At 42.8% G+C, this 138319-nt stretch overlaps 7 protein-coding genes and 1 long non-coding RNA gene across 11 annotated transcripts in view; 2 read left to right on the forward strand and 6 right to left on the reverse strand.

The window, feature by feature from the left end:
- Positions 1-706: 706 nt before the first annotated feature.
- On the reverse strand, positions 707-3479 carry LOC130473947 (uncharacterized). Its single transcript, XR_008933179.1, has 4 exons — positions 3364-3479; positions 1954-2022; positions 913-993; positions 707-826 (listed from the first exon to the last, which is right to left on the reverse strand). It is a non-coding gene; the product is annotated as an uncharacterized LOC130473947 (long non-coding RNA).
- Positions 3480-3491: 12 nt separating this feature from the next.
- On the reverse strand, positions 3492-9529 carry LOC130473265 (uncharacterized). The gene is made up of 7 exons (XM_056844788.1): positions 9524-9529; positions 8798-8895; positions 8493-8705; positions 6479-6653; positions 4744-4926; positions 3561-3618; positions 3492-3499 (listed from the first exon to the last, which is right to left on the reverse strand). The coding sequence occupies exons 1-7, from the start codon at positions 9527-9529 to the stop codon at positions 3492-3494; spliced, it is 741 nt and encodes a 246-aa protein (XP_056700766.1).
- Positions 9530-12625: 3096 nt separating this feature from the next.
- Positions 12626-17931, reverse strand: LOC130473266 (uncharacterized). Its single transcript, XM_056844789.1, has 7 exons — positions 17871-17931; positions 16567-16721; positions 15410-15502; positions 14322-14529; positions 14139-14245; positions 13391-13522; positions 12626-12631 (listed from the first exon to the last, which is right to left on the reverse strand). The coding sequence occupies exons 1-7, from the start codon at positions 17929-17931 to the stop codon at positions 12626-12628; spliced, it is 762 nt and encodes a 253-aa protein (XP_056700767.1).
- Positions 17932-22200: 4269 nt separating this feature from the next.
- On the reverse strand, positions 22201-34375 carry CCDC17 (coiled-coil domain containing 17). Its single transcript, XM_056845546.1, has 15 exons — positions 34190-34375; positions 32362-32511; positions 31138-31200; positions 30362-30491; positions 29646-29805; positions 28833-28955; positions 28298-28431; positions 27805-27939; positions 26483-26712; positions 26103-26188; positions 25628-25843; positions 24270-24492; positions 23844-23954; positions 23356-23361; positions 22201-22362 (listed from the first exon to the last, which is right to left on the reverse strand). The coding sequence occupies exons 1-15, from the start codon at positions 34373-34375 to the stop codon at positions 22201-22203; spliced, it is 2115 nt and encodes a 704-aa protein (XP_056701524.1).
- A 9225-nt stretch (positions 34376-43600) lies between these two features.
- KIF2C (kinesin family member 2C) lies at positions 43601-71032 on the forward strand. Its single transcript, XM_056867638.1, has 20 exons — positions 43601-43695; positions 46173-46277; positions 48651-48699; positions 52930-53052; positions 53678-53800; positions 54358-54458; positions 55546-55641; positions 57303-57357; positions 57757-57919; positions 60255-60345; positions 61266-61329; positions 61571-61662; positions 63752-63894; positions 64819-65023; positions 66655-66765; positions 67407-67474; positions 69489-69594; positions 69682-69792; positions 70048-70171; positions 70854-71032. Exons 1-20 carry the CDS (start codon positions 43645-43647, stop codon positions 70931-70933), a joined length of 2061 nt encoding a protein of 686 aa, XP_056723616.1. The 5' UTR covers positions 43601-43644; the 3' UTR covers positions 70934-71032.
- A 2073-nt stretch (positions 71033-73105) lies between these two features.
- ARMH1 (armadillo like helical domain containing 1) lies at positions 73106-84801 on the reverse strand. Its single transcript, XM_056844791.1, has 11 exons — positions 84583-84801; positions 84100-84168; positions 83160-83326; positions 82009-82205; positions 79695-79779; positions 78708-78830; positions 77984-78056; positions 76965-77094; positions 76278-76355; positions 73840-74040; positions 73106-73186 (listed from the first exon to the last, which is right to left on the reverse strand). The coding sequence occupies exons 1-11, from the start codon at positions 84786-84788 to the stop codon at positions 73106-73108; spliced, it is 1410 nt and encodes a 469-aa protein (XP_056700769.1). The 5' UTR covers positions 84789-84801.
- A 12670-nt stretch (positions 84802-97471) lies between these two features.
- TMEM53 (transmembrane protein 53) lies at positions 97472-102845 on the forward strand. The gene is made up of 3 exons (XM_056844792.1): positions 97472-97502; positions 98359-98471; positions 102178-102845. The coding sequence occupies exons 1-3, from the start codon at positions 97472-97474 to the stop codon at positions 102835-102837; spliced, it is 804 nt and encodes a 267-aa protein (XP_056700770.1). The 3' UTR covers positions 102838-102845.
- A 30940-nt stretch (positions 102846-133785) lies between these two features.
- The window catches only part of RNF220 (ring finger protein 220), a 337388-nt gene continuing 332854 nt past the window's right edge, over positions 133786-138319 (reverse strand). For all 4 annotated transcript variants that reach the window (XM_056845154.1, XM_056845153.1, XM_056845155.1 and 1 more), the window contains one exon: positions 133786-133927. In XM_056845154.1, coding sequence (XP_056701132.1) covers positions 133856-133927 — 72 coding nt within the window. In that variant the 3' untranslated portion in view covers positions 133786-133855. The remainder of the gene's footprint in view (positions 133928-138319) is intronic.

Raw genomic sequence — 138319 nt, forward strand, 5'->3', positions numbered from 1 at the left:
TTCAAAACATGCATTTGTCATGCAAAATAGAGGAGCTGTTATTACTAAAACTAAAAATTTCGCTTTTATAAAAGACAAGTGGGGAACATGGGAGACTGTTGGGGGATTCCATCCTCACTTTGCCCTCCCACGGCCTCCTTGCCTGCCTGCCTACAGAGAGGCAGTGAGCAGTAGTTCCCAATCCTCTTCTGCCTGCATGGCTGCTGCCTGGGTTGGGGGTGGGGTGGCTCCTGCTCCTCAGTGCACCTGCAGACTACGCAGTGATTGTTTGACTTGCTCTCCCTCTCCCCACTCAGGTTTTACTTTCTTCTGTTTTGAGGGAATTTAACCCTTCATTTTTTAAAGTTTTCGTTTCCCCCCGGCAAACCTAGGGGCTCCCCAAGTTAGTAGAAAAGCTGCTTTTTCTCTACATGATCCTGATCTGTGAATTAAAGCATCCACAGCTGGGACCATGTTGAAAACTAGATACACGTGAGTACCTGGCTGCCTTCAGGCTTTTCCCACCAATGAGATACCCACAAGATTCGTCCTCTCTACCACTCTGCTTTCCCACCTGCCCATCTCCTTTCCAATTCCTCTCCATGTGGGGAGGGGAAGTGGCAGTTCCTGTTCTTCTCCCACCCACCTTTAGTGCCTTTGCACTGTCTGGCTGTGAGCAGTACACAAAATTGCTCCATTCTGCGATCAGTAATATTCCATAAGACTACAAAATCTCTTCTACCTGTTGTAATCTCTCTTGTGGTATTAATTCGGCAATTTTAGCTCCGGAGGGTTCTTTATAGTACAGATCCAGAGCATTCTTGGGCATGTAGGATTGATCAATGTCCTGAGACAAGGAATCAAGATAGTTCCATTAAGAGCATGAGAGGAATAAAATACACCCATTCATTAACCTCATTTTACTATGCTTACCTGCATTGTATATCTGAATTCTTCATCCCACCGTCCATCAGCTATATGAACAAGTACAGACGCACCTTGCACCAATTTGATCTGCAGGAGAACTTAAAATTACCTATTTTCTGTATTAAGTGCATTCCTTCTTAAAGAGCATTATTGCAGTATTGGCATTAGACTAGAGGAGATGGTAGAACCCAATATGTTTGGGAGTGGAGGCTGCCTAAAAAGGACTAGAGAATGTCCCAGGACCCTGATGCCTTCTGCTCCCACCTGGGGATGAATGTTTTCCTATGAGGGATTAGGTGAGGCAGGAGGAAATACCCCAGTGGTGACAGAGCAGAAGAAAGACTTCATTTTCATAGCTGAATTTGTTTTTACCAATGCATGGAAGTGAATTTGGGAGGCTATGTAACCACAGAATTCTAAGTACTGTATAGGCATAAAAGTGTAACCCTACATGTTGGCGCAATGTATGAAAAATACTAATTGGGGATGTTCTGTGCAGGAATTAAAGTATAGCTTATTGAATGATTCGGATACAAACAAGTGAGACAAAAAGTATCAGTGGTGCAATATTTGAAGGCAGAAATCCTCCCATAAGGAACTATGAGAAATAGCACAAGGGAGTGGAGGCTTAATAAGATTAGTGTTTGAATGGTGGGGGGACAGTTGCAGAAAACAACAGAAGAGGCAACCATCAGTCTGGTTTGAGTAGATATTCAAGTCAGACTCGTATTTCCAATCCCAGGTTTGTCTAGGCTAGCATAACTGGCAGCAAGCTCAAGTCTCTCTTGGTCCTGTCACCTAAAAGCACGTGTTCTGGAGTTCATTTGCTCTGCTTTGTCTCAGTAGCATTTTGGATAGATGAGGCTTGGAAGGAAAATGCAAATCTGTGTCTTGTGCACTCAAGATTCCTTTAATATCCAGTGCAAAGAAGGCTTGCAAGGAAGTGTGCTCTTTCAAGGGTACAACCTTCTTATTTGTGTAGACTCAAAGGTCTTTTTGTCTTGAATTCTTTATAAAGCTGAACTCCATACATGTTTAGCCACTTACCATGTCCTTATGGAGCAAGCTCTTCATAATGCTGCTACATTTCCCTTGGGATAAGGAATGCAGGATGACCTGTTCAGAGAATAATAATTAAACTCTAAAGAACTCTACCCTTCTTCCAGCTGACTGTGGCATATGATGCTTTTAGATTATTTCACCAAAAACAGAGGACTGAGCCTTTATGTGGTACATTTGGAGCAAACATGTTGTAAGACATAGAACTAGAAAAACTCATGCTCCCTAAGCCTAAAATTTGTGGATTGTTAACATATGGTCAGTATATACTAGGGAGTCTAACTGGTAGCCCTAGAACTAAAAGTTAGCAATTGAGGTACACATTCTCAGTTGCTAACCCAGAGGTGAAAGGTAAGAGTCATGGTTGAGCAAAGTGTGGTTATTTTCTATGTTCTATGAAACTTATACGCAAGGAATGAAATGGTAAAGGTGAATGAAACTACATTGGGACAATTGATATGAAGGGGTTTGACTGCTGGAAATGAATGGATGCTGTGGGGCATGAAGGTCACATTTGGAATTCCTCTTAATACTTGAGCATGATGAATACCGCTTTCACAGCTCAAAACAGCTTCTATACAATGATCAGAAATGTGCGTTTTGTTTTAAGCTAAGAAGTAAGTTATGGTATTTCCAAAGTCACCTTAAGATGCAGGTATTCAGGTAGTGTAAGGAAACACTATGCAAGAAAAGTAATGTGTTTGTGATAATCTGTATGCTAAATATTTTAAATTGTAAAATGAGGTCTATGACTTATACTATGGCTGTGAAGATGTCTATGAACACCTTAGCTCATAGGTCTTTTACTTTGTTGAGCCTGTAGAAACATATGGGGTTTCAAAGGAGAACTACCACAAAATAGCTGCTACAAGAGTGGGGCTGATAAGAGAATGCTGAGTGGTTGTATGAAATACTGGAGGTTCCTATTCAAATAGCCTCCTATGACAAAGCTGCTTGCTTCTAAACAGGTGCTTCTTTCAGATGTACAGGCAATGCCTCCTGTATCCTTCAGAAGCATCTCTTGCACTTTGTCGGTAGAGAAAAGCTAGGGTCAGCTTTTTACTTTGGGGAAGAGATGCTTTTTAGTTGCATTTTCCCAAGAAAAAGTATAGGCCTGCTCCCCTGCACAGCCACAGGGAGAGCTTTCCAAGCTGAGATATGAGCCTGCCTATGGCCGCCAAGGGTGCACAACTGATGCATGTATGAGGGATGAGCTGGGCACTGTGCTAGTTAGTCGAGCTTTGGGTAGATCTTTTTTTTCTGTTCAAGACCCTTCAGATTTTATCCCCAAGACACAAGGGTCAAGAGAACGTCAGTAGATGCTGTGGCACCATGCTGGGGACTGGTGAATTAGCTAAAGCCTAATAGATCAGAAATATAATTAGGTTTTCCTTATACCTGGCTGGGAGCCCCCAGGTATAGAGGCAGTTGATAAACACCGGTGTTGCAGTAATCTCCAGAGAACACCTGCAGTGCAGTCCATGCCTCACTTCTCAGAGTATAATGTAACTGTTCCCTCTTCAGCATCACTCTTCTATCAGTGTTTCGGATATCTTCCTTTTGACCCAAAGCATCTCGGTCTGAGTTAACCTTGCTCTCAAACAGATGGATAATCACCGTTGCATATTCATGGTAAGCCCTGTGCGGGCAGGACTGAAAAGCAGAAGTTGCAGGTTTTAAAAGGGAAGGTTGGTCTGGTTGTTGTATAGGCACAGGGGTCTGGAAACAGCCACCAGTGGCTACTGTAGTTATTTCTAGTAACTGGCATGAAAAATCTGGAATACTCTGCAGGAATAATGGACTATGCAGTTAACCCATTCTGCCGCAGCTCTTTGGCAAAAGGAGCTTACGGCTAGCAGGAAGATCCTCTTCTGCAGGCAGGAAGATCCTTCCAACACAGGAGAAACCCTGCAAGCAGCAGAACAAAGTAACTGAATATAGCCCACTAGGTCCTTAAAAGTTCTTAGTGCATAAAGAGGAAGACATCTTGTGCCAGAACACAGTACTGGCGTCAGTGGTGAGAAGGAAGGGTTTTGTGCCTGTAATGGGGGCCAGCCCCCAGGGGGGCGGGGGAGAGAGAAGGACGTCATATGCTGAAATGTCAACGTGAAAAAATCCTTTTAGGGTTTCAAAGGCAAAGATACCACATCTGAGAACAGATTCAGTAGGTGACAGAAAACCATCAGCCTAATTCCAGAAATAGGAGCCCCGTGGCGCAGAGTGGTAAGCTGCAGTACTGCAGTCCAAAGCTTTACTCATGACCTGAGTTCGATCCTGATGGAAGTCGGTTTCAGGTCGCAGGCTCAAGGTTGACTCAGCCTTCCATCCTTCCGAGGTTGGTGAAGACCCAGCTTGCTGTTTGTAAGGGAAGATGACTGGGGAAGGCACTGGCAAACCACCCAGTAAGCAGTCTGCCTAGAAAATGTTGGGATGTGACATCATCCCATGGGTCAAGAATGACCCAGTGCTTGCACAGGGACCTTTACCTTTAATTCCAGAAATACCAGATCACTATAGTGAACCTTTTTACTATGTTTAGCTTTCCTGAGCCTTCCCCCCACACCTCAACAAATGCAAGGTATTGCTCTTCCGGCCCCAGAGACCCAGGCCAATGGATATTGCAGGGTATTTATATGTATGCTATATCAACCAGTTTAGAAATATGGATGAGTTCACCTCTAAACCTCTCAGCAGTTGCCTTTCAGTAAGAGGTGCTCAGTACATCTATCAGTAAGGCCTCTTCTTAGCCAACTATAAAGCTCCCACAGAATGGAATACCTTGAAGCCATCAAGCCACGAGGGCCATTGCTGGAAACTGTTGATGTCAAGTGCCTTGACAAAAATGGGGTAATCGTACTTCATCCACTGGCTCCCATAATAAAAAGCTGCAGGTGGGTTGAAGCAGAAGTGGGCCATTGTCAAGCCAACCCAAGGCAAGTTCATGGCTCTGTCCAGGGCAAACTAGAACAAGACAGAAATTACAACAGAGGCTTCTTTAGCCAGCAGATATTGTGGTAAGCCTGTTCCTTGACTATACTGTATTAGATTGCAGGCTGGGGTGGGGTCATGGCATGTGCCAACAGCAAAACAAAAGGTGCAGAGAAAACTGGCTTGTAAGGCAAAACATAACCTCCTTCCTGACATACAAGTTGTCTATGTGCAGGGAAAAAATTTATATGGAGGTGCATTTGATGAAGGGGCTTCATTCTGTAATCGGCACTGGGCCAGCTGAAGAAAACAGTTTATCTCGTTTGCTGTTTGTAAGAACTAGCTCCTTCTAAAGCCCTATGTTATTGATAGTGCCAGTCTGGTAGCATTCGAAAGGCCAAAATCATGTGGGTAAAACCATTTCAAATGTTGCTAGTGTAGCTCTTGCTCTGGACCAACAGTCCATGGTGACTTGTACAAGCATCCTCAGACTGTTTTGTAAATAATCCTTTGCTCAGCACCATGGATCTTTTATACTGCTAACCTTTTCTGCACATGGGATATCAGCTCTGTTAGGGGTATGTAACTGGTAGCCTCCAATAAGTTGTTAGTGGTGTGCTGATTGCCAGCCTACAGATTATAATGTTCTGTGGGACAAGTGATGGCTAGTGACAATGGAACTTGCCAACTTTTCAGCTGGCCTTTGTGGCTATTCCTTTAAAAGCAGCTCCAGATGCAGCAATGAGCAGCCAGTGTTTCTCTTCATGCTGTTACAAGCCTCACCTGGTAAAAGGACAGCTACAGCAAACACCAGCTTGAAAAGTGCAGACAGGCTAGCATTAACTGGGGGACTAACTTGCAACATAAGAGAACATACTTAGAAACATAAGCCATATATTAGAATTAACCAAAATAAAATACAACAGTGTGCTAGCTTTCAAGTTTTCCAGATCTCTTCCCAAGGGGGCGTTTTTTGAAGGGGGAAGGGAGGTGTCTCGGGCTCTGCTCTAAACATCTTGTCTTGTAAGCATCCTGTGTAAAAGGCTAACAGGTATGAAGATTTAAAATGCTGGTGGTTTCTTGTGACCCCTTTGAAAACAAATGTTTCTCTAGCACCAAACATATAACAGTCTTAAGAATGTTCACTCAGCAGAAAGTCCTATCGAGTTCAAGGGGACTGACTCTCTTTTAAATGTCTTTAAGATTGCGGCTGTACAGAACAACCCTAGGCAGAGTGACTCCCTTGTAAATTCACTGAAATAAATTAACTCAGAATGTCATAATTACTTAGGATTGCACAGGTAGTGTTTTACTCCATAATGTGCAATACTAGCTACTGGACAGGGCACTGAACACACGAAGCTGCCTTATACTGAATCAGACCCTGGGTCCATCAAAGTCAGTATTGTCCACTCAGACCGGCAGCAGCTCTCCAGGGTCTCAGGCAGGGATCTTTCACATCACCTACCTGCTTGGGCCCTTTAACTGGAGATGCTGGGGATTGAACCAGGGACCTTCTGCATGCCAAGCAAATGCTCTACCACTGAGCCACAGCCCCTCCCCTATGAGCGTGACTGCTATTCACCTTGACACCATAGGCTGGGATGTATCTGGAGACATAGGTGAGGTTGAAAGTCTGGGAGATGTTGCCAGGTAGCCGGGTGAGTTTCTGGTGGATCCAGTTGGAGATCTCGTTATCTGTGCTTAGGCTGTTATTTCCAGCAAACTGGTGAACAATTTCCCGAACAGAGACAACAGACCTATAAAGAAGTTAAAGCTGAGTTGTCAACATGGCATAGACTTGCGAAACCTGCTGTAGCAAATACCTTGTTCATTGCTCTAATTCTAGATTTTTTTTTCAACCAACGTGCAGTCGTGTGAAAGGAAGCTTGTCACATTTTTATTCCTATCCATCTGATCAGAATGCAAATTGAGATTCAATTAATCTTTTGTAAATTTCCTCCTGTCCTCTGATTAAAAATCCTTCTGGCCGACGGATTAATGTGCTTGATAATCCTATTATGCCTCTTTTAATGGGCACGGAATGAGCTAATTGGAGCCTTACAATTCAGATTTTCTCACTGGATCACTCCCACATGTTGAAACACTTATTCCGTGTCCACTTCCCTTGTTCGTCAAGGGTATGTGTATCATCAACCTACTCTGTGTTGATTTTTTCTGACAACGTAAAGGCTTTTGGAAAAAAAGGACTGGTAGCCCCCTGCCATAATAGCTAAGCTTTATACCCTTCTACATAACTATCTAAATTATATTCGAGCCTAATTTAAGTGCTTCACTAGAAATATTTCCCTTGCATTTTCTGATGCCTCATTTTAATGTTTCCCTTGAATAAAATGTCTTATTTTGTCTGGATGTATTGAAGTTTTGTCAGGGGTCATTTTGACTATTTTGCCTACAATCCCTGTATAGGGCTATATTGTTTATTTATGTGTTGATTTATTTTTCATATTTATAGCCTGCCCTCTTTCCCAGTCAGACCACGACCGGGCTCAGGGTGGGTAACAACCTTTAAAAATCACATAAAACCATAATTGTAACAGCTATGAAACCAGATTTCTCAATCTAAGTGAGTATTCTACCTCTAAAATAGTAGAGATGGCAGTGCCAGGAAAGGTGCTATCTTAAGAGAAATAACGCTTTTAAACACTACGTAACTTTCCCAATACTTGCTTGTTTGTTTCAAAATATAACTAGTGGTGGTCCTCAACAGAGATCGGGGTCATAGAATGGAGGAACACTGATGAGATTATACCTAGAGCATTTAGACTGCTTAGAAGCTGGAATTGCCTGGGGCCATTTAGGGGTTGAAAGAGTCGGCTGCTTGGCAAGGGGTTGGTGACATCCATTCAGATACCCGAGTAGGAGGGATGGTTCTGTTATTATTTACTGTTTATAAGTAGGCTAGTGTTTCTACAATGTATTGTACATGTGTACAATACATTTTTAAATATAACAAAATAAAAGACAAATTACAAGTATCAGCAACACAGCAGCAAGAAATAAGCATTTAAAGGCTTTGTAAACCAATAACCAACTGCAGTGATCCCTAGGACCCTTTAAAGAGGAGGCCTAGAGGGCCTCTTTAGGAAGGCTGGCCCACAGTAACTCTGCCCTGGGCAAGAGAAGACTTGTGATACGATCCTAAACAGAGTTACAGCTTCTAAATCAGCTGCAGTCATCTGGCTCCAAAGGGTACAACTCTGTTTAGATTTGCACTGCTCAACTAAAATGAAGGTTGACATTACAAGCACAGCCTCCCACACCAGCTGATCTTAAAGTAGTGCAAAGGTCATGGGGATTATATCCAGGTCACGAGAAGCTGAAAAGCAAGCTTTTTCACAGTCAGTCAGTGATCCAGATGATGATGTTAGCACAAGTCCCCCATCCATTTCTGTGAGGATTCTCCCGGGGCATGCACTTTGTATTGTCAAAAGGAAAACTAACAACGAATCTCCTTATGTGAATCAACACACATATGTCAGCGAAAAGGGGGTATTGGTTATTATATCTATAGCCAGGGTTTCAACTGTCCACTTTCATTACCCCTGTAACACTGGTCCAGCCCAAACTCAGATTACCTGTTTGCCATGGCCTCATAGAAGCAACTTTCTCCTGCAGAGGGTTTGGCTGAATCTGAATAATAGACTCCATCAGAGTAATCAGGCTGGGCCTGGAAGAGACCCAGCTTGGCCCAGTTGGTCTGGGGGACCGCGGTCCTTTTCAAGGTTTGACGGCTGGAATTCACAGGAGCCTTGAGAAGCCTCACCAGCAGGGTTGCACAGGGCACATACCTACAGGGAAGGCGGGAGAACAAATATTACAACCAAACTGAACACTAAGGTGGGGTGGGAGTCAGAAAGGGAATAAGTAGGGGAGGACCTACCGTCCTGATGCAGCCAGAGAACTGACAGAGAAGGGCTGATCTGGAAGAGGGCTGTTGTGAAAAATGCGGAGCTGGTGAGCACCATCGTTGAGAGAGACCTGATACGGAGAGTAATCAAGATTCAGTGAGACCTTCTCCCCCTTCGGCTTGTGTCAGCTATGCTCTGGGAATGGCTGAGAAATAGGACTTCTGGTGTGTCTTTTAGGAAAATGCCTTTTGCCCATTTTAAAGTACTATCTGCCTTGAGCTGCAGAGAGATACTAAAATTGTCTGGTGGGACTTCAGGATACTGAGAGTACTAGTTATGTTGGAGACTTCTTGCAGCTACAATGGACTTTCATGCCTCTTGCTGCCATAGCAACAAGCTCTCCTGTGAGATTCAGTGGCAGTGTGCAATACCACATCTATAGTATTTTGTTCTATAAGGGAATGAGGGTTCTTTCAAAAGCAAAACTGCTAATGACTAACCAGATGCTTTTGAGTCTTATAGCAGGGATAGATGTTTCTTTCATATAATTTTGTCAGAGCCTCTAAGGGTTGCAAATCTAGTCTGACACCATATCCAGAATTTAGGCTAACAATTTTAGATAGGTAGCTGAGTTAGTCTGTAGGCAGCAAAATTAAACAGGAGCCCAGTGACATATTAGAGGCTGTGTTTGTCTCTAAAGCGCCACTGGGCTCCAGAATTTGGGCTAGTTGCCCTGAGCTCCACTGCAGTTAACTCACCTGCATCTTCCCGGCCCCGGGCTTGGGGGCTGTGTGTGTGCCAGATTCCACAAAAACACTGAGAGCTGCCCAGCCAATCAAGATGAGATTGGAGTTTAAACTACTAATAGAATAAAGCTGTAAGATATAAAAAGAGATGAATTCCAGTTTTTGTGGTACCAATTGTTTATAGTTCCATTTTGTATTAAAAGGGGGGGTCAGGAAGAAGCTGCAGGATGCTCTCATCACCACAGTGTCCTCCATTTCAGCAACAAAGAGGTCCTCAACTTCATAACTACCCATACTCTCCAGCAGGAAGCGCTACCATTCCTTGGCACCATGTTTTCCCTAGCTGCCACTCTGAGACTAGGGTTGCCAGGTCCCTCTTCACCACCGGTGGGAGATTTTGGGGGTGGAGCTTGAGGAGGGTGGGGTTTGAGGAGGGGAGGGACTTCAATGCCATAGAGTCCAATTGCCAAAGCAGCCATTTTTCTCCAGGGGAAATTATCTCTATCGGCTGGAGATCAGTTGTAATAGCAGGAGATCTCCAGCTAGTACTTGGCAACCCTATCTGAGACCCAGGTGTAGCACAAACCTTCAATAGGAGAGTTGCACAAGGGGGTATAAATGGCTCTCGGATTTCGACAGAGTAGTTGTAAAATGGATCGAAAATGCTGCTGTTCAAGTCAACCCCAGTGGATATGTCTGGCCCAATTCTGAAAAGGCAATGAAAGAGCCATCTGTTAGCAAGGTAGTAGTTGGATTTCCAGCATGACCTATAAGGCCCCTTCTAATAATATGGGTTGTGTCCAGACTAATTTGGCAATTTTCACTGATTCCCCCTTTCTACTCCAGGCCCCCCTCGTGGCAGGGTCCCCTCTCCTCTGAGAGCAAAATTTCATGGCGATCAGAGGTCTGCAGTGGGGGGGGGGGGAGGCAGGAAAGTTCTATTCTGCCACTAGAAAATTTAGTCTGAATTCTAAGATTCTATGTTTCTAAGAGGAAGAGGCATAAAACTTCAGCGTGAAGTTTCCCTTGAGAGGATGACCAAGCTACTCTGCTGTTGCAAGCATGCTCGGATTAAGTAAAACCCTTTGCAGGATCCAGGGCAAAGCCACAGAGACATCAAAACTGGTGCCAATAAATGAATGACCATTACCAGATATTCCATACAGAGCCAGTTCACATTTTCACATTTTTCAAATCATGCAAGCCTTTACCCACTGAAATATATGAATAGTCCTGTGTGAATCAGACTAAAGCAGATGTCATGAGTTTGTACCAGTATTCCCATAGTGAAAGGTACGACTTTTTATGGAGTTCTATGTGTGTTGTAAATAATTAAAAATTGTTCATGATATCTATAACCCTCCTTTCTTTTTCAACAGGAAAATTCATGGTGGCTAACAAAATTAGTATAAAATAGAACTGGGTCAAAGCAGGCAGGCAGTCTTTCTGGGGGGAAAGGCTTTATGCACCGAAAGCAGCTTAAATGTTCATCACGTTTGGTCAAGGGAGGGGCATTCTTGATGTGCAAGCAAATAAAAAGATTGTGTGTATTACATAAATCTATCCCTTTGCAGACAAACACACACATCCTCTAATACTTCTGAGGAAATTGGTTTTATATGCAGCTTGATGAGTCTCTTCATGTTTTTGAACTATAAGAAGGAAGCCCTGCAACTTTGTGTGGGATTCAGGTTGTCAAATCAGGTGTCACGGAGTTCCCCACTTGTCTGCCATTCTCCTCCCTCTTCCGCCTTGTTTTTATATTGTACTTTCAGGTGTTCAAAATATTTCACATCCAATGGGTTGTATCCTACCACTCTGCTCTGCTACGTATGGAACCCTTGTCCAGAGCATATAACCTTTCTCTAGAGCACTGGTTCCCAACCAGGGGTCCGTGGACCCCCATGGGTCCGCGAGAACTAAATTAAGGTCCACGAAACAAAGTTATAAACCCATAATACATTAATATTTTCAATTAAAAGTTCTCTATTATAAAAATATATATTCTAATTTTATTCTAAGTTTAATGTTTAACTAACAGTTATGATTAAAGTTTATTTTCAAATTCTCGGAATTTTTATTTTGAACCTTGGGGTCCCTGCACCGAACAAAAAAGTCCTAGTGGTCCCTGGTCAAAAAAAGTTTGGGAACCATGGCTCTAGAGGAAGAGCCCCTTCCACTGGAGGAAGACAACAAACTTAGCTGAGCAGAGTGATAGGATACAAGAGACAACCCATTAACTTAAGGGTACAGAAGAATAGATAAGGTGGTAACAGCCATTTCAGACTGTAGATAAGGGATCACACAATGGAATGCTTCTGTCAATTTAAAAAGCACCCTGCTTTTATTTAAGAACACGGGAGAGCAGTTATAAAGTAGAGCCATTCTAAATTACCATGCTCCCTCATAGGCTAATTTTATACTTTGGACATATTTGTTTCATAGAGAAACATTCTATCATGCAATTTATCTCTATCTGCTATTTGTGTGAACTATATGCCTATTCTGGCATTACCTTTCTAGTGTTGCAATCTTTGCAGCATAGCTTCTTCCTGCACTGCTTGGATATGATCAGAAAACTCAAGATCGTGTGAGAGAAGTCATGGCTCCTTCCTGTGCCAACATCACTTTCCCCTGACATCAAGGAAATACTGTGCGGATTCAAGGCTTCTGTCATTAACTGAATGTCACAGGAGGGAGCCATGCTGGAACAACACCCTTGTCATGTAGGTCACATCAGAGCAGGTTCTAAGCCAGACCAGCACAAGCAACAGCAGGAAGTGCAAGGGGAGCCTGGCATTGTAGGGAAAAGCAAAGAACCATTCTCCCTTACTGGCTGAAAGTACTGGTGAAGATACGGCCGGCAAGCCTGGTAATAGTGACATCATCTGGCAGGAAGCGGGCACCATCGATATACAGGTCAAAGCCATCTCCGTCACAAAAGGGCTCCAAAGGAGGGGTCTCCCTGACACAATGAATAAAAGCTGCCTGCAAATATATGTCCCAATCCATAAAACATTGTGGCAGACAATATGCATGTTGGCCCTGTGGAGCAAATGGGAGGGCTACCAAGGTTAGGGACTCATTTCTTTTAGTACACTGAGCCTCCTTAACTCAAGGCTTAAATTAAAATATGCAACATGTAGTATTTATACAGGGCTTTTCCTAAACCAATGTCCCCAAACTACATGTTTTTTTCAGCAGACACATATTCCCAAACCCTAATCTGCAGACAGTGTGGAGTGGGTACATCCAATGGAGAATCACCCAATGGGAGAGAGGAATGGAAAAGACCCCCGGGGAGGGGCTGTTTCTGACAGAAATGAAAAGGTACTACATTTTTCCAGTCTTTTTCCAACCTGAAAAACACACTTTGGGAGATCAAATTACAGGTCCCCATTGTTTAGGTTACCCAGTGAATGCCTCTGCATTTCTATCTAGTACATTTTAATAATTCCTCCAAGGAACTCAGGGCAGCATATATTGTTTTCCTTTCCTCATTTTATCATTGGCACAATATTTTGAGAATGAAAAAGAGTGGCTGGCCCAACATCACCCACTGAGATTAATGACAGGGTGAGGATTTGAACTTGAAGCTCCCAAGTTCTCATGCTCCTAATTGCTAGCCCTGGAAGTAACAGTTTGGCAACTTCACTATTTGTTGAAAGCCTGGCTGGGCAACAGAATGTGTGCTGGCTAACAACTGACACTCCAAGCTGAGAAGAGACATCCTCCCCCCTCCCCAAAAAAAGGTGCCTGGGTACCAATTAAGAAAGGGTTCCGCTCCTGTCTTTTCCACCTGTCTCTTTCAGGGCAGGTCTGTCCCAGCCTTTTCCAGGCCCTGTCAGTACTCCAAAATGTTCCTTGTCCAACACTCACACTGGGCCAGGTCCTTGCAGGGTCAAGTATGGCTGGTGACTCTGGTGGGAAAGGTAGGTCTGGTTTCTGATTGTTAAAGATGTGTAGCCTCACAGTGGCATCACCATACATCTTGAAGGCTTGTTGCTTTTCCTGTGCAGTCTAAGGGATGCATCATCCAGGTGTCAACAAGGATAGAAATGAAAAGAAGCTTGTTAAGTCACAGGGATCGACGCAGTAGAACAGACGCTTGATAGATACAATCCTACTAAAACTGCAAAGCGGTATGAAATATTGCTGCATAAAGATGACTGGATTTTAGAAGTCTTGAATGAAGTAGTTCAGTGAGGAGCATTGTATTAACAGGAACAGCAGGATTAAGAAGAAGAGTTGTTTTTATATGCTGACTTTCTCTACCACTCAAACTGGCTTACAATCACCTTCCCCTCCCCACAACAGACACCCTGTGAGGAAGGTGGGGCTGAGAGAGTGTGACTAGCCCAAGGTCATCCAGCTGGCTTTGTGTGGAGTGGGGAAACAAATCCAGTACACCATATTAGCCTCCGCCGGTCATGGGGAGGAGTGGGTACTCAAACCCAGTTCTCCAGATCAGAGTCCACCACTCCAAACCACCGCTCTTAACCACTACACCATGCTGGCTCCATAGGTTTTCAATGATCTCTTTTGAGTGTTTTACTACTGCATTTTGCTCCTTGGTGTATTCTATATAACTACCAAGCCTTGGGGTGCTGCACAGGAATGGACTTACCATAGCTGAGAAGGTTGTTACAGGAGGCACAGGGCCATGGTACAGAGTCAGCGTGTGGGTCCCTGTGTTCCAAGTGAACACTTCAGGCTCCCCTTTCTTCATTGCACCTGCAAGGACAGAATGAAGAGAGACCTTTTTGCTGCAGAAGGACTAGCTCTTGATTAAACAGAGCCAGAAGCTTACCTGCAAGCATCACTTTAGAGGATTCAGATGACTTGGCCAGCTGGAGCACAGCCCAGGCAGCCAGCAGCTCCTCACTCTGTAGTGCTGGCTGATGCTGAGGCTTGACTCCTACATCCCAGGGGGTGAGTGCTGTTCTGCCACTGGGCCAGTGATAAAAGCGAGCAATAAGGATCATGTCTTCCTGCAGCACAACATCCTTGAAGGTCACCTGAAGGAGACAGAGGAAAAGCCATCTCAAGAGACATATGTAGGGTAGTAGTATGCATGCTGCTATAGTATCTGCCACCATTTCATTCGTTCTCCATGTTTTTTGGCTTCACAGGATGCATGGAAAATGTACTATCCATACATAAGCCAATAATGGATTCTACTGCAGAAAGCAAGGAATTGTGTGTGCAGGAGGAAATATGCTTCTGCATATCAAGAGACCTTGCACATGCAGATGTGGTTTGACTAGCAATTAAGTGTTGTTAAATCTAATACAAACATCTAGGTGCACCTATGCGACAGCCTCCCACAGTCCTTTGTGCTTCTGAAAATGGAACTGACCAAATGCCGTATCGCCCGTAAGAGCACGTTTGGATTGTGCCCTCCTCATCCAGCCCAATTAGTTAAGCAACAACACTGTCGTATTGCATTTTAATCCTCAACAATCTTATTAAAATTAGAAATAATAACTATCCTTCATAGGCTTACCATGAGTCAGAAGCGACTTGATTGCACTTAACACACACAGAGAAGACCATTTGGTAAACTTCACATCTCTCACCGAGTTGAGAAATGTGAGTCTTATTTAGGGTTGCCAGGTCTCCTCTGGCTGGGGATGGGGAAGTAGTGTTGCCAGACCCAGGTTGGCAAACTCCTGGAGATTTGGGGATGGAACATGGGAAGCACAAGGACCTCAGTAGGGTACAATACAATAGAGTCCATGCTCCAAACCATCCATTTTCTCCAGGGGAACTGATCTCTGTAGTCTGGAGAGGAGCCAAAATTCCAGAGGATCCCCAGGTCCCACCTGGAGGCTGGCATCCCTAGTCTAGTTCCCCCATCTTAAAAGTTACCACCCTATCCACTGTACCACTCCATACCTCCTGTTCTCCAAACAGAAAGTAGCCATGTTTGATGTTGGATCTGACAGGATCAGTGCAGTAGTTCAGTCCTGAATCCTTGGTACCAATCACCTGGATGGAAGTTAAAAAAAAACAACCAGAAATGTGGCTAATGGGCTAAGTAGATGCATCCCACTAAATGCATTCCTCGTGCCTGTGAGGAATGGTAGGATGGTTCCACTAACTCTCCCTCCTCATATTACACTATCATCCATACAATGAAGGTTACAGACTTGCTCAAAGAAAAAGCAAGTCTAATGAGTGGCTTGGAGAAACAGCTGGGATGTTGCAGTCTACCTTGTATAGTTTCAGTTCTGAATATTCGGATATCCTGGATTTTGGGTTGCCAACTCTGGCCTGGGAAATTCCTAGCAATTTGGGGGTGGAGCTTGGGAAGGGTCCTCAGCAGCAATGCGATTTAAATAGATTCTACCCTCTGAAGCTGCCATTTCCTCCAGGGGAACTGATTTATGTAGTCTGGAGATCAATTGAAATTCTGGGAGAACTTGGTCCCACCTGGAGGTTGGCAACTCTACCTGACTTAATCCATACACAGCTTTCGGTTAGGAGACTAAACTATGGAAGAGACATGCAAAGTCTTGCTACACTGGTGTGGCAGTCTAAAATTGCCCTCAGATCCTTTCTAGCTGATCAGTTTCTGTAGTTTGAAGCCTGGGTTTTAGCTGTGCTAGCAATCCGATCTTAGCTTTTTCCACTGTTCACAGGCTTACCTAACCAGGGGAGGGGACTATGTTCATGAAACCAGGATATCCGAGATCCATAGCATACACTAGGATTGTGTGTGTGTAAAGGGCTGTCAAGTAGAGGATTATAACAGCTCTAATATTCTCCAGGCCACTCCTACACTTGCTCACTCCTCAGAAAAGTCTGCAACAAACATCCACAAATATCTCCTTATAAATAAGTTCCTCAAGTGGTTTCAGCCAAATTAGAAATAAACCCGCTCCCCAGTAATCTTCAAATAAAAAATTAACCTTGTCCCACACCTTGCAATATGTTATGCCTTCTTTCTAGCTTATGAATGCACAGCTGATAAGGAAGTCAGCCAGCTGCCTTCCTTAACAAGGGGCTGTGGGCTATCTGATTTAGTAGCTAATTAATGCTTTGGTTCATACCTGTCCGGTTTTCTGGTAATAGCCTGTCAGCCGGATAGCCCCATCTCCCAGGGGGGCACCTTTAACTCTGTCAAGAATAAACCCCAACAGACTTTCTTCTTTCTGCTTCCTGGAGTTCCCCTGCTGTGGTTGTTGTCTCTGGAGTGCTGTTTCACCTGCCCTGAAATAATTAGGTTCCTCTTAACTAATGTTCCTTTTCCACACATGCTACTCTTGCTCAGGGAGCCAGTGACCATTTCCTACCTTCTGTCCAGGAGCAGTGCTGAATTAAGGAAAAGAGGCCAGACTATCCATGTTTGGTATAGGCAGGGCTTTCCCTCTCCCCAAACACCAAAACTTGGTGTCATCTAATTAAACTGGTGGACAACAGATTCAGGATAGTCAATAAAAGTACTGCTTCATACAACACATAATTAATTTACAAAATTAACCCCTACAAAATGTGATAATGGCCACCAGCTTAGATTACTTTAAATGAGAACTGGACAAGTTGACGGAAGATAGGTCTATCAACCATTTAGCCATGAGAGCTAACCTCAATGTCCCTTGCACCCCCCAAAAAAACTAGCTGCCGTAGGAGTAACCGTAGGCCATTTATTTATTTGAATGTTTATAGCCCACTTTTCCTCATGGTTCAAGGCGGCTTGCAATAATAGTTAAAACATTTTCAGTTAAAACCAAAAAAGAGCAAACCCCAAATCTCTCCCCCTTCCCCACCTTAAAAGATGCCTGCCATTCAAAGTCCCTCAAAAGCCCAGGCAACAAGCAGGTGTTGCAGCGCCTCCTGAAGATCTCCAAGAAGATCTCTTATCACCTCTTCAGGGAGCCTATTCAACTGAGCCAGAGCCATAATGGAAAAGGCTCAGGCTCTGGTCAATGCCAGGCAGGCGACCATAAGTGGCTGCCAACAGTTGGTTGCCTACCCTGCTTATGAGCTTCCTATAACTTTCTGATTGTCCACTACAGGGAACATACTCCAATGGATACTGGACTTCATGGGCCTTTGCTCAACTCCATTTCTTACCACCACCATTTCTACTTCTGTATCAGCATGCCTTCTTCAAAGGCATTCCTTCCTTCAAATGGTCTGTGTCCACCTTGTTCAGGTCACAGTGAAATGGACCCTTCTCTGGGCAGCAAATTACATTTTTCAGTAACATCATCAACAGTTTCTGTTATGTCTTAGGTGCAAACTTCCATTGTCATCTCAAGACTATTGCAACTGTAGTGCTTTGAGAGAGAAAATATCTTCCCATACACATTCAGAAGCAAATTTAAACTCAAACTATTATCAGTTTTTTTACCTGGAAAGACATGGGAGAAGCCTGTGACCTCTGTCTTGGGTGCTTCCAGTGACACAGCCATGTAGGTACCATACAGAGGGATGGGAAGAATGAAGAAAAGAGGGGCAGCAGGTCCATGCATGAAAGCAGACTGCAGCACACAGGCCAGAAGGGAATAGCTGGGAAAAGCCTGATACACTTAAGAACTAGATGTCAGGATGATGAATAAAACTGATTGTATAGGTGTCTAAGGGAAAGTATAATATGATAAAAGGGAAAGGACATGGGAACAAAAATATTCCTGCTAGGACTCAATTCTATGCATTAGGAGGTGTTTTTACCTAGGATTTGCTGAATCATCTATGTATTACATTAGTATACTGCTTGACAACTGTACAACATGCAAAGCTAAAACAGGATCTTTCTAGACAGGGAGCCAGCCCCCACAAACTGGACAAGTGGTTTGGGGGTGACTAAAATACATGACAGGAAACTGCATTGAGTCAGTCTAGATTAAAGGCTAAATTCAGCAACTGAACAAATTAAAGAAAAATGTCACCATAACAATGAGAAAAGAATGAATCAAGAAACCCAATAAAAGTAAGGTTGCAACACTTAACAGTACAATCCTAAGCAAAGTTACACCCTTGTAAGCCCAATAACTTCAACGGATTTAGAAGGTCTAACTCTGTTTAGGATTGCATTGTTGGCCAGTTCATTTATTATAATATTTTTATTGAGTAAAAAGGTGCCACTAATTAATTGGTCAGCAAATGTAAAAAAAAAAATTGTTTACATCTTGCAAAAACTGGATAGCAGATATAATTTTAGAAGAAACATTTATTTATTTATTTATGCAATTTCTAGCCCTTCCTCCTCAGCCAAGGCCGAGAAACATAATTTAAAATCATACATCAACAGCATTTAAACAATAACATTTATCAATAAGCCCTGTACTTAAAACATTAAAATCCCAATTAAAATCCCAAGATGGCGGGCAAACTTCAATCGTGTTGATCAAGACAAACCGGCAGGCTACCCCTTCAGATTGATAAAGCATATAACATAAGAGGGGGGGGGTAACATAACTACATTCTAACGTAAGAACACAGTAAGAGCCCTGCTAGATCAGAGCAGTGGTCCATCTAGTCCAGAATCCCATTTCACACAACAGCCAACTGGTTGCACCGGAGTACCAACAAACAAAGCACAGAGGCCAAGGCCTTCCCTGACGATGCCTTCTAGCATTGGATTTCAAAGGTTTCCTTCACTCACCATGAACAGTAGCCATTGACAGACCTCTCCTTCATAAAGCTGCCTAACCCCCTTTTAAAGCTATATAAAAAAAATTGATATTTTCCCTTCTGTCATTCATGGTGTCTTTTCTGAGAGGATACCTGTAGCTATGATATCTGTAGAAATTAAAAACAGTGTGCTTTTTCTTCAGAACTCTTTATTCACATGTAAGTTTAATCAAACACAATTCATATGATTGACTAAAATTTAATTAGATGACAGCCCTAATAAAAAGATATGCATCAGCTGCACCACAAAAGAGGTACTGTGGACACAGGGCTCCGAATACATATGGCTACTCATGAAGAAGCACCAGAACTGAGGCAAGAAGGAGGCAGCTTGTGGGATACTTCTTCTTGTACAATCCACACCTAAGAATCACTCTCCTCTCCCCTTTGCTATAGGTCAGGATGAGCTGCGAGATGAGCCTCGGGCCATGAATACAGAGGTAGTTTCATAAGAATAGCACCTAAAATTACTAGGTGCTTTAGAAAAGATTCAGAACAATACAGAGCCTGTAGTGGGAGAGGTTCCAGTTGGCTGACCAGTGAGGCCTGAGTAGGGTTGGCAGGCCCCTCTTTGCCATCGGCGGGAGGTTTTGGGGCGGAGCCTAAGGAGGGCGGGGTTTGGGGAGGGGAGGGACTTCAATGCCATAGAGTCCAATGGCCAAAGCAGTCATTTTCTCCAGGTGAACTGATCTCTATTGGCTGGAGATCAGTTGTAATAGCAGGAGATATCCAGCTAGTACCTGGAGGTTGGCAACCCTAGGCCTGAGCAATAGCACTACAGAAATGTGATTCCCATGAGGCAGCAGAGAAATCAGACTGAAGAATAGGAGAAGCAGATTTGTTAGGCTTAGTTTCCCCCCACTTCCCTCCTCTTTCACTTGCGACATTCTCACTTTCATCACAGCAGGCTCAATTTAATTTCCCATTCCCTAGTGTAGACTTTGATCTCTTGCTGGCTTCTCCAAATTCCTAAGGCAACCAAAGGATTCTGGATGGCAGTTTCCTCAGATGACTTACTGCCAATGGGAAGACAACACTTATACAAAGAATAAAGGGGGAAAGTTGGTCAGGTAAAGTAATGCATATGTGCAGAGGGCTTAAAAAAAAAAGGAAAAGCAGAACAGGAATTGAGCACAAAGGCGTTAATGCCTAGGCCAAACTGAATAGAAGCCAAGTGTTCTGTCCAGAACATTTCCAGGCTGCATGAGGAAACCCCCCTCCACCCCCACATAGAGATGGTAAATGTCTGTGTAGCTACTGCATGCATCTGAAAACAGCAGCATACACAGATTCAGAAACCTAAGTATCACCTGGGGACTATGGCAATAAGAAAACAACAATGACATAGAATAGCCACAGTGAAACCTATGAGTCTAAACAATTAAGCCAGACAACCTAGGCTCCCTTTAACAATACCTCTACCCTTTGTAATACCATGGAAGGTATAGTTGTGAACAGAGCAAAACCTCAAATGTATAGGAATTAACAAGGAGTAACAGAATCAAAGGTACATAAAGCATAAACATGTGTGGGAAGATAAATGTTGTCTGGCTGGACTATCTTAAAGTCACATCTAGACCACAATCTGTCATCTGTCAAAGAAAGAGATCCTCTTGAGGGGTTTGGAGCTCCCCTTTTGCACAATAGCCCAGTTCACATATAGCCCAGTGATTGCACATTCACCTTGCATTTACATGCATACACCTGCTTGTAAGACCAAGCCAACACATGTTCACTTTACAAATAAAACCAGGGACCAATATCCAGGTAAATGTGGGGCTTAAATCACATGTTCACCTGTACAGCTTCTAAGGATTGGAAAACTTTAAAATGCAAACTAAGCCAATGGAACTAACTAGACTTAGTTCCTTGCAAGCTAAACCACTTAATATACTAAAGTTATGGCTACTTATAAGATTAAACAAATCTTTTTTTCAAAGGAATGAATTGACCCTAAAGATAAGGCAAGGGTCAATATTTTGACAAAAGGCAATTGAGAAGTACCTTAAGCAAATAGACCAAAGGACATTTGGGTAATTACTTGGAAATATATACTTCTTTAGGAACAATGCAATAGATACTGATTCTAGCAATGGGCCTTAAAGGAAGCAGTTTAGATTTTAATATTCCAAACATTGATTAAAAAAGACTTTTTCATCACATCATTTCCAGGCCATAGGTAGGCCATGAGATGGAATTAAGCATTCTCTACTAGTCTCTTGCCACAAAAACCCCAAAAAGGGGTCGCCATAAGTCGGCTGCGACTTGACGGCACTTTACACACACACACACACACTGTTTATTCTCCTCACTGTAGTAATTAGAAAAGGGCAAGAGTCCAGTAGCACCTTAAAGACTAACGAAAATATTTTCTGGTAGGGTATGAGCTTTCGTAAGCCACAGCTCACTTCTTCAGATGTAGTAATTAGAGAAAGCTATTTCTGAATATGGGGGGCTAACTAACAGCTGTTATTATACCTGTGTACCAGTTATAGCTAACAGCTACAGCTAAAACACCCTGAACATGTCTAATTAATAATGAGGGTGAACAGGAACAATATGTTTTACGGTAGATACTGACAAAAGATAAAAAAATAAAAAAAAAGATTTCGCTATCAGTTTCAGGCCAGAGCTAAACTGGAACTTCAAGAGAAGTTGTCCATAGTGGCATCAACATTATGCTTTAGGTTGTGTGGACTGTTGCAAACTGAGGCCTCCGTGGTCCCTGCTTTACTGTGTAGCAGATTAATCTAGAAACAACTCTGGGTGTGTGCTGTTTGTGAGGATCACATGTGATGTATGAGCACATCTAAACTCACTAACAGCAAAGCCTGTGTTTTGCAGATGCACTCTGATACAATCTTTGGATCATGCATAGTGAACAATACAGAGAAATCTTGCCGGATTACAGATGCACAATAACTTTAACACAAAATGGATATATGCACATACAAAGCACACACAGGTTTTTTTTTAATATGATGATTTGTTTGCATAATAAGAAAAGCTTAGTCTGCAGAGAGAATGGGGGCTGTCTTCCTCCTTTCTCACCTTTGCTTAGTTTTGTATCGGAAAGGTTGCTCCTGAGCGGGAGGGGGGTCAACAAAGCCAGTGTAAGGGGGGACAGAAAAAGACAGGCTGGCGGGGGCAGGGTGGAAAGTGCGTGGGGCTGAAGGGAAGCCTGGAGGATGGGTTGTGCCAGTGGTTACCTGTATAGGAGAGAAGAAAGCACAACTGGATTATACAGGCAAGACGAAGATATTGACGTTCAACCTTACAAAGGAAGAGGAGATTCCGATTTGTAAAACAACTGGATGTCAAATATCTAAAGACCCGATAAAATATCTTGGAATAAACATATCATCCCAAAATAAGATATTCTTCAAAACAAATTATGAGAGAGTCTGGGGACAAATAGAAAAAGATTTAAACAGATGGTCCAAGATGAATATTTCCTGGCTAGGAAGTGTTGCAGAAAACGGGGGTTCGGGGGAAGAAACCCAGAGATCGTTATCAAGAAAAACAGTTTTATTCCAGCTGGTCACCCAGTAGCTCTAACAAGCAAAAATAACTGGGCCCCGATTATACTGGGGCGAGAACTTTTATTCCATTTCCATGCTCTGATAGGACGTGTCAACATTCCACGCCTATCTGGTTGTTTTACATAGTCTGGAGCCTAAGAGCTTCAGCGGTTCCATCCAGTTATGTTATCGTTCACTCTGACTTCTCCATGACATTTACCCTACTAACTTAGCACACACACACAGAGTTATCCTGCCCAGCAACAAGCTATTCCCTTGCTGTCTTAATACATTTCAATACATTTACAGAAAGGAAAAGAGGTTATCACAAATTATTAAATCAGAATACTTAAGTGGATCCTCCACATTCAGAGGAAGTCTATCTTGCTGTCTCAGAAAAATATCTACAGTCAAGATGAATGTACTTCCAAGACTCAACTTTTTATTCCAATTTCTACCAATAAGTCTAACAGACAAAATAACAGAAGGCTGGCAAAGACAGTTAAACCATTTTGTTTGGAACGTGAAAAAAACAAAGTATTGCAAGATGACAAGAAATGAGGTGGATTAGCATTACCAAATCTTAAATTGTACTACCGGGCGGCCTGTCTAACATGGTTGTTTGATCCAGTCCGTAATCCATGTTAGCCTGAAGCCTGACAGAAAATCTTCAAAGAGCACCTGCATCTGAGAAACAACCACCTGCTCAAGCACCTTCCCCAAAGTGGCATATAAAGAAATAAATGCAAATACAGCCAGGCTAAGGCAGCATCATATACTTGGTGACATTCCACCTGATTCAGCATCTCAGACACATTTAAGATGCAGACGGCTAGGACTGACTTCCTTCCCTCTAAGGCTGACAAAAGCTTCATTCAGAGATGGCTGGAATCTCCCAAAGAACTAGCTCTACTTTATATTTGTCACCCAAGTTGCAACCAGTTGTAAATGCAAGTGTAGCTATTGAAATATTCCTTTGTACAAAGCATATGGAGGTATGGGTTGATAATATGACGAACAGGGCTACTTTTAAAATGCGTCTTGTACTTACTGACAAGGCTCAGAGCTGTTCCACAAGGAGAGGCCACCCATTCTAGCCTCATTCAGGGATAAATGAGGAAAATACTGGAAGAGGGAACAAATGGTATCTGCTGTGGAATCCTACTTACTGTGGGAGGGTATTTGTATAGAGGGGCATTGCCAGGATGGATCTCAGCCAATGACTGCATGTCAGCATCTCTCGCATTAACCAGTCGCAAGTAAAGCTCTGCCTTGCCAGCCTGCAAGAGAAAACAATGCCTGGTTAGAATAAAAGCAGAAGGAAACTAACCCAAGGAGAGCTGAGTCTTGGTTTGGTTTACAGGTTCTGAGAATCAGTCATCCACCCGGGAATATCTGTGGTAAGGTAATGAGGCTGGGGAGGGGAGGTCTCACACATAGAGGCACAGGTGGAAAGAGAGGGGAGAAAGTCACAACTAGAGGGAAAATTAATGGTTCACCACAAACTTTCTGAGCATACCATGAATAACTGTGTGGGTAAAGAGCTTGCTCTGGTTTTCAGGGAGCCTGTTCCAGTTCTTGTTAATGGTTCTCACCTGTGGCACACCGTTCAACTGTTCTGCAGTTAGGCTTGGCTTCACAGGAAGCACTCGGATGGGAACCTTCCAGTGGCCACTCAACACTTGATGCAGGTGGTCAAAGAGGTGGATTTTGGCCCAGCCCCTGGAGGCCAAATGCTGGATCTCCTGCCCATAAGCATCAAAGCCTCCAGACGCTTGAAGTTCAGTTACAAGGGCAATGGAAGTTGAAGGGAGGACTCTGAAAAAGTAGTTAAAACAAAGGTAATCCACACCAACAAGGGTACTTTTTTCTGCAAATCCTGATCTAGGGTCCATATTTTTTACATTGGTGCTGGAGTACAGACTTCGCCCCTCCCAGCAACCTACATTTAGTCTAAACAAGAAGAGCCATGATCCAAAAGCTACAAAATGAGGTGAAATGGGGTGAAACTGATTTTGTGTGTGTGTTAAGTGCCGTCAAGTCGCTTCCGACTCATGGCGACCCTATGAATGAAAGTCCTCCAAAATGTCCTATCTTTGAAACTGATTTTAGAGGCACACTAATCCCCAGAGTATGTAGACCAATATTTTCAAATGGTTTCCGTGGACTTACTTCCCCCCCCAACATTAAAATGCTGAGGTATGCTGAAACACCCATGGTAAATGAGATGCACAAAACAGATAGCTGGGAACTCGGCAGGAATTTTGAGCAACTGCAGCAGTAGAACCTTCCTGTTCAACCAGTCGGCCTTGCCTGACAGTTGCCAACACCTTAAAAAAGTAGCCAATACGGCTTTCCTACTGTTGATTGCTGAATAGAAGGGACCCCTCTACGACCTGTCATTATTTATTTCTCTAAAATATTTATGCCGTATCTCTCCACAGAAATACTTGTGAGGTTGCTTACAACAATAGATATTCTTTAAACAGTAAAACAACAAGGTTAAAAACAGCAGGAAAATGCAATTAACAAGCGTCATCCTGAACAGAGTTGCACCCTTCTAAGCTCATTGATTTCCATGGCCTTAGAAGGGTGTAACTCAGTTTATGATTTCACTGAAACCATTTAAACCAGCATCAGATAAAAATGAGACTTGCCTATTAGAACAATAATGGGATAAAAGGAGGAATAATAATAGAAAGGGGGAGGTGAATCTGAAAGCCCTGGGAGAATAAAATCATATTCACCTGGCACCTAAAAGTGTATAAATTCAGTCCCAGCAGAGCTTCTGCAGGGAGGGAGTTTTATTTACTGTGGGTGTTATTTATAGCAGAAAAATTAAACATACATTTAATAAATAAAACACACACATAAAATCTGCCAACAGGGAACGGCTACCCAAATAATGGCCTGTTGGAGAACAGATTTCATGGGAACAGCTGTTGAAACTTACCTTGGGACTGGTTGCCTGGCTGCTAAGATGGCACAGCTCCCTCTCTGTCCACCCATCACATGCTCTACGGACTGCCCCATATCAGACAAGACAACAGGCAGCGGGGTGGACTTGCCCAACTCTTGCCCATTACGGTACAGGCCAGAAACCAGGCCAACCTGGTAGAATGTGGAATCCAGACCCAAAAGGAAGTCATAGAATACCACAAAACCAGACCTGCAGAAAGGAAAGAATCCGTCACACTTAACAGCTGGTATGGCTACTTCCTCAGAGATGGCAGAAATCTAGAAGTCTCAACTCCAGATCAATCATCACGTGGTTAATTGGAACGTTAATAGGACAGAAAATGCTGAATATATTCCACAAGGTGACTATCCAAACACTTTTCTATGCAAGACTGAGTTCCAACCTTCTCAGGAAGGAGTGTAATTCCATCTCTTAAGCTAAGATAGTATGAGTAAAAGGACTGACGTACGCTGGATCATACGGAGCTGGTCCCAGGGCATCAGTGGGATTCAGGAAGTACTGGCTCATAACTGTCGCTGATGATCCCACAGGTTTCTGTAGTATGCAGAAATTTGATGGAGAGTTTTAAAGACACTAAACATTATACAAGGCAAATACCAGCACTAGTCCCAAAAGGAATTATGATGTTTGCTCTCTCAAGGAAACTATTAATCCCTTACCAATAAGGGGTATAAACATCTCAATAATTAAAATAAGTATGAGGGACCCACACTTGGAACACCGTTCCAAAAGAGAATAATTGTAGTAGATGGATCCTATTTCATCTACATAAACAGATCTTCAAAAGCAATCTCCCCTGAATCTTCCCTAGAGAAAAAAAGTACTCACTTTGTTGCCAATTGGGTATGTGGGCTCAGGAAGCCCTGGAAAACGCTGAGCAAGGGGAAGTGGCAAGGGGGGAGCTAGAGGAGGGGGGAGGAGTGGTGGGGACCCTCTCTTGGGCCACTGTGGCATCATCCTCTCAGTGTCGTATCTCAGCTTGCCTATCTCAGCATGCATCTGAGCCATTTCTGCCATATGAACTTGCTGAACCTCAGCCATCTCCTTGTCCAAACATCCTGGTGAAAAGGGAGATGGGGAAGAGTACTGAGCAGAGGGGAACCCATTTGCAGAACACCATAGCCCACTAGCACACAAGGCTGTAGGTAAAAGAGAGATTTCTGGAGAAGACAATATTGGTAAAAGGTTATTTAATGTTATGAGGTGGAGCAACAGCTAGAAATTAATTCCATTATTGTTCTGGCATTTTACTGGAGCTGGACTGGTATGTCCTACTGTTTCTGCTTAATTTCCAGAAGGCCACAGTGATTACAATGGCATCCATGAGAAGTCTACAGAACTTAAATATCAAGCCACAGAAGTTAAATACCAAGACTCCTTGGAAACATGGCCCCCTTCAAGCATTCCAGGGACATGTTTTGCCATTAGCAGCCCTCCAGAGGAAGTGATCTTGGCAAGTATGTGGTGGGCATCACAAGGAATTAGCACCTTTTGGGACACCCTAGTAGTATAGGAGGGCAGGGAGCTGTTCCTGTTGGCAGCAGAGGATAGGACTCGCAATAATGGGTTTAAATTGCAGGCGGAAAGGTACTGCCTGGATATTAGGAAAAAAGTATTTTACAGTGAGAGTTGTTCGACAGTGGAATCAGCTAGCTAGGGAGGTAGTGAGCTCCCCCTCACTGGCAGTCTTTAAGCAGAGGCTGCACAAGCACTTGTCAGGGATGCTCTAGGCTGATCCTGCATTGAGCAGGGAGTTGGACTAGATGGCCTGTATGGCCCCTCCCAACTCTATGATCTACGATTCTATAGTGACCTTTTATAAGCTGAATGGAATCATATAGCAGAACACCCAGACTATCTTGCAACACATCCTTTCTATTTTTCAGCAGACTGTAATGAAAACAGAATTTGTATACAGCAAAATGAGCTGGAGTAAATGCATACATCGGTAAATAATTATGGTGTGTCTTGTCCCATAGCTTGGCCCAAAACAAAGTTCCCCACATTAAAATGTATGTCAATCTGCCAAAGTCCTAATTGATATGGGCTAGAATAAGAATAACCCACCACTCCAACATTCTCATGGATTATTATTACAGATCTCAGATTTCCCTGGCATCATCTGTGACAATATAGACTGGGGACCCTACCATCTTCCATTCTCCTTCTGTCCCTTAGGATCTTCAGCTTGAATATTTCATCTTCCAACTGCTGATTCTCCAGCTCAACAGCCAGAAGTTCAGCATCCAAACCCCGTGGGTAGGTGTTTGGTCTACTTTCATGTTCTGCAATGGCAGGAAGGAAAGCCAAATATCAACAAAGATGGCTTGAGGAAGTGAAAGAGGAGGGAAGAATTTGCTAAGGTTTCTGGGTTAACATAACAAACACATAGTCATGGGGTATCTTAAAGGCTAACAAAAGTATGGCAGCTTGAGTTTTCATAGGAAAAACCATCCTTCGTTCCATGGTTTCCCTTAGGTTCACAGTAGTTGGACTGGGCCTTGGCATAGTTTGGGAACACTAAGCCCAACTGAGTTTAAGGAAGATGTGCAAATGCTAGACTTAAGGGATGAAGAGACAGTCCTGCTCTCCTAGTCTGTGCCACAAAAAACCAAGTTTGAGGTTACAGGAAACAGAACTCACTCTTCTTTCTGCCTTTGTGCTCAGGCTTTGCTCCAGCTTTCTCCAGTGCTATGGCCTCCACCTGCAGCTCATACATCTGGTTGAGGATGTTGTGATCATTGTTTCCACTCTGCACATAAGCCAGATACAGAGCCCTGCAGGGAACACACAAAGTCATTATCAAGTGCCTCACTGCATCCCTACATTATTTATTCCTCACAGGGGATTATATGCCTGGATTTGCAGCACGACAGAAATTCAACTGGGGCATCTTTTTATGGCATGGAGATGAAAGAATGGAGAAAGTTGCATTTTTTTTCAACTTTTGCTTTTCATATGACTGTTAAAGGCTCAACGGTAGGGGGAGGAGGAAGATGGCAACTCTACTGATTGTATCCACTCAGGCTTTTCCCTCTCTCATCCAGTGAAAAGTGCCACCAGACAACCCACTCAGAGTTGTAAATTGTACGAGTTTCCTCAAATGTCAATATTCATATTAATTCTCTCTGTTGACAGAAAGCATTGCTCTGTTAATCTTCCCACTGTCTCTGCTCACTGTATCTCTGAAGAGAGAGGTCCAACGGCTGCAGGGAATGGCAAAAGTCTGAGGGAGACTTTCTTTCCCATTTTGTCTGCAGCACTGCTTGTCTTTATATTGGTGGGGGGTCCTGGTTTGCCTCTAAAAAGAAGAAGAAAAGAGTTGGTTTTTATATGCCGACTTTCTCTACCACCTAAGGGAGACTCAAAAAGAAATGAAACAGGAAGGGTAAGGAGATGTGTAAAGGCTTCCTTTTTTCCCATTCAGTTATGCTGCTTGCTTCCCCACCCCACCCACTCTAAAAATTATGGATAATAGGATGGATCTTAATATGGTCCTGGACCTCTGCCGACCTCCATATAATAACTTGGTTCCCATATCAGGATCATTAGGACAGGGAGTGATCTTCTCAGCCCTGTGATCCCCAATGTGGCACCCATGGGTGCCATGGCGCCTGCCAATGTGTATCCAGGTACCTGATTCTTTCTCCCCCAAACTGTGCCTTCCCTAAAGCAAAGGGCCAGTTCTGGCTTTCTTCCACCTCACTGGAACAGGGGATACTTCAGAGCACCCCTGGAAGCTTCACCTTTGGATCTGCAGGGAGCACAAATTACCCCATCACAGAAGAATGCTTGGCTTAGAAACTGCCCCCCCCCCAGTATTCTGTGATCACTTCATCCATACCAGACATTTTGTGGTGGCACTCAGGACCCTCTCTCAAAGTGCCCAAAATGCCTTCAGATCCAACAAGCTTGGGGATCCCTGTTCTAGCCCCTTGACACACACACACCCTGCATCTGCTGTGAGTAGGTGTCTCCCTTGGAGGCTTACTTGCTCTCTGTTGCTGCCTGCAAAAGTCCAACCTGTTCCCGCAAGGCATCCAAAGCAAGCAGGTTCTTCCCCTCCTGGTTTTTCAGCTCCATCAGCAGCTGCTCAATGTGAGATGTAACTGAATTCCCTAACTTCATCTCTGACAAGCGCTCACGGATCTCTGGACAAATGAAAAATTGGCTGCAGAATCATGGATCATCTGAGTTACATCTACTGATACTCTCTGAGTCCTGTCCCTGTTCAGAATGCAATCTGTCACAGCCCTGATCCACCTGACTGAGGACCTCCATATCTGTGCTGGGTTAATATGTTCTCTCTGGTCTACTTCTTAAAAACTGATGAGGTGGCAAATGACTGTCTCTGCTGTATTGCTCAGATTACAGGGGGAGGCTCACATGGTGCAACTGTTCCCCACAAAAAAGCACGGGAGGGGCTGTGGGTCAATGGTAGAGCATCAGCTTTGCATGCAGAAGGTCCCAGGTTCAACCCCCGGCATCTCCAGTTAAAGGGACTAGGCAAGTAGGTGATGTGAAACACCTCTGCCTGGGACCCTGGAGAGCCGCTGCCGATCTGAGTAGGCAATACTGACTTTGATGGAGCAAGGGTCCATCGAAGGCAACTTCATGTGTTCATGTGACACTCCTCTAAACTGCCCTAAGAGCAAGAGGCATCCACAGGACTCTGATAATCTAGTATGTGCTCTAATTTTCTCCTACCATCCCTCTGCTGTTCCAGATACTGGTTCCTGGCCTGGATATCAGCCAACTGATGTTCATGTGCTTCTGCCATTTGCTGCTGGCGCTGCCAGAATTCTTGCTGATGGAGCATTTGGTGTCTGTTCTCATCCTAGGAGACAAGGAAAAAATGAACTTTAGCACGACAATCAGCAATCCTTCAGAGCTAAATGATCCTTAATGATAGTGGCTTGGAACCCACAGAGGACCTAAAGTGGCTTTTTACATTGTTCCTCCCTCTTCCAGTTAATAACCACTTTGTGAGGGTAGGTTAGGCTGAGAGATTGTGAGAAACCCAAAGTCACCTGGCAGGCTTCCAGGGTTGAGTGAGGGATTTGAACCAGGTCATCCCAGCCCCAGTCCTACACTCTAACCACTGTGCCACACCAACACTCCACTAATCCACTTCTGTAGACAGAATGGATTTACATCCTCAGAGTGTGACTTTTTTACACTCTCATCTGTTGCATCTGCCAATGCCCCCTGAAATGCCCAAGAATAGAAGGGAGTGGAACATGGTCAAAGCAGGTGGTAATGAAATGGACAGAGAAGCTGAGAATAGAAATGAGGACTTTTAAGAATGGAAGCTGAATGTCAACTAGAAGGTTATAATAATCAATACAGCAAACAATAAATCCATATTTTGCCTGGTATTTCAAGGTCAAAGCCCTTCTCTAGTATTACAGATGTTTTAATTGTTTTGAAACTCCTGCAAGATTTCCCCCCTTCTTTTAAAATCCTCAGACACTCTGCTTCACCTCTGCCTGGGAAGTCTTGAATGTAGGGAGTGTATCCTCCAGGGACATCCTCAGTTTGTGGAACTGTGAAAGGGAAATAGAATTCCTTTAGTAGCACACTCCACCTCTAAGCACTGGTTAAGTTTACCAACATTTTCCTGCCAATAGTCCTGTGCCTTTAACAGCTGTGTGACAATCGAAATTCAGAAATAACATCTTTTCCAACACTGTATCGCTACATCTAAAAACGTTTTGCCTATTCAGAGTTACTCGTAAGCCCATTGGCCTCAGCAGACTTAGACAGGTGTAACTCTTCTTGAGATTGCACTGCAATTTTGTAAGTCTTCTGACAGCATGAGTAGCATGAGATTGCAGGACACTGCCTCTTACACATCCCACATTTTTAATGTTTTCCCAGAGGTGATGAGCTGCAGTCTCAATGTATTTTAGAGACACCTTGAATAATTTTCCAGACTGGTCCACATCAAAGATATCGACTTGTAATGGCCTGGCTGCATCACTGTCAGGACAAAATGGTCAGGTGAATAACCTCAATATGATACTTTATTTACACCATGTAACTGGAGATGGTTAGCTTACTGTCTTTAATTGTCTAGCAATATCTCTGCTTGAATCACAGTCATAGAGCGCTCGGTACGGTTCAGCCTGAAAATTCATTACTCTTGGCATAGAAGGAAAAGAGACTTACACCAGCTGATTTTAGCGAGACTTAACTGCTAACGTTTTGGATTGGGATGTTAGAGTTTAAAAAAAATGCTTGGAGGGATGCACCAAATGGGAAGCTGGGCCTGGAACACTTAGGTGACAATTTCATTTCATCAGCTCCATTTTTCATTTGTGGTGACGCAGGATTTGGGAGACCCAGGTTTGAATTCCCACTCTGTCAAGAAAGCTTGTGTGATTTTGGGCTAGTCACACGCTCTCAGCCTAACGTACCTCACAAAGTTGTTGTGAGGATAAAATGGAGGAGAGGAGAATAATGTCCCAATTGGATCCCAATTGGGAAGGAAGGCATGGCATAAATGAAGTAAAGTAATAAAAATATATGAAAAAGCCCAGGTCACAATTTAGTCTAGATGGGTAACAAGTATGGTATAGGTTTATAGGATAAGAGTCAGCGTCATCTTTTGGAGACAAAAGGATAATTTATTTAAAAAGTCGGGGACTCCCACTGCAAAAACAATGATGCTCTCATATACACACATCCATTTTTTTCAGTAGTACCTCTTCGGTCAATTTCTTCAACGCCTGACTGTCAGAAGCATTTCCTACACTGTCAAAACTTCTGAGGTGGTGTGTTTGTTGCTCATGTGCTCCATTTTCCCAGTTCCTTAAGTGGTGCATCTTGGCTTTTGGCTCTTGTAGCTGATGATTCTGTTCCACAGAAACAACAAGCAGGATAGAATGTATATCAGTGCAGGAGGGATGAATGACAGGCAAATATATTGTGACTGAGAAATGAATTCATGGAAACTAGAATGTTAAAATGATGGCCTTTAGGGGAGCAGCTGTGGAAAATACTGCTACAAGTGTGGGATCTGCAAGGACATATGGGGGTGGGGGGTGGAATCTCATTTCTCCTCCCACATTTCTTCTTTCCCTTCCCTGAAAGCTCCCATAGCCTGTGTCCCTTTCCTGCTTCATTTTCTTCTTCCCACCTTCCAGCCACGTACTATTATCTGGGAAACTATGTATGGGGCTGGCTGCCAGGCCAGGCCCAGTTGTGCAGTGGTGAACCTGCAAGGACTTTTGTGGGGCTGCATCTCACTTTCCCCTGTATCCCACCCCACACACTATTTCCTTTTTTCCTTCCCCTAGTATCACTCATATCCTCACCATTCCCTGCTTCCTTTCTCCTTCTCACCCACCAACCAGACGTTTTCTTTCTTAAAGCTATGGGGGCTGCTTCTATTATTTTGGGGGTGTTATTTTTTTAGATTTCAGATTTTTTCTGGTTGGGGCTTTTCTCAGGTTTGTTGAAAGATCTTTCTTGTCTGTTCATGGCTCCAGTCTCTTGATATCCACAGATTTTGCCATGCTGTGAATTAGATACATTGACACTACCTTTTAGCCCTAAAGGGGAAAGGTAAGGTATTGTGAAGAAGCTAGCCTCCTCTCACAGGCAGCAATTTTAACTGATACTTACATCAAGAAGAAAAGATTGAGACCTTCCTGATTTAGTCCATCCTTCAAAGATGCTTTTAATTACATTATTCTGGAACGGTTACTCAACTGCTGTCCAACATCCACACATCCTTTCCTCAAGGAAGCGTTTATCTTGTACAGAAACTACACTTTCTCAGAATTCAAACTGAAATAGTTTGTCACACGTATACAGATATACATGCATGGCCATCCACGTACATGCACAACATTCTCCTCATGCTCCAGTTGCAATAGGAGTGATATGTGGAATGCAGTTGAGCAAATGCCACTGACCATGCTCAAGACATCAGTGGCTGTGAATGACACAATTCAAGCAAACACTCTTTAGAATGACACTATTTTTAACCTCTAAATTATTTCATCCCTGTTTTCAGATGCTAGCAGACACCCCTCAGGCCATACACTCTGCTTGTATAATTCACAAAAGCTGGTGGAGATGAGTGAAAAACCTACTTGCTGCTTACTGTGTGTGCCATCAAGTCGCAGCTGACGTCTGGTGACCCCAGCAAGGGGCTTTCAAGGTATGTGAAAAGCAGAGGTGGGTTGCCATTGCCTTCCTCTGCAGAGTTTTCCTTGGCGGTCTTCCTTCTAACTACTGACCTTGCTTAGCTTCCGAGATCTGACAAGACTGGGCTATACCATGCCGCCTCCCCTCCCCTACAGCTTATAACATTTGACTACCTCCTTCTGTGGTATGTACATGTCCATAAAGGCATAAAAAGACCGGTATTTTTTTAAAGCAGCTGGTATAGGACCTATTAATAGGTCATTGAAACAGATGGACATAACTCTACCCTTCCAATTTTCAACCCCCAAAATGTAAAGAAGTTGAAAGTGTAGGCAATATATACTTCTCAGCCAGGCCGAGACCAACAAAATATTCTACCGTGCTTTCTGGTGTCTCCATTTGCTTTTGCTCTTTCACTCGTCTCAGTGCTTGTCTCTTCTGGTCTCTGGCATTGTCTGCAGTTTCTCCTCCGATACAGAATTTTTCCATGTGCTTCTGTAGCAGCTGCCTAGAACGGAACCTCATCTCACAGCTAGGGCAGTGGAAAGCCACCCGATCTGTCATCTTGAGAAGTATTTGATGTTCTAGGAAAGGCACCGATTATCTGAAGTGTGTTAGCCACTTGATCTTCGCTGGCCTAACACAGAGATACAGTTATAGCTATAGGATTTGTGAAGAGACTTGACACTGCACATACAGATATTTCCTTCACACACCTTCCCAACACTGTACCTCAGAAAGGCCCTGATGTCTCCTTAAAATTGTTTGGTTATAAACTTCTATCCCTTTATATATGCCATGCTAACTTCCAACGGCATATAGACCACTTATGAGTGGCCTGAGAATTAGACAGACATCACTACACCTGTTCCCTAGTGGTGGCCAGTGGATTTTGGTGATGGTGAGGTGGAAAAAGGAGCCATTAACTACCAATGCCCCCTATCATAAAGGCTAACAGAACACATTGCCTGGTACAGGCTTTCCCCAGTAAAAAACAACAACAGTGTCTTACCTTCACTGTTAGGAATGTGAATCACAAAACCAAGTGCTTGCTTAAAAACAGCTTCTACCAATCTCTATATACTATGTTAATTAAAGTAAGGTAAACAGCCAATGTCTAGTGAGTCGACGTAATTGAAACATCCCTAACCAGAAGTTATAATTGAGGTTGCAATCCTTTGTTTGAGTGTGAAGACTGTCCTGCGCATTAGGGCAGTTTCACCTGGTATGTATTTTGGGCTCAATAAACAACTGCTTTGAACTATCAACCTCCCACTGTGTTATATTGATTCGAAATTAATATTATAACACAGGCATTTCACTGGCTGGAGGTTTTTGGGGCAGAGCCTGAGGAGGGCGAGATTTGGGCAGGGGAGGGACTTCAATGCCATAAAGTCCAATTGCCAAAGTGGCCATTTTCTCCAGGTGAACTGATCTCTATCGGCTGGAGATCAGTTGTAATAGCAGGCGATCTCCAGCTACTACCTGGAGGTTGGCAACCCTACACTTGCAAGAGGTAAACAAATCAAGTATCTTTGTTTTCTACTGGTTAGTTCGTAAAAAGAGCAGTACCCATGTTAAAACCTGCCTGAAAGAACCATTCTCTGGTAGATTTTGTAGCTTGGCTAGCATAGTGTTTTGATGAAGGAACGAAAGGTAATGGGACCTTATCTTCTTGATTACTATGTTACCTGTTCCAGAGCTGAACCCTGCTACTGAAAATGGATACTCAGAGCCCTGGAACCTTATTTCAAAATAAAGCCCTGTCTTTCTTACAAATTTCTGCTGATGGCTACCAAAATTCTCCAGGAATGTTCAGATATCACACAAGAGACTTGCCATATGTAGCAGAGGCAGGGGGAAGGGTCCTCAAGTATAAATTAGAGAAACACTGGTTTTAGAGTTCCATTCTCTAGGCCAAGTCACATGAAAGAGGGTACAAAAGGAGGAATGCTCTATTAACATTTGTGTTAAGTGGAAAATAAATATTTCCAAGATGACTTCTGGGTTTAGAAGTGCTACATGAAAGACAGATGGGGGTGCATAAGGGCATTCATAAGAATTGTACTTATAAGGGGCGGGGGGGAGGGAAGACAGGAGGAAATGCATCCCTATACCTCGGGTGGGGGGGGACCCAAACTGAATGCAATTCAAGGACTAACCTGTTCTGAAGCAGAGTGTTTTTTGCTGCCTGCCCCAGAAGGGCTTGAAAGGGCATTTGGAGTTTCCAGTTGCTATGCTGGTAACTGGGGGGTGGTGCCAGTCTGCCAAAATAATAGCACAAAGAAGCCCAGCATGGCTAGGATTATCTCCATGGATATGGCTACTGTTTATGTTGGCACTCACTTGGGTTGGCATAAATAATACCTAGGTACCAGTATGGACGGAGCTTGTTGACATTTTGGCTGTTATCAGAGGGAGGGGTGACCTGTGTGCATACACATATCCACTCTATTCCTTTGTGGTATCTGTGAAGGGCCAACACAATTCTGTCTGCTGTGACTGCAATATAAAGGCAGCTGGGTCCCTCATCCTAGGTCTGTGATACAGAGTGCGCTCCCTGGGCTCAAAAGCTGGTGTCTAGATGCCTTCTGAAAAAGGGCATCTCTGCTAGGGCAGAGAAATCACCTTCTACTGATGTAACCCCTGACTAGGTGGACAAGTGAAAAATGTATAGAACACCAGTGGAGAAGAATAAAATGACCCCCCAAAAATGCAACATGTTGCATGAACCAAAGTTTTAAGAGCTATTTTTTCAAAAACTTCCAGCGCATTGAGAATCTGAGATGAAGGTCCCGTGTGTACCTGGACAGTAGCATTCCCAACTCCTGGTTGGGAAATACCTGGAGATTTTGGGGGTGGAGCCTAGCGAGGGTGGGGTTTGGGGAAGGGAAGGACTTCAGTACAGTATAATGCCATAGAGCGCAGTCTCCAAAGTAGCCCCTTTGTCCCAGAGGCATTGATGTCTGTTGTCTTGATATGAGTTGTAAGTCCAAGAGCTCTCTATATCCTGGCAGCCCTGGAGAAGGTGCCTGAAGCAGCTTTGTTCCACACACTAGCAGGGAGGAACATTTAGGAGGAAGATCTGCTCTTTTCTTTAAAACAAAATCCCAAGGTACAAGGACAACAAAAGGGTCTCATCAGGACAGGGTAAAAGCCGGAACAGCCTGGAATGGGCATTAAACAAATAATAGCACTGCAAAAAACAGTGACGGATGTTGACAGTGGAGTTTTCAGCTATGGGCACCACAATGTTGCATGATGGACATTTGTGAGTTCAGACACTTCAGTGATGTTACAGAACACTACAGTGATGCAGCAGGTCACGAGCCTGAGGACGCATTTCTGGGAGTAAGCCCCACTGAATAAAATGGGACTTCTGAGTAGATCTGCTTAGCATTTCTCCCAGACATGTCCGCACACGTTATTTGGCCCTTTCTTGGTGCTGTTGGGAAGTGTTTTTTCCCTGCTTCCCCCCTGCATTATGGTGCATTTGTGCACCTTCTGGAGGTTTCCCTGCTTGTCTCTAATTTTTCCCAACCATGCTTTGCTGCAAATTTGTGGGAAAGATCTTAGCAAATCCTGGATGGCTGTAAACTGAGTAGGAAAGTTTAGATTTTGCCAGTCCAGGACACACAACAGCCATCTTACCTTCTTCTGTTCCTGGCAGTAGTAGTTCCCTCCCTCTGGCATCACAAATCTTTTTATCAGCAAATGAACATCATTATATCATTCTTATGTTATAACAATGTATCTTGCAGGTTCTCTGAATTTCCAGCTTTCATTTTTAACAAGTCTCTAGCCCTTTTCATTGGAGAGATATAAGGGGAAAACATATTTGCAATAAAGGTAGCTAGACACTTATTTTAAAAAAAGAAAGCTGGGAATTTGGAGAACCAGAGATATACACTGTTATGTTATAATGATGTATTCAACTGATTTTTTAAAATGAAAGATACATGTCCAGGGGGTACTTTGGCCCAGAAAGGGTTAATAAATGCACACTATTTCTTCGTTCAGGTTTCCAAATATTGTTCTGGAGTGCTTTTAACACATCCCACAAGTTTTTGTGGTCCTGTTATTTGTTTAATGTCCTTTCCGGGCTGTTCCGTGGTGTTCCGGAGGCATTTTGTCTTGGAAAGGGTTAATAAATGCACTCTCTTCCTGCATTTTGATTTCTAAAATATTGTTCTGTAGTGTCTTTAAGGCACACTACTGTTTTTTGTGGTACTATTATTTGTTTAATGCCTGTTCTGGGCAGTTCTGTAGTGTTCTGGAGGCATTTTGGCCTGGAAAGGAGTAACAAATACGCACTCTTTCTGTGTTTTGATTTCTAAAATATTGTTCTAGAGTGTCTTTAAGGCACACTACTGGGTTTTTTTTTAATTTTTTTGGTACTATTATTTGTTTAGTGCCCATTCCGGGCTGTTCCAGGCCATTGTGGCTTTTACCCTGCTCCTCCATCATCTTTTCTTTCTTCCGCTTCTTTGTTTGAATGCACAGGATAAATAGGGCACAGGATAAATAGATCAGATAAAGAAATGATCCTAAACAGAGTTATACCCTTTCCAGTCCTTTGAAATCAATGGGATTAGAAGGGCATAACTCCGTTTAGGATTGTGGTATATGGTCAGTTTCACCCCAGCTAAACAGCTAGCCCGTTGTAAATGTTGTATTTGTGTTGGTAACATCATGACAACACCAACCACTTTACAATATGAGCAAGGAAAGAAAGCGTCTTGCCCTCTGGATCTTCACGTGGAGGTATCGTTCACACTCTTCCAGTCCATTGGCGGAGCACGAGGCTGAAGCTGATTCCCATGCCATCGTTTGTGTCACTTTTTGAGCAAGTAAAAGTATTCTCAAAGTGAAACGCCTACTGAAATGAGATGGAATGGAAATACAAGCTGCAAAAATTCAGAAAAGCGCCTTTAGAGAGCGCATGCTTTGCTTGCTCACTGTGCGGTAGCTCATCCGTCCCAGCTGCTAAGAGCAGGGCTTGTATGGGAAGACTTGGTGAGTTAATTTGCATTTCACGTGGTTCAACCATGATGCATTGCAACAATAAATTATTTCGAGGTACTTTCTGTGTTTCTTCCTCTACAGTAAAGTAGTTACATGGGCAAAAATGCTGAAACGTGTCGTACACTATAGAAAATGCAGAGTTGCAGTAGTGGCTCTTGACAGTCACTATGACTGGACGAGCAGATATTCCTGTTCTGGCAGCCCCGGCGCGATTCTTTTTCTTTCTCTTCTTCTCCATTTGCATAATTTATTTATTTACTTCATTTATGTAATTTTTTGAGGCCCTACTACGGTAGGGCTATCTTTCCACTGTAAAAGAGTATATTAATTTTTCTCCCTTTTTTTAGCGTTCAATTTATTCTTGTTTCTAAGCTTTTGCTATTTTCATTTCTGTTGGAGTCTTATAACTGTTTTTTTGCTTTTCAAAGACAAATTCTTGCAATAATGTTTCCATTACATTACCCCCTTATTAACTATCTTTTCTCTCCTATTTTAACAAGCTGCAGTTAATCAGTTATGAAATATCTAGTGTTTTTATACCTTTCCCTCCCTGACACAACATCTTTCAGAACTAATTTTAAGGAGATATACCCAGTTTATTCAGTTTTGGCCCTAGGTAACGCCAACATACATACTGTGTTATACCAAACAGCTTGTGGGAAGCAGAAATTTTGTTAGAATGCAGACACAGTGCTGGGTACTGCAGTACTGCATTTTTCTATTAACTGTAAGACTGTTAAAGCAGTGGCACTCACTCCAGGGATCACAGAGGCCCATTTTTGCAATTCCTATCAACCAAAACAGCCACAAACCTATAGTATGTGCCGTTCATCATTCCAAACACACACAAACAAAAATAGGGAACAATTATTATTTTTTGCCATCAAGTCACAGCTGACCCCTGGTGGGCTTTTTAAGGCAAGATACAACCCTGGTATTTCTGGGTAGTTTCCCATCCAAACACCGACCAAGGTGAACCTTGCTTAGTTTCTAAGATGTAACAAGATCAGACTAACCTGGGCTATAATTCAGCCTTTTTAATTACCAGAGTACCTCTAAGCAGGTACTTTGAACAGGGCTGTCCTTCCTCATTCCTGTTGAACCTTAGCCAGCCCTTCTCTATCTGGACTAAGGTAAGGGCTTCTGTCAGTCACAATGCAAAACAGTGCGCAGGCTTTTGAGTTCTCCAGAACTCTATTAGGTTGGATGTTCTACAGGAGGGTGGTTAGAACCTCGCTACATTTTCTACTTGCAAGAAGCATTGTTTCCTGCAGTAGCATTCAGTAGTGGTATGTCCCATTCCACCACCTCATTCAGATGTATATGTTGACCTAGTCTCGTGCACAGCTTTGACATAGCCAGGTTGTGATCCGTTTTAAAACTAAAAATTTAATTTTGGGCCCATAGTAGTGATTTAATTATCCTCAGAGTTGGCTTTTCAGCCTTGCTGTGAATCATTTTGCCCAAACTGAAGCATGAAGTTCCCAAAATATTCTTTAAAGCAAGCATGTTTCAGGCAAAAATGATAACTTCTACTTCTAAATCTGCCAAGTATAAAAGGTGATGTCCTGTTGCCAAAAAGCTCCCCTGCTACTACCTGTTCCATAAGAGATACCCCATAGATGCAGTCTGCAGTGACTAAGGATGTTTAAAGCCTTTAGCAAGGTATCCATACTGATCCACTGTGATCACTCGTGATTTCCAGACCTAGACCCATCTTTAACCCCAGTTTTGCAAAAGTAGGCCCACTTTCAATTTATTTGCCCTCCATAGTATTTTTAAAATCTTTATATAATCTCTTCCTCCATCTTCCTGCTTTCTTGGAATTCTCTGTTTTAATCCTCTAGCCATGCACAACTCATCTAATGATTTTTACATCATTGCTGCAGTCCAATATTTAAATGACTTCATCTACCCATACTTATGTTTCATGTAGAGCCAGTTTCGTCATTTTTATTTCCACCCTGCCCCTTAATAGGGTTGCCAACCTCCAGGTGGTGGCTGGAGATCTCCCGCTATTACAACTGATCTCCAGGGAGCAGAGATCAGTTCCCCTGGAGAAAATGGCCGCTTTGGCATTGAAGTCCCTCCCCTCTCCAAACCCCGCCCTCCTCATGCTCCGCCCCAAAATCTCCAGGTATTTCCCAACCTGGAGCTGGCAACCCTACCCCTTAATGATTCCAAATACTGTTTTCAACTCAAACTGCAGGGTATGGGTGAAATTACACAGGAGATTTTAAGGTGCTATCTGACTCCCAAGGAATTTTGCTACAACTAACACTGCTTCCCCAGGGTATGGATATGTTTCTCACGAAAAAGATTCTAATCTGGATTGCTAAAACTGCAGTTACAACTATATGGGGGGAAAAACCCTAGCTGCATCATTGCTCAATACACGGTGGGCAATATCTTCTGATTCATACACTCTCACAGTTCCACGTAGTCGGTGCTCGTTTTGTTCTGAAAGGGTGTGTGTGTGTTGGCGAGGGTGTAATTCTGTGTCTATAGGAAACTTTGCTTCTCGAAAATTGTATAACACATAATAGGTTTAAATTTGGGATGTCAAATGGCGACCTTCCTTGGAAAACTCCCGTCTAATCTACTTAAACGATCACTGAAAAACCGACAACTCGTGCAAGACCATGGCTTTATAGGGGCCGATATCTCCCAAATAGGCTCTGCACCAAAAACATTTGCCCTGAACTTCTTGAATTGCGCGGCATTTTGGGAGATGTAGTTCTCTGGCAAACAAGGGTAGAATGGGACGTGTGCCGCGTGGCATGCTGGTAGCTGTAGTTCTGCGGATGTAAGTAAGCGGACAGGCGTAGTTTCCCGGCAGGCTTTGCGGGGCGCCCCATTCAAAACGGCGGCGGTTGGTTAAAGGCTTCACTTCGCTGCCGGTTTCTTGTGCGGGAGGTGGTGCTTGTTTGCCGGGCCTGAGCGTCGCCCTTTCCCAGTATTATGGACCCGAGTTTTTATAGCTCCCTTCAGCCAGGGGTTTCGATTAATATTCAGCGTAGCAATGGTAAGCGAGGGCTCGGGAACGGTTATAATCTGTCCGGACTGGCTTATTCTTGTCCTACCTCTTCAAGGGCCTGGCGGAACTAATGCGCATGCGCCGTGGCCATCATTCTGTCCCCTCGCTTGCGCGCCGCAGAGCACGCCAGCCCTAACGCTTGGAAACGAAGGAACCCTGAATAAGCGCTGGCTGTCTTCGTTCCCTTGTTTCCTTCGGGTGCTTGAGTTTTGCTGGAGGAAGATGCCCAGGTGTCAAGACCATGGCATAATGGAAGGGAACGTGACTTGCGTGCAAATTGTCCTCGCTTCATGGCACCCCAGTTACGTAGCAGACGCTGGCAAACTCTGCTGGAGCCACTGCTAAGCAACTCCTAGCCAAAGTAGACAATATCGATAGTGTGACTTGGTGGAAAAGAGTGGTCCATGTGCTTGGGCTCTAGTGTTCTTGCTAAGAACTGCATCTTGAACGACTGTTCTTAAGTGTTGTTTTCCCTTCTTGTATGACTGTAAGGCACTGCATTATACTGTGGGAGACGCTTGGTCCACGTAGCCCACTGCTGAGTGCTCGGACGGGAAGTAACAGCATGTGGTGTACTGCCAAGCTGTGGCCTTATGTAGTCCATCTTGATTGTGCTTTTCAGGAGCAATCAGACTGAACACTGCAGGATGAAAAACCTTTTTTGACTTGGTATATATCAGGTTTTGAAAGGGAGGAAAAAAACCTGTGCTTGTGTGGAAAGCTTTTTTCTTAGTGAATTAGCTTTTCATTGTGATGTTTACACAGGGAATTTTTTTAAAAAGTAATTCTTCCCACTCCCCCAATTCTGCAGTAGTACAGTCCACGCTAGCCTCTCATTCCTCTGCCCCTGTAGACCAGGTCACTTTATGTGGGATGTTTTTGGTGTTTTGCCAATAAAAAGAAGGTTCTGTTCAACATCCTAAGCATAGTGCTTAAAAACTGCATTTAAAAGCCTCTTTCTGCTTCCAGCTGGTTGCAAGCTGCTAAATATTTCTGTGAAATTAAAAATTGCAATTTAAAAACATGTTAACAGTTGTGACAGCTATAGTACACCATTTTGCAGAAAGACTGTTTAGGTTTGGGTTTTTTTAATGTTTCACTTTATAGTGATTTAGAAGTGATGGTGTTTTTGCTGTATTGGAAGCAATAAAGCTTAGAAGGACTTTTTTACAGGCAAAACTTTTTATAGTGAATTTGAGGCTGGAATACAGCAGTCATTTTCCTTTGGGCAGCAGAATTCTCAGTTGGAACTAAGTAAGGTGCAACCAATGCCAGTTTTCTGGATTGGAAGCTCTTATTATCACACACAGAGCTTTCCTTCTATGTCAAGCCTCCTTAAGTGTAACTAGGCACATTGACTGGTAGAACATGTTTTTGGTGTAGGTGCCAACTTGTGGGACCAGTGGAATAATCCTATAGCATCCTAATGAAATGTCATAGTGACATAGAATGTGATGAGGGTGGATGGTGGGCAGGAAAACTGCAAGAAGTTATGCTCCCTGCTAATATGAATCAAATGAGGGGATGTGACTATCCACCCTGCTTGAAGTACTTATGTGTACAATGAGGGTACTTCAACGTTGGGGAGGAGGCAGAGAGAAGCTTGGATGCCTGTAGCAAAACTTTAATCTCATCCTGCAAATGTTTTAGATTAGTTAGTCATTGATTTATTGGAATTGGAGCTTTTCTGAAATGTTCTAATTAAATGCAATTTTCTTTTTAATCAGGTGCCATCCACAGTGCCATTATCAAGCTTGTAAGTCTGGAAAAAATGTCTGTGTGTGTTGAATGGACAGAAACTGACAGTATCAAAGGGAAAGAGGTGAGAATTAAAAGCTCAGATCTATCTAACCTGGTGGTGTTTACAAGCATCCTTGCAATCAGAAGGCACCACATGGCCTGGGCTCACTGGAAACTGATTAGTGGTCCCCTAGTGGATCAGACTACCTTTTGCCCATCTTGGTGAAAGATGTATAATGGGCAAGGGCTCTAAAAGCATTGGGGTTCTTTGGTATAGAAAGCTGGGTAGCGTAGCTGCAAAATGAGTACAGAATTGTGAAGCGGGTCGTGCTGTTCAGATGACAGGCTCTTATAATGTATCACTTACTGAGAAGTGAAGGTATCTTATTCAGCCAGTCATTGATTAAGCAGGACTCAACAACTTTACTTACTTTTAAAAAGCAAGTCTTTTTATTGAAATACTTCTAGTAAAATATGTATAAATGCAGATTATCAAGTCTATAAAAACTTATAAAAATGTATGTATTTACAATGTATGCAGTAAAAGCAAGCAAGTCTTACATACTATTCAGTTTCAAAATCCAACTTATAAAATATAACAGTCAAATTATTCTGATTCAGTTCAAAGTATCTAATTCACAAAGTCTAGAGTAAAGTATTTAAACCATACATACCATTCAGCCTTTTCTGAGAGCCTTTTGGGAGGTTCTAAATCTCTGGGCTAACTGTAGCTGTATTTATACTGTTTCTAGACTCATTATGAGTGAAGAGAAATCTTTTATCCGCACTTTCTTATCCATCAAGAGGGATACCTTTTATTCCCTCTGTCAGATATGATGATCAGTGCAATAATGTTTTAGTTACAGCTGCTCAGCTCACCACAACCATATATGGGCTTCCTTTCCTTTCAGTCTATTTTGCTTCAAGTATAAACACTCATTTCTGAGTTTCATGATCACTTTATATACATAATTTTTATACCATCCTCTTCGTTAAGACAATACGCATTAAATGAGACTAATTAGAAATCTGTAGCACAATGTTTAACTATATAACTCATAAAACACAATTATTGTTTACATTTGTCACTTTATGACCATCTGTTAGTAACACAGAGCCTTGAGCAGATTACAGAAGGCAATAAAGCATATTACTTGATAGGACTGCAGGAACCTTTAATGCCTTTAAGTTACAAAAAGCACAGTTTAAGCTATTAATGCACTCTTAGTACATTAAGATATCTTGAGACCTTGAGAAGGGCAAAAGTGTTCTGCTTGTGAGATTCTGACATCTGGCAGCTGAGTCAGAAAGGGTGATTTTAGTTACATCTGACTGATAGATGGAAGGTGCTCTGCTCTTCCCCCTTCAAGGACAAGATCAGAGTGACATAGTTAGTTAGCTCTTGAAAGAGCTGACCTTGAGAGAATTCTGTCAGCCTGTTTGCATTACACAGGCTTTTCATTATACAAACCTCTGCAGTGGCTCAGTTTGCATGATGTGTACTAGCTCTATATGGAATTAATTCTGCACATGTTCACAGAATACCATAATTATGTCAGAGACCGTGACAATTGTTTGTTACAATTTCACATGGCACAGCATACATGATAGAAGCAGAATCTATTGTTTAAAAATAAGAGGTATTTGTCTGGGTCCAAAGGTGGTGCTCTTTCAGTGTAACAGCACTTATGCTAATAGAATGGCAGAAGGAATTGAGGCCATATTTACCCCTGCTCCCTTCCCACTACAGGCTCCCATACATTCCTTTGGGGTTCACTTATCTTCCCTGAGTGCAGCAATAGGGGCTAGGCAGGAAAACCCCATTTTATAAACCTCAATCCACTTGAGGTACTTTGGATCCAGCCCAATATATTTTGCATATGGTAGATATCTGTAGTGTGAGGTGACCAGTTAATCTAGAGGCTGAGGTATGTATTTGGGTAAACCTTCTGCCTGCTCTGAAGGTGCCTTTGCAGCTCAAGAAAATGCCTGTTGGAATATTGCAGCACTAGCAATAGGATTATGATGTCACCCTAAGGTCAAGCAAGTGGACTAAAGAGACATCACTTACTCACTGTCTCTGCACAAAACTAAGAGGGAGAAATCAACTGTAAAGGCTGATCAGATGTTGTATTCTTTCCTTTTTGGAATATTTTTCTCTTTAAATTCATTCCAGTAAGTAGTAACTGCTTGGGGATCTCCTACAGTACAAATCAGAGAATGACTTGGATGTACTAAGATTAGCTGCTAGAGATGAACAGTGCCATCCTAAGCGGAGTTACACCCTTCTAAGCAATTGACCTCAGTAGACTTAGAAAGGTGCAACTCTGCTTAGGATGGCACTGTAAGTCACTTATGGCAAATCAGCTTTGCTTGTGAAGGATGACCATGGTACTGTGTTGGCTGGATTTGGTAGCCACCCTTAAATATCAGTATTGTTCATACTCACCTTTCAAACATGTCAAAGAAACTATTGGCTTGGATGGATTGATCATATCTATTTGAGGCTGATGCTTAAGTATGCGTAAGGCATTCCATTCTGTTTTTTGTCCTTTGAAGATTGACCTTGATGATGTGATAGCAATAAATCCAGAGCTGTTTACCTCTACAACAATTACTGATGTGAACAACAGCCTTCCTGTACGAGATAATGTAACTGCACAGGTATGTAACTCTGTTATTCCTCTGATTTCTTGCTGAGGCAGCAAAAATCCCTAACCAATGGGATTTTAAAGAAGTCTTCACATTTAATGTTTGATTTTAATAACTTCAAGCACATGTAGCTGTTTCATTATTGCCTTACTATAAAGCTCAGAGCTTTTAAGCATCTTGGAGTTAATATATGGTTTAACTTGTCACAAACATTTTAAAAAATCTACTTAGATAAATCTTTAAAAATATTCAGTATGAAATATACAGAGTCTAGTAATTAAAGCACCATGAGAGAGAAAACCCATCAACTACATATGCAAAGTGGCTTAAAAAACAAAACCATTATCTACTCGATAGGACTGATTGTCTGTACTTATGTTTTCTCCTGAGGATAACTTCTGTTCCAATTTTAAAAAAAGATACTATTTTTAAAGTCGTTGCTGCTTCTCTACCTGCCTGTGACTTAGCGCTATCAGTTAGTTCTCACATAATTGTGGTGGTTCATACATATTTTTTGGCCCAGACATCAGTTGATGGCAACATATGGCATTAGTTTTTAGCAGCAGCAGCTACTGTGGCAGCCAACATATTTCCTACCTCCTTTTTTCTTTTACACACTTTCCTCTGATCATTTGCTCCCTTCACTTGTAAAATAATTTCTTGAATTATTTTCAAGGCTTCCCATTGAAAGCATTTTTTCTTTCCTCTACAAAATGTGCAAAAACCCTACATCATTCATGTAGCAACATCTGTCTCTGTGGTATTACTAGTGTATAATAGTATTGGAATACAATTTTGTGTTTTTGCCACATTTGAGGGGTTTTTGGGACCATCTTACATCTAGCTTTGCATAATAGCTGTTACTGTAATTTCCCTTAGATCTTTCCCCCATTGCTTCTCGTATTGGCTTTTGCATAGTAGCAAATTCATTTCATTATAAAGTTTTGCCAGGAGCCTTCACAAATTGCTAACGCTAGCAAAATGTTTAAGACGTCAAATTATGTCTTGATCTACAAATGCTTAGACCACATAGGTGGTTGATCTACACTTTGGTTTCAATTTCATGGTGTCAAAAATCTTTTACCTGTATCCATATCACTGTACCTACCTTGCTCTCTTGCAATTGCTAAAGTCACTGGCTTGTCTACTTACTGTGAAGTCATTTCTGGTATGTAACTAATAGTACAGGAGACCAAGATGATGCCAGATCACTTTTAAGTTTGTCAGGTACTTAATTGCTTGTGTGGAATTATTTGTATTTGTCAAACATAACCCATCTTCTTAAAGGTATGGAGAATTCATATTGTTCAGTGGCTCAACTTGTATTAACCTTATTAAAGTGCTACCATTAAATGATTCAAGACTGCTTGTAATAATAGTTTGACACCTACAGTGCAATCCTGTACAGAGTTACTCCATTCTGTGCTCACTGATCTCACTGAATTTAAACTAGGGTAACTCTGCACAGGATTGTACTCCTTGGAAGCTCATCCTCACATTTCTTTTCTGTTAAAATACTCATTTTTATTTTTGTAACTTTAAATGTATCAGTTTCCAGGAGAATGAACTGTGTTAAGCTTTTTCTGTCATATTTTTGACACTTTGCTAAAAAATATATATACACTCATTGGCAAAATGTTTGTTGTAACCAGTACAACTGTACCCATCCATAAGACTCCTCATGCATCTTTTGTCTCATTTTGTCATTATCTAAGGATGAGAAACATCTGGTTAATTTTATCCCAAAGTATTTTATATTCTTCTATTTAGGTTTGCACATTAGTCCTATTTTTCTGTAAATTAATACAAAATGGCTTCAGATTAATTTGATTAACATTGCATTCCAAGTATTAGTACTTCCAGTAATCTTTTCCAAATAAGCTATGTGCATGATTGTTCTCTACTACTTCAGTGCTGTTTTGTTTCCTTCCAACTTACTGTAAGACCCCTCTATACACATTAAATACCAATGGTGAGAGAGGACACTTCCCTTACCGTATGGTATTGAAAACTGTTTGCTGTTCTTGCTGTGGGTCAATCCAGTTGACGCAGCTGGCCCCAAACTGAATCCTTTAACAGTGTAATCCTGTGCCTAGTCTCTCTGTATAATTACTCAGCACAAAATTCAGCCAGTGTACTAATATAAATGTGCAGAGTCTTCTGATATGTACTTAATACAGATATGGGTTGATATAATAGCACAAAAGAAGTATTCTTGAACCTTTGCTTTTGTCCACGTTGTAGAAATGGTCTTATTCTGATATCCTCTGATGGGGCAAATGGCTCCTTAAATACCTTATGAACTCTGAGATACCTATCTGGACAAAATGTGATCTGTATTGTTGCTAATGTTCACCTAATTGGACCACTTCTTTTATACCTCAGAAACAAAATCGCAGGACAACGCTCTCAAAAATTCCTGCTCCAAGAGAAGGTAAAAACTTTTTTAATTGCTTCTGTGACTGTATAGTGGACTCCTCCATCTGATTTTGAGGATGTGGTTTCAAAGTTTAGTGGGTAATTAGGATCATTAGGCATAGGAATTCTAATAAACATGTGTTCACTGGTTCTCCAGTACATATCTACTCTCATTTTCTTATTTCCAGACATTCCAGTTTGTCATTTCCATTTATAACTTAGGCCAGGGATCCCCAGCCTTTTTCAGCCAGTGGGCACTTTGAAATTTTGACATAATTTAGTGGGTGCAACCACAAAATGGCTGCTTCAGCTTACCTTCAGTAACACAGTGAAGATCCTTGTGCTGTGCAGACAACTGCTGCACAGCCAATCAGAACTCTTGCTAGGCAAAAGCCCCACCTAACCTTCCTGCTTTCTGTAAACACTTAATGGGCTCCAGGAAAAGCGACAGCAGGTACCATGTTGGGGATTCTTGGCTTAGGCAGTATAGGTCTATTATATCCCCTGCTTGGGCCTCTTTTCCTACAGCAGCGAGATCTTGGAGCTAGGTATATCTGTGGCAACAGGAATGCCATGGCACTATCTTATGAACTTTAAGAGTGTAGGTATAAATGCATTAAATAAATGGTGTATGTATAATTCTGCTATACCAGTCCATTGATACATTGGGCACAAAGAGTAATAAAGTGTCCAGGAGTTTGTTTGAATTCATCTATGAACATCCATGAAAGCCAGAACTCTTAAAATAAAAGCTCCAAAGGCTCTGTATCACAACAGTTTTTCTGGATATGTGCTTTTGTTAATTTCTTGGTATAGGTAAATTCACAAGCCCCCCTCCCACCCATTCATGCTCTGTAAATAACAATTGTAATTAAGTATAAAATGGCAATGTTTCTTCCTACCTGCCTGAAATTTGGCAGGGAGGATCTCTCAGAGAAAGCGTCAGATCTTTGAGAATTTTGTACCAGTTGAATGGAGTTGGGTGAAAGGGAGTTTTTCCCCAGTGGAAATAAGCAAGTATCAGTCATCAATATATCTAATTCTCACCGTGGCCAAATCTGTGGATACTTAAATCTAGAGATTGGAGCCATGAACAGACAAGGCAGATCTTTCAACAAACTGGGAAAATATCCCAGGTTTGCAGAAAAATATGAAATCTTTAAAAAAAAAAAAATGAAATCTTTAAAGGGGTGGTTTGGGATGGCTCACATCTATCACAGTAACAATAATAAACATTCTATTTCAAATAACATAATAACATCACATCCTGTTAAAACTATAACAAGTCTAAAAATTTATCAGTTTCACAATCCACAGGTGCCGTTCAGGAGTAGAGATATCTATCTAGTTAGGTAAGGTGGGTAAAGTAGTCCAGATTGGAACAAAATAAGCAGATGGTGTATGTGAATTCAGGGAGGCCAGTTATGGAACTGTTGCTGCCCTTAACCGTAGGCCTGGTGGGACATCTCCGTCTTATGGGCCCTGCGGAATTGTGCTAAATCCCACAGGGCCCGGGTCTCGTTCGACAGAGCGTTCCACCAGGCCAGAACCAGAGTCAAGGACAGCTGGATACTTTTTGGGCTGGGGACCACCAAGTTGTTGCTAGATGAGCATAAAGCACTCTGAGGGGTACATCTGGAGAGGCGGTCCTAAAGGTATGATGGTCCTAGACCATTTAGGGCTTTAAAGGTTAATACCAGGGTTTCCGCCCTGGCCAGGGGACGGAGACAGCTGTGGCCGTCCTCACAGATGATCTCCACCAAAAGCTGGATTGAGGCAGGGGAGGGCTGCTGGTACTGTTAGATCTATCAGCCTTTGACATGGTCGATCATGATCTTTTAGACCACCGCCTTGCCAACACTGGGATCCATGGTGTAGCCCTTCAATGGCTGCACTCCTTTCTCCAGGGTCAGGGACAGAGAGTGGTGCTTGGGGAGGAGGTATCGCAGCGACACCCTATGGTGTGTGGGGTGCCGCAGGGTGCGATCCTCTCCCCCATGTTGTTTAACATCTATATGTGCCCTCTTGCCCAGCTAGGCAGGTGTTTCAGGTTGGGCTGTCATCAGTATGCTGATGACACCCAGATTTACCTGGTTGATGGATGGCTATCTGGACTCCACCCTGGACACATTGGCCAGGTGTTTGGATGCTGTAACTGGATTTTTGAGGAAAAGCCAGTTGAAACTGAATCCATTGACGACAGAGGTCCTTTGGCTCGGTTGGGGCGGCTGTGGGGTGGGGTGCCAGCTCCTGGCTCTTGCTGACGTCCTATTAACATCTACATCTGTCAAGAGTCTGGGTGTGATCCTGGATTCCTCCTGAACAATAGACTCTCATTGGTTCTTGTAGGTTATCTGGGCTGTGTGACCGTGGTCTTGGTATTTTCTTTCCTGACATTTCGCCAGCAGCTGTGGCAGGCATCTTCAGAGGAGTAACACTGAAGGACAGTGTCTCTCAGTGTCAAGTGTGTAGGAAGAGTAATATATAGTCAGAAAGGGGTTGGGTTTTAGCTGAATCATTGTCCTGCAAAAAGTATCAAAGGTAATGTGCTAATCATTGTCCTGTAAGTATCAAGATAATATGCTAATGAGGGTGTGGTATGTTAATATGGAACCATTGTATCCTGAAGTGATCTGTTAATGTGTGAAATCCAAAGTTAATCCGCAAGGCTATTGTGGACTGTAGTCTTTGTTAGTCTGGAGGTTTTCAGGACAGGAAGCCAAGCCTTATTCAGGTCACAGCCTTGATCAAGGGAGCCTTTTTCCATCTCCACCGGGCCAGGCAGCTGGTCCCTTACCTCTCCCGCCCTGACCTAGCCACAGTGATCCATGCAACGGTCACCTTTAGGCTGGATTACTGTAACTCACTCTATGTAGGGCTGCACTTGAGACTGATCCAGAAACTCCAGCTGGTGCAAAATGCCACGGCGAGGCTCCTCACAGTGTCTTCACTGCGAGAGCATAAAACACCAGTGCTGAAACAGCTGCACTGGCTCCAGCTGGAGTATCGGATCAGGTTAAGGGTGTCGATTTTGACCTTGAAAGCCTTACACGGTCTGGGACCGTCGTACCCATGGGACTGCCTCTCCTGGTATGCCCCCCATAATGCTTTAAGCTCTACAAATAATAATCTACTGGTGGTCCCCTGCCCAAGGAGTGTGTGGCTATCCTCAACAAGAGCCAGGGCTTTCTCGGCCCTGGCCCCAGCCTGGTAGAATAGTCTCCTTAGTGACATCAGGGCCCTGCTGGACCTTAATGAGTTCCTCAGGGGCTGTAAAACAGAACTATTCCACCAGGCCTATAACTGAGGGCAGACACAAGTTTTACATAATTGCTGGCCTCCCCATCCTCCTCCCACTTCCTGATTTGTGGGGGTCACACTGCCCAACCGGGTCTAGAGTGGCTACTTTCTCCCTATAATGAGAATGCCATCTTGTTATTTTATTTCTGTCTAATATTTGTGTTAGGATATTGTGGTTTTAGCCAATGTTTTTATGGTTTTAAATGTTATCTGCTCTGAGCCTGGCTGGGAATGAGGGCGGACTATAAATGTAAATAATAATAGCTTGACCTGGTGTTCAGTCTGGAGCCAGTGCAGCTGATGGAGCACCGGTTGGATATGTGCTCTCCATGGGGTCCCTGTAAAGACCCTAGCCGCTGCAGTCTGGACCAATTGAAGTTTCCAGAACAGCCTTAAGGGAAGCCTTGCATAGCTCTGGCATATTTAAAACAATGTGATGGATAAGCTGGAGAACTGGGCCAAGTTTTGTATAATTGCAGACAAGTCTAGTTTTAGAAAAGCTTAGTATTAGAAAAACTTAATATTTCATTCTTAACAACAGGTAACTAAATATGCTCAACCTCCAAAGCCTATATGTTGCATTCTTAGCTATTTCTCTGGCATTTGGTAGGGCTAGTTCAGATTTCTTGTGGACTTAAATTATGAAATTGTGAGGCTTGTTTTATGATCCTGTATTCTGATATGGATTCATACTCTTAGATTAGATTTTGCCACATTAATCTTTCAGTGTGTCTTTTACTCCAATTGCTTGCTGAAACGGGTTTTAGTCCTGACCTGGTTGGCCGCTGTGTGAACAGACTGCTGGACTTGATGGGCCTTGGTCTGATCCAGCAGGGCTTTTCTTTTGTTCTTATGCTTTAATACACTAAAAATAGTACACATGTCTTTAAGTAAACTTTGTTGCATGCTAAGTGCCTATGGGCATTTTCCTGCCTTGGTTCCTTAGCGTTGCGACTCCAGCCTTGTAAGATGTCTGTCATAGCAGAATCGCAGAACAGCCCTTTAGAAAATGAAATGGAGGTGGAGTCCTCTGCTTCTGTAGCAACACGAAGCCGTTCCACTCTTCCTGGTGAGTTGTTTGTTAAAGCATAATTGTGAACCTGTATTGCCTAAGTGATCATGGAGGCAGGAGTTTGCATTCATCAGAGCATTAAAGCATCTTGCATGTTTTCATTTTTGAAAGGCAGATCCTTAAACACTCTGGAAATTACTGATGTTTCTGTATCAACTAATCTGAACTCTAAAATGTAGTTCCCAGCAACCCAATTCTGTGCTGCTACTACTTGCAGTGGGATATCTTGAGTGCTGGTGCAGTAGAAATAATAACTGCAGAGCAGAGGGTTACTCCCTAGTACCCTAATTGCTATTGCTCAGTTGTTGCTGTCACAGGATCGGGCTGCTGAAGTAATACTGCTTACCTAGGTGTATTACTTGGCTAATAACTTTTCTACAGGAATGGCTGTGGACTAAGCACTCATTCTACCTAATTCAACTGACTTAACTGCTGTCACATTTCTGGTGTGAACTTTCTTTTAAAAACAAACCATTTACCTGCTTTTTCTAGGTAAATCCAATAGTAAAAGGTCCTTCATGGGCTGATGTTAGTCTTTTCTGATTTAAGCACTTCAGACCATCTTTCAGTTTCTTCTATTGCCCGGGTACTGCTTTTAACCACTGTGTTCCTGTTCCAACAGTTGTGCGATCTCGTACTACTAGAGCCAGTTATTCTACTGATAAATGTAATGTCCACCCAAATGGTAATGAAATCTTAGAAGAACCTCCACAGTCTCTCAGAATAGTTTCTTCTGCAAGTCAAGGTAGAAGGCTGGTTGCCAGCTTTATTTTATGGTTTTTCAATCCAGCTACAAATTCCTGTTTCTGTAACAGTTATAGACTCTCTCCTTATTGTGTTACATACGCTGTGTTAACCTGTAAAAACAGTTAATCAAAAGATTCAGTCATGGATTTGCAATGTGGAATTCTGCCAGCTTGGAAAATCTGTTCAGTTTCACAGAGCTTCCTGCAACAGTCATCTTCATATTGATGAATATAATGAAAGGTGTGGATTAAAGCATAAGTTGAGTTGGGCTGAGCACCACAACTAGGCTTGAGTAATAAGGTCAGAATTAAGAGTGTATGTAGAGAGTGCTTTTGCTCATTGCCAAATAGCTACTTTTTGCACACTTACTGGTTGTGCTTGTCTTCCAGCTTGGAATATGTGACTTTATATAGTTTGAACCTGAATCAATGTTCTCTTAGAATTATCTGAATGGTCAGACTAACTTCCCTGGTAGGCTTGTGGGTAGAAGAGCTTCCCGTATATGTAGCCTGTGGCGTTTCTGTTATAGTAATAGCGCACTCTTGCTTCCTCTAGCCCGGAGGAAATCTAACATTGTGAAAGAGATGGAAAAAATGAAAAGCAAGCGGGAAGAAAAAAGAGCACAGTATTCTGAGATGAGAAACAAACGAGCACAGGTAATGTATTGATTAAGGAAGCCTTGTTTAGTGAAAACCTTCTGCGTGATGTTCTGTGCAGTCCCCAAATGCCATAAGGCTCTCAGGTGGTATGCAAATTGTGTGTATTCCTGTTTTCTGTGTAATTTGAATAAAATAAGCTACATACAAAAGATTGATCCCAACCTTCTGTAAAAGCAGCAAATTCACAGAAGTAATTTTAATTTTTCTATTGCACACTCCAAAGCTACTGCTGAAGGTTGGGGGGCCCTCCTAAAAATGTGGCAGGGGGCACAGCAAGAAGAACTGGCCAATTTTCACCCTCCCTGGTGCGCTCCTGCATTCGTTTTTGCTGTATGAATGGAATGTGCCCCCACTCATGCAAGTGTGTGAATGAAATTTCAACGGATTTTCCAATCTTAGTGTGTCTGCCCCAATTGCTTTTTGTGGGGCACTGGAGGCTGCTGGGGCAAGGGGAATGTGATAAAATTTGCTTGTGTAAACTCATTTCTCTTGCAGAAATTGGATCCAATGCACTATGTGCTAATAGTCTTTACCTTCTTGGGATGAAGTTGAAAAAGCCAACTAAGTTAGAAGCATTGAAGATAAAATAATTTTAAATTTGAGATCTGTGCTCTTCCGTACTTATGAAAGCCCCTTTTGTAGACCCAGACTATAGTCAGCTGTCTGAGTAGTTCCTAATCATCCTAATTAACATAATCAAGAAGATGGGACTTTTACCTGATACATCTTTATAAAGCTGAAGACTACAACCAGGACAGCATACTGGAGAGGCACTAGCTGGAGCATGCCTGCTTTCCCCCCAGTCTATATACAACTTTATTTATTCTAGCCTTATGGAGCATTGTCACGTCACAGAAGTTGAAGTGCTAGAAATACATGAATTTGGTGTTGATGTCATAGCTTTAATAACAGTGGAATAAATACATAGGGGAAATTCTGTGTTTCTCCCTTTTGCCCTAAATGACCCTTGCCACCTGTACTTCATTTGCTCATTAACGGTGCTGCATGCTGTAAAGTGAAAAAGCTGCCATCAATTATTCTTGCAGTACCAGGAATGTAAGCTAATTACTATCTTGCTTTATAGGAATTTGACAGTAGCTGTCCAAACTGGGAATTTGCAAAGATGGTCAAGGAATATAGAGGCACGATTGACTGCCGGCCAATATCAATGAATGATCCCGTAAGTAATTCTGGATCTCTTAAGTAATCCTTGGAACTAACTACGTATATGCTGTAGTATTTCAAATGCCTTCACATAGATGCAGTTTTTAGAGGCTTTTCCAGCTATGTTTTGAGAGAGAACAAGCAGAAATTTCTGTCAGTATTGGGAACTAGGTAAATTGCAAGGGAGGAAAATTAACACCAGAACTCTATATGTGCTATTTTGTTTAAGTCAATTCAAAATTTACTGCGCATCCCAAAGGAACAAGGGCAAAGATTACACACAAAAGACATTTGGAAAAATGTTGTATTGAAAATATTAATGTAGATTCACAATATTGTTATTTAAATTAGTGATGTTAACTGTCTCATAAGTGATCATTTTGAAGGAATGATATTATTGCTGGTTAGCAATTAACATTTCATAAATCATATCTGAAAGTGCACCCTGATGCTACCTACTTTCTTTATTCAGTTACTATATATCAGTATTAAATTGTTGAACTTGCATATGCAGGATTATTCTATAGTGTCCATGATTTCTCAGATTACAATACCTGACAAATTCAGCCCTTGGTTGCATGTGACAGACTTTTTTTTTTGCTGTCAAGTTGCAGCTGATTTATGGCAACCCCATAGGGTTTTCAAGGCAAGAGACATTCAGAGGTGGTCTGCCATTGCCTGCCTCTGCTCAGCAGCCCTGGTATTCCCATCCAGGACTGGCCGTGCTTAGTTTCTGAGATCTGATGAGATTGGGCTTTCCTGGCCTATCCAGGTCAGAGCATGTGACAGCTAGTGCCATTATAATTGTAGGGCTTCCCTCTGCTCCTGCAGCATCCTCCAGTGTTGTCTCCATGAAAGGAAAGGAGCCTCATTGTGGGATGAAAAAAATGAGGGCAGGATTTAGTCACTCAGGAGTCTCCCTGCTGTCCTCCCCCAGGCTGACACCTCTTAGCCTGCCTCCTTCTCAGAAGCTCTGGCTCTGGAGCTGCACAGGCCCAGAGGCCCCCCCCCAACTTCCTTGTGGGAAAGAGCTTTCCTGCAGGGCATTTTCTGAGAGGGGAAGTCCTTCCCCCCCCCCTCCTAGGGGCTTTTCTGTTCCTCTTCCCCAATGATAAGGCGCCACTGGCCTCATCAGAAACAGCCCTGCCACCTTTGCTGCTCATTGCTAGCTGGGGCAGCAGCAACTGTGTGGACTAGGTTTAGGGTCAACCCTGCCCAACATCCCCATGCTCACCCCTGGGGGCCCAAAACCCCCATGCATTGCTCTGGCTCCCCTGCTCCCACAGTATTCTCTGGGGCTAGCGCTTCTGGGCCTCTAACTTAGGGTGGACTCCAACCAACCAGTGGGCACATGGAGTGTTTTGGCCATTCTGGGGTAAGTATGGGGATGTTGGGGCACATTCTGGACAATAATATAATCGGAAAGGTGTGATCTTAAGGCATAGTTTAACCCTTCGTAGCTGCCAGCATCATTATGTTCAAGAATTGTCACATTTTGGGGTCTTGCACAGTTCTTTACCAGCTCTCCTTTCTGCTCTGTTGCGCTGTGATAATCAATACTGTTACACCTTCGTGCTTTTTGCTAAAGAAAACCCTTAAACATATGCACTAGGCTGTGGGTTGTGGATCCTTGAGCTTCTGGTCTTACTGTATCTATTTATGTATTTGTTTTGAAAGATTGAAGAACATAGAATTTGTGTCTGTGTGAGGAAGCGACCCTTAAATAAACAAGGTAAGATGATGGACTAGGTTACTCCAATGCTGTTCCTCACATTTGGAATCTCTAAATCCTGTAACAGAAATGATGGCAGATTTTGGAAGTTTGTCAGCTTGTTAATATAAATCTACAGAATGCTAAGTGTCAAGTAGGCTACTATTCAAACCTAGTAGATCGCTGTAGCCAGGCCTGGGGCTCTAATTGTCAGTTTCCTCCCACTTGGAGTCTTTTCTCCAGAGCCTGTCACACCATTCACTACTACAGTGATTTTTAAAAATAAATTGTCTGCCAAGTTGCCCAGGTTTTGCAGCCATAATTTTACTTCTGTTCTTGGGTGGCCACTATGGTTTGAAGTTTGCAGAATTCACAGGACCTGACCTCATTGTGCCAACTACTTTGTTTCCTCATAAACAGAACTTGGAAAGAAGGAATGTGATATAATCACTGTTGCCAACAGGAACACCATCCTGGTGCATGAACCAAAAGTGAAAGTGGATCTGACAAAATACCTTGAAAACCAGGCTTTTCGATTTGACTTCTCATTTGATGAAACGGCTTCGAATGAAATGGTTTATCGGTAAATCAACCAAAGACTTTATGTTCTGTATGCTTACTTGCTGCTTCTGTCTTTCAATAATTAACATTCAGCTGCCTTTTTTTTAAAGGAAGGTTGGGACTTGTATAGTATTTGTAGGAACAAGTGGGAAATGTGGGGACAAACTGGGAGCTAAACTTCCCAGTGAGGCGGTGAGGAAACTTTTCCATGACAACTGTGGTACTGTTAACAGAAACGTGCTGCAAGCTTCCTTCCTAGCCTGTTGCAGATAGCTGCAGTCCATCTGGAAGAGTCTGCCACTACTTTGATCACATTATATAATTTTTTTAGGGCATGCTAAACCTCTCTTGAGGCTTTATTGTGTTTCTGTGTTAGAAGCAGATACCTTTTTTATTTCAGGGTTTAGGTCTATTTATCTAATTCTGATCAGTGGCCCCAGATTACAGATTACAGATCAAAACCATCTAATCATGATTTCTACAAATCTGAGAGAATCCCCAGGTTTGCAGAAAAACTGAAAAAGCAAGGAAAATTTAAACACAAAATGAACTTAGTTGCCATTGAAAATTTCCTAGCCAGGAGGCTGCAGTGGGATAGGGTGGGGGGCAGGGGACTGTGCTGGCAGGAGAGATTTGGGGAGATGGTGAGGAACGCAGAGTACGAGGGAGGGGTGAGGTAGAAAAAGGCTTACCACATCACTATTTTTCTGTCTTGCTTCCATGTTCCTGACCATTGTGTCCCTTCTCCAGGAGCATAATATGTGGAGATCCCTCTGTCACTGGAGCTCCAATCATGAGGGCTTAAAAGTTTTTCTTTATGTAGAAAGATAGCTTTTCAGCACCTATTGATGTGCAGTGTTCAATTTTTAATGCATTTGTGATTATACAAATGTTAGACTCCTGATATTTACATTGCCCTAGTCCATTTGTAATGGTTTTTGATTTTTTAAAATAACATTAATTTATTACAACTGGTAATATGCTCAAAATCTTACAGCAAAGGCTGTTACCATATGGAACGAGAAATGCCTGATGTTCAAGCTGGTTTCAAAAAAGGAAGAGGCACTAGAGATCATATTGCAAATATACGCTGGCTACTGGAGCGTACGAGAGAATTTCAGAAGAAAACCAGCTTGTGTTTCATAGATTACAGCAAAGCTTTTGACTGTGTGGATCATGAAAAGCTATGGCTGGTTTTAAAGGAAATGGGTGTGCCACTACATCTGATCGTTTTGATGCGCAACCTGTACTCTGGACAAGAGGCCACAGTTAGAACAGAATATGGAGAAACGGAATGGTTTCCAATTGGCAAAGGTGTCAGACAAGGATGCATTTTATCTCCCTATCTCTTCAATCTATATGCAGAACATATAATTAGGAAAGCTGGATTAGATTTAGATAAAGGTGGAGTGAAAATTGGAGGGAGGAACATTAATAATTTGAGATATGCTGATGACACTACATTATTGGCAGAAAATAGTGAAGATTTGAAACAACTACTGCTGAAAGTTAAAAGAGAAAGTGCCAAAGCAGGACTACAGCCGAACATCAAGAAAACAAAAGTAATGACTACAGGAGAATTACACAACTTTAAGGTTGACAATGAGGAAATTGAAATTGTTCAAGACTTTCTATTCCTTAGCTCCACCATCAACCAAAAGGGAGACTGCAGCCAAAAAATTAGAAGGAGATTGAGACTGGGAAGGGCAGCCATGAAGGAGCTAGAAAAGATTTTGAAGTGTAAGGATGTGACTCTGGCCACCAAGACTAGATTAATTCATGCAATCATATTCCCTATTACTATGTATGGGTGTGAAAGCTGGACAGTGAAGAAAGCTGATAGGAAGAAAATAGATTCCTTTGAAATGTGGTGTTGGAGAGTGTTACGGATTCCGTGGACTGCCAAAAAAACAAATCAGTGGGTTATAGATCAAATCAGGCTTGAACTGATCCTAGAAGCTAAAATGACTAAACTGAGGCTATCGTATTTTGGTCACGTCATGAGACGACAAGAGTCGCTGGAAAAGACCGTCATGATAGGAAAAGTTGAGGGCAGCAGGAAAAGAGGAAGACCCAACAAGAGATGGATTGACTCAATAAAGGAAGCCACAGCCTTCAGTTTGCAAGATCTAAGCAAGGCTGTCAAAGATAGGACATTTTGGAGGACTTTCATTCATAGGGTCGCCATGAGTCGGAAGCGACTTGACGGCACTTAACACACACATTACAACTGGGCTTTTTTTTACTGACTACTTCTTACAGAGTTGCTGTGTGGGAACTAGATTTCATAAATGCACTTGTACTGTGGTGCAAAATAGATGCTAATCCATTAAGCTGTATTAATTATGCTTGCCCAGGTTTACTGCTAGGCCACTTGTGCAGACCATCTTTGAGGGAGGAAAAGCGACATGTTTTGCGTATGGTCAGACTGGTAGTGGGAAAACGCATGTGAGTATCTTGTTCCCAGATTCTGGTTTTCCTAAGCTATGTAATTGGTTGATTCAATCAGGGCGTAAAATGTTCCTGCACGCTTGTCTGAAGATTTTTTGTTTTTTTAAGATGCAGATAATTTTCATTCAATAGAGTAATTAAAAACACCAGCACTTATTTGCGTAAAACGGGATTATCCCAGTCAGTTGCTCACATCTACTGCACTAGAAGGAGCTGGGGAAAGCATATGATAGACATGGTGAAGAATAGTTGATTTTTATATGCGGACTTTCTCTACCACTTAAGGAAGAATCAAACTGGCTTACAATCACCTTCTCCCTCCCCCTCCCCACAGCAGACACCCTGTGAAAGACTCTGAGAGAGCTCTAAGAGAGCCATGACTAATGCCCAAGGTCACCCAGCTGGCTTCATGTGTAGGAGTGGAGACAAATCCAGTTCACCAGATTAGTGTCTGCCGCTCATGTGGAGGAGTGGGGAATCAAGCCCGGTTCCCCAGATCAGCCTTCACCATTCCAAATCACCCCTCTTAACCACTACACCATGCTGGCTTTCTCAGGAAGAATGACTTCCTGAGACTTTCCTAACTTTCTACCATCCCTACCAGTTGGTAGTGCTGTATTAATCATTGTTTTGGAATGGGTTTTGGAATATTAAACTTTTGAGCCATTCCTGAGATTTGCAAAGTGACATACTGTACCACCCAGTTTATGTGCGTATTCATAGTCTGTATAATTATGATTTTTTAAATTGATGGTTATGGGCTATGATGGTTATGGGCTATCATTTTATCTTTCATTAACAGAATACTATTGCTAAAAAATACCTTGCTTATTTGCAGAACTGATCAATCAGAGTAAAGATAATGAAATTCCATTGCAGTTACTAAGGCTGTTTTCTAATACATGTTCTCTTTTCAGACTATGGGAGGAAACTTCTCTGGGAAAATGCAGAATGCTTCCAAAGGAATATATGCTTTTGCATGTAAGTATTGTCTTCATCAGAACCTTATTAATAATGGGAAAGACTAGAATATGCATATGTCTAGGTCAGGCCTGAATATCTTCCTAGTTAACCTGTCTGCTATAGTAGTATTGTTTTAATTGCTAGCATCTATAGCAAATACTTCAAGTAGGTGACTTGAAGAAGTACATCACAAGCTGTAGAAGCAATATGTTCAAAACAACTGTTCAAAAACTTCTGTGTTCTAACTTTCTCCTACTAGCACAGGATGTTTTCCTCCTTCAGAACCAGCCACGGTACAAGGCTCAAGGCTTTGAAGTCTATGTAACATTCTTTGAAATATATAATGGAAAGGTGAGATCGACCTCCTTCAGCACTTTTCATGTTTTGGAGTCTTTGTGAACTATATGTTGGTAGTAAAGAATGGTAAAGTTCGGTCTAGCATTTTTGTGTGTGTTAATCTAAGGGGGTTGCCGCACTTGTATTGCCAGCGATGTATTAAGAGTTTGAAAACGTTATAAAAAATACTGTTCGCACTTTGTTTGGCCCCTTTAGCTGTGAAGACGTCTTCCAACCATTTGTAAGCCGTGGTATCCAAAAACCCTTTTAAAGCCATGTTTTTTTATAACATCGCTGGGAATACAAAGTGCGGTAACCCCCTAAGTTGGTAGTGGCTGTCAGTGTCGCTTTTTAGCTGTATATGCTGCTTTGGATCCTGGTCTGTTCGCAGTGGAACTTGTGCCACAATTTTCATAGGATAACATTACGTAAGTGCAGGAGGCCTTTGAAACACTTGAATAACCAAGTGCTGTCTTTATCAATACTGTGGTGCACTTGGCATTGGGTACCTGAGCAAATAAGGCTTCTTACATTGGGGAGAATGGGGTGCTATGAAATGAATCGTTTTGTTACGTATCTGTTGAACCTCGTCAAAGTCTTACACTTAAGACACACAGTTAATTCCCCTATATAATAGGGGTCTGTAACCTTTTTGAGACTACTGGGATCTTTGGAATTGTGACACAGGGCAGTGGGCACAATCACAAATTGGCTGCCACAGGAGCCAGTCACAAAACAGCTGTAGCAGAAGGTGGAGCCAGTCCCAAAATATCAGAGAGCAAAGTTATATATAACTTGGGAAGCCCATTCCTGGGGGGTGGGGGGGGGCTAGAAACGTGGCAGCTGGGAGCAGCGCAGCCACGCCTCCTCACAGGCTTCCTGGCCTCAGAATAAAAATAAAAATGGGAAAAAAATAAAAAACCTGTTCAACTCCTCCATGGGGTTACACGGGACTGTGCCAGGAAAATAGCTGGTGGAGCAACCCAGCAGTGTGAAGGGGCTTTCCCGGGGTGAAAGGGGTTTGGAAGCTGACTAATAGCTCCACCCCTGGAAATGCCCTGGGAACGCCCCCCCCCCCCACATGCCAGTGCAGGCTTTCCCTTCTGGGATTTTGCTGCTGGCATGGTAGTGAAGGAGGCCCGCACAGCTCCATTGCTCTCCAGTGTCTGTGCCACTTTGTACCATGATAAAGTGGCACAGACGCTGGTGTGGGGTCATGCTGCCTGCTGAGGCACTTCGCCAACCCCCCCTTTCAGGATTGCACAGTAATAGTACCTCTTCAGTATTTCGGGGGAAGCTCTGTTTAATGGGATGCCTTTTAATCTGCACTGCCAATCATATGCCCTGATGGACAAATGTCCCACATAGCCCCACCCACTTTTAAGAAGTACTTGGTGGGCACCATGTTGGGGACCCGTGCCCTGTTATCATCTTAAAGAATATGCAAGCCCTTTACAGGGAAGTATAAGATATTTTTCTCCCCCCTCCCCATTTGTTACCTTTTGTCTTCACTGATGTTTTACTGTTCAGCCCAGTCTCCGTTTATTAAGCTGTCCATGGGAAACATTGTCCCCTGGAACTGTTATGGGATGCTTGCAGTAAGCTAGGCACTATTCTAGTTTTGTGGCCCTGAATCCCTCCTTCTGAACAGTATTTACCTCTTAATTGTTGGCCAAACTAAAGCAAATCTGCCATGTTTTTGGAAGCTCAGGTTGAAGGATCCCAGCTGAGTTCAATAGCTTGAGGGGCTGTCCTAACTTCTTTGATGAGAACATTGCTTGTAAATGTGATATGGATAATGTTGTCTATATTGACCAAGAAAAGGACAGGGAAGGTATGCCCTCCCCAACAGTAGGTCACATGTAAACCTTGATGTGGATAAGCAAAAGAGCTTTTACACAAGCCATACATTATTTTCTTTATGACATAACACTGAGGCAACATTCTGGCCTATAATGTACTAACTGGCAGGCTTCTACGTTAATGCCTTCAGGAGGTTAGCAATCAGCACAACCAAAAACAGCTTGTTAAATGTTGTTGATAAATATATAGTTCTAGAACCAGCTTTTTAACGATTGCATGTCCTCTCTCTTTTCAAATTCAGTTGTTTGACCTTCTAAACAAAAAAGCAAAGCTGCGCGTGTTGGAGGATGGCAAGCAACAGGTCCAGGTGGTTGGACTGCAAGAAATACAAGTGAGCTGTGCTGAAGATGTAATTCGGATGATTGAGATGGGCAGTGCCTGCAGGTTGGTTGGTCTCCCTGCTGTGGCTTACGCTTGTAAATTATCACAAAGAATATATTGTGGGGGGCCCAGGAGATAGTGTCAAAATACCAAATTAGGGAACCTGAACAGATGCATACCTGACCTGCAATCTTAATGGAAGATCAATTCATGCCCCATGTAGAAGCACACATTCTCTTTTTGAAAAAAAGATCTAAAATTGCGGGCAACAGTTAATTTAATATATCCAATTGTGAAATTTTGCCCCTCCTGTCCATGGAATAGTGAAATCCTTGCACTGGGGCCACCAGGCACAAAGATGAGAAGGTTCTGCCTGTTTTCATTTTGGGTAAAGTATGAGAATAAGCACATATGTTTTGGGTATGAATCTGGATTAAACAGGCTTAACTGGTGATGCCTAGCATACTTTTCTGTCAGATGTATTGAACTAAGCAGATATGTGTATACTTGTTGTATGCAGGATGTATGTACACATTCTGTCTGAGAAAAAATATAAAAATTGTGGGAAGCCATTTATATATCCAGTTGTGAAATCCTGCCCCTTCCCCACATGAACAGAGAAATCCATGCCATTTGTTTCAGGATTTCTTTGTAAGACCCTATAAGATGTCTGACGCTACAAAGCAGTGATTGGGGAAAGGGGGAGTCTGAGTTCATATGGGGGGGAGTGCAGCAGCACAAACTGAGATGCAGGGTATTCATCCACATGAACATAGCAGATATTGCAGGGAGAGTATTGTATTTTGAACTGCTAATTTCCACAGAAAAACCCAGGAGTGGAAGCACCAATTGGAATATAAATGGAATGAGGTACTTGCCACGCAATCTGTTTTGGTATTTTCTGGGACAAAGACTAAGCAAAATAGCTGGTGTAGTCATACTGTAATATTTACAGTGCAGCAAACTCTTCTGTTATTTCTGTTGTAGGACATCTGGACATACATTTGCAAATTCCAGTTCCTCGCGCTCCCATGCTTGCTTTCAAATTATTCTGCGCAGAAAAGGAAAACTGTATGGCAAGTTCTCCTTGGTGGACTTAGCTGGAAATGAGAGGGGTGCAGATACATCCAGCGCTGATCGTCAAACACGGCTTGAAGCAGCAGAAATAAATAAGAGCCTGCTGGCACTGAAGGTACGGAGCAGGGCATAACTAGCGAGGTTACCTTGACAAGGAGAACCTCTAGATCTGGCGATAGCAGTCAAACCTATTCTTCTGCTTGCCACTCCAACCCTGTGTTGCTGCCTCCTTAGCTCAGTAAACTTAGACAAAACCATTCCAAGGCATTTAGGGCTGCATATGTAGCAGTTCATGTAAATAGTATAGGGTCATTTGTAGGACTTCACATGGCACACTTGTTAAAATGCTTGGCTATCCCTGAAATGACTGGCACAAATCCAGGAAGAGGATTTGAATAGTCTGTGATCCTGTTGGATTGAATGGTTCTGAAGTTTTCCTTTTGTTTGTAGTTTTCTAGTCTACACTGTTATGGTGTAGCGTGCTTGCTTTCAAGAACCCTATCCCAGTCTTATAGACGGACTAGATCTCTGAAAAGGAGAGTGGTTGATTACCAGTGAGGAAAATAACAGGAACCAACAGCTTCATGTTGAAGAGGAACACATATTGGCTATGAATAAAAAGACTTGCATTCAAGTTATACGTAATAATAAAGCTGGCCAGAGCATTTGTAGAGTATCCACTGAAGAACAAGATGACTGATGTCTGCCAGAGATTATCTGTGGCTGGAAGTTGGCAACATATAGCTTGGAAAGCTACATCAAAATTTTGTCTAGAGGGCTGTAGCTGACTTGCATGTATGTCTGTCAAATTGGCAGAGACAAATGCCAAATGATGCTGCATCTGGTAGAAACCATTGCCTGTCACAATATGCCCTGTAGTTGCCACTATATCACATAACCCTCAGTCTACCTATTAAAACTTGTTGACTTATTGCACATTTCTTTGAAGGTGAAGGATGTGAGTTATATTTTTATATGGACAGAAGTTCTAAGCAGAGAAAATGAGTATGACCATCTTTTATTTGTCAAATATGCATCAGACATTTTTGAAATAGCTCTTTAACAACGAACATCCTTAAAGCTTGGATGGGCCAAGGATTTGCCAGTTGTCATCTGGATGTTAGCACCCCTGTTTAGAGAATTAAACTGAAGTTGACTCTCAATTCTTGGAACTCATTCTGATTCTTGAAAAGTTACTGAGGCTTGATCGTGAAAAATGTGAATAAACTGGAATTTGCAATAAACGTTCAGTTGACATAACCAGCCAGATTTAGAAAAATTCTATTGTTATGTCTGGGCTAATATTAGTGAGTTGTTTAATAGTAGTGTCACTTTATGCATGCCTCTCGAATTTTGCTTTGTAAAGCAGATTTAAAATTCTAGCCTTACTTAACTCAATAGTATTACTACTTGGGCTGTTTTGTGTACCACCCATGAGAGAATATAAAACAAATGTATTGCCTGTGTAACTTTTGTGGTTAATCTTGTAGGCTTTTTATTAGCCTTCTAAAGGAAAACAATGATGAACAAAAACTCACTGGTCTGTCTTGTGAGAAGTGGAAGGTTCCTCGGGCAGGAGATTAACTTGCATGTATGCAATATCTTCAGTGCAGCAGTATGTTCTAAGTGCTTAACTCAGCTTAAATAGAAGCCAGTCCCATTTCTTTTGAGTGTGCTTCTAGATGTCTATAACCATACCCTTACCTATCTGAAGATGTGTGTTTCTCTCTCTCTCTCTCTCTTAAGGAATGTATCCGTGCTCTAGGACAGAATAAACCACATACACCTTTTCGAGAGAGCAAACTCACTCAAGTGCTGAGGGACTCTTTCATTGGATCAAATTCCAGGACTTGTATGGTAACGCCAACTGTTTAATTTACTATCTTCATTGCAATATGAATCTGAGTTATCACATTGTTCCTTTTCCAGAAAAAATATGATTTCCAGCAAATCTGGATCTAGATTCTTAGTTTTTGCCAGTTGCAAGCTGCTGGTTTAAAGTCTGTTGTTGCACAAAACTAGTATGTGTCTAAATCTAGAGCAAAATTCCAGGAAGCAGATGAGTATATGAAACTGCCATACCAACTGAGGCTTTTGTTCCCCCTAGCTGAATTTCACTATTTTGGCAGCATATTTCCCAACACCTATTACCCAAAATCATAGTTTTAAACTGGAGATGCCAGAACTGAACTTGGATCCTTCAACATATTTGTACTGTTGAACCACAGCCCATGTTGTGCTTGCACTCCTTGGAGCACTTGATAATTTTAAACTGAACTTGAGGATGCTTGGTTGGAAAAGTCTATGAACTCAATTGCAACCTAAAAGTACATGTTATAAAAGTAGAGAACACTTCCGTATTAGAGAACAGATGAAGTATGGCTGATGGCACTGCAGGAATATATTCTCATTCCTCGGAAAAACAGATGGAAATTACTGCAGTAGTATAGAGTTTGATGGTATGAGTACAGATATTCTAAAAATCTTATTGCTTTCAGATTGCCATGATCTCTCCAGGCATGAATTCTTCTGAATATACCTTAAATACATTACGATATGCTGATAGGTAAGTGATGTCTTGATTTGTAAATTTAATCTGTAATATTGGGATAAATGGGAAACTTGGTCATGACATATGCTGAGAAAAATAAGTTGAAAGAGCCATTCTGGTGACTATAGGCTTCCATTTCTTTATCTAATGCAAAAAGACACTATTTGAGTCTTCCTTCTTTTTCTTGAAGACTGTCTTTAGACAGAGATCGTGTCCCTGTTCCCCAACTAAAATGGGTGAGCAGTTACAGGTTGAAGACCATCTCGAGCAGAAGAAAAAAATCTGGATACTCCTTGATAGTAAAAGTCATACAGTGCCTCTGCTTCTGTTGGATATGTGCTGCTCTGCTCCTCCTACTGTAAAAATCCTGTTACCACAGTGCTGTTGCTTCTGAGCCAGTTAAGTGGCCATTCTTGGCCTTCTCCTTGTGCAATTAATGTAGTGGTACTTGCTCCATAGCTCACAGAGAGCCACATTTGTCTTTACCCATCAACCAAAAGAACCACATTTACTTCCATCCCTAACATGAGGCCTATGCCTCAGGAAGGCTTTCCTTCCTTTATCCCTTAGAAGCTCCTTGATCCATTGATCTTGAGCAGCGTAAATCTAATGTTTGAGGGATATATGTATGTGTGTGTGTAAAGGGCCTTCAAGTCGCAGCCGACTTATGGCGACCCCTTTTGGGGTTTTCATGGCAAGAGACTGTGGTTTGCCAGTGCCTTCCTCTGCACAGCAACCCTGGTATTCCTTGGTGGTCTCCCACCCAAATACTAACCAGGGCTGACCCTGCTTAGCTTCTGAGATCTGACGAGATCAGGCTAGCCTGGGCCATCCAGGTCAGGGCATATAAGGACAAATAAATCTTGCCATTGACAATGTAGCTTTGAGATCGCTGTCACTTAATTAAAAAGGCATTATGTCAGACACAGACATTAGATTTATATGTTAAAAGAGGAGAGATATAACGTGATCGAACTTCCTCATAAAAGCGGCATTCCAAGAGGGCATGAGCTAATGAATCAATAGGGCACGGGCAGGTCCTGTCTGGGTATGGTATATTCAAAATTCTGCCCTGCATAACCATAGAGGGGTTAGCATTCAGTCTAGCTAAACAGAAGGCTCTAGAAAGATGAGCCTCAGGAAGGCTCACAGCTTACATTCTCTAGCAGCAGATGTTTAAAGATGTAAACCAGAAGCCCCACTGACATGGGCCTTGCCCATTTTCCTGAAATGTGGGGCAGGTGCCACAGTGGGGAACAGCCACATGTGGCTCCCAAGCCACTGAATAATCACTGCATTAATGTCTGGAACACACAGGGGTAGGAAACCCATGCTGAATTGGCATTGTTATTGGAAGAGTTAATGGCTGTTGGGGTACTAGTGACTGCAACCAGATTCAATCAATTGTGCAATTTGTATGAATTCATTCTTGATAGTGTTTCAGTTAGAACTTTCTTTAATGGTATGAGCTGAGATCTCTAGCTCTGTAAAAAGCCTGGGGTTAAGATGAAGAAATTGCAGCCATGCAGCTAACAAATTTTCTGGCAGTATATATTTGTGTGTTGATACTAGGTAGGCTGCTGTTTCTTTTCCTCTTTGCCCCACCCCATCTGCTTGCAGCAGAACAGAACTCCAAACCTCTGCGATGGTGAACATGCAGCAGATGAAGTATTAGAACATCTTAATTTCCACAGTTGACTTTTATCCAAATAAAGGCTTCCATTCAAGTTCTAGGCAGATACTGTCCCTGCTGTCTAGTGGAGAGAATCTTTTCTGACACCCCCACTGTCTTTCTCAGTCATATCTACCAATAGAAGGGCCAGCTCAACTCTGCTTACTCACCTGAGTTCTCAAAACACATAGACTGTTTTCCAGGGTTTTATTATAAACTAGTAGCTGGTCTGCGTGGGGTGAGATGGATTTGAAGCACCGAGTACTTTTAGACTGATGTAGATATTGGTCAAGTGTGTCTCTGTAGTGAGAACCAGGTTACTGAGCATTTCTATTTGATGGGCCTCCCTTTTCTCAGAGTGAAGGAGCTTTCTCGCAATGGAATGGCTGGAGAGGCAAATCTCATGGAAACTGAAAGTGAGGAGCTGGAAAACAGTAAGGAAGGATCAAACTGCCTTTCTGAGGTATGTGTGTATCTAGCTGGGATTAATCTAAGGGAGCAGAACTTGATGAGACTGTCTGCACTAATAAATCCTTTCCTCTGTGAACAGCAACTTTCCGAAGATGAATTGTCTCCTCATTTATCCAGTTTCCGTGAGGCTGTCACTAGAATTAGTGAACTAGAGGAGAAGGCAATAGAGGAATTGAAGGAAGTCAGGGAGGTAAGGCTTGATGGGCTGAAACCTACTTTTTTAGCTGGGTTTACCAAGTGGTTTGTATTTAAGCAATCGGAATTTTAAGTAAGCTCTGAAATGCTTCCCTTGTCAAAGATCTAGTAGTGTCCACAAGAAGTTGGTGCAAAGTGTCAGCACATGTTTTCCAGTAACTCAAGTCCACTCAGCAAACATGCATGAAAAACCCATTTTACATCACAAATTTGAATGCAATTCCCTAACTATCCTCACTTCTGCATTCAGAAAATGAACAACTGTAACTATCTCCTGGATATGGCGGAACAAGCAGAATATGACCTGGAAGCATTTGTGTACCAAGCCCAGTGCTTCATACATGAAGGATCCCAAAGCTTCCTCAGTCTGAAAGGTACACTGCGGACTGCATTCACTAATTTAGCACAACAGGTGCTTCAGCATGAAAGCACTTGGTGCTGTTGGAGTTGGCCTTTCACCTTTTCTGTGACATCTTTCTGCCATGCTACTAACACATCACCAGAACATAGATGTAGTGAAGTTGTTATCCAGAAGCCTTACATTTTACATTAGACACCCAAGGTGGGGAAAGATCAGGGAGTTCTGATGGAGCAATGTTGGCTTTGGAGAAGGTAAGATGAGGCTAGGATGGTCCAGGACTAACAGTGCCTTGCTTGGGGAAGGAGACTGAAATAGTTTGAACAGAAAGGGGAAGGCTGTTCTACATGGGAAAGAATGCAGGTATGTCAAAGGAAATGTAGCAGATGACCTTATGCTAAACTGAGGGAATGAACTTAGCCCTAAAGCTTGAAGCTACAATCCTACTGTTCGCTTTTTCTTTTAAAAGTAAGGCTAGGTGTACTTTGTAACTGAATAGTTAGTGCCCATTCAAGCTCCTGTTACATTGTTTTGGTAGCAGTTTCTAGCAAATGCCAAAGCTCATGTTGACATGGCTGTAGGAGCAGTCATATGCTGATAAGGCATCTTTGAGCTACTATAAATTACACTCACGGGTACACGTGAGTGTAACTTATCTTTAAATCTGATTTACCTTTTCCATTCTTTCTTCTCTTCAGATACTATGGAAGAACTAACTCTTGCCATGCAGATGGAAGAGCAAGCTAGCAAGCATCTGAACAAGAGGCCATTTCAGTAACCACCTACTTGTTAAATGAATGTTTTTTCTCTGAACTTTGTCTCGCTCCTTTGGTTTGGTGTTACTGCATTTAAAAAGCAAGTAGAAGGTTCACCTATCTTGCTTGAAAGTTCTCTACCTGGGATTCTACCCTTGATGAAGGCAAGGGACAGAACTCTGCCAGTATTTTTGGGACTGCTCATTTTTCAGTATTGAAGGCTACAGAAGGAGGGTACTCCACTGTCACTTCAATAAGTGTGTATATTTTTCAAGTGTACATAAAATCTTTGGCCTAAATATTACCCTTGGAATGCTACAACTGAGTGCTTTAAAGCTTTCTTAATAGAAAAAAGGAGTACCTTAACTTGTTTATAAATAAATATTTTGAATTCTTTCTCTTCTGTCTTGTGAGGATCCTGAATTTTTTTTGCCAGTCTCCAAATGGCCTGCAGCAGAACTTAACATAATCTTCATGAGGTTGTAACTTACTGTATTTTTCTTTATTTATATCCCCCCACCTTTCTCCCCAATGGGGGCCCAAAACAGTTTACATAGCTTTCCTCAATTTACCCTCCCTGCCACCCCATGAGTTAGTTGGGATGAGAGTGGGTGACTGGCCCAAGGTTGCCTGGTATGGCACAATGGGGATTTGAGCCCGGATCCCCCAGATCTTAGTCTGGTGATCTAACCACACTTCTTAATGTTACAGCTGTAGATAGCTTTCTGCAAGGGGGCTGTTCTCAGCAGCATTCTTGTGGCAAACGTAAAAGATACAGGGATCCTATAGCCTACATAAGGAAGAGCCATTTCTATTTTTACTCCCTATTTTTACTCCCTTTGGCCTTTCTCTGCCTTTATTCTGTCCCCAATGGGGCTAATATCAGAGTACAGAGATTCTAAAGGAGGATTCAATGAAGCTTTCTGCTGGAATGAAAACAATAGCAGATCTTACTTATCCCAAGAAGGAAGTTACTACTGAGAACTGCTATTCACTGGTCCAACCAAGCGGTTCCATGTGAGGTCAGTGAAAGGTGAGGGTATGCACATTTTAACATAAGAGTGCAGGTCTAACTGTCAGTGGGTGGGGTACAAGAACCTTAAGCCTATCAGCTAATAAAAATGGCAGCGAAATTTTCCTTGCACGTTTTATGTAAAATGCCATTTTAGTTCTCTGCTCACCATTCCCCCCCCATAAAATGGTGTATGTTTTGGAATAGCTCTCTTCCATGTTTAAAACTGTTCATCTGTGTGGGTGAAACAGTTAAGACTTGAGTCCAGTAGCACCTCAGAGACCAACAAGAGTTTCAGGTATTAAGCTTTCAAGAGACAAAGCTCCTTTCATCAGGCACCCACCATGTTGGTGGTATCAATTTCAGCTGTTGGAAAACTTCACTTGTTCAGCCCTTTTATGCTGCCATTGCTGCTGCTCCAAAGAAGGGGTTTGGGTTGGGGGAGATGGTTTATAAAACATTCATTTCCATCTGGAATGAAACATGCTGTGACACAGAAGGGAGAAATGTATGTGGGAGAGGATAGGTGATGAAGGAAAGGACAGGAGCATATTTGAGAAGGAAAGACATGGTAAGTACACATTAGAGAAGACCACAGGATGGAGGGGTGTGGGGAGCATGTGTGCATGAGCATAAAGGGGAAGGAGTATGGGGGAAGCATGGATGTTGGAAAGGGAGGAACTAATGAGCAAAATCCATCTTAGAAAACCTTGGCTAAATGTGTATCTTAAACCGCTATCCCTATTCTTCCAATGCTAGTAACTCACTTTTTTCTAACTGCTTGATTCTTATACTACTACTGAATGTTGTGGGTTCTGCCTTCTATACCACTGCTGTCCTCAAAGACCAATCCTATATTGTCCTATCTACTCTCCCAATATCCTTCTGCAGCATGTGCAGTGATGGGGGCGTGGGGCTTTACAAATGCAAGAACCCTGCAGCCATTAATTATAGTCAGACATCAGTTTTGGGGTAAAGTAAGAAACTTTTGTTTGTTACACTCCAAAGTACCTGAAATAAAATGTCTTTGTTGTGGGAAATCAGCCATTGTTATGGAAACCTTAGTGGATGATGCCACTATTAAAGGTATGATGCCAGAAAGCTTCATCCAATTCATATATTTTAATTAACCAAAATAAGAAATCTTACAGGTTTAGAAGTTATTCAAGGGGAAGGAAGTTAGTCAAGTGTAGTCTGTGCTGCACTGTAGTTGCGGACCTTTATCTATTTCTTGAGTGAGAAGGACCTGAAAAATTGTCAAAGGCTAGAAGGGACATATGAAAAACTGGAAAAAATAACAGACAAGGGAGCCAAATGCTTGAGGAGGGTCCGAAAGTTAAGCAGACTTATTTCTATCTTCAGCCCTGGGTTCTTCCTCTAGAAAGAAGTAAAAAGAGCTGTGAATCCAAGAAATGCAAACAAATCTATAGCTTCAGCAGCAGGTGCCCTAGACAATGGTCATGCACAGACATGAACTCAGAGTGTCGCAATTCGCAAAGTTCAGATCCCTGTACTCCGCCTTTAAGAACTGCAGTACTGAGAGAATAGAGCTAAGAACTGCAAAGCACTCCCATGCACTGTTACTTGCTGTGGAAACTAGCCCTGTTTTTCTTTTTAAAAGGCCACAGATTAGCTTCTCAAGAGCCATGGCACTAACCCATGCAGGCCTCCTACTCTAGGCTTCTGCTCTGCCACCCATACAGCTCTGAAATGGCTTGACATTTTGTTGCCTAGTTGGATTTTACCTTAACATATTCTATACCATTGTAGTAATATGTATAAAAATGTAACAGCAGATTTCTCCCTTTCTGGTGGACCTGCTTGACTTGAACAGAATGGCTTCTTTTAACAGATTAGACCTAGACCACTCCTTCCCATTACTTTTCCAGAAAAGTGCTGCATATGAAAGCACCATACAGTTCTCATTTCCAGATTTCTTGGCATCATGTAGGTATCTAAAAAGCCTAAAATTGCTTTGTCCATAGTTGTAACCAACACACCTTGTGGGATATCCATCTCTGCAATAGCAAGTAGATCTGCTGGCATGTTAACAATATTGGTGACCAAGATATCTACCTGCACATCATCCATGTTCAGGTACAGGTTTTCTGGATCGTTCTAGAGAGAAAGAAATAGCAGTTTAATTGAAATGGAGTGAGCTTTCAATATTAGGTTTGAAGGTAAGATTCTTGACAGCTTCTCTGATCCAGTCTGTTGGAATACTTTTTAGTTCCAAATCCTAGAGTGACTATACACAGGACAATAACAACAAGTGAATGTCTGGTTCATACTAATGACTTAGCACAAAGTGTTCTGGTCTCAGGCTTTACAGCAGTGAACTTCCTGTTAGCCAGTCATGGCTGTTCCAGGGGCCTTTGGGTTTTTCCCTGTTGGGTTTTAACAGCAATATGTATTTTAAAACACCATTTTATTTAGATATTCATACCCACTTACCATTAGGAACCAAAAGTGGCTTACAACATCACTCTCCCCCCCCCAAACTTTATCCTCAAACAACAACCCTGTGAGGTAGGCTAGGATGAGAGTGACTGGCCCAATGTCAACATCTGTGGCAGAGTGGGAATTTGAACCTGGGTCTCCCAAATCCAGGATCTAACTAGGTCTGTTTCTTGTTTCACCTTGCTGGTTTCTTATTTTGTTTCTGAAATGTTTGTTTTTAGGCATGATTTTTTTTTATTTAACAGCTTTATTTTATAAGCTGCCTTAGTTTGTTGCTACATAAACTTGGGATACAAATTTTAAAACTAAAAATAGATCTATAGAGTTAAAAGATGTGGTTAGAGCTTCTTTAGTGCAGTTTTCAAATCTGATATTTTGTAACAAGGACATATGAAGGAATACAAGTCTAGTCAAGTGGCTATCACTAAAAACTTAAGCTTATTATTTTTTTTGTTAGGCTAACAGCCCATTCCTAAAGGGGGGGTGGATGCATGGCGGCTGGGAGCGGCACCACTGCAGTGCCTCCACAGAGTCTTCATGGTTGCTGTTGAGAAAATAAAACAATGTAAAATGGAAAAATGCCCCCATAGAAAACAGTGGGACATGCCACCAAAAAAGGGGCAAAGCAACGCTGCAACTTGAGGGCACAACCCCAGGGCAAAAGGGGTTAGGATGCTGCGTAAAGGCAGCTCTGCCCCCTGGAATGCCCCCCCACATGCTGGTGCGGGCTCCGGGATTTCACTCCTGGTGTGACTGCACTGGTGTTGGAGCCCCGCACAATGGCATGGCTTACAGGTGCCAGCATAAGTGCCCCTTATCCCAGGATAAATGGGCACATGTCAGCGTGGGGTCACGCTGACTCCTATGCTGATCCCCCCCCCTTCAGTGTGCTCTAAATCTTTAACCAACTCCGATCTAGATCAGAATGTGGGAAAGGATCTGAATTTCATAATATATGTGGAAATATTAGTCAAATATATGAAGTAACTCAAGAGAATCACTAAAACAAATGTATGGCCTTTATGCATGGGTTGTTCCCACTGAGGTCACCCCCCCGACTACTTTAAAAATAAGCACTTGAACTTGATCTGGAAATCACCCGGGAGCTGATGCAGCTGCTGGAGCCCAGGATGTATGTGTGCCCTCCAAGGGGTCCTTGTAAGGACCCATGCAGCTGCATGTTGGACCAGCTGTAACCTCTGAAGGAACTGCAAAGGCAGCCCTGCATCGAGCAAGTTACAGTAGTCTAGTCTGGAGGTGACCATTGCGTGGATCATTGTGGCTAGGTCAGGAAGAGATAGGTAAAGCGTATGTCGCCGTTCCCAACAAAGATGAAAAAAGGCCACCCTGACAACACTGTTAACTTTGAGTTTCCAAAGAGAGGGAGTCTCCAAGGCCACTCCCAGAATCCTGATGGAGAAAGATGGTACCAGTTGTACCCCATCAAGGGTTGGGAGTTGATTTGCCTGACCTGGGCCTCCCTGACCTACCACATGCAAACAGTGCACCTACCTTCTGTGTCATGTGATCTGTGGCGGAGGTCCAGAGCTGCTCCGGGTTTGGCACCAACTCTGGCAATGCTAGCAGCTGGGAGCCCCACTAGCACCAGGTCTGGCAATGGAAAGGAACTGCACTTGGGCTCAGCAGGCAAGTGGGGGGAATGGGATTCCCCCATGAGTCTTATGGGCCCCCTTTTGTTCAAATCTAATGGGGATTGTACTAAGCTAGTTAACATTGTAATGAGTGGGAAGTCGTGGTTCTCATGAGACTAAAATCCTAGTATTTGGAAAATTTTACTCTGATTTGAATTATTGCTCTTGGGAAGTAAAACCTACCTTTTATGTCTCAGAATAACATGTAAGGCAAGTGTAGTACAGAGGACAGACCATACATACCATGAACAGCTGAAACAATTTATCTCCCATGGCATGATGGACTGTGCCTTCCACCAGTAGGAACATCTTGACAAATAACTGCAATGAAACATAGTGCATCAAAAGGAGAATGTGTAGTGGTCCTCACATGCCACTGAAGGGGTAAGAAACCAAAAGTTCTCAATCTCAGTCTACCTACTCAGGTTTCATTAGTACTCCCAATACTGTTCTTTTCATCTCACTCCTACCACAGCCTTCAAGAGAGATTAGAACTGGGGATGTACTTGAGCGATTCCAATCTCAACCACTGTTTCCCAACAAACAGATGTTCACTTGAAGAACAACAGTTAGACAAGCAACCTGTTTTTCAAGTGAGAAGCTCCATAATGATGAAGACTGAGTTATGTATGTATGTACAGTTGGCCTAATACAGAGACAATTTCTGCTCCCTGTGACAAGGTGCATCCCCAAGCCATACTTAGAAAAATCTAGCGCTACCTTATTATTTCCTCCATAGCCTAACCTTGCTTCCCGGCTATGTGCGCCAATCTACTTTGAATTTACTTTCTTTTTACTTTACTCTCCAACTTTTGCTAGTCACACCCAGTCAAATTCACCCACAGCTGCAATCCTGTAACGGGGGGCGGGGAGGAGCTTGTAGTCACGGAAGTAAGTCCACACACACCTTCCTATCCCCCAGGCACTTACTTCTAGTGTGATGCTGGATTGTCTCTGGCAATTGGTGTGGTCCTTGTTGCCCATGGCGCACATGAGGCCATGCACCACATTCAAGTAGATCAGCTCTTCAGCCACTCTGTTGGAGTCTTGGGCTAGAATTCTGCTTGGTGAATGTTGATAAGAGTGGCATGGTGAGAAAGAGGCAAGAAGGGAGTTCTAGGGCAGAACAACATCCCAAGAATTTGCAAGGCAGATGAATTTTAGGGTTGTTTTGTGGTCTTTAACAGCTGACTAACAGGTAGTCAATAGCTATTACAACCATCTATTACACTGTTAAATTTCTGCCTGCATTGCAACTGTTCAAAGGATGGAGCCTTAGGAAAATGGGATAGCCCAAGCTAAAGAGGTGCCCAATAGATATAGCAACATTGTAGGGCTTGGGGAAAAAGCTACTGACTTCACTTCTAGGGTGGGATGCAGAGGCTGCCTAGCAATTCATTGACTATGTGATCAAGAACTTTTTGCTCTTCACCAGCTGCCTCGTGCTCTAATGGAGAAAGGAGGAAGTAAAGTGACAGGCAGTTGGTGTATGTAGCATTTGGATGTGGAAAACTCCTATTCAAACATCTACTCATTAGCTGGTTTTTGACACATCACTCTCAGCCTGACCTTCCTCAGAGGACTGGTGTGAGGCTAAAACACCACTCTGAGAACCTGGATGAACAAAAATTTAGCAAACTGAAAGTAAGTATCTTAATCATGTTTTCTTGACTAGTGTTCTGTGACATACTGTTAATAAGAAGGCTACTGCTTATTAACTTTCACAATTCAGCTGCCAAAATAAATGTTTGGCTGCTTCCCTCTGAGCAACAGTGAAAGGAGTGTTATGTGATTTTTTTCCTATCTAGACTTTCATCTGGTTGGAGTTTAATATGGGGGAAAATTAATTGCAGTATCACTTATATTTGCTGCCTACCCCAAGCTAAACTATCAATGCTCCACAGGCAGTATATTGACAACTGATTGAGCCATACATCATAATCTCTTACCCAATAGTCTTGGCTGCAGCAGCTTGCTGAATAAAAGCTGGCAAGGAATCCATCAGATGCAGCGGCCCTGCTTCTGAATGCAAGAAACGGTTGACAATGTAGAAGTCAAAAACTGTCACACAGCTGCCTCATGCATTAGCTTTTGATCAAAAACACGGGTCAGAGACCAAAGACAAATTTTGCTTCATAGAAAAAAAATCCCATTCCTTTGCTTCTACACTGGACAAGCAACAGTGTCCAGTTGCAGTGCTTAACTTGCCACTCCAGGTTTAACTACATCTTCCTGCTGCAGCTATACAAGTCAACTGGAGCTGTGGAATTCTTGGCTTACCTAACCAATAAGCAGGAAATTTTGGTTTGGAGGTTTACTTTGAACAATATTCAAGCTGCGTCCTCTGCTCCAGATTCTCAAACTAGTGATGGAGAGGAAGTCAGGTTTACCTTTAGCCCTGGGTCCTCATCCATCAACCCCACAGTCCCACTTTGTGCAAATTTGGAACTTGAGAGTAAGGAAATAGGGAAAACCAGGAATGAAGAGGAACAGTGTTTGAGTAAAGATACCAAGAATGCATACTGGGAAACTTCTTTGGATAGGGAAGGCTCCATTCTTTCTGGCATACTCTAGGAATATAATCCAGTCATGATGTTCAAAGGAAAAAGTGAATAAGAAAGCCAATAAAACCACTGACAGGCAGGCCCAAAGGCCAATGTTTGGAGATTTTACCTTCTAGGATTCTGGCCTGTATCTTGACAGTATCTTTTCTTGATGGCTTTAACAATGAAACCAGTCTTTGCAGCAGTTCTGGCCGTACATCATAGGCCATAAGGTCCCTGATCAGCTGAACTGCTACGGAGAAAGAAGCTTGCAATGTAAGTGCCATCTTCTGCTCTAGATTAATATAGCCAGGAATTTCTTGTTTGGTCTATTGCCTCTATTTCTTGGGGACTTTGAAGGTTAAAGCAATCCTTACTCTCCATGTGGTATTGGTCTACTGGATTTAGCGGTTCACGGATCACCTTAAGTATTACAAAGGATACAATATTGTCTCACCACCTGCTAACTCTGGGACAGTGGACAGGATAAGCTACTGGCCTAAAAGGGTGAGAACTTGGCTGCCCTTAAGGGACACTAAGGCTGCTGTCCTGACAGCACTTTCCTGAGAGTAAGTCCAACTGAATAAAATGTTCCGATACTCTTCCCCAATAAATCTTGTTTACTTAATTGTAAATTGTCAACAAGAATTGCAAGGACAATAAACTTTCCCAGACAAAGTCAGCTTACAGCCCTATAGTCTTTCTGAGAGTTAGGAACACAGACTAGTCTGTGGCTTTTTGGGTTTTTTTAAGTGACTTTAAACCTGTTTGGAAACCTTGCCCCACTTATCTGTACGGCCCAGGGTGCTATATTCTAGGAATGTGATGATATGAAGCTGCCTTATACTACTGGTCTATCTAGTTTAGTGGCATCTGCTCTCACTGACAACGGCACTCCATAGTTTAGGCAAAATTGCACATGTGGTTCCTAATGCCTGTTACCTTTAACTGGGATTCAACCTGAGACTTTATGCTGCCAAAGCATGTGCTCTACTACTGAGCTGCAACTCTTTTACAAATAATGCTACATTTAACAGGGGCCTACATGTGATGCCTCAGGATTGTGTGTATATTATTATAAGGTATATAAAAGTGAATTTAGCAGAGCAACCCCTACCTTCATATTGTACCTCCAGATGAACAGATCGAAGTACACCCAGCACAGATTCCACAATGCTTGGATGGGCTTGTCCCACAATCGTCTGGTAAAGATCAGAGAAGGAGATATGATTTCCTAGACTTTGGCTACATTCTGTAAGACTTTTTTGGTATGTACAGAGCTAGCTTGAAAAATATAGGCTAGAACCAAGATAACATAAAAATGACCCTGGCTGTAAAATACAAGAATACCTCAGATATTGCGGGTTCGGTTCCAGACAACCGCAACAAAGCAAGTCACGTTAATTTTTTGGTTTTCCAGTGCATATAAAAGTTATTTTTATACTATACTGTAGTCTATTACGTGTGCAATGGCATTATGTCTAAAAATGTACTGTAATAATAATGGAAAAGTTTGAAATATTGCAATTACCAAAATGTGACAGACACAAAGTGAGCACATGCTGTTGGAAAAATGGCACCAATAGACTTGCTCTAAAACGCAATACCTGCAAGTGCAATGAAGCGTATCTGTATTCAGAACCAGCATGTCTAGTAGGTAACAAAATATATCATTGTCTTGGATTGTGACAGTGCATCCTAAACTGAGTTACAACCTTCTAACTCATTGACTAACATGTACATAGAATTGTGTAACTCAGAAGGGGGAAACTAGCAAAATAGCCTCTCCTTCTGTTCATGGACATCTTCTGTGGCCTGCAAGTGATGTCAAAGGCCACTCAGTAAGTTTGCAGTCAGTAGGCAGGGATTTGAACCAGAATTTCCACATCCAAGGCAATGCTTGTTTTAGAGTAAGTGGTAAGTCATTCTTGGGGATTCAGGGTCACCTACAGTAAAGCTCTAAGCACAGGACCCAGGCAGATTTGTCTGACTCCACCCCTTTATCATCATCATTTGCCAGTGGGTGAAGTCTTTTCTGTTCTGTTTGACATTCCCTCCTTGTTTGTGTTTGTTTAATTATTATTATTTTAAAGTTGATTTGATTGTTTATTGAACTGTGAGCCACCTCAAGCCCTGCGGCCCAGGGGAAGGGTGGGTTCTAAGTCTAAAATAAATTGGTTCTCGTAGGTTATCCGGGCTGTGTAACCGTGGTCTTGGTATTTTCTTTCCTGACGTTTCGCCAGCAGCTGTGGCCGGCATCTTCAGAGGAGTAACACTGAAGGACAGTGACTCTCAGTGTCAAGTGTGTAGGAAGAGTAATATATAGTCAAAAAGGGGTTGGGTTTGAGCTGAATCATTGTCCTGCAAAAAGTAACAAAGGTAATGTGCTAACCATTGTCCTGTAAGTATCAAGATAATGTGCTAATGAGGGTGTGGTATGTTAATATGGAACCATTGTATCCTGAAGTGATCTGTTAATGTGTGAAATCCAAAGCTAATCTGCATGGCTATTGTTGACTGTAGTCTTTGTTAAGACTACAGTCAACAATAGCCATGCAGATTAGCTTTGGATTTCACACATTAACAGATCACTTCAGGATACAATGGTTCCATATTAACATACCACACCCTCATTAGCACATTATCTTGATACTTACAGGACAATGGTTAGCACATTACCTTTGCTACTTTTTGCAGGACAATGATTCAGCTCAAACCCAACCCCTTTTTGACTATATATTACTCTTCCTACACACTTGACACTGAGAGACACTGTCCTTCAATGTTACTCCTCTGAAGATGCCGGCCACAGCTGCTGGCGAAACGTCAGGAAAGAAAATACCAAGACCACGGTTACACAGCCCGGATAACCTACGAGAACCAATGAACTCTGACCGTGAAAGCCTTCGACAATATTCTAAAATAAATGTTTCTGATTATGTGCCCCCTTGGGAGCCATATGTTGGATTCAACAGCAGCATAAAAATGTTTTAAATAAACAGACTTCAATGGACTTAGAAAGGTGCTACTACTTAGAATTGCATTTTAATACATGCTACTTCAGTATCAGAATCATAGCAATATTGCCACTGGTTATGATGACCTTTAAAGAGCAATATTTTAAAATAATGTTTTCCTCCCCCCTCCCATCCCATATTTTAGAACTACCAGTGTTTGAGAACAGGGCAATCCAAGCCACGATGCAGCTGTGGAATGTTCAATTATTCATTCTCAGTTTCTTGCAGACCTAGAGGCTTGGGCACCTCTGAAACTTATCCCTTGGCCTTCATTGGCAATAATTGTTGGACCATTCTCTTGTAAAATGAACTAGCACAATTGATTTGGATAAGAAACAAGATATTGAAAAACAATGAACAAAACTGAGTTTCCATCTCTATGTTTCATCTCTCTTCCCATTTTCTTTTGCTGACCTGTATTATCCTGAGTGTTTGTAAAGACAGTTGCAGGGCTTTGGGGGAAGTGCACTTTAGAAGAGCAATTAGGCCTTTGTACACCTGATTCTGATACTTGGGGTTGCCATGGCCTAAGTTATCCAGAAGAATCTGCACTTGTTCTTGAGTCTCTTCTGATTTACAAGTGGCCAAAAACTCTGCAATTGATCGCACACCTGTATAGGAAAAACCTTTTTTGAGCCACCACCTTTTAACACATTCAGCAATGTGGGAGTTCTAGCACAAATATTTTATAAATAGCCATGACACATACTAAATATTATGGGATAGAGTTACTAGAAAATAACATATTCCAGAATAGCAATCAGAAGACAAGGGCACTGCTGCATCAAAATTCCTTTCTTGTTTACCTTCCAAGTTTGCAACAGTCTCTCTCGCCAATTACAAATGCCATCAAAGTAAGAAAGTTCTGAATTTCTAGATTCAGTTCAACAAGCTGGGATCAATGAGGATGGATGAGCACTGTGATGCATATATCTATAAATTCAGGTGTCGATCTAAATCCCCATTGGCTGTACATGCAGAAGCCTGTTTCCACATGTGAATTTCCCTTGGTGGATGTGCTGATATAAGTCCTTTCAATGAGGGCAATAAACAAATGTTCTCAGCAGATATCAATGACTAATGTAAGGTAGAACAGTTTTATTATGCACATTAGATGAATAAATTTTGGCTATGGTTTTCCACAGACTTCGCTAATCTTGAATAAATAGAATACTTAGTATAGAATACTTCATCCTTCTTCAAAAGGGAAGCCTCAAAGTAATATGTGTAACCATTTTGGAAGGGAACTATTCTTCAGCCTACTCTACAGGTGCAAACATCATGGGTGTTTCACACAGCAATGGGGAAAAAAGACCACCATTCTATGAAGTCAGGTTCTTCTGAGGCTCCAAGTCTTTTATTCTCTGGAAGTTGGATCAGTGAAAAGTGCCACCCAGATGGGATACTGAACAAGACACAGAAAGAAAGCCACTCTTCTCCATCAATGGAATTCAGTGATATTCAACAGAATAAACTTATCCCTGTGGGAAAACTCCTGAGGTCATAGAGAACTGCTTCACTTAAACATCTATCAGTATATATCTCATTTGTCACTATCTGCCTACCGTAGCTTTCACAAATAAGCTCTTTGAACTTCCTGCCAGAACTGGATACTATCTGGAGAAGCTTTACGGATTCCCTTTTGGCCTCCTCCTTCAGTTGCTTCAGCCCAAGTATTTCCAGCAGTGTAAGGATGCCACCAACCTCTAAGAATTCAATAAGGTATCGCTGGCTGCAAAGATACGGAGAACAAAGCAAAAAGCTTATTGGAAGTATTCTGTTTCAAGATCATATAACGTGGCATCAGTTACTCCTTAACACACATAATCACCACTCTCTTCATATGATCTGGAGGAAACTGAGGAAGTGGAGATGCCAAGGAAAATTTTTTACTCTTCAGCCCATTCAGCTGCAGATTTTTCTACTTTGCACAGGAATTTAAATTAGTTAATAATTTCAGTCTTATTACATCGTAGGGCTACATAGGCCATTACTTTCCTTACCATAAACTGGATGTAAGTGGTCCAGAATTCAACAGAATTCAGCCAGGAAGTCGAGAAATGGTTTGTTGTCCCTGAGATTACTAGATGTGGCCCTTACTAGAATAGTTTCATTCTCTCCCCCTCTCCCCCAGCAGATATGCTAGTGTGAATGTTGTATTATTTGATTTTTTAAAAAATGACTGTAAAATGATTGCATAGTATTTAGCTAGCTTTCTTCAGTTAAATCTCGAATATTCAACTGGTGCATTTGTTTATGTGAATGCGGCTTGAACTGCTGAAGTACTTTAAAGAAAGAAATATATGGATTCATAGAAGCTTGAGAAAAGGGATTGTATCTAGATAATGGTGTTCAAAGGAACAGCTTCCTATTCTTACCAGTCCTAATAATAATACATCTAGGTTGCCAAAGAACAGCCCCTGAGCCTCTCTTTCACTTTCTTGGTAAAGTAAAAAGTATCAGGGTCTCAACTTACACGGGAGTGGTGTCATAAATTTTACTTACCCACTTGCAGCTGACAGGAAGATGCCAATGGACTTCAATTGTTGCTCTAAACATGTTCCATACATGTAGCTATTATGTTTGTTAAGGCTTTAATGTAAAAAGTGTGTGTGATACCAACCAACACTTACCCCCCAACTGTTTGCAGGAACACAGAGTTTCCACAATTTATTTAAAACATTTCTATGCCCGCTTTTCTCCTGATAGCTCAGGATCCATGTAGAACGTGGGTGTGTCTGATGCAGGTCCTGTGAGATATGCTTGTGTACTTTAGATAATGTGGTTCTTGGAGGACAACTACTTGTTTATAATTTGCAAATTCTGCTGATACTATTGATGCAGAATTGCCATTGGATTACACCTTTCAAAGTTGTGCTCTTTTTGCCAATGTAGACAACCTTGATAATATTTATAGGAAAATGCTTACTCGCATTTTTACCTCTTCCTTGTTCTACCTTAAGATCTGTTCTCCCAGAAAGTGGATACGTCATCCTAAGCCAGGCAGTTAAGCGGGCCAGGAACAAACTGGCTCCTTGAGAGAATTCCAGCTCAAGTTCTGGACCTGTCTTGCCATGGCTCGTCATGATGAAATTGTCTAAAATACGACGTCGGGTAAATTTGTTGGCATTGTCCCACTCCTGCAGGAAACTTATTAATCTGCTGATGGCTGCCTGCTCCTTTATGGAACTCATGACTAGTAGTGTCCTTCTGTTGGGGAAGAAGAAGACATTTCAGATAGACTTTTAGGCTTGTAAATTAGAGAATACCACAGACTTTCTAGCTTGATGCCCTGAATAGCTCAGGAGAGCAAGTTTCCTCTAATAATTACCATATCCAACAGACTCAGGCAAAAATAACTAAGAATTTTTATCTGTGCATGAATAAATAGAATATTTATCATACATTTTAAAAGGCCATTTAATTCACCCCCCAGCAGATATTTATTCAGCTTCTTCAAGAAAGCCTCATTCATAGAGATTTCCCAGCTTTAAAAAGGTAACGGTCCCCTGTGCAAGTACCGGGTCATTCCTGACCCATGGGGTGACGTCACATCCCGACGTTTCCTAGGCAGACTTTGTTTATGGGGTGGTTTGCCAGTGCCTTCCCCAGTCATCTTCCCTTTACCTCCAGCAAGCTGGGTACTCATTTTAACGACCTCGGAAGGATGGAAGGCTGAGTCAACCTTGAGCCGGCTACCTGAAACCAACTTCTGTTGGGATTGAACTCAGGTCGTGAGCAGAGCTTGGACTGCAGTACTGCAGCTTACCACTCTGCGCCACGGGGCTCTTGGGCAGTATATTCCAAATGTCAACTACTTTTACATGATTTCAGATACCTAATTCCAATCTATCCTGGAGCAGCTTGCATTTGTTGGTTCTTTTCTCCATGCCCTTGGAAAAGAGTTTTCTCCATATCTCTTATTGAAGTGTTTTAGCTATATTCCTATTAATCTACTTAAAAAAAATCTTTATTACAGTTTTTTTAAAGATTAGGATTACACATCATGAATCAAAACTGTATAACATTTAAAGATACCATGTTTGATTCAAATAATCATATATAAAATCTAAAAATGAAACTAAAAAATTATCAGCAACAAACAAATATACATTAGAATAATGGAAAACTCCAGAGTAAAACACATCACTCATACAAAAGATGCCAAAAAAATACCAACACAAAGAAATATCTGTATTTGTATTACAATAAATCGGCAATTGAAAAAAACACCAATAAGATCAGGATGGTTTAATAAGGTTTGGAAAATGACATACCAAGTATGTGCTCAAAGTATGTTGAATTTTGGGAGCAACAAATTCTATGGTCTGCCTTTTTGATGTATTGGAACTCCAAATTCCAAGACAGCTTCCACCCATATGTAATCTCTGGCATGCTATAATTGATGAAGAAACTAATTGATTTGGGTATAAAAGCTTGTTTTTAGGGCAATCCCACCACAAATGTTGAAAATGTGCTAACAAGCCACAGCCATTTTAACAAAGTGGGTCATGATGCTTATGAATTGGTGTTCCTTATTTAGAGGTCGAGCTGTATATTTAGTGATTAATGAAAATAACCCTTTACATGTTAAGATTCTGTATAATTTGCACAAGATAGGTGAAAGGAGTATACATCTAATTCTCAACATGGCCAAATATGTGGATACTTAAATCCAGAAACTGGAGCCATGGATAGACAAGACAGATCTTTCCACAAACCTGATAAAAGCCCCAGGTTTGCATAAAAATCTGAAATCTTAAAAAAATACAAAAACCCTAACCCAACCCCCCCATCATAGAAGCAGTACATACAGCTTTAAGAAATGAATGCCCTCTGGCTGTTGCTGCACTACCACAACAGTATTGCCAGTGTTCAAGCCTTCATTTCTGTCAGTAGGGAGATAGCTGGGGTTAGTGTACGTTAGGGGTGAGCATTTGGACGTGTTGAATCGAAAAAAGAGGCACCATTTCAATGGAGCTGAAAAGGCAAATCCGAAGAAGCAGATTTTATTCGGATTTTTCAGGTCCATTTTACCCTAGGGGGGAAAATGGAGCCCTGGGGAGGGTCCAATTTTATGGGCTCCCAAATGGAGAAAAAATGCAGGCCTATAACCCTGACCCAATCTTCACCAAACTTGGGAGTTTATGTAAGGAGAGTAATCAGCAGCTATGCTGCAAATTTGGTGCCTCTGTCTTGAAAAACAGCTCCCTCAGAGTCATGCAAAGATCCCCCATTGACATAACATTGAGGTATGTCAGAGCGGAGAATCATGGAGAGAAAATATTCTCAGCATAAAGAAACTATTGGGATTTTTTTGTGGAGCTCGGGGGTGGTTTTTAGAGGTAGAGGCACCAAAATTGCAACATAGCTGCTCGTGACTCTCCTTACAAGAAACCCCAAGTTTGATGAAGATTGGGTCAGTAGATCCAATTTTATGGGGTCCAATTTTTTCTCCATTGGAAACAATGGAAACTCTTTGGGGGCCTATAAAATTGGACCCCTTGACCCAATCTTTACCAAATGGAGGTTCTAAGCAGGGACACCTGTAACTATGCTGCAAATTTGGTGGCTCTACATTAAAAGCCCCCAGAGCACCACAAAGATTTCCCAGGAGGTTTAATAGGCGCATACATTTTTGGATATTTGAAACAAAAGGCAGGGGGGGACCATATCGGTAATGGGATTCAGCTTTTTTTTATTTTCTGAAAAAAATTGGGTCTATTAAATCAGAATCTGAAAAATACCAAAACTGCTGTACACCCTTGATGTACATATCACAAGCAAGACAGTACTAATAGTGATCAATAATTGGATACTGAGTTAAATGTTAGAATAATATTGATGTTTACAGTGACGCCTCATCCTCATTGTCATCATACACAATAAGGGTGTTAGAGCAAAATTTGAGTCCAGTAGCACTTTAAAGACTAATAAGATTTCCAGGGTATAAGCTTTCGAGAGTCAATACTCCCTTCGTCAGATAGGATAATAACCATGGATAAATTAGCCATATAAAATCCACATCATGGAATTTAAACAATAAATATTTAGTTTAGTTTATTGTTATGGTCATAGACCAGCACAGACAATAAATATTGATTTGGACCCACACTTAGATGAGTGGAGGGAACTTGAGTAAGTGGATCTTCTTCTTTCATAGCAGTCCTCTGCACACACACACACCCAAATCCTGACTGAGGGTTGGGGCATCCTCAAACATTGGTGGGGGTTCAGGTTGTGAAGAGGAGGAATTGGGGTGAAATCTCCTCCCCTTGTTGTTGTTTGTGTTGGAAGGAATGGACTGTGCAGTGTCGCATAATGCTAGCACATGCTTTGGAGCTACAGGGGAGGGAAGTAGACAGGTAGTGTAGGGATAGGATGTTCCCTGACCTTTCCTTTGTCCACTCCAACTGCTGTCCCTTTGTTATCCAGAATGCTACTTGTAGGGGTGCCTTCCTTCTGGTCACTCTCTTCTCTCCCCCCCTTGTCCACCATGGGGGCTGGACATGTGTTCTACAATGTCTCTTAGATAGATAGCTAGAACCATTATTCTGCCTTTCCTATCCAGTATGGAGTTCTCTTACAATAAATAACTCTATTTCTTCTCTAACTAATGAGCCTAAGTGTGAATTTATTCTTCAAGCAGCTAAACAATAAAATTCCACTGTGCACAGGCTCTGCTTTCAGTTTGAGCACAGTAAGCCTAGTGCTCAACTTGCACAAGAACAAAAGGTGATTTCACCTGACTCTTCCACCTTGCTGCAGCCTCCTATGCTGTGGGGCATTTTGTTTATGAAAGTCCCTGACCCTCCAAGGAAAGGTTTCAGGGTGTGCAGGATGCTCCTGTGGAAAGGGAAATCAATTCAGATCTGCTTGGGTGAACTCTTTTCATCTGGATACAACCCAATATTCTCAATAAGCTATTATCAAGTGTCTTTCTCAAACTGGAATCAGAATCAGAATTGGAATTACTACTGGACTCAAATCTTTTCTCAAATCAGTTGGAATCAGTTTTTGAAAGCTCAACAGCTTCCATTCAGAACTTTCTTTGTATCTTCATGGGGTTCAGAAGATATGCATGTACCAAAACAACTTTGTTTTACATGTTAGTTTATGTCTTAACTTGATTTCTTTTACATGCTACAGACGACAGAGGAATCTAAAGCAGGCAAGAAAATTTTAGAGCTGGTCATGTCTACAGTACATAGGAACTGTAACTACCTTACTCAATTATTAGGGGGGGAGTAAAGAGCAGGTGAAACAATATTTTAAAACATTGCCTTCAATACATTTTAGTTCTCATTCTAAAAGAAAAAAATTCATGAGAATCCCCCACCCACCCGGTTGTTTTTTTTATCAGAAAATTGGGGGGAGGGAACATGGTGGTGAGGGCACACACACAACTGGGTTGTTCCTTGCAGTTTTTCTTGGGTTTTCCCATTTCTCGTTTGTTGCATTCCTGTGAACCCCTTTCAGGCCATAGTTTATTTTCTGCACCGTTAAATTTGAAAAATCGGGGAAAATAAGAGTCACTGAATGTCTTCTACATGTATCTGTCCCACAAACAAGAGAATTCAGCGTTGTTTCACATGGGCACAGAAGTTTAGAAGTAACTTTTAAAGAGTCACTACAGTCTAGGCTAAATTAAATTTCCGGAAGAGCTATAGATCTCATATTGTGTATTTTTTTTATCAGTTCCTTCAAACAGCATATGAAGAAGCAATGCTGAGAGAAGCATAGGAATCCATCAGGGAATTAACAACCTGTGGTCTGTAGGAGCTTTTGTCCTTGGCAGAGCCTTTTTAGCAGAGAAGGTGTAAAATAAATCAATTTTCCTCAAATACTTGTGATTGAAAGTGTTATTAGCCATAACAAACATTAGCACTGACAGGGGAGCAGCTGTAGCAACCTTTTGGAGAAAAGAGGTGAAACATGAGTCTCATTCATTTGATTTACAGAATATTTATGAAATGTTGCTTGTGAGCCTTGTAGCTGATATTTGCATTTTGGGAGAAGTGATTTTTCATGGGGGACATTCATGTTAAATTTATAGCCCCATAAAGTGCTCCTATGTCCTCAACACTGATCTAGTTAAAAGAACTTTACCACCTGAAACAATCTCAGATTTGATTCTAAATTAACTTCTCTGTATCTATACTGGGGTGGGGGGCGGATGGACACAAACCTCCCTTTTCTACAAAGCTTGTGAGTCTTTTCACTGCTAAAAAAAATAATATTCTTCAGCTTCCTGGTTGCAACACTTGAGATACAAAAGCAGTCACATGGGAGAAGGGTGGATGACCACACAATTATCCTACCTGAAAATCCAGTGAAATCTTATGATAATTTGTGTTAACAGAATGTACTTCTGTACTTTTCTGCCTCTTCCCAACCTACAGCCCACAAATATTTGTCCTGCAGGACAAAAGACCCCCTAGAAACAGGATGAAGGGTGAATTGGAAGTCTGCGGTAGGAGCAGAGATGTAAAATTTTTGGAAATGTTGAAGCCACAGGGGGAAAAAAACACCCTTTTTTGTGGGGTGGGGGGAAATCGAAACTTTGGGAAAAACTGAAATACAGGCAATACTTACTGTCCTATCAAACCTAAACTAATTTTACCACTTTAACAACATAAAATGCATTATAACTGACCTGGATAGCCCAGGCTAGTTTGATCTCGTCAGATCTCAGAAGCCCTGGTTAGAATTTGAATGGGCAACCTCCAAGGACTACCAGGGTTGTGTCGCAGAGGCAGGCAATGGCAAACCATTTCCCAATGTTTCTTGCCTTGAAAACCCTACAGGGTTGCCATAAGTCAGTTGTGATTTGACTGCACACACACTTAGCATATAAAATTGCAATATTCGACATATCTATGGAATTTAAACATTATAAATGCCTCAGTTTTGTACAAGCAAAATTGCAAATATACCCAATACTTGAGATAAAACCACAAGCTGGTGTGCCCTATGCTATCATAGCACATGTAACTTAATTTTTGCTTTCTGGTTAGAGAGCTCTAAGTTCTCAATGAAACTTTCAGTTTTTCTCTGTTTCTGCCCCACTTCCTTCTGATTTTTCTCCCGGCAAGGTGGCAATAAGCTACTTTTTACTCAGTTTGTGGTAAATGTGTCATAGTGGTTTGAGGGACAAGTGAAAAAGCCAACCACGTCAGGTCAAAAGGACAACAGAAGGCATGCAACTGTTAAGAACCAATTAACACCCTGCATGCTCCCTTCATTAAGATCTGATATGCTTCTATGTGTAGAAATGCATCTGGGATTTAAAAGTTGTGTCTACAGCATGCCCACTTTGTCATTAAAAGAACTCCACTCATTGCAAAACAGAAAATATTTAATAGGAGTTATTTTTTCAGTACTCCACCCAATTTCCAATTTTTCCATTGGAAAAACTAAAAACAAAAACGCAGTGGGGAAAAAACGGGGGTGGAGAGAACCCATTCCCCCCCCCCCAGCCTTTACGTCTTTTAATGGGAGAGGGGAATTGAAGATTGCCACCTTTCCAACAGTAGAAATTCTCACTATTATATTCATTTGTATTCCTGGATGATAAAAGTGGCATAAACCTACCAGTAAGGAAAATACATTTTCTAAAGGCACAACCATAAAGCAGCTCTGACAATGTTGTAGCAAATGCACATCTATCTCCTTCTATCCAGGCACACGGTGACTTTCACTCGCACCACTCCCCTTCTGTGTAGTAGATGGAGGTTATTGAAGGACAAATGCTGGCTTGCAGCCTGCACAGCTAACTTCTGGATAGCAATGAGATAACAGCCCAAGAAAAAAAGATATGCCTGATTCAGATTTAGTACTACACATGGAACATGGAAATCTGCCTTCTGACGGTGTCTTTGTTTTACAAAGAGAAACCTAAGGCGTAGGAAGCATGGGGGAAATATATAAAAAGCACTGACAAAACACACACCTCCCCCCGAAATAAGAAGCATGAGTTGGTATAAGTGGCCTGAAAAATGTTGCTAATTTAAGGCTGACACACACCCTTTTTTTAGCACAGCTTCTATACCTGTAATCTATATATCCAATTCCCAAGCGAGTCCCCTATCTGCGGATACCTAAATCGGCAGATGGGGGCACACTGACCCCCAACAGGTTTTTCTGCATACTGGGGGGACCTCCTTGGTCTGCAGAAACACCCAAAACGTTTAAAAAAATTAATGGGGGTTTAAATCCCCAAAAAACTAAAAAAAATGTTCTCTGCACATGCACAGAGAATATACCTACCTTTGGTGGCGGGTTTCACATGCTCCCACTTGTCATTATATAATCAATAATCAGTAAAACTTTATGTATCAATATGCCAAGGCTTGGTCCCGCTGTTTATTTAAAACATTATGCCGCCTTTCCACCCAATCATGGCTCACATGGCAGGAAACATAAAAACTAGGGGTATTTCAGTAGTTTTTGGATTTGGGTTTAATACAGCTGAAATTTTTTGGAAAATCTGAATGCTGGGTTGAGCCAGAGCATGACGAGTGCTGGGCTGGAGAGACCCTGGCCATGAAGAAGATATGCAAGAGGGCAGTTTGGTAAGGATGGAAGAGCTGGCAGTCCAGGAGGGGACTTTGTACCCTCCTATAGGAGTCCTAAGGAGAAGGGGCCTGGGCCTGGACTAGATGGAAGCTAAAGGAAGCTATAAAAGGGATAATCCCACATGTGGCTAGGGAGGGTACACTTACTGGAAGGCTAGAAGGAGAGAAAGACTTAGAGGCAGTCTGGGGGAAAGTAGAGGCCCAGGGTGACTAAATCCCCCACTCCTCTCCCCAATTCTGAGGCTATAGGGAGTCAGTGATCCAGGTGAGGAAGGTGGCAGAAGGCAGGAACCCTACTGTTGGGAAACCTCACAATGTGGTGGAGAATGTGGGCACATCTTGTTGCCTGAGGCACCCTGTGCCCTATTTACCAGCCCCACCAGGGTGGACCAGCAGGTATCCCATACATAGAATGCCGGTATTACGGGCACCTCCAGCATTGCAGATATCGGATGAAGTTCCTGGTACTAGTATCTCACCCTGCACTACTGCCACGATGGACCTGACCCAGTTTGGTCAGTGGCTGGTGGGGCAGCAAGAGCATATTTCGAGAGCTGGTTCAGCAGCAGTAAGAGAGCCAAGCCTCCCTGATACCGAACCTTTGCCACACCTTTAGCCACAATCATGCTGCACCATCCATGGGAGAGTTGGCTTCTGAAACAGCCACCATTGGCCCTGGAGGAGGACAGGCCCTTTGGTCATGAAGTTGAGAACAGATTATGATATCAATGCATTCCTGGAAATGTTTGAGTGGACGGTGGAAGTGGCTTATTGGTCCTGGGAGTGGTGGGCCATTATCCTAAGACCTTATCTAGCAGAGGAGGCCCAAGCAGCCCTGAAGGCTTTGCCTAAAGAGGAAGGGTCTTACTATGACAAGCTTAAGGCTGATATTCTCGACTGGTATGAGGTCACACCAAACAATGGCAAAAGTTTAGAACTATAACCTACTGGATGTAAGATCAGCCATAGGCAGTGGTGACCACATTACAGGATGCTGCCTGTCAGTGGCTCAAGCCAGCCATGGAGAGGGAGAGGGATCAGGTAGTGATGAAGCAGCTGCTGCAAATTCTCCCTCCCTGGGCCTGTCATTGGGTAGCTTATCTGGAGTAGCTCCAGGAAGTGATAGCTCTGTGGGAAAACTTCATGGGACTGAATCCTGAGAGCTCATGAAGGAGGTCACCCTGAAGGTTGGGAAATTGGGAGGCCTTCGTGAGGCCTCCAACAGGCTCAAACCTAGACATGCTCAGGCCAACCCCCATCTCCAGGGCTTGGACTGACTCCATGATGGAAGGCACCCATACTACCCAGAGGAGGACGGCAGACCTGCAATTGGTCAAACCGCAAGCAGAGAAGAAAAGTAGTAACGGGAACAGGGAGGGTGTTGCACGCAACCCATTAACACTTGTGGGCAATGGGATCATTACCAGCAACACTGTCTCAGATGGGGGCACACGACTGCAGGAAAACAGCACTAGGCTGTTTAGAGTAGGGGACAAAGTGTTAGTGAGTCTGTCCTCTAGTCTTGGGGACCGCTGGCAAGGTCTCTTTTCCATCACCAAAGTACTAGGCCCCATTTCATATACAGTCCAGTGCCCCATGCCCAGAAGTGGAAGCATCTCCACATTAATTATCTAAAGGCGTGACGGGAAAGGGACATGCCTAATTGCCATTTGGCTATGCCAAGGAAGGCACCTCAGCAGTATGTGGGGTTATGTCCTGCCTAATGTGCCCAGGTCCAGGCCATATTGGACAGGTCTTTTTGTAATAACTGACTCACGACAGTGGTAACACATGCTATCTCAACTCCCCTACGGCGAGTAGCACAGACTGTGTGGAGGCCCCTATTATGAAAACAGTGGGAGGCAGTACCACAGGAAGTGCAAACTGGCTACAACTCTACAAACAATCAAAAAGAAGGATCGATGCTAAATAAAGGCAATGTAACATGAACAACAGCATATGCGGCTAAGAAGATACTCAAGATACTCAAAAACAACTATATGTACTATTATACTGTATTTTCAGCAAAATTATTTAAAGAAAAGGCTGATGATACCACATGAGAGCATACATAGGAAAAAGCTAACATATAAAAGCAAGAATGTAGTCATAATACCAATGAGAATAGATCTTACCAATAGTAGGGAGATGTGTATCTACAATCTTCCCAACAGAAATCCCTAGGAAATGCTCTCATATTGTATTTTCAGCAACATTATTTAAAGAAAAGGCTGATGAAATCTTCACATGAAACAGCAGAATGATCTAGACACCCCGTCCCTCCCTTGGAATTACATATTTCTTCATGTGAATCCACTGATGTTGCTTTCGTCTGTTCAGTATATGGACATTGATGGTTTGATTATTGAACCAGTTGATATTGGAATGTATTTGATTATGTCTTCCACCATATTACATGTAGTTGTTTTTTAGTATCTTGTCAATCTGTATTTGTCATCCAGTAGAGTGATTTTTGTATGTTTGAGCATACAATATTAGTCATCAGTAAAATTGCTCATAGTTAACCATTTATTGGATTTACAGTATCTTTTTGGCTACAACTCTAAGCAGGAGCCAACTCAGCAGCATCTGGTCATCTGGGTGCCTATAAAGCAATGCCAGAACAGGTAGGTGAGAAATCTTAGGCAAGCTGCCAAGTGGTGCCAACACCCAGAACATTTTTCCCTTTAAAATTCTAAAAACAAAGAAGCTGGGTTTTAAAAAAGCAAAACTTGAGTAGAAGTTGAAGTCCTGCATTAAAGACTAACCCTTCCCAAGCCATCAGCAACCTAGACCACCCCCCTTCGCTCACAGTTCAGGCTGCCAGCAGAATCCCTGAGGGAGGCCACACCACTGTCTCTACAGACCACTTGGGCATCAGCATCAACACCTCCCCACGATGGTTATTCCATGGCCATTCCTCTTCGGTGTTGCCAACTGGGTCACATGGGCCCTACCCTAGGTCCAACCCAACATCAACTCCAGACACCGCTGCAGGATCACCTTCTTCTGTGCCTTGGATGGCCTCATTGCCCTCCTTCTCTGTCAAATCAGCTTCCCGATGTGTCCCCTATAGGCCAGGTAGGGTACCTGACAGGAGTGGGACTTTGTATTATGCTAATGCTTTTTGTACTTTCTAACAAGTTTCTAGTAACTGAAGCTTTTTTGCGGGGGCGGGGGCGGGAATCCCACAGCTTAATAAGTGATTTTTTAATCTTAGATTCCTTATGCACATAGTCATATGTATTATTTTGCCACAGATGTTTTTGCTGACTTTGTTCTACATTTTCCCAAGATGAGATACTAAGATTATGCAAACCTAACAAATAGTTTTAAAATGATTTAAATTAACAATGAACAAAGCACTACAGTCGTCTTTTATTGTTGTTGTTGCTTAAAATAGTCCAAAATGCTTACCGGTAATCTGTTTCATGCATTGTCCATTGGTTAACCATCAAATCACGCCTGAATGATTCACCTATCTATCTTCAGGTCAAAAAAGCTTTGACTCCCCCGCCCACAAAAAGAAAAAGTTTACCAGCCAGTGGGCCAGGCTCAGTTTTTGCAGAGGGTATACAATCAATTCTGTTATATGAATTGTAGAATGCAAGTAAAAGATATTTTTTTAGCCAAAGGATTGTGACTCCTCCATATATCGTTAACCAGTCCTGTCACCTGAAAAAACACACATCCCTTTTACTACTCCATTTTCATGAAAAAAAAGTTTGGTTTAATTGTGCATCTGCGATGCCATAACAATGTCCCATAAGTAATTCTCATTCCCTGAAGGAAGAATTACTTTGCACCACTCCTTTGACAAAGGAGCTTTTTCTTGATCAACGTCAGAGAAATGTTTAGAATCTAAACTTTAGATGGAAACATGCCTAACAAAAATAGATTGACCTTGTGGTTCCTTTTTTAGCCTGATGTCCTCTTTGGTGAAGGACCTGGGGAAAACAATAGCCACTCCACAACCAAAGATGAACAGTGAGCAATCAATCAATCAATAACTATTGTCCAGCATAGTACTTTGTTGCTTGCAGCTTGTTACATTCAGATTTATGATGAGTTTTCTGCAGAAAGACATCACAGGTCAACTCGCCCAGTGTCCAAACTGCTTCATCATGTAGTTGTTAAAATCACAGGCAAGAAAATAAAAATAAAATTGCACCCTAACCCATGCAAACAGGGAAGAAAGCAAAACCCCCACACACGTTGCATCCCGCATACCTGTAATTTGGTATTTTTTAATTCTGTCACAGCTCGATTTTCTGTCCGAGCTCAGCCCCTGAATTGGAGATGCTGAACACATTAAACACATACAAGAAAAACGAGCAGAGCTTTTCACCGCTGAATACCCACATCATATCCCCTCAGATTTAGGATGGGCATGGTTTCCAGGTTCGGACACTGGCATCTCACTTCATAGAAGTCAGGCCCTGCTGCTTACCATGCTCTTTCCCTCCCAACACACACTCCCACTGTGTCTCCACATATTTGTCCTTTCCCAGTCTGCTTCCCCGCGTGCGTATACCCATATATATACCGTATACTGGGCTGAATAAAGACCTTGCATTCATGGCTCATTACCAGTGCTGATTTCTCCACACCCATCTCTCCCCTGGACATCAGACTCTTCTGCAGACCACACCTCATCCCATCATGCCCGCTATTCACATTGACATACTGTTAACATTTACATACTAATGCTTGTCTGAATTCACTCTCCTCTATTTAAAGACCGATGGATTCACATTCTAGCTGTATCTGACGAAGTGAGCTGTGGCTCACGAAAGCTCATACCCTGCCAGAAAATATTTTTGTTAGTCTTTAAGGTGCTCCTGGACCCTTGCCCTTTTCTACTACTGCAGACAGACTAACACGGCTACCCACTGTGAACCATATATACCGTATATCTTGCCTCGCCCGGGGCTGACCCTAGACTACAGAAACTGCTTTGGACTCTGCTCCACGCCTAAGGACCCGGAAACGTCTTTTGCGGGTCCTGACAAAACTTCGCACGGGCCCCCTTCCGTTCCGTTCGCCTCGTTTGTTTTCGGGAGGAGGAGGGGGTCGCTAAGGCCGCTGCGTTGCTAAGCAGCACTCCGGTTACTAAGGAAGTGAGGTGGCGCGCTCGGCTGTCCCTCCAGGTTTCTTGGAAGACTCACGGAAAGGGGCGGGAGTTTCCGGCAGCTACGGCCGGAAGCGGCAGTAGCGGAAATTCCGAGCGGAGCGGCGAGCCGTTGAGAGCCGGCTCAGGGATGGGGGCGAGGGCCGCAGAGTTGGGCTGCGCCGTGGAGATGCCGCCTGACTCCCCCGAGGGAAGTGTGGGTAAGGGATCGGTCTCCGGGAAGACTCGCGTCCACGGAGCGCCGGGGGCGGCCGCATGCTGAATGAATGAACGGACGGACGGACCGACCCTGGAGGGAACTGAGTGCTGCCTTCCGTCTGGTTCTGAGGGGTTTGATGCGAGGCTGAGTTCCCTATCCTCTGGCGCCAGGGTGCTGGGTGGAGTGGGGTGTGAAGCGGAGCGCACGGCTAACCGTGGAGAGGCTCAATAAAATGCCTGGGCCAATGCTTGCCGTGCAAACGGTGGAGGGCAGTGAGTGGGCCGTGGCTTAGTGGTACAGCACCTGCTTTTCCTATAGAAGGTCCTAAATCCAATCCCCGATATCTGCGGTTAACAGGATCACATGGTAGTAGGTGATGTGAAAGGCCTGATACCCTGCAGAGCTGCTTCTGGTCAAGAGTATTCAGTGCTGATCTTGATAGGCTAATGATCTGAAGAAGAGTTAGTTTTTATATGCCAACTTTCTCTGCCACTCAAACCGGCTTACAGTCACCTTCCCTTCCCCGCAACAGACCCCCTGTGAGGTAGGTGGGGCTGAGAGAGCTCTTAAGAGCTGTGACTGACCGAAGGTCACCCCAGCTGGCTTCATGTGTAGAAGTGGGGAAACCAACCCAGTTCACCAGATTAGCCTCCGCCACTCATGTGGAGGAGTGTGGAATCAAACCTTGTTCTCCAGATTAGAGTCCACCGCTCCAAACCACTACACCACGCTGGCTCTGACCTGGTACGAGGCACTTTTATGTGTTCATGAGTGTGTGTGTGTTTGTTTTCTCTCGTTTTCTGTGGTCCCTCTTGCTTATGTTGAGAAATGCAGACTTCAGTCTTCTTCCTTTTCAGGTGCTAGTGCTAAGGAGGTAAATAAACACAACCTGCCTGTGGTGATACTGCTTGGGTGGGCTGGCTGTAGAGATCAGTATCTAATGAAGTACAGCACCATCTACCTTAAGAAGGTGAGTAGTGCTCACTTGTTAACTGTTACACTGCAGGTTCTCCACTGTTTTTTTTTCAGCGCTAGAAACATTGCAGGTACATTCAGGGATCCAGGAATGCACTTTGCACTATTTGTTGTTGTAGCATGTGTCATTCTTTTATATTTCTTGCGATAGATTTATTCCACATGTTTCTCTTTTTGATAAACAATTTTCATCAAAAACCTAGGGTGTAGTTTTATATGCCCAGGGCTGGTATGAACTACAACAGACTCCTGTGTTGCATTCCCTGTCTATCCACTTGCTTGCGTGCAGTCTAGAAATAAGAATGTCAAAAGTCACTATTAGATTTAATTGTTCCTTGACGGGTAGCTAAAATTTTCATGCATGTTTTATTGTAGAGCTAAGTTGTTGACCTCTTGTATAGTGAAAGTGAATTGTTTATGTATTTATTTTCTTCACTTCTACCTTGCTTTTCTCTTCAGTGGGGACTCAAAATGGCTTACGTGATTCTCCTTTTAATCCTCTCTGCAACACTTTTAAGTAGGTTAGGCTGAGAGCAGGCGACTGGTCCAAGGTCACCCAGTGAGCTTCTGTGACAGGATGAGGATTTGAACCCAGGTCTCCCAGATTCTGCTGATACATGGATAGCTCAGGCTAGTCTGATCTCAGAAACTAAGCAGGGTCAGCCCTGGTTAGTAATTGGATGGGAAACCACCAGGGAATACCAGGATTGTGACATAGAGGCAAGTAATGGCACACCACCTCTGAACATCTCTTGCCTTGAAAACTCTATGGGCTCGCCATAAGTTAGCTGCTATTTGTTAGCACTTTCCAACCCCACCTAGTTTGATACTTACCACTACATCACACTGGCTGTCTGGTGGGACCTCGTTATGTACATTAAATTACAAAGAGTAACTTTAGGTGGATCCAGATTTATTTTGTGGACTCTTTAAGAGTTCCATATTACCAGCACTCTTAGTGTTATCTGCACTGTTATTGTTTTGTAATATCCTGCTTGAACGTATGATGGGTGGATATTGGTGTACTTTGTATATTGGTGGGCTGCCTTTAGATAACAGCTATTTGTCACAGGATTTGTAGGGGCCCTTTCTTGCCTCTATGACTCAAAGTTTCATATTTAATGTCTATTTCTGCTTTAGAGATACTGAAAGTCAAACCTTCATTTAGCTGTTTCAATTGATAAAGTTTCAGACATCCAAGCCTTGGGAATCCCCTGGCTGTGGCATTCTTTCTGTCTCTCTCCCAGTTGCTGTGGCAGATGAGTTTACAGCTATTTTGGTTGTACAACATGAACTGGAAATGGTTTTATGTGAAAAGGGTTTGTACAGATTCTTTCCTGCTGTCTTACTAAAGATATTATTGTTGCACTGAACTCTAAGATAATGCAAGCATCATTGCAACTGACAGGCACAGGGTTTGTATTTGGAGTTTTCTTCTACATGAGTCACTGACATAGAGCACATTTATCTATTTCTAGTCCTAGCAAAGGAAACACGAGGCGTTTGCACTTACCCAAGGTATGGCCCTAAGAGGGCAGGGGTTTTTCATACTTATCCATCAGTAGTGTACAGTTATTGCCATCATTTATAGTCTGCCTTTCTCACCAAGACACAAGGCAGATTACACAGCGCAAGACAGTTGGGATATCCAAGACAGAATGGGGTATCCAATAAACAATACAATAGAGGTTGTCATTGCAAAAATATCCAAGCAAAAAGAAATATGATAACGGAGCTGAAACAAAGCATAAGTATTAGCATGACACGCTAAATAGTGCTGGAATTACATAGTACGGTAATATTTATAGCAACAGACCGTACATACTAGACAATGTAGTACAGACCACAATCCCTGACCCTTTACTAAAACATATTTCTGAAAAGAATTTCATTACAGTATAGTCCCATTACATGTTTTTAAAAGCCCTCCTGATCTTTGCAGTTTTACATAGCTCCTGGAAAGCCAGAAGGGTAGGAGCCTTTCTGACCTCAACAGGCAGGCCATTCCACAACCTGGCTGAGAATACTAGAAAATGCCATTCTAGATAGCCACGGCTGAGATAGGCTCCCAGAAGAAAAATGTTTTATATGAGTTTTCGAAGTTGGTTTTGGGGTGGAACATTGTATCTTTGTACTTTTATAAAGAGAATGGGGATGTGCAGATTAGAAGATTTGCATGTTGGACCGAGGAAAACTAGGGCTGCAGTCCTCTGTACACTGGCATGGAGAGGAAGTCCCATTGAACTCAGTGAGACTTACTTGGAAGTAAATGTGCAAAGTATCAGCCGGCATGTGTGGATTTCTTGACTTCACTAGAACTTGCTATTACTTAACTAAGAGAGCACATGGAATACAGTACTGGCAGAAGTTTCATTTTCTGCTGTGGTTCAGAAATCATGGTGAAGATTAAAAGTATAAATGCCGTTTAGTTAAAAGATAGCACACTTAATGGCTAGCAAGCATGAATAGTATGAAAATGCAGTAAATAATTAATCTCAAACTCAGGACAGCAGCTGCAAAAGCAGTGTGTCACAACTTTTTTTGCAGTTCTGACAACTGGGACTGTAATATTTAATTGCTAACTTATACAGATTGCATTTGTCATATACTGAGTCAGATCCTCTATGTTACAATGTTGTAATTGGACTGATTGTAACCCTTTTCCAGTACTGTGATCTAGAAAATGGTCTAAAACCTTTAAACCAGGGAAGGTTCTTCGCAGCCTTCCAGTGGTTTATTCCCCAGTCCAGTAAATGGGTCTACTGTGGGTATTACAGCAAAGGATAACATTTTGATAAGTGAATTAGTGGCAAATACTGTTAAAATCAGTATATATCTGGTTTCTGTGTGGCTTCTATTTCTGTAAAGATTTGTGTATAACTGATTCAACCTTGCATATAGTCAGTCTCATGTCAAGATGCTTTGCTCATCTTTCTATGCCTGTTCCTCACTATGTCTGGGTAAGTTATCCCTGCAATAGATGCATAAAACCTAAGATCAGAGTTCCCTTATTGCAGGGTCATGTTACTAAACTTAAATTAGTGTGTGTGTTTTGGGGAGATTTAAGAACACATGTATTTGCTGCCTGACTCTTTAGCATATGAACATGTACAACATTAGTGTTGTACAGATGTTGCTCCATCGGCACCAGTTTTGTTAGGCTAGGTGCAGAGTGACCCCTAAGGAAGCAACTGCTACTGAGAAGGAAGGAATGTTTCTTTGCTGCTTGCCCTGCCAGGGTCACTATCATGTGCTTATTTAGGATCATAAAGATGATACTAGTGGCCATAACACAAAGAGGTTGAGGCTAAAGAGGAGTCACAAGGGGCCAGATTGAAAGGAGGGATCTGGTTCAGCCCATAGAGTACTTGCAGGGCTCCTGCATCTGTTGTCTTTCTGCATTTTTTGTTTGCTGGTTAGTATGAATATGCCACAGAACAGGGATTTTGCCAGATTGTATTGTTGCTTTTAGTCTCCTGGCCAATCAAGGCTCTGAAAAACTCTTCATCTCCCACTACTAACTAGTTACGTTGTCATTATATGAAGCATCTATAGAGCAGTATTGCCATTTTCCTGAGCGAAAGGGTTTGGGGAGAGTAATTCTTAACTGCTGAAAGTGATATGCCTATTAGCGCAGGAGGAGAGGGATTTTGCCAGATTGTATTGTATGGCTCACACTACAATTTGTGTATTCCTTGCAGGGCTGCATAGTGATCCGCTACACAGCTCCCTGGAGGTTGGTGTTCTTTTCAGAATCCATGGGTATAAAGTCTCTGCAGAAGTTGGCCAAGAAGTTGTTGGAGCTCCTCTTTGACTACGAAATGGACACAAGGCCTTTGCTTTTTCATGTCTTCAGCAATGGTGGTGTCATGCTGTACCGTTACATTGTGGAGCTCCTCCATACTCACCAGCAATTCCAGCATCTGCGAGTGGTGGGTACTGTGTTTGACAGTGCTCCTGGCAGGAAGAACCTGAAAGGAGGCCTCCGTGCCTTGTCAGTTGTCTTAGGATCAACCAATGTGTATGTTAAGTACTTCCTCCTCCTGACATTTGCAGTCCTGGTGGTGACACTGCGGATCTTGCTGTATCCTTTGACCCGCTTTGTACACGAGAACCACTATGATGCCATGTTGAGGCAACCCTCTTCCTGGCCTGAGCTCTACTTGTACTCCAAAGCTGATGGTGTTATCCTTGCTAGTGATGTGGAGACCATGATAGAGGCCCGGCGGCAGCATCGGGTCCCTGTAAAGGCCGTGGACTTTGTGACCTCTGCCCATGTCAGCCACTTTCGGGCATACCCTGCCTTGTATGTGACTCATTGCACCTCCTTTATGTACAGTTGCTTAGGTTCACTGAAGTGACAGATGTGAAGAGATGTTGAACACCTGCTGCCTCCTGATGCTGCTCTGAATAAAAATCTGGCCCTGCTTTCACTACTGTAGGGCAAAGGATTTCTTGGACCCTGAAAAACTCATTCTCATACTGCTAAGCAGCTGAATGTGGGTTTGCTAGACAAATCTGGGAAATCCCAGTCTGATGCAACTTGTAGTGCGTTCTTTCCGCTTGGCCTTGGAAACAGAATGTGGAAAGTATTCTGTACTTGGGCTATGTGTACTGTTTGCATTTCAGAATACACATGCACAAAAATGAATAATCTTATGCCAAGGGAGGCTGAATCTATAAATTGGAGACGTCATATATTTTCTTGTTTTGTGTACTTTATCTTCTGTTGGTCATGAGTAGGGGCATGGAAGCCCTTCTTCCTAACTACTGGGAATCTCACTTAGCCTTCTCTTTGGTTTCTAGGATTTTATTGGGCAGACTTTCAAGCTTATCTGCGCTCAGAATTGAATACTGTGGTAGTGCTTGTATGGAATTACCAAATATACAGAGCCCTGCCTACTTCAATTTTGTCCTGTTAGATGTTCTATTTGCTTCTGCTGCCTCTTCCTTCTTTGTTCTCTTCCCGCACCCCATCCTTGGCCTTTATGTGACCATAAAGCAATAGCAGTTCCTTTTTCTGCTACCTTTATTCATCCCTGCAAACATTTCAGTGGATCTTCCATAATCTCTAGGCTTCTGTTTGTCTCAGCCCTGCCTTCTGGCTGACAGCTTTTGTTTAGTTAAGGAGTGAAGCAGATTTCTTTGGCAGTTAGAGGCAGGGAAGTAGCCCCATATTCTCAGCCTGGGTACACACTACAGGAACTTATATCTGACCAAGTTATTGGATATCCCTTTTGTGGTGCACTTTCTGAATTCCCTGTGGCCAAATGAGAACTTTGTAGTCCATGTTTAGCTTGAAAAATTGTCAAACTTGGCTCCATATACATAGTCTCACAGATTAAATTATGTACCCATAAGCGCTAATTGAAAAGAAGGTCAAGAACATTCCTTGAGCACAAGATGGGTGGAAGGAGTATGGTAGTGTAAAGCAGATTAGTTACTATCTTCATTGTTCTGTACCTTTGGAATATCAGCAAAGCCCTTGGAGCTCAATTCATATGCAATAGTATTTAGAAAAGGTGGGTTTACCCATCTTACAGTGCAGTCCTAAGCAGTTTTATACCCTTTGAAGGCTGTTGGAAGTAAATGGGTTTAGAAGGCAGGCACTGTTAATGTCCCCCCCCCACCTCCCTTTCAGTTTTGAGAGGCTCTTCAGCTTGCACACATAGCTTTGCATGCCCTTTTCTTTCAGACACATGCCATTGTATCCACGGTCCAGTTACTCAAAGGATTTTGTTCCTAGCTGTATTGTACTTTGAGAAAAACTGGGGAGATAACACATTCCTGTGGGATATGTACTGAAGTGCAGTGGAGCAATAGCAAGTTTTAGATGATGTGGAAAGAATCGGTAGTTAGGTCTTCCAGGCCCTTATTTCTGGAACAGTGATACTAAAGTTACTGATTCCTGAAAAATCAGGCTTTATAAGCCTGTGAATTGATCCTACCACATCTTAGCTGCAGCTTTGAAATCAGGAGCTTTCATGCCATGTTTTTAGTAGATCTGTGCCAGGGGTCACCAATGCTTTCTTTAATGAGAGCCACTTCTGAGTACTGAAAAAATCCCAAGAGTGGGCCCCCACAATGTTACCAAGTTTATTTCTGTCCTAGAAATATAACATGGACTAGGAAGAACACCAGAAATGAAGCTGTCAGCTAAGCAGCACAGAAAAATACAATGAGATGAACCCATGTTTTAAAGCCTAAACCTTTTGCAGTGTTTTTCCTGGGTCTTCTAGGGGTTGCATGAGCTACTCTGCAGCTGCTGGTAGTTCATGAACTACCTGTTGGAGACCCCTGATGTAGATATACCTTATCTGTCAATATGAGCCCACACTTGTCATCCCTTTTGAACATAATGCCACAAAATAAAAGAAAATTATCCTGCTGCACCCTCAATAGAAAAACAGCTGAAATTAGATGCGAAGGAGTCCTGTAATTGAAAGAAAGGCTTGAGAATACTCACTTATTATTTTTGTGCTTTCTTTCTGCCTCAGAACTAAACACTCAAGATAAATTTATGTGGAACAACAGACAAAATGGGCATTAAAATGTCTGAACCTTAATGTTTTGTTCTTTGTGATATGGATTGAGTATTGGACTTGGCCTAGGTTGGATTTGGCCTAGGAAGAACCTTGGTTCAACTCCCTACTCTCCATGAAGAGTTCTACTCCAGTCAAAATTATAAATCTTTGTGTGACGTGTCACATGAAATTCTCTCAACTCGTGTGTTTCTGCTTTTTGCCCTTGTCCAATTTGTGACGGGCTGTGCTGGTTCCCAGTCCTGTGTGTTGCTTTCCCCCCCTCGTTCCAAGCCATGTCAACTGTCCTATCACTTAAGCTGCATTCATTTTGTGATTTGAAGTTTGGAAATGACAGACTAATGGCAGGTAGTAATCTTTAGCTTTTTTGTGGGAGCATTAATATGGAATTTGCCACCCAAGATTAAAGAAAAAGAGCCCTGAATGGCTACTTAAAAGTTGTTGACAGGGATGTGGAGAAAGATACATGGACTTACAGGGAGCACAGTGTGTAAAGTCACACATATATTTAATTTTGGACTTTGGTTTTTGTGGAGGTATTACAAGATTCAGCATAGTAAATGTGGAGTCTACCTAGCCCTGGCAAACGGTATCTCCACTGCTAGTTTGTGAATGGGCACAACAGGTTCGGAGTTCACAATGCAAGGTTTGAGACCCAGTGCATAACTGGCAGTTTACTTCCTGATAAAAATATTTTTTTCTTTTTGTAAAGGGAATCCCAACTGACATATTAAATGTACAGGGGTGAAGCCTCTAACTTATGAAAAAAGTGTGACTGTTGCTCTCTAGTGGACCTGAGGTAAAATAACAGAAAGGATGAGGTTTGTCTTTTTGTTTCATTAAAGCCCATTTTATTTAAGCCACTGAGAATTTATTTCATGGCAACAGATAAAGTTTGTCATTTAGTTAACCATTCCATTGCTTTCTTACTGGGCATTATCCCATCTTTTTAATTGTGGAGCTGTGTACTACTGATAGTTTAGCAGTTAATGACCCCTATGAGTGAACAATTTATTTATTTTTCATTTATTGTCCACCTTTCTCAGTGAAACTCAAGGTTGATTACAACTAAAACCAGTGCAGTAAGAACAATATAATACAACCAACCAAATCAGAGAATATTGCACTAAAAACCTAGTATAATACAGACAATAAAGCAGAAGTATGAAACTCGAGAACATTACATACAATTAAAAATTAACAAAAATTGATTACAAAATGTAAGAAGACATCTTTGGTTCAAGGTTCAGTTTATTGCATATGGCCAAAGGCCGTTACAAAAGTTAAACATAAAAACATCATAAATCATTGATAAAAGTTACAGTTTAGTAACAGATTAAAATTTGAGGAACTTATCAGAAAACTGAACAAAGAATGTTGTTAAAAGTATGTCATATTTAAGGTAATCTGGAATTTAAATAACAAAATAAATACTGAAATCACTCAGAACTTGGAATCAAAGCTGTGAAATAAAATAAACCCTAGTATTGAAATCTCAAACCCGTTACAATTTTGGTCTCAATCTTTAAGCGACTGCCTAGATAAGGTTCACATTTGTGGATAGGAGATCCCACTTCACATCAACCTCTTGTAAATAGAATTTACAGTTCAGTTCTGCTATGTTTTAGTAATTTCGGCAAACATGGCCCAGATTTTCTTTGGGGCAAAAGCGAAAAGGGTGACTTTATGATGACTGACTCCATATCTGCAAGAAGAAATAAGACTTTTCCATCACAGTACATTGGATGAGATTGGCCAGAATTGTCTCTAAAAACTTTTGCCTTGGTGCAAAGCATACTGGGCAAACCAACAAATAATGACACATCTTCCGGTTCTGAACCTCCGCAAATACATAGACGAAGAGCAACTGGTCATTGAGTATAGCGTCCTTCAAGCATAGCTGTTTACGTGGTTTGAAAACAAATAGATGTGAAGCCTTTTCGTAAATTAAAAAATGTGACCGGGAGACAAGTATTGTGCCCTAGAATGATGTTCTTTAATTAATTTGAACCAAAATGAAATTTTAGAGGCTAGTATGACTTGCGTATCCAGTTCTGCATCATGCCTATAGATCTGGGCCCTGCAGTTGAAGTCAGCCTGGGAAGTCCCACAAACAGCAACTGGTAGTTTGTATAATTGAAGGATTTTATTATTTTTAGTTAACCATGCAGGATCTTTTAGGGTTATAGTGAAGAAAATGCTGGAGAGATGGCTTGCTGGGGCTCTCTTCAGTTTGTGCCAATAGTTAAACAGGGAACAATCTTTGGTATTTTGTGACAGTGGAAAGAAGAGAAGGTGAGATCAGAGATCGGCTCATGAATTGTCTCATTAGTTGGTCATATCTTTCCATATCATGTGCAATTAGGAGATTAATCTGTACTCATCTGTAGGATCTTTGCCTTAACCTGGAAAAACAAACTGTATTAGGAAAGATTGTAGGTATGTCAGTCCAAGCATATGTGACATTCCAGAGACGGTGCTGTAAATACCACCACATTGCAGCATTACAGACTACGTGAAACATAAATTAGCCCAGAAAACATATTTTCCCCAACATCCTTTTTGAATGGAATGAAGTTAAACTAAAAAAATGGCACAAGCAGAAGGGGAGAGCTTTTGAACAGCTGTGGAGCTCAGAGCTACAGCACTTAAAGGCAGAAGAGAGGCTGAAGTAAGAATCTGAGGAGGCAGATGTGGGTCTTTCAAAGGCTAAAAGAACTGTCAGGCTGCTGTCTCAGTGTCATGATACCTGGTTATTGTTTCTACCAAACAGATTTCAAACAGAATAGTTGCCATGTTAGGCTTCGGTAGATGTGCTGAAAATGCAGTATTTTAACCTTCCTTGCATGTCTGTCTTTCCCTGCTCCCAGAGTCTGATGATGACTGAGTTTATATTGCACTTCCAGTAGCTGAAACACCTAAAGGGCTACAAGTTTGTGGGAGGTAGGACAGAGAAGCCACCCCAGATGCCTACATTCAAGAGCTCACGCCACTTAAGTACCTTCCTTCTGGACCACAGCAGGCTGGAGTAATCCAGCTTTAAAATATTTAAACCTTGCATAAATAAGAGCGTAGCAAGGGAGCTTGAACTTTTCTCCTGAGGGAGACTGCTGAGAATCACTAGGTAGTGGACAGTCTACCATTGCATTATGTTTGGTGTGTGAGGGCCCTTCTAGCCTCCTTTTTGCTGCTAGCCATAGAATTTATGAGGGGGACAGAGCAACAATGGAAACATCATTTGGTGATATTGGTAACAAATATGGCTGGATAGTTTGGTTCTTCCCAAGGAAATGGCACCACTCTCTTACGTAAAGTCAAACCCAAGTAAATCTGCAACATGCAGATTTAAGAGTAGCAGTTCTCTTACAAAGGAATTTCAAAGGGAGATTGGAAAGAGAAACTGCTGAATTACAGTTAATATTCAAACTAAAGACAATGCATTTACCTGGGCTGAATAAAGACCTTGCATTCATGCCTCATTACCAATGCTGATTTCTCCACACCCATCTCTCCCCTGGACATTACAGACTCTTCTGCATACCACACCTAATCCCATCACGCCTGCTATTCACATTTACATACTGTTAACATTTACATACTAATGTTTGTCTGAATTCACTCTCCTCTACTTAAAGACAGATGGATTCACATTCTAGCTGTATCTGAAGAAGTGAGCTGTGGCTCACGAAAGCTCATACCCTGCCAGAAAATATTTTTGTTAGTCTTTAAGGTGCTACTGGCTCTTGCTCTTTTCTACTACTGCAGACAGACTAACACAGCTACCCACTGTGAATTAAGATGAAAGAGTTTTTCTTTGTCTACTGGTTTCTAGATTTTTCTCAAGATTTTTTGTAACATGAAGGCTAGCTTCAGGTTTCAATTGAATATGTGTAGGGCCAAGAGAATGGGACTCGGGCTAAGGACCAAAGACTGTTGGGAAGGTTGCGGGTCCAAGCTGGGCACTGTGAGGGTTTGGAGTGGGACTGCATTTCAGATCAACACAAAAATGGGTCTTAAGGGGGGGCACTAGTGTCTCTGCTGTCTGCACACTTTGGCTGCCTCCGACCTCTCGCTTTGATTAACGAGCTGACAATAGGGTATTGATAAGGAATTAACCTTGAGCCCTTCTTGCTTCAGTGTCAATAGACTGGGAGCCAAGTACACACCTCCAATTGGAAATCTGTGTTTGGCTTCTCAGGATCTCTGTGCACATTGACATGTGAGGAGACACAGCCAGGGTCTGGGGGCAAGGAAGCAGGGCATGAATTCCAGCCTGGCGTGATGTGTGTGTAAATGAAGTCTCACAAATCCCAGCTGCTGCTTTTCAAAGATCCTGCTATAGACCCCCACCCACATACCTCCTCCACTACCACTTTGGGGTAGATTCAAGGTTCTTCTGAGCCTAAATTAAGCAATGAGAAGGTATTGGTGTAGTAATATGATTATTCTGCAGTGATGATTAATCTATGCTCATCTGCATACATTAGTTTGCTTAGTTTAGTTTTATCTGGATTCCCACTGATGTTAGTAGTAAATGTAGTGGTAAACAGCAAGAAAGGCCAGGGATAATGCATAAGAGTAGACAGCAGAAATCATGGAAAAGGTGAAGTAGCAAGATAGATCCTTTCTTTCATTGTTCTGAGTTTTAGGCAGCTAATTTAACTGCCTTAACCTTTTCAGTTTTTACATGAGCAAGTCTAGATGGGATCTCAGATTCTAGACAGATGTGTAATGTTAACTTCCAGGATGAGCATAGACCTTATGGTTCATAGACCTTGTTTCCCGTGTCATCTGCTTCAGTGACCTCTATGGTGATGCCATTGTTCACAGGTGGTATGTGACCATGGTTTAAAGGTATCTGTTTCATAGTAGTTATCCAGTACCCTGGTATCTATCCATGATGCACAGTTATATCTACATATCTTAACCTTGATCCAAAAGACACATTCCGGAAATGGGCTGCAGGCTGTGGTCTTTCTTTGACAACATAAGAAAAGCTCTGCTGGATAAAATGAGTGGGCCATCTAATCTAGCATAATGTCTCATACAGTGGCCAGCCAATTACTATGGAGTACCAATTACAGGAGATAGAGGCCAAGGCCTTCCCCTGATGTTGCCTCATAGCATAGGTATTCAGAGGGTTTCTGCCTCTGAACATGGAGGGCTGCTTTAGTCACCATGACCTAGTATCCACTGATGGACCCATATAATCCCCTTCTGAAACCGTCTATGCCACCCAACTATTCCAATTCTTATGGCTGGTGATTTTAACGCACGAATAGGGCCGGATGATAATACTCTCTTCCAAAATCTTATAGGAAATTTTGATGAATCTTTCCTGAGTTCCCTATGGTATACTAGAACTTCCAGGGACTCGGTAATCAATTCTTCCGGCTTAAGTCTGGCCCAATTCGCTATTCAGAGGAACCTAATAATAGTAAATGGGCGATCGCAGATCGACCCTAATGGAGATTTCACTTTTTTCAGCCAAAATGGTGCCAGTGTTATCGATTATTTTCTGGTTTCATTAGATCTCTTACCTCTAATCAGTAATATGGAAGTCTGCGATTACATGGGCAGTGACCATCTCCCTATCTCTCTTTCAATCAATTATGTGTTCCACACTTAATATCGTCCTACCATCAAATATTGCACCAATCCCAAAAAGCCCTAGCTCGTGTTTACTGGAGCCCTGAGCTTGATTCCTTGGTGCGTGGCAAAATGCAGCTTTTGGAGGTGACTTCGTTGAAAGCTGCCCTCCTTGAGCAAGAGTCTGCAGCTACTGTCTTAAATGTTTTTTTCAGATTAATTGATTTATTTAAACCTCTATTTACTAAAGAAATCACCTCAAGCTTGCACGCTCTATACAAACGAAATTCTTGGTTTAACCGCGAGTGTAGACTACTCAAACGAGCAATAACCAGGAAACAGAGAATTCAGAAGGAACAACACTATTTCAGTATTGAAGGAATTGTTAACTATTAAAAAGAACTACAAGGACTTGGTAAACTGGAGGAAAAAAGAGGCCCTATATAAAAATTGGAGGAGCTTGATTACAGCTATAATGATAATTCAACCTTCTGGCGGACTGTGAATTCTTTAAGTAATGGCTATGTCAGAGTCCCCGCATGTATCCCGTCTTCGGTCTGGGTAGCTTACTTCAAGAGCCTCTTCTCCTACTCTGTGGAAAACCAGGGTCTTATACCTGTAGCACCTTCTATTTTGCTGAATTCCTGGCCAGATGTGTCTCCTAAGGACATTAAACCGCTCATTGATCGCCTACGCTCAGGCAAAGCCCCAGGTCCTGATCTAATTCCCTACAAACTTTTTAAAGTCAACAGCGAATGGTGGGCCAACATTCTTGCTCCTGTATTCACACAAATTAATGCATCAGGAGCTATTCCAAAATCTTGGAGACATACCATTATCGTCCCAATCTTTAAAAAAGGTCAGCGCTCTGACCCAAGCTGTTATCGTCCAATCAGCCTTTTGTCTTGCTTAGGCAAATTGTATTCCTCCTACTTATTAAAGAGGCTGTTGGACTGGGTTGAGAGTAATGACATCCTTGGCTGGGAACAGATTGGCTTCAGAAGGGGTTGGTCTGTCATGGACCACTGTTTAGTGCTCTCCCATCTAGCCGAGAAATATTCCTCCCCCCGAAATGGCACCCTTTATGCGGGTTTTATGGATCTTAAGGGAGCTTTTGATACCATCCCGAGGGAGAGGCTATGGTTGAAACTATCACATTCTACTATGGATAGGAGGTTACTATGGCTTATCCAGCTATTTCATTCTGACCTCACAGCTCAGGTTCGCTGTGGCAACCAAGGAGAACTAACCGAGCCTTTTGAACTGGCCAAGGGAGTTAGACAAGGTTGCCTCCTTGCTCCTCTCTTGTTTAATCTATACCTGAATGATATGGCAACCAATTTCTCAGAGTTTTGCCACCCCCCAAAGCTTGCAAGCCATTCCACCCCGATTCTACTCTATGCTGATGATGCAGTTCTCTTGTCCCGCACAAGAATTGGTTTGAAAAGATCTTTGCAAACTTTTTCTGAGTACTGCTCTAGGGAAGGTCTTAAAATAAACCATCATAAATCTAAGATCATGATCTTCACTAAGAGGAGAAAAATGCCTCTTTTTCGCTGGGTATTAGATGGCTTTGAGGTTGACCAAGTCAAGGAGTTTGTTTACCTTGGCATTCTGTTTTCCCATAACCTAAATTGGAATGCCCATCAAAAAGCAGTGTCCAACAAAATTAAACCTGGGGTTGGTGCTATTGTCAATTTTTTTCACACCAAAGGTGGCAAATATATTCCAGGGGCTCTTCAGGTTTTTAACCTGAAAATTACCCCAATTATCCTATTTGGTGTTGCCATCTGGATTACAGTCATCAATGAATCTATAGATCGTCCACTGCTTCAGTTCTTACGAAAACTCCTAAATGCCCCTCGATGTGTTGCTGGCGTTACTCTTCGTTCCGAGTTTGGCCAAATGTCACTTGAAGCTAGGGCGTGGTTGGCCGCCTTTAAACTCCACCTTAAACTGTGCTTTAGCACTGAGGGGTTCCTAGCTTCTCTGAAGCATGACCCTTTCAAATCCTCATGGCAAAAAATCTTAGATGAGAAACTGGCGTTGCTGGGCTTCTCGCAGGATATGTTATCAGATCTTGGGAAAACTGAAGCTTTTGCCAAAATTAAAAAGCGCATTAAAGAGCTCGATTATAACAGCACTACTTTTCGAGCTCGTCGCGTCTGTTCATCCCAGTTCTTTGGAATATCCCCTCCACGTGGTCTGCCTGCCTATACATATTATCTGACAACTCCTCGTCTCTGTAGAGCTTTTTGCTTGGCTAGATTGAATGCTAATCCTTCTATGGTAATGCAGGGCAGAATTCTGAATATACCATATTCAGACAGGATCTGCCCTTGCTCTTCTGGCTCTATTGACACATTAGCCCATGCCCTTTTGGAATGCCGCTTTTACGAGGAACTTCGATCGCACTATATTTCCCCCCTTTTAATATACAAATCCAATGCCTCTGTGACTGACATAATGCCTTTTTTACTAAGCGACAGGGACCCCAAGGCTTCATTGTCAGTGGCAAGATTTGTTTCAGTCCTTATATCCCTCCAACACTAGATATATGCTGCTCAAGATCAATTGATCAAGGAGCTTCTAAGGGATAAAAGGAAGGAAAGGAAACCGTCTATGCTTGTGGTCATCACTATATCTTGTGACAGTGAATTGCACATTTTAATCACTTGTTGAGTAAAGAAGTATCTCCTTTTGTCCGTCCTGAATCTATGGCCCAACAACTTCATTGGATGCCCCAGAGTTCTATTTTGGGAGAGGGAGAAAAAATTCTATCACTCTCTGTGCCCTATGCGTCGCTTGATAAAGCTTTATCATGTCCTTCCTTGGTTATCTTTTTTTCTGAACTGATGCCCCAGTTAAGCCTTTTCTCATAAAAAAGGCGCTCCAGCCCCTTAATCATCTTGGTTTTTCTTCTATATTTCTGCTTTTTTATAGTTTGCCTTTCTCACAGACGCAGACGGATTACACAATGTACATCAATGCAATTAATAGGATGATACATCTAATAACGAATGTAATAAGAGTAGGAATTGCAGAAATTTGAAATGGAGATGTTGTTTCAACAAAGCATAAGTATTCAATATGAAATATTAAACAATACAGAGCAAGGTATTCGATCAGTAAAAAGACAATGCATTTTCCTGAAACAATATGTTATGATGTAGCCCTCTTTCCTTTTAAAAAAATGCCCTTCCGAACAGTTATATTTTACATAGCCCTTGGAGACCAAGCCCTATGAAGAAAGGCTGAGGGACTTGGGAATGTTCAGACTGGAAAAGAGGAGGTTGAGGGAGGACATGATTGCTCTTTAAATATTTGAAAGGTTGTCACTTAGAGGAGGGCAGGGAGCTGTTCCTGTTGGCTGCCGAGGATAGGGCTCGCAATAATGGTATAAATTGCGTGCTGAAAGGTACTGGGTGGATATTAGGAATTTTTTTTAATAGTAAGAGTAGTTCAGCAGTGGAATTGGCGGCCTAGGGAAGTGGTGAGCTCCCCCTCAATGGCAATCTTCAAGCAGTCTCTGGATGAACATTTGTCAGGGATGCTTTAGGCTGATCCTGCATTGAGCAGGGAATTGGACTAGGTGGCCTGTATGGTCCCTTCCAACTCTATGATTCTACATAGTTTGCAAAATGCCAGGAGCATGGGAGCCATCCTGACATCCTCAGTCAGTCCTTTCCACAGAATGGGGGTCACCACAGAGAAGGCACATGTACAGGCAATCTAAACCCATTATTGCGAGTGCTATCCTCTGCTGCCAACAGGAATAGCTCCCTGCCCTCCCTTGTTGATCTTGCTCATCTGCTGGGTGGCACCTGCAGAAGGCCCTGCTTAGATGAGTTGTCAGAGAGGGACATAAGTAGTGAGGTGGTCTTGCAGATATGAGGGTACAAAGCCATAAAGGGCTAAATATGGAATAGCCAATACCTTGAACTGAGTTCAGTAGCTGATGGGCAGCCAATGGAGTGACTGAAGAATGAGTGTAATATGCATGCTGTGCCTAGCTCCAATAATAACTGAGGTGTGGCATTTTGCAGTAACTATTCCCCTTATCTTATTTAATTCCCTATTTGGATAAGCGCTGCAAGCCAGGCCCTGGAATGACCTCTTGCCCAGTTTCTTTGGAACCTGGTAAATGCATCGCTGTCCCGGCGGAATTTAGCCCATAATCATTAGAAGCCAGGGCCTGGCCTTCTGCGTTCCATCACAGGCTCAAGCAGGTTTTCAGCAAGAAGGAGTATTTGCGGGTACTGGGACTGGACCCCTTTAGATCCTCTTGGATGAAACTTCTTGACAAAAAGTTGTTGACCCTTGGCATAACATCTGATCTGATTAAAAAACTATGGCAAACAAGACTCCTGATTTAAAATTAAGAAATGTGTTATGAATCTTGATTATCTGAGTACTTTGTTCAGAGTATGTTGTGTCTGCTCCTCTCAATATTTTGTTCCCCCCAAAAGACTACTTCTGTCATATGCTCATTATTTAAGTATCTCTCACTATGAGAGGGTCTTTTGCCTGGCTAGGCTTAATGCTAATCCATCTCAGGTTTGCCAGGGTAGATTTCTGAATATTCCGTATTCTGTCTTTGCCCTTTAGGTAGAACTGACACCTCCTTTCATATTTTTTTTTTAGTGTCCGATCTTAGAGGATTTTAGAGCATCTTTTCTTACTCTTCTAGCTCTCCATTCTGAACTTTCAATCTCAGATGCTTTGTATTTTTTGTTTCGTGATAAGGATCCTAAAATTATTTTAGTAGTAGCTAATTTTGTTCAGTCCTTTCATCTTTTAATCATAGCTATTTCTGCTGGTCAAAAGCATTGTCTTATGGAGCTTTAATGGGAGAAAGGAAAGGATGCTAACTGGAGTCTCCAAGTTGATCTTGACGGGGGACCTATACAGAGTGCATTAGAGTAATCTAGTCTCATTGTAGAGCTGAGAAAAGTACAGAACAGGTAACACTGTCTTTTTTGATATACAGTGACCAAAAGTGCACACAGTATTCCAAATGAGGCTGCACCACAGATCTATACAGGGGCATTATAAGATTGGCATTTTTATTTTCCAATCCCTTTCCTAATAATCCCCTGTATGGAGTTGCCTTTTCATGCCCTCTTGTAATAATTTTAAAGCACCTAATTGCCTTTATTGGAACACACATGAAGCTGCCTTATACTGAATCATCATTGGTCCATCAGGGTCAGTATTGTCTACTTGGACTGGCAGCAGCTCTCTAGGGTCTCAGGCTGAGGTCTTTCATAACACTTACTGTCTGGTCCTGTTTAACTGGCGGCATCAGGGATTGAGCCTGGGACCTTCTGCACACAAAGCAGAGGCTCTTCCACTGAGTCACAGCCCTTCCCAAATTGAATTTAGAGGTGTAGTATGATGCCTTTAGCATTGTGGGTGGGAATCTGCAGTAGCCATTCCTGTCACTACCATTCCCAACTATGAATCTGACCAACAGCAAGCCTTTTAAATCTGTCTCCTGGCACAAAAGCATGGATGTCTCAAGCCACAGCATCACAGACTGTTTTGCCTTTTTGTTTGAGATGAGCCAGTAGAACACTCAACCAAGTCAGCTGTTAAGGATGTTAAGTGCCAGTTTCCCCCTAGGATCAGAATTTGAACTAGAATCATAGAATCAAACAGTTGGAAGGGGCCATACAGGCTATCTAGTCCAACCCCCTGCTCAATGCAGGATCAGCCTAGAGAGCATCCCTGACAATTTCTTGTCCAGCCTCTGCTTAAAGACCGCCAGTGAGGGGGAGCTCACCACTTCCCTAGGTAGCTGATTCCACTGTCGAACAACTCTTACTGTAAACTTTCCCCCCCTAATATCTAGCCGGTACCTTTCCGCCCGCAATCTAAACCCATTATTGCGAGTGCTATCCTCTGCTGCCAACAGGAATAGCTCCCTGCCCTCATCTAAATGACAGCCCTTCAAATACTTAAGGAGAGCAATCATGTCCCCCCCTCAACCTCTCTTTTCCAGACTAAACATTCCCAACTCCCTCAGCCTTTCCTTGTAGGGCTTGGTCTCCAGGCCCCTGATAATCCTCGTCACTCTTCTCTGTACCCACTAGATTCTGTCCACCTCCTTTTTGAAGTGGGGCCTCCAGAACTCCTTTTTGAAGTGGGGCCTCCAGGTGCGACCTGACCAGTGCAGTGTACAGCGGAACGATGACATCTTGCGATTTGGATGTTATGCCTCTGTTGATTAATTGGAAGCACCTCAGCAATTTTGGAGCCCTGGATCATCAAGGTCTGTTCACACCTAGTTAAAGAATAAGAGCTAGGATCCAAAGGGTGGTGGGGGGAGGTGTTGGCCTTCGAGCATGCATTCTTTGAGAACCACTGATATCTAAAGTAGTGGACCTCCTTGCTGGTAAACAGAACATCTCTGTTCAGGGCCCAGGCCACAGTGGTCTGGACAGTTTGTTTAATTAATTGTTTTGCCTGATTTCCATAACAAACTGGTGGCTTGTCGTCAGCGTGGCTTGCTCATTCATTACCGTTAATTAGATATGGATCTCCCGGAAGGCGGCAGAGAGTGATGGACGAGTCTCCTGACACACGCTATTATGCATTAGCATTTTCTCAATACATTCAATAGATCATCTCCCTCCTCTTTTTCTGAAGATATTTTAAATAAAATATTAGCTGCTCCCATCAGTAAGATTTATGCTCCCCCATACTGTCTGCCTCATCTGCCTGGGCAGGAAGTAGTTAATGATTTCCATCTCCCCCCCCCCATTCCAAGCCTGAAGGGAGTGACCAGCAAGAGGAGTAAACCCCCTTGCCCCATCTGCTCATCTGAGCTCTATTATCCGTGGGCATCGTCACAATCCTTGTGGAGCCGGGCGATTTATTTGAAGGCAGGAGATGGTGACAGCACAGGGAGCAAAACTCATCTGTCGCACAGGAAGATGTTCCAGTTCAGGCTCTCTTGCCTTCCCTTATCACTTCCCCTCAACTTTTGATTGGGACTTAGTTTTCTGAATTCCCAGTGATGTTAAAGCTTGGCGCCTCTCCTCAGAGTTTAGCCCCAGAACAGGTGAAATAACAAAGTAAATATATGAGAAGGGGTTGGGGTTGTGGAGTCAGTTGGGTGCCTCCTGTGAGGAAAATCCCGAGCCAAAGGTGACGCCAGGAATTGCTTTCCCCTCCCCCCCCCCCCAAGAGAGCTGCCTTGGATTGACCTATCGGCACGATGTTTGCACACTTGCAGTTAATGGCGCCACTTCCACTTTCTGCATTGCCCACCAGCCTCTCTTTCACTTAGTACCAGGGCCAGTGTAACTCTACCCCTGAGCCTGTGGCTGCCTAATGTATGCCCTTATAGATCTGTTTGGGCTGAGCTTGGCTCTCGCTCTCGCTCTCCATGGCCAGGGAAATGACCAAATAATGCAGCTGCCCTGACTTCATTACCAGAGTGTTTAACAAACCTGACACCCTCCTTCACTGCACTGTGTGTGACGTTAACCTCTGACCTCCCTGGGCTGTATTGACAGTGTCAAAGGACAGCTGGGAGAGGCACACACCGGTCAATCTTAATCGGTTTCTTAGCTCTCAGCTGGGCTAAGGAAACCATTAAAGGGCAAAGCAGGTGGTTTCAAGCAGCACTGGCCCAGGGGGAGATGGGAACATGGGCAGTGCCTGTACTGGCTACTTCCAAAGTCTATCTGGTTGTCTCTCAGAGCAACAAGACCCTGTGCTTGAGAAAAGGGTGCTCCCCTTTACAAAAAGGTAAGAATGCTACTTGGCATTGGATGGCAATTTCAGTGTTCAAGATACATTATCACATTAATCCTTACAACAGCCCTGCAGGGTAGGCTGGTATGATTATCTCCACATTACAGGTGGGAGACTGAGGATGAGACAGAGTGGTTTGCTTAATGCCATTTGTGAATTTGTGGCTGAGATGAGCTTTGAACCAGTCCTGTACTGCCTCAAATTTTCTTAGCCTCTCTGTTCTATACAAGCTCCTCAGATTACAATGACCATGAGAAATGATGGAACTAGCTGAAATGGCAAAACTTACAGCATTAATAAATCAAAAAGAAGAGATTGAATTTGTGGTAGAATGGGAGGCATGGACAATATATTGTATGAATGAATTTAATTGTGATATCAAGGGATATGTTTTGATCTAATTCAGATTGGTTGAGATAATTAAAAGGTGACAATAGTCAACTAGATATATATGATAAAGACACAGGTGATTTATTATAAAGAATTAGACAATAAATACAAAGAGAGTGACAATGATAATTGGACAGAGGAGGGGAGAGGGGAAGTCAAAGATATATACGCTTGTTAACTGACAAGATAGAATTTATTAGATTACACAATATGTTAATGGATATTTGTAATTGAATTTGAATTAACTTGAATTTTTTTATATATATATAATTATAATTATAATTATAATTATAATTATAATTTTATATATATATATATATATATATATATATATATATATATATATATATATATATATATATATATATATATATATATATATTACAATGACCATGATGACATATCAGGGATTAGGTTGTGGCTAGGAATAGTGCTTTCCATCTTTTCTCAAAATTGGGATACAGCTTTTTTCCCCCTTCAGGCCTGGAGATTTGCAACCTCTGTAGAAGTGATTGATACTGCCACAAAAGTTCATGTTCTTCACACATTAACAGCAACTCCCCCCCATTGATTTCATGTTGAAAAGGTGGTACATGGGACATTGATTCAACATTACTATGGCTATGGGGAATGCTGGCAATTTCTAGCCCAAGGAACGGTGTGGACATACTGAAGGCGAAAAATCCAGATGATGAAAAATCCTGAGGAAAGACTGCTGCGATATGAAGAACTGTTGAAAGGGGTGAGGGGACCGTCATTAGCTCATCTCCAGAAAAGAAACTCAAGGAGGAAAATAATGGCTTTCATTATGTGAATAAGGGTTCTACGGAAAGAGAAATTCTCCAGTTACTTACCGGTAGATGGTGGTGGGGTATGTATGCAGAAGCAGGGTTACATGCTTGCAAAGGATGTGAATGCAAATATGCATTCAGATGTTCGTCTGCCTTTCAGTGTTTGTCTAGTCCATGTTAAACTGGCCGGATGAGTCTTGGGATGTGTATGGAGAAGTGCATTCCCATGCATTTGGGGAGGGGGGTAGAGTACTAGTAGCTGTGTAGAAGACAAGAGTGGACCCAAAGGCTTTTAAATTTCCTCTCCTTAACAAACCATCAGAGGAATTTTAATGAATGGAAAGTTACTGTTTGGCGCTGAGAGTACAATAAACCAGGTAGGAATAAATGAATGGTATCTAAACCTGGAAATTTTAAACTGTCTATTCTTTACCAACATGTTTATAAAGCTTGGCGCACAAACAAATTTGTTGCTCAGTTTGTTCCAAGTTTATTGTTAATACAGCAGTCAGGCGCTACAGTACAGCAAAAGTAAATAGCTACCTTGAGATCTCTTGCTCGTAAGTGGTATATAAACATCTTAAGGAACAAGAAAACAACAAGAATATTTTGAAACAGTCAGTATGAAAAAAACCTCCAACAGTCTGATGGATAAATAGCTTAAGTCTCATCATGTTGGAAAGAAGCAGCTTTCTTTAGAGATCATTCTTCTATAACTGGCCAAGGCATAAAAACTGCTGCAATATCTGTAACAGAATAATCACTTGCTGTCCTCTATTGGCTGTTTTCCCCATTCAGTCTTATCATCCCTGCTGTGGGTTGGGAAGAACAGCCATTTCTGCTCTGCCTCCTTACCTTCCTCTTTATCAGGAATATCTTTGAGCTGAATATAATATTTAAAATGTGCCTTTAGGATTTGTGGCCAAATGGCTACCAGTGACCATTGTGGCAATGCCTCACAGTCGGTCTGTTAGGAATTTGTTCTGAACCCACAGATTCACAGTTTGTTCAACAACTAGTCAGGGTACAGATGGGAGGATGGAAGTCATGCCAGGTGTAGAAAAGAGCTATGAGTCCAGTAGCACCTTAAAGACTAACACAGCTTCTGGAAAGGTATGAGCTTTTGTGAGTCACAGCTCACTTCTTCACATGTGTGTGTGTGTGTGTGTGTTAGGTACAGGTTTTTAAATTATGTCCACATATCTTTTAACCATAATAAAAGCAATGGTTGACCAATAAATCAGTCTGTAATGTGCTGTGCCTCAACACCTTTTGTCATATTCCTACACTTGTCTTGGCAGGGCTCTTGTGCCTTATTAGCTGTGTGTGAAATAAAAAACCCAGTAGGCAAAGGTGTTCTTGTTGTGCAATAATGGAGAAAGCCTCACCTGCCGCATTTGTCCTTGCCATGCATCTGTGATGGGCACTGGAGCCTTGCCAGAAGAAAAGCTGGTATCTCTATATATCTTGCCACAAGAGACTAACACTAATGGAGGGCTTCCCCTGCCTACTGTATAGCAATGCTGGGTGCTTTGTCTCTCAGAGATGCATGCTTCAGTGTCTGTCACTACAGGGCTTCCCTTCCCAGAAGAGTTGAGTGTGACTGGCAAGTTGGTGGGGCTGATATGCTCATTTTATTGGAAATCGTTTTTTAAAATATGTAAAATATCCAGCTTTTCAAAAACTGAGAATGTTCATTTCCACCTTTTCAGAGGGTTTGAAGCAAATGTGTTGTAGATCCATATCCATCTTCCATCTTCCTTCGCTGCCTGCAATTTCATTTGCTCTCAGATCTGTTTCTACCAGCAGATGTCAGTATTGACCCACCTTGTATACTTAACATCCTCTGCTGAGTTGGTTCCCTGTGACAGGCAGAAGCATGGGAGGACCCAGGGAAGTTGGATCATGAGGATCGTGTTCCAGGGGCTAGCTTTGATCGGCTGCAAATAAATTTCCTTCCCTGCCTACTTCGGAACCTTTTCTTAGGTAATCTGGTTTCAAGCAAGTGGCTGTCTTCCTGCTGGGCAACTTTCTTGCACCTCTTGCCTTGGAGATGGATGCTTCCTCCCAGAATGCTCTGTGCTCTGGACTCTCCCAGCCATCCACAGATCCCTGTCTGATACACTGCAGAATGCAGTGTGGTAATTTGAAATGAGACTAATCCACTATGTTCTCTGGGAGTGAGATATTCTAGCTGAATCTTCAGGACAGATTGGGCACTGGAGAACCCCAAGGAAGATCAGACAGATCTTTTCTCTCAAACATGGGACGGGACATGAACATAGTGTTGGGGTTCTGTTGGCAGCTGGGGCTGTAAAGGCCATTCTAGTGCAAATGACCTTGGCACAGAGGGACTGTGATGAGTGTAATGGGCCAGCAGCTCCAGATGAGCTACCTATTGACACTGAGCATATGAATGGGAATGAGAGAGATGCTTCCTTTATGACTCAATGCCATTTTTATTACGGGGAATTAGATCTTGGAGATTAACTCCTGAATCTCCAATCATAAGAGCTTAAGGGGACATATTTCAGAGGGAAACAGGGAGCTGTTTGAGAGGCATGTGGCAGAATGTATTGTGGAAGGGGCAGTGGCATGCTGCGACTGCCTGCCTTATACTGTTCCAGGGGCTTGCATCAGGGATCTGGGCCTAGCTCAGGGAACACTTGTTCTCAAAAACAATTGGAAAACTATATCTGTAAGTGCTATATAGCGTTTAAGCCAGAGCACTTGGATTTTTTTAGGGCTGTTCCTTATCTGCACTTTGATGCTGGATTTTACTGTGTGGAACGGCAAAATCAACTTGCAAACTGTCATTAAAGTGCATTGAAACTGGATTGAAAGTGCATTATTTGGCATGTGCGGAAGTGCCCAGTATTTGATAGTAGTGATAGTGACTTAGTTAATGGCCTGTCCCCCTTTGGTAGCTATCAGGGCTTCTAGGGTAGAACAACCCAATCATGAATCTTTCCTGGATCTTTGCTGTCTTTGATAGAATTCTTAAGAGCAAAGCAGTTACATTCGAGTCCACTTGCTCCTTAGAGGCCAACAAGAGTGTCAGTGTACAAGCTTTTGAGAGTCAAAGCAGCTCAGGCAGATGACAGTGTTACCTTCCGACATACATAGGCCCTGCTCGCACAATCTGTGGTTAATTTCTAAATGGAGAGGTGTGGGAGCTGAAAGTCCTGACTGCAAATCCCAGAGGGGTGTGGCCAGCCTGTGGCGCTTCTGTCAGTGGTGATACAAATGCACCTGGCTTAGTAGCACTTCCTGCCCCGTGACGCAGAGAGGTAAGCTGCAGTACTGCAGTCCAAGCTCTGCTCACGACCTGAGTTCGATCCCGACAGTAGTTGGGTTCAGGTAGCCGGCTCAAGGTTGACTCAGCCTTTCCTCCTTCCGAGTCGGTCAAATGAGTGCCCAGCTTGCTGGGGGTAAAGGGAAGATGACTGGGGAAGGCACTGGCAAACCACCCCATAAACAAAAGTCTGCCTAGGTAACATCGGGATGTGACGTCACCCCATGGGTCAGGAATGACCCGGTGCTTGCACAGGGGACCTTTACCTTTTTTACCTAGTAGCACTTCTGTTTAATGTGTTCCAGAATCCACTCCTGGCACTTAAAAAATTTCTCAGTCAAGCATCCCTATTCACAATGAATTCAGTCTTATCTGAAGAGCTCCTACTAAAGCTGTGCTATCACTGTGTTGTAACTATCACCTTTTCTCTCAGCAGCTCCTGTTCAGGATGAATAAGTGCTCATTTGCCACATCCCAGCCCCCACAGCCTGCCTTTAGGAGCTCCAAGGCAGCAAGAGAGCATGCAGTGGTTGTGCCCCTCTTCCTGGCGCTCCAACAGCTCGTTTCTCCCCCCTTCTCTCCCCCCGCTGCGAGGCAAAACTAGAATCTTGCTTGTCACAGCGGGTATAACAGGTGAGCAAGCAAATGGGTAGTCCCAGGCTGGAAGGCACAGCTGCTGCACAGGTGCCTCTTCACGCTGAAGGCAGAATCTCCAGGGTGGACGCTGGCAACTCTGTGATGGATGGTTCAGAGTAGTGCCTTCTCTGGGCTAGGAATGGCAAAATTAAACCATGCTGATTTTTGCTGCTGTTGCCTCCAGGTATGCCAATGTTTTGTCATGGACTCTATAAGATCAAAATCTATTTAACTTTTAACTTGGCTAAGGAACCCTAGTTGTAGTTAACAGGCAGAACCTTGGTAACGTCATTCATCATGGAACAGTTTTGCTGTCTCTGGTGTAATATATGTACAGAGTTGGGCACTTGAAGCCTCTCTAAACAGAGGCTTGTCTCTTGTGGGATCCATAGATGAGTTCATGCATTAGGACTTTTCTGCCTTCCCCTTCTGCTCTACCCCACTGAGGCCATTTATGCATGGGAGGTTTTGCCTTGGGTTTGCCGCTCTCTAGATGCACATTTCCCCCATCCAAATTCTCAAAACTCAACAATAAGCTCCCATGCAGAGGTTTGAGAATTCAGATGGGGAAAATGTGCACCTAGAGAGCAGCAAATCCAAGGCAAAACCTCCCATGCATAAATGGTCTGAGACACCTGAAATTTTGTTCCTGGGGGTCAGCAGGGGTAAAGTTGGGGGTCTGCAGTAGGAGGGGGAATTGCTGGAAACCCCCCCCCCTTCGGACTACTGAAGAACCTTTCATTAGAAAGCATGGTAGGATCCAAGCCTGTGTTTTTGGCTGAGTATAGAATAAAGAGTGTATTGTGCGAGAATTTAGATACGCCTTATACTCCAGCGGTGGTCTGTGGGTAAATGGAGGTGCCAGCCTAGAGTAAGCCTAAGGAATATGGTTGCATCTGGTCACCCAGATGGCTGATGATAGCCCAGTGTTGGGACAAGATTGGAGCATATTGTACTGGCTCCATGGCTTCCTTATGTTGGCACAGGTATGTTCTAGGGAGAAAAAGCAGATGGCTTTTTAAAATATAAGTTAGTCAGATATATTTTTAAGTGTATGCTGTGCAGACCCAGCCTCTGATACAGGGGCACCCCATTTGTTCTACTTGTTCCAGTGGAATTCCCATTAAACCTTTATTTAACTTCAGTGTACCTATTTTGTACCTCTTTTTGGAGAACCTGCATCCCTACCCCTTTGCACTGTTATGTAAGGTTTGTGCTGTTAGGAGTGCACCATTGATTATTTTTGGCCCTCTCCGGTTGTGAACGAGTCAGCTCTTCAATAAATTACGGGTGGTTTGACCTGCAGGAGGGCTTTGTTTGGCCGGAGGGCAGCTGACCCCGTCTTGTTGAGCCCATCTTGTTTTGAAGCCTCTTGTCTGACTGCTGTTATGCCGGCTTCCAAACTCACTTGCAATCCGGTGTGTGTGCTATGAAGAAGTCATAAACACTTTATGGATAGTCAATACTAAGATTTCTCTTGCTCTGCCCCATAAACCAGAAAATCCTTCTCTCCCCACCCCTTTGGCTCCAGGGAGCCACAAAGCCCAGGACAGATAAGCATCACATGTCTGGAATCAGCTGCTGCTGTCCGACCTTGATCGGCTTGGTTTCTTATTGCTTGTGGCCGTGTGTGGGATTTGCGTTGCTTTGTATTTCAGTTTATTGAGAGCGTTTTGTGGCTAAGAATTCAGATCCTAGAACTTTGGATTGCTAAGTGGTGGTGTGTGTCCTGATTCTAGGCTCTTCTCACTAGTTCTTTGACCCTTGTGATTAGCTGAGTGAGTTTATGAACACATCTTACTAATAAATAGAGTTTCTTTGTACTGCCAGTTCCCAGTGCTTTGAGACACACTGGAGATGGCTATCCTCATCACACCGTTTGCTTGCTTCTTTGAGGCATCTATCTCACCACTAATCTAATAGCGACATGCGCCCCCCATCTGTGAATATGTAAATCTGCAGATTGGGGCCACATTGACATTGAACAGGTTTCCTTGCAAACTTGGGGGATCTCCCCCAGGTTTTCAGAAAAAGCTGAAATCTTAAAAAAATACATTGGGGGAGGTTTAAATCCCTCCCCCAAAATAAAAAACGCAGACAATGCACTTACCTTTCTTCATCAGAGCTGGCAGTGGCAGACACTTGGAGCTGATCCGGGCTGGGTGCGGCAGATGCTGGCAGACATTCCAGGCCCAGAACAGCTCCCAGACACCGCTGCGGCTGAACTCAAAGGTGGGTGGTGGGGTCTGCTGCCCAGCCAGGTTTGGCAATGGGAGGGGAGATAGTATCCCCCCCGTGAATGTTGTGTCCCCCACTTATATATTCTAATATCCAAGTCGGCCACATCTGACAATACTTAAATCCGGTGATTGGAGCTGTGAGTGGATAAGACAGATCTTTCTACCAACCTGAAAAATGCCCCGAGTTTGCAGAAAAATCTGAAATCTAAAAAATTACATTGGGGAGCTAACCCCCCCCCCGCAAATGGTATAAAGAACCACCTTTAGCTATAAGAAAGGGAAGCCCTCAGTGGCCGTTGCTACGCAACCACAGCATTCTAGGCTTGGTTTTTGTCAGTAAAAGGCAGGCGGAGGGGGTAGGGCCCTTTTCAGCGCTGTTTTGGCCTTTGAGAGAGGACTTATTGGGCCAGGCCTAGCAGCAGCCACCAGGCTACCTGCCACTACCTGAATTGCATGACTCATCTAGGCCTGCCTCCTTGTGACTGTTCAATGGTAGCCACCATAGGAAAACCAGTATGGTGTAGCAGTTAAAGTTTCATGCTAGGTTTTGGGAGACCTATTTTCAAACCACCAGTCTGCCATGGGAGCTCCCTACGTGACGTGGGGCCAGTCACGTGCCTAACCTGCCTCACAGCCTTGTTGTGAGGCTAAAAGGAGATGAGAATGATTGTAAGGTGCTTTGATCCCCATTGGGGTGAAAGGAGGGCTATAAAATGAAGCAAATAAATAACAAATATAGTTGAAAATGGAAGGCAGATAAAAGGTAGTTTGGTGAATGGCTGAGAAGTAGTGAATGAGGCAGGGAAAGGGGAGAGGATATGGGAGTTGCTTGGAGGAGGTAGAAAGGAAATAATGTGGGGAGTGGGGGATACAGGGGAAATTGATATGCCCCCCTCACAGGTCCTTGAGGGTTCCCTACCATGCAAGTGGATCTGGTCCAGCAGCCTGCACCACACAACTGGGCCTCAGTTTTCCTAGGTAGCGGCTGAGTGGGTGGGTGGGTGGAATCTAAAGACGGGAGTGCAGATCAAGGTAGGGTAGCTGTTGGGTGGGAAGGAGAGAACAAGCCAAGAAAAGGGGAGAGGCTGTGGGGCTACCAGGGAAGGGAAAGAGCAGAGGAGGGGGAAATGCCCCCAGCAAGTTTTTGTGGGTTCCCACTTGTGCTAACTATTCTTCTTTTATTGTGTATTTGTTGGCAGGCTGATTGGGAGCGTTCTCAAAATCTTACAGCTAACGTTTTTTGTAAGAGTAAGGGAAAAGATGAACATTTTAAGGAAGTACCGCATGAGACAAAAACATGGGACTCTCTCATCTTGTGCTTGCCTCCTACCACTAATGCAGGAACATCATTCCCTACAAGCAGCCTGCAAGGAGATGTAACCTTTCTCTAGCCAAGCTTCAGGGCCATAAATAAGCTTGGTAATATGGCTTGGAGTGTTTATGCAGGTGAAGAACTGGTAGGCACGGTAAGAGAGACCCATGCATACCAAGCGGTCCTTCATATTATCGAGGCAAACAAGAATATAAGAAAATCCATGCTGGATCAGACCAAGGTCCATGAAGTCCAGCCATCTGTTCACACAGTGGCCAACCAGGTGCCTCTAGCAATCCCACAAACAACACGACTGCAGCAGCACCATCCTGCCAGTGTTCCACATCACCTAATATATTAAGCATGCTCCTCTGATCCTGGATGTCGGCTTGGGAACAAATTTGTCAAGATAAAGTGTAGTTCTACTCTCAGTTCTAATTGTGTGAATAAAGTAATGGCTATTAATTGCTACAAGCGCCTGCAAATGCCTTAGGTTCTTGAGCCTAGTTTTGTGCAAGAAGAAATTCATCTATTTAATTTGGTCTCTTTCCATCTTTTTGTACTGTTTCTTCTTCTCTACTCCCTTCCAAATGCAGCCAAATCCAGGCTAGGTTATATATACGGCTGGCTTTCTGCGGTGGTGATGATGGGGAGCCCATTCATCAGTGAGATTGTTGCTGCAGCTATAGCAAGGCGTAGGCAAGGTTAGCTTCTCCAGAGCCTGACCTGCTTTGCGAACCTGAGCTGTTGTTGGGTGGGGAGTTGAGAAGATGTGGAAGCAGAATATGTAATGGAGGGAAAGTGCTTTTCACCCTACCTGTGAAATATCATAGAATCATAGAGTTGGAAGGGACCACCAGGGTCATCTAGTCCAATCCCCTGTACAATGCAGGAAATTCACAACTACCTCCCCACCACCACACCCCCAGTGATCCCTACTCCATGCCCAGAAGATGGCCAAGATGCCCTCCCTCTCATGATCTGCCCAAGGTCATAGAATCAGCATTGCTGACAGATGGCCATCTAGCCTCTGCTTAAAGATCTCCAGGGAAGGGGCACTTACCACCTCTGAAGGAAGCCTGTTCCACTGAGGAACCACTCCGTTAGAAAATTCTAATGTCTAGATGGAAAATCTTTTGATTTAATTTCAACCTATTGGTTTTGGTCCGACCTTCTGGGGCAACAGAAAACAACTCGGCACCATCCTCTATATGACAGCCCTTCAAGTACTTGAAGATGGTTATCATATCCCCTCTGTCTTCTCTTCAGGCTAAACATACCCAGCTCCTTCAACCTTTCCTCATAGGGCTTGGTCTCCAGAGTCCAGACCTCTCACCATCTTTGTTGCCCTCCTCTGGACACGTTCCAGCTTGTCTACATCCTTTTAAAATTGTGGTGCCCATGGGTTTAGTATTACTAATTGTACTTGGAGAATTTAATATTAGTAATTGTACTTGGAGAAGACTGAGAGGTGATATAACCATCTTCAAGTACTTGAAGGGCTGTCATATAGAGGATGGTGCCAAGTTGTTTTCTGTTGGCCCAGGTCAGACCAGAACCAATGGGTTGAAATTAAAAGAGTTTCCGTCTAAACATTAGGAAGAACTTTCTAACAGTTAGAGCAGTTCCTCAGTGGAACAGGCTTCCTCAGGAGGTGGTGGGCTCTCCTTTCCTGGAGGTTTTTAAGCAGAGGCTAGATGGCCATCTGTCAGCAATGCTGATTCTATGACCTTAGGCAGATGGAGAGGAGGGGGGCATCTTGGCCATCTTCTGGGCATGGAGTAGGAGTCACTGGGTGTGTGGAGGGGAGGTAATTGTGAATTTCCTGCATTGTGCAGGGTGTTGGACTAGATGATCCCTGGTGGTCCTTTCCAACTATATGATTCTTTGGATCCCTAGCTATAGAGTCATATCATGAATGTTCTGGAAGGCATAAATATCAGCGTAACAAATATCCCTGGTTGCAGACAAGGCAGCTCAGCCTGTCAAGGGTGAGAGCCTGAGTGAACCTCTAACATAAAGCAGAATGCAAATGGCTCTGTGTTTCTGGCTCAGTCTGGGCAATGTTAATGATTTAGAAAGGATCTTTCCTCTTTTCTCCCAATCTGAAGATTATGCACATGAAAAAAAAGTAAAACCAGGAAATGTGACAAAGCCAGCCTTGGAGTTTGAGAGAAAAAGGGAGATCGATCAATGATGTAGTCAGACAAAGAGCAGCTGCCAACTCCTGTGGCAGGACAGAAATCTATTATGGGACTGTCTGCAAAATGAAAAAGAATCAGGGCCTTGAATGAAGGCTTAAATGAAATGACATGTAGCACATTCCCAGTACTGCAGATGCCGGTTCCTGCCTGGGATAGCTATCTCAGTCTTTCTCATCATAACATCCTTGCTGTAGAACAAACTTCTGGCCATCCAAGGACAGGTGATTTTAGCAAAGTAGCTAGAAGATGGCAGGGACCATGTCACACCAATATGCCATCTTTACTCTGTTCCTGGTGCCAGGTGTTTGCACTTCACATGCTCTGCTTTTCAATAAGCATGTGATCTTTCTTTCCAGCTGGCCTTTCTGAACCAGGCTAAACCCCTTCCAGGACAGCTTTCCATTGTTGTTCTTCAAAGCTCTTTGGGGAAAAGGTGTATTCTAGCTGTAGTTACTCTCTTTTATACAGCCCCTGTGGACTGTCAAAGTGCAATACAATAATGTTTTGTCCTCAGCAACTTTTTGTCTGTTGAAGTGGAGGAGTATTCTTTCCCCCCCTTTTTAACTAACAGAAGGCTGAGTAGCCTCACAATGAGTCAGTCTATTTCATAGGGACATCTTGAATCCATGTCTATAAACTTCAAGTACAATTTGCTCAATAGTAAACCATACTGGCTCCTAAACGGTTTGCTTTATCCAAGAAACTTAAACATCCAGTGAACGTAAACAAAAGGGCCACAGTTTGCAAGTGTATTTAGTGACATGCAAGTTATTGCACTACAGCAGAAGTGGCTGACACAGCTACCTCAATCCATTGTATTTACTGAGAGATTCTCTCACTGTAACACAATTCAAATTAAGTCAGCTCTTAATTTTTGTTTAATATTGTTAGAAACTACAGGCTTTGACCAGAATGATAGGTGTAAGTTTTAAAACTGGCCTCCCGGGCTTATTTATAGTATAACCCCTTTTCTTCTTTCAGATAATAAATGTAAAATAACTTGTACAATTTGTGCAACAACGTAAATCCTGTCTCAAATATCCCCTCCACTTTGCAGTGCTTCTCTAAATGAGTGAGTAGTGTTGCACTATCAACTCAGCCACCACTAATACCAGACCTTTATTGGTGACAGTGTTCAAAGTATCTACTAACTGTCAAGTAAGTTAAGAAGAATTGTTAGTGCAAACAGAGGAACAAAAAGATGATATAGAAAAAGAAAAAGGTCGGCATAAAGAGGGGTATCACCAGCACACTTTTCAAAATATGATGACCAAAAATATACTTTTAAAATGCTGAAACTTCCATCGTAAATTTTTAAGAGGTCACTGTAGACTGCAGGAAAGGACTCCAGAGCAAAAGCATGTGTAGACAGCAAAAGCAAACAGAAAGGATTAATTTGGCACCAATGGGAGGTGAACATCGGCCTGCATAAGGCGGTGGGTCAGACCAATGTCAAGGGTTCTCAGGACTGTGATGAAAAAAGCTACTCTGGCCTGTGGCAGAACAACCAGGGTCCGAGGAGAAACAGGAACAGCAGCCTCTGTCTACGGGGCTGCCCAAGCGAGGGAAGAAAACTGGCAGGCAAGCAAGAGGACGGAAGGCCACGCCGGGAAGATTTTATACTCATTTAATTAATGTCAAATGTAGTTTACAAACGGGAATGACAAGTACCTTTTTATAGAATATACACAGACACACAATCATTGACACAACTTGAATATCACCTTGTGCAGCTGCGAATCTTTGGGCAAAGATAGTTTGTTTCATTTCAAGCTCATAGCGGAAGAGGAGAATGTGGTTGCTAGGTGATGTGAACTTGCACAAAGGACCAAGTCAGTCCATTGCATCTTCTTTCCCTTCAGATCTTCTTTCTCCTCCCTACCCCCCCCAAGGAAAAAAAAGAGCAGGACAAGCTTAATGTCGAAATAAAAGTTACTAGTTGCCCGTGGCTTTACATATATGCATTTAGTTTAGCGGAGGTCCATAGGACCAGAGAAAGCTCTTTGTTCCCAATTTACTGGGACACGAAAAACAAACTCTCTCAGCTCAGCCTCCTCTCCCAACATTTCAGGGTGACATGCAGCTTGGTACTGAATGTTCCCACAGCAGTTGCTTGATTGTACTGGGCAAGCAGGGTTGGGGTGCTGTCTTCCTTGTCATGACACACTTGAGACCAATTGTCTTCAGGAAGTTAAGTGCTATACCAGTGGAGGGCTCTGTAGTAAGAACAAATGGCTTGTTGCAAACGGCTGCCACCCACGTAGGATGCCAGCTGACTCTTGCTTAAAAAAGCAACACCCCCCCCACACACAAGCTGCTGGTAGTCCACCCTCACATTAGTCTCACTGCCCAAGTGACAGCAGCAGGAACACTTATTTTTAAACTGCCTCGTAGTCAGATGTTTTAGCTACTTGTGGCCAGATGAAAAATCCAGGAGTTTAACTGTTTGGAAACTTTGGAAGTATAGAATTGTCTGGGAGTCTGAAGCTATTATCCATAAGACAACAGTGAGTATTTCATGAGGATTCTTGAGAGGTCAAAATGCAAGATTTGTATAATGATGACTATTCCTATCTAGGAAGAAATATAGAACCATGTACTGCAAGATAGTGCTGTGGCAGAAGTCTAATTCATATAAAACTGATTCTTTTGACACTGACATGACAAACACTGGTCTGATATTGTAGAACTTAAATAAGATATAAGACTGAATTAGCTAGCAGAACAAAATGTATCTCACACACTATCCCGATCTTAAAAGGTGGTTAGTGACAGGCATCCTTGCCTAGCAAAACCAGCTCATCAATTCCACACAAGCTCCTGTTTCCATTTGCAGAGTCCCAGCAACATTGCAAACCTTTTCCTAGGCGGACTGCAGGAAGCTTGTCTGTCTGCATGCCTAAACATTTCAGGTTTTGGTTTTGATTAGGGCAGGCTGACAGAAGACTGCACATGAGCCACATCTGGGGTTAGTTTGCAGTTGCAGCAGACTGGGTAAGGGGTTGCTGTCAGGAGGACTGTGCACATGGCTGCAGAGGGGCTTCAATGAGTCCAACCTCACGTTAACCTGGATTGAGTTCCATCACCACAGCCTGAACAGGAGAGATAGTAGGAAGAAACAAGACACATGTCATTACAGGCCAGCACATACCAACTTTCCTTTTCTTTTTTAAAAAAAGTGGAAATTAAGCGTATTTTTAGAGTTGGACCAATGAAAGAGATGAGGCATCACATAGACCAGCAGGGCCAGTGCCTAGACATGACAGTATGCCAGACTGACCCAGAAGGATTGGCTTGGCTAGGCAAATGGAGGGAGAAAGACTGAAGGCTACTTCTTGCTCAGTCACAGGATAACCAGACCGAGGACACTTCTGAATGGCGTCTCTGCACTTACTTTTATGGGCCTAGGAGAAGCTGCAAGCCAGAGTTCAGTACTTACTGGCTTAGAAACTTGTGACTGCAATATGTTCAGGCAAAAGATGGGCTTGAGCTTTCAACAAAAGAAACTACTGGCAAGAGTGAAACTACATCCCATAATGCCAGATGCAGCAGGCAAAGATGACTCCCCCTCTCCTTTTGCTTCGTATAAACACATCAACTTGTCCTGTTCCCAGCTGGCAGCGGTAAAAGCTCGCAGCTTGACCTGCTCACCTCTTCCTTTCCTTCCAGTGAAAAATTAAAGACGGTTTCAGTGGAGTAATGATTCTATATAAACAGCTCCATTAGCTACAACCAATGACAGAAATCTTGTTTTCCCAACTTCCCCCAGAAGTTGTGTAAGTTACGGGCAAAAATACAGCTATTACTAGAAGCTGCTTTTATATCTGAATGAGGAAATATACACCACAGAACATTAAACCATTTATATTATATATATGTATAATATATATATATATATTTATACTTTTTTTTAAACTAATGACTTTAATGTCAAAACTTTGCAGAACCAAGAAAAATATGGGTTTAATGTTCTCTGCTTTTTTTCTCTTTTTTTAAAAAAAGTACAACCCAAAAAACAAACGAGAAACAAAAAAGGGCAACATATTAGTATGTAATGTTGGAGTCTATCCCATTTATACACAACATTGTAAACATATAGAGTTTATATTACATGTGCTTCATTCTGCCTTTGTGGAAGCGTGGGTGTAGGCGTTTTGTTTTTTTAAAACCACTAGACCACCACAAAAAAGGAGGGGGGGAGAACACAAATTACAGCTTGGGGTGGGGGTGGGGGCGGTTCCTGCTGCAGAAGATCCAGTCCCTTCATAGGTTGGCTCATAGGGCGGCTTGGCTCCCAAGACGTTCCCCTGAAAAGGCTTGCAGGTCATCCACGATGGAACCCCAGCTCGTGGCGAAATGGGACAGGTGCAGAACATCAGTTTGTAAAAGGGGTGTGTGTTCACAATAAAGATTCTGGTTTAGCCTTCTTGTGGAGCTGCGGGGCCAGTGACAGGTCTGGAAGCAGAGGCATATTGTGCAGCTCCTTCAGCCTCTAGTCCACATTTGGAGTCTCTAGTCTGCTTGTAAATGTCTCTTGCCGCTGCTGCTGCCACCGCTGCCATTCCTTTCCCCCCAATCCCCATGGTGGGGCCATCTGGTCTGAGCAGCCATGTCCTTCATAAGTAGATGCGCCTGAGGTCCCCTGGAGAGGTGATGGTGTTGCACTGAGGGCACAGCTTCTTGGCACCCTGTATGGGATCAAGGAATAGCAGTGTTATGAAGAGCAAGGACTCTGCCTCTGGTCCATACCAGGAAAGAGCGTTGCACATTGTGGCTAATAATCATAGGAAGTAGACCATGTGGGTGAGGCCTCAACCTAGGGACAAGGCAGGCTCACATTTCTCACATGAAGTTCTTACTGATTCTGAAGGCCGCCTAAAGGATGGTGGGGAAGAAGGGAGTAAAATCGGTTTGTTGCCTGCCAGAACTCTTTTTTCTTTCACTTTCAACCTACTCTTGGGACACTTCTCACATTACTTTTCCCCACAAAGATCCATGGCTATCCCTCATGCCTCCTAGTTCCCACAGCAAGACTATATAATGGGCAACATAGGAGAAAAGTCACATTTTGAGAGCACATGAAAGTTAAGAGGTTTGAAATTTTGACATCTTGAAATATTTCTGGAAAAGACCAGAAGCTCTAATTCTTAAACTATGTAGGTAAAGGTGAAGGTCCCCTGTGCAAGCACCGGGTCATTACTGACCCATAGGGTGATGTCACATCTTGACGTTTACTAGGCAGACTTTTGTTTACGGGGTGGTTTGCCAGTGCCTTCCCCAGTCATCTTCCCTTTACCCCCAGCAAGCTGGGCACTCATTTTACTGACCTCAGAAGGATGGAAGGCTGAGTCAACGTTGAGCCGGCTACCTGAACCCATCTTCCGTTGGGATCGAACTCAGGTCGTGAGCAGAGCCTGGACTGCAGTACTGCAGCTTACCACTCTGCGCCACGGGGCTCATGAAACTACGTACTCATTGCTAAATGCTTCCCTTTTAAGGCTGAGGGCTATAATCTGGTAAGGTAAAGGTCCCCTGTGCAAGCACCAGGTCACTCTTGACCCATGGGGTGACGTTACATCCCGACATTTTCTAGGCAGACTTTGTTTACGGGGTGGTTTGCCAGTGCCTTCCCCAGTCATCTTCCCTTTACCCCCAGCAAGCTGGGTCCTCATTTGACCGACCTCAGAAGGATGGAAGGCTGAGTCAACCTTGAGTCGGCTACCTGAAACCAACTTCTGTTGGGATCGAACTCAGGTCGTGAGCAAAGCTTTGGACTGCAATACTGCAGCTTACCACTCTGCGCCACGGGGGTCCTGCTAGAATCTGACTTTAGCAAAATTAAACACAGAATGCCAAGAACCAAGTTTCATAAAACATTCTCTACTCTGTGATTCAAGGGTGGATTGGCCATTAAGGCCACTGGGAAAAGTCCTCGTGGGCCAGTGGTCGGGGGGGACGCTTCCCCCCATCAGGACCACAACAACCCTGGGGCCACCCCTTTACTAGGATCATCCCAGCAAAGAGGAGGGAGGGTGCAATTGCCATCACCACAAGATGAAGGTGTGGGCAAGGAGGCACCAATCCTGGCCTCACTACATCCAGCACAGCAAAAGGCATGCCCAGTCCATCCTCTGCCACACCTGATCTGGGCTCCCATCCAGTGTGCAGCTTGGCTGGGCACCTCTGGCTTGGAGTTGGCTAGGCAGACTCTCCCTCCTGGCAGGGGGGGGGAGGCCTCTTTTCTCCTCCCAATCCACTCCTGCTGTGATTACTGAATAGGTACAGCTCTCTGCAGCCCTCTACTACTTTTCATTACTTCTCTCCTGGCTAATGACAGGAAACTCAGTCTCCAGAATAAAGAAGCCCTGCAGGACTGAGGAAAAATGAAAACACGGAAGCCCAGAGCCTAAGAAGGGGAAAAGATAGCTAATGTGTGACATCCATTAGAAATAAAGCACCCATATGCATCATCTGTCGATTAACCTGACAGAAGGATGTTAGTAAATCTCAGAATCAGAGTCAAAATAAACCAGCCAACATCAGATTGGTGGGTGTGACAGAACAGCAGATGATAAATATGACACACACAACACGGAAAGAGTACAGCTTCTTTCGAGGCACATACAGTTGAGGACAGCAGCTAGGAAGTACCAGAAGATGGGATCAAAATTTAGCCTGTTGCCTTTGGAGGATGAAAAATAAGGAAGTCCCCTACGTAAGTGATTCATCCTCCCCCGTGTGGTTTTATGTTCACCGCATAGCATTTCCTCACAAATTCCAACTAAGTAGCAAAAGCCAGCTTCATCACATAGTAAAGATCCTGCTGCTGTAGAAAGATACCCAAGGGGCAGTTTCTGAAAAAGCTGGGGCAGAGCTGATGAGAAAAGAAAGGAAACCTAAGCCCAAGAGCTGCTAGAAACATTATCCAAATCCAGCAGAATTTACAACTCGGTGGTGGTGGTTTTTAACCACCCTCAGAAAAGCCATATAAAAATCTAAAAAGGAACAGTGAACAAGACCCATTACTTCCATGTTTGGACCCTTCATCAATCTTAATATATTCACCTATACAAGACAAGACCTCACTGAAAGAGACAATAACGCTAGGAAAAGTCGAAGGCAGCAGGAAAACGGGAAGACCCAACATGAGATAGATTGATCCAATCAAAGAAGCCACGGCCCTCAGTTTGCAAGACCTGAGCAAGGCTGTTGACAATACTGTTTTGGAGGTCATTAGTTCATAGAGATGCCATAAGTTGGAAGCAACTTGACGACACGTATACACGCACAAGCACAACATGCAAGATAGGGACATACATTCGCCGAAGAGGTCTTGCAAGGTGAGTGGCTTGGGTCTGTGCCACTGCAAGGCACCTCTCCCATGTTGCCCTGTGTCTGTCCCCCATGCTTCTTGCCCTACAGAAAAGCTAGGATCCTGATATGGCTAGCCTCAGCGGTGACTCCGAATGAACTAAGCCTCATGTATTTTGAGAACATAAATGAGAAGGTTCACTTTAAGGCTCAGAAACCAAATAGAATATGATTAGGGCACCTGTCATTTCTCAGAACACCTCTACTCTCACCCCCCCACAACACCTCATGAATCCCAAATCTGACTTTCTGTCAATCTCTGATTTAATAAATGGGAGCAATAATGTTAAGATTAAAAGACATCTAATACTACTCGACAAAACAGCCAGCATTTTACAGCACTAAAGACTGTTAGGATTGGACGTGGCAGGAGCTGTCTTAAAACCTTGTGGAGTGACTGAACCTCAGCGTATAATTTTGTACAAGTTGCTGCCATGGCTTTGACAGAGTCATGAAGGGAAGTGAGTTTAAAGCTGCAAAGCACATTGGGCACAAAAAATAAAAACCGCTAACAAGAACAATGCAGGAAATATCCTGTAATGTGCCCAATTTATTTCAAAAGCATATTTCTTCCCCCCTCCCCCCATCACACAGAGAAACTGGATCTTGAACGTCAAACTCTGTGCCCTGTTGATTACATCCAGGGATCTGGGGGCTGAGAGCAATGGAAGTTTAAGGCACTCGCAGGCTTATTCTTCCATTTAAACATTTTCTCAGTGCTGCACAAAGAAATCGTTACACGAGGCAATTAAACAAACCTCACACACATGCGCTGGCACCAAGCCAGTGAACAAGGATTTCCTTCCCCCCATCCCGCTCACCTGCCAGCTGGGGTTACTAAACTTTTCCCTTGAAATAAAAATACTGTGGAATAATAAGCCACACCTGTTGGACGTGGAAAAAAATATATCTGAAATGTCCTCCTGCTCCTTTCATCGTGGCCCCATGGAAAAGCCTTGATGGGTAACAGCAGTGGTACACTGTAGAGAAGGAAAGGCCACCTCAGCTTTTCCGTTATAAACCCCAGTTTTCCAGGGTTTATAAAACCCGGCTGCAAAATGTAGCTCCAGGGCTGAAACACAGCACCAAAAAGGAATGGGGAAGAGAAGGTTTTTATTTGCCCCACGCATTCTTAATTAAAATTTGGCAAGTGATTGATCTACAATGCCGGCTAATCACTTGGGGAGTTTAAAAAACAACAACCCAAAAACGAGTGTGGCCCACTTTGCAAAGTCATTATATCTCACACCATGTCAGGAAGGAACAGTGCTTTGAGGAAAGGGTGGGGAATTTGCTTTGAAACCTGGAAAAGTGAAATTCGCAATCTCTTGGTCCATAAAATACTTGGGAGCTTTGCCATTGAAGACATTCGCGGAAAAAAAAATACCCTTGAGGTTAAAAGCTTATCAGTGCCTTACCAAAGAGCAATCCCTATGTCAGAGATGGGAAAAGAGAGGCACACACATCAAAAAAAGGAGATGGCCACAATATTCTGGAGGGGGTTGGAGTAAACTCATGCTCCTAATTCCAAAGCTATGCCATTCACCCAAGCCTGCATCTGGAGGAAGAGACAGAGGGATGCAAGGGAAAGTTACAACCACAATGTGAAAGGCAGATAACAAGGCAACAATAGTAAGGGGATTTGATGTTTTCAACATCCCAGGACCAATGTGCCAAGCCAGCCTAATTCTGCACCAGCTACTCAAATC

This window comes from Euleptes europaea, chromosome 2 (assembly GCF_029931775.1).
Source record: "Euleptes europaea isolate rEulEur1 chromosome 2, rEulEur1.hap1, whole genome shotgun sequence".
NCBI lineage: Eukaryota > Metazoa > Chordata > Lepidosauria > Squamata > Sphaerodactylidae > Euleptes > Euleptes europaea.

Bases quoted from the DNA above. Each gene is read 5' to 3' on its own strand.
- LOC130473266 (XM_056844789.1), bottom strand. From the start codon at position 17,931: ATGGCTGTGTCACTGGAAGCACCCAAGACAGAGGTCACAGGCTTCTCC. The intron at 16,722-17,870 runs GTAAAAAAACTG...ATTTCAGGGCAG, and splicing joins CTTCTCCCATGTCTTTCCAG to GTGAAACAGCACTCCAGAGA. The intron at 13,523-14,138 runs GTAAGTCCATTC...TAGACTGCACAG, and splicing joins TAACAACCTTCTCAGCTATG to GAAAAGCAACAAGCCTTCAA.
- KIF2C (XM_056867638.1), top strand. From the start codon at position 43,645: ATGTCTGTGTGTGTTGAATGGACAGAAACTGACAGTATCAAAGGGAAA. The intron at 53,053-53,677 runs GTGAGTTGTTTG...CTGTTCCAACAG, and splicing joins AAGCCGTTCCACTCTTCCTG to TTGTGCGATCTCGTACTACT. The intron at 57,920-60,254 runs GTAAATCAACCA...ATGCTTGCCCAG, and splicing joins TCGAATGAAATGGTTTATCG to GTTTACTGCTAGGCCACTTG.
- TMEM53 (XM_056844792.1), top strand. From the start codon at position 97,472: ATGCCGCCTGACTCCCCCGAGGGAAGTGTGG. The intron at 97,503-98,358 runs GTAAGGGATCGG...CTTCCTTTTCAG, and splicing joins CTCCCCCGAGGGAAGTGTGG to GTGCTAGTGCTAAGGAGGTA. The intron at 98,472-102,177 runs GTGAGTAGTGCT...TATTCCTTGCAG, and splicing joins GCACCATCTACCTTAAGAAG to GGCTGCATAGTGATCCGCTA.
- ARMH1 (XM_056844791.1), bottom strand. From the start codon at position 84,788: ATGAGTTCCATAAAGGAGCAGGCAGCCATCAGCAGATTAATAAGTTTC. The intron at 84,169-84,582 runs GTATCCACTTTC...CAAACATAATAG, and splicing joins ACTGCCTGGCTTAGGATGAC to CTACATGTATGGAACATGTT. The intron at 78,831-79,694 runs GTAGGGGTTGCT...CTTTCTCCGTAG, and splicing joins TCTGGAGGTACAATATGAAG to CAGTTCAGCTGATCAGGGAC.
- LOC130473265 (XM_056844788.1), bottom strand. The intron at 8,706-8,797 runs GTAGGTCCTCCC...CCTTCCCTGTAG, and splicing joins TCTCTGGCTGCATCAGGACG to GTATGTGCCCTGTGCAACCC. The intron at 4,927-6,478 runs GTGAATAGCAGT...GTCTTGTTCTAG, and splicing joins TCCCAGCCTATGGTGTCAAG to TTTGCCCTGGACAGAGCCAT.
- CCDC17 (XM_056845546.1), bottom strand. From the start codon at position 34,375: ATGACAGATCGGGTGGCTTTCCACTGCCCTAGCTGTGAGATGAGGTTC. The intron at 28,432-28,832 runs GTGAGCAGAGAC...TGTTCCCTGCAG, and splicing joins CCTCTCTCTTCAGAGATACA to GGCTCTGTATCTGGCTTATG. The intron at 23,955-24,269 runs GTGAGAACCATT...TTTCTCTTGCAG, and splicing joins AGTTGAACGGTGTGCCACAG to GCTGGCAAGGCAGAGCTTTA.